Source organism: Leptidea sinapis, chromosome 24 (assembly GCF_905404315.1).
Source record: "Leptidea sinapis chromosome 24, ilLepSina1.1, whole genome shotgun sequence".
Lineage (NCBI taxonomy): Eukaryota > Metazoa > Arthropoda > Insecta > Lepidoptera > Pieridae > Leptidea > Leptidea sinapis.
In genome coordinates, this window is record NC_066288.1 from 6,040,233 (window position 1) to 6,171,669 (window position 131,437).

The 131,437-nt window shown below is 35.5% G+C and overlaps 2 protein-coding genes across 4 annotated transcripts; one reads left to right on the forward strand and one right to left on the reverse strand.

The window, feature by feature from the left end:
• Positions 1-13,776: 13,776 nt before the first annotated feature.
• Positions 13,777-91,209, reverse strand: LOC126971578 (ATP-binding cassette sub-family G member 1). Of its 3 annotated transcripts, XM_050817892.1 has the most exons (13): positions 91,065-91,209; positions 86,920-87,047; positions 62,602-62,719; positions 48,191-48,380; positions 47,405-47,729; positions 39,868-40,009; positions 36,442-36,650; positions 25,514-25,674; positions 21,734-21,902; positions 20,981-21,081; positions 20,108-20,263; positions 18,423-18,608; positions 13,777-16,684 (listed from the first exon to the last, which is right to left on the reverse strand). In XM_050817892.1, the coding sequence occupies exons 1-13, from the start codon at positions 91,091-91,093 to the stop codon at positions 16,526-16,528; spliced, it is 2,073 nt and encodes a 690-aa protein (XP_050673849.1). In that variant the 5' UTR covers positions 91,094-91,209; the 3' UTR covers positions 13,777-16,525. The 3 variants fall into 3 exon arrangements, with proteins under 3 accessions (XP_050673849.1, XP_050673847.1, XP_050673848.1); XM_050817890.1 differs by lacking the exon at positions 91,065-91,209 and having other exon boundaries at positions 86,920-87,287; XM_050817891.1 differs by lacking the exon at positions 91,065-91,209 and having other exon boundaries at positions 25,514-25,671; positions 86,920-87,285.
• Positions 91,210-97,112: 5,903 nt separating this feature from the next.
• Positions 97,113-110,966, forward strand: LOC126971657 (etoposide-induced protein 2.4 homolog). Its single transcript, XM_050818036.1, has 7 exons — positions 97,113-97,268; positions 97,346-97,509; positions 97,677-97,932; positions 99,546-99,665; positions 100,521-100,744; positions 101,843-101,914; positions 104,501-110,966. Exons 1-7 carry the CDS (start codon positions 97,254-97,256, stop codon positions 104,598-104,600), a joined length of 951 nt encoding a protein of 316 aa, XP_050673993.1. The 5' UTR covers positions 97,113-97,253; the 3' UTR covers positions 104,601-110,966.
• Positions 110,967-131,437: the final 20,471 nt, after the last annotated feature.

Genomic DNA, 131,437 nt, shown 5'->3' on the forward strand with positions numbered 1-131,437 from the left:
AAACTGGTAGATCGAATTGCCGTAACACCTCTATCTGTTTAAATATTAATAATCGCGTTATAAATTCGGAAATAGAAATTGCAAATGAATTTGATAAATACTTCTCTGAAATCCCGATTGTCACGACCAAAGACCTTAACTCTTCGCCAAAAGCAGCATATGATATGCTTAATTTACACGTACCAGTATCTTCCACTGATTTGAAATTTAAGAATGTTACAGGCAGCGATATAATAAAAATATTCAAATTAATTAACCTAAACAATACAAAAGACCTATGGGGCCATTCGACTAATATTGTAAAATACATACTTGACATTATAGCACCTGAATTAGCAATAATATTTAATGAATGCATAGATGAGGGTGTGTTCCCTGACCTCATGAAATACAGCAAAGTTATACCTTTGTTTAAATCGGGCAGTTCTTTTGACCCTGCTAATTTCAGACCTATTTCAGTGCTGCCTGTTTTTAGTAAAATTTTTGAAAAACTTTTGCTTCAACAGCTACAAATGCATTTTTGTAAATTAATGAACAAAAATCAGTTTGGTTTCACTAGGGGCTTATCAACAATTAATGCGGGTACTAGACTCATTGAGTACATCTTTGACGCCTGGGAAGAGTCACAGGATGCATTGGGCATTTTTTGTGATTTGTCAAAAGCATTTGACTGCGTCCACCATGAAACTTTACTCCTACAACTAAAGCATTATGGAGTGAAAAATAGAGCCCTAAGTCTGTTAAAATCATATTTAAGCGAAAGAGTTCACATAGTCGATGTAAATGGCAAACGGTTTTCGGGTAAACCAGTGAAAATAGGTGTTCCACAGGGTTCTATTCTCGGTCCTTTCTTGTTTCTTATATATATTAACGATCTACCGTTTGTGGTAGATGATAGCCATGAGATTGTATTGTTTGCTGATGACACTTCACTTATTTTTAAAGTGAAGCGACGTGCGGATATTGATGACGAGGTAAGCAATGCACTCTCAAAGATAGTGCGTTGGTTTGAGACGAATAATATGCACTTAAACAGTAAAAAAACAAAGTGTTTACGGTTCATTACACCAAACACAGCGGAGGTACAAACCAAAGTACTTATAAATGACCAGAGATTGGAACTTGTGGACACTACGGTCTTCTTGGGTATCACGCTAGATAAAAAGCTTCAGTGGGGTCCACATATTACCCATCTAGCAGATAGACTCAGCTCTGCGGCATATGCAGTTAGAAAAATTAGAGAGTACACGAATGTTGCGACCGCTAGATTAGTGTACTTTAGTTATTTTCACAGCATCATGACGTACGGTATATTACTATGGGGTCATGCTGCTGACATTGATATAGTGTTTGCACTGCAAAAGAGAGCTGTTCGTGCTATATATCAGCTTGGTTATAGACAGTCTCTCAAAGAAAAATTTAAAGAAATAAATATTATGAATTCTAGTAGGCTTCATAAGATACATAATAGCTTTAAGGGTAAATGTATACACTTCTACAATAAAGTCCCAGCCACTGTTCAGGCATCATCTATAAATAAATTTAATGTTTTATAAAAAATGGCTCTGTCATAAATCCTATTACTACACTGCTGAATATCTAAATGATCGGACAGCCTGGGACTAGATTGTGATTATTTTATAGCGATAGAAATGACTGTACAATATTGTATATTTTTATTGAAAAGAGCGCAAAAAAAAGAATGCTGGGAGAGTTTGTTGCGCCGCTTCTTCTCTCTCAGAGCGCCATTTGTTTCCGAAGCGGTAGTAGTATCTAGTATAAGAAATGACATCAAAAAGAATTCTAAAGGAATCAATTTTGAGAAAATAAATGCCTTTTTATGCCTGTACTTCCACAAATAATTCAAGACCAAAATTAGCCAAATCGGTCCAGCCTTCCAATTCATTTTTATATATATAGATAGGATGTGACATCACTTATTGAAAGTCAAAAAAACTACCACCCATTCCAAACCGAATGCCTCAGACCTGAGAAGAATGGGCGCAACAAACTCAGCGTGCGTCTATAAATAGCTCTACATCTATTCCATCGATATACACGTAAAACTATAATTTTTTGCGTCATTTTTTTGCACTTTTGAATCGTCCATAATTTTTTTATTTTCCTTATGTTTTTATTTTCTTTATTTATAAACGAAAACCCACAAGAAACTCACTGCCTACTTGAAAAATATTTCAAAAGGCATTTCTATTTAATATTGGTCGTAATTAATATGGGAATGAATAAAAAAATAATACTATGCGTTCTGTACCGATGATCAATAAATATTTTGAATCAACTTTAATATGAAAGAATCACATTATACATAAGAATCCGTGGTATTTACAGCTAGGTGTCAATTAACAATAAGAGTTGCGTCTTTAAATTAACATAATATTTTAAAATCATAAAGTTTCGGTTGATTTATCATTTCCTTATGCATTCGTATTAATTAAATATTTTTTAATAATATGTAACTTTTATTTGCACACTAGCTGACCCAGCAACCGTCGTATTGCCATATAACGTATTAAAAAAAATCAATTATTAAAATTTTGATGCAACCGATTTTCAGAACTACCACTCAGAATATATCGTACTACAATTATTGTATTCGATTGCCGTCTTGCAACCCTATATCGGTTTGGTGGATGGAACAGAATAATATAAAAATCGTGATACAAAAATAGTTGTAGATCGTAGAAGGGCGAATTTAATTTAAATTTGAATGTATTTTTCAATGCTGAATCATAATAAAATAAAAATAAAAAAAATGTCAAAATTTATAAAGAAAAAAAAATTTGCGGTGGACTACTCTTAACATTTTGGGGGGGTGCATAATAGATAGTAGCCGATTCTCAGACCTACTGAATATGCATATAAAATTTGGTAAAAATCAGTAAAGCCATTTCGGAGGTGTAAGGTAACTAACACTGTGACACGAGAATTTTATATATAAGATAAAGGTGAAGATTTAACCCCCTGGATGGCAGAAGTGTAGAATATATAAGAGAGTACAAGTCACTTGTTGGTAAGTGATCACCAGAAAAGTTAAACTGTTTGTCTAAATTATTTTCTGTTTATACAATAATTTCTCATCATTTGGACATCAGTGGACTTTTGGTGTGAAACGCCACACGTCATTATCGTCGTCACTAATCATTAATAGGCTTAAGCTAAGTAAGTTTTAATTGACATTAGAAACTTATAAACAGAAAATGTAGTCTTTCAAAAGGAAATACAAAAATTCACTGGCGTCTCTTGTTAATTCATACCTTGCACGGCCCGTATTGCAATCAAGAAACTGACAATGAAAGTTAAGCAAATAATATTCCGGTCCATCGTGATAAACGTCTTACTCCATTGATGTGAGACGTGTAAGATCATGAAGTCCATATCTTGCCTGGTCTCTCAACTCCTAATCCTGAATTCATTCGGCCTCTAAATACATCTTGCTAAGTCTCTGGAATACCGGAATTTACCGCATTCTATCTTCACATTTAATTTCGTTCCTCTACAGTACGGTTTTCAAGGAACTTTCTTCAACGTACAACCAAATAATGAATGTTGAATGAATAAGCTTCCTTTTGCGGTGTTTCCCAGACACATTTCTCAAAGGCCCCCAACGCTTCTGTGATTCCTATGGGGTTTGGAAGAGAGAGTCCATAAAAATGTGGTATAGTTTATTGGATTACAAAAATAATCGTAGCAGCGTCAATGTTCATCACAGATAACTGTAGCAAAAGCCTATTTACGTGTTAAAGTCGCGCCTCTTAAACTCTAAGGTTTGAGATATTTTCGTATGCCGTGATTTTACACTTGTTGATAGAATGTCATCTCGGTTCCTAACAGAAATTTTCTATACATTTTGCGTTAGTACGGTTGTTTTAAGAGTCACAGATCCTGGAGTCATACTAATGACTCGTCTGAAGTTGCAACGACAAAAGCGCCACCTCGTGGTACTGTGCAGAGCAGGGGTGGGACAGACGCCTTATAGTGACGTTTTCAGAAGACTGTAGTGCCATCTGTTAGTTGGCCCGAAAATGAAAGTTTTGTCAGCTGTCAGTCGCTTTGAAACCTTTTAACTTTTCTTTAGTTGTGTCACTCCCCAGTGGTCATAAAATGGCGGCTACTAGTTACTAGCGTTTGTTTCGTTTCCATTTAGCATATTTACACTACCTAAATCTATCCTTTATGTTCTATGTTGTGACAAAATTAAATATCTAACTCTACGCGCAATTTCAACATTTATTATAACAAATATTGCAATACCAACATTAAAAAGTAGAGTTAGTTATTTAATTGCGTCACAATATTAAAAATGAATTTTATAATTTGGAGCTTATAATAGTTATTTTCGGGGCCAATCTCCAGATGGCCCTAGTTTTCAAATAGATAGCTCATAATGCGTAGAGAGGGCTCTCTTTTCCCTATATATTATTATACTCTTTGGTGCAGAGTCTAGGAGCGTAAACGTCGGCATGCAATAAGTCAGTCTTGATTCAACTGCCGCAGTGGTCGTAAGTCTCTAGGGAACTGTGTTGTTTAAATAATGTCTGAATAGTGGTCGTTATACTTAAAAACATATTTCTGACTTTTTATTTCAATCCCTAAATACGATCGCAAACAATCCTAATCCTTCATTTATATAATAATATTATTTTCACAACTTTGACGATGTGTTCTGAATCGCATGCATCATAGAACGGCATTATTCGAATAAATTCCAGATGTTGGGTGTGAGCAAATAAGCAAAACGCCGACAAATCCTACTAATATTAGAAATGTGAAAGTTTATAAGAATTTTTGGATATTTGTTAGTTACTCTTTAACGCAAAAATTACTGAATGGATTTTGATTAAACTAACATAATATAGCTTCTACATCGGAATAACACATAGGCTATATTTTATAAAGATATATGTATACAGTATTATAAATTTTAAAGTTTGTAAGAATGTTTGGATGTATGTTTGTTACTCTTTCACGCAAAAACTACTGAATTGATTTTGATTAAACTGTACAATAATATATCTTACACATCAGAATAACACATATGCATAATTTATAATCTTATTATCATTCATTATCTCTGCGAGCTATTCTGGCGTGGGCCGCAAAAACCGTTGGAGTTATGATATTGTACATCATAAATAGTCCTACAAAAAAGCCAAGAACAGCATTATCTCTCATTTATTACACAAAAAGCCATTACCGCAAAATAGTGAAGCATAAAATCCCAAAAAAAAATATAATTTATTTCTACAGCATATATTTTGTTAGTAACAAATTGATCCTTAAATTAAATTTGTAACCAAAATTTATGAACGATGCGGGACTCGAACCCGTGACCTCTCAGTTTCCGTCCGCGCGCACTTCCACTGAGCCAACCGTTAGAGTGACGTAGGTCTTGTTCAACTCTCAGGTGTAGTTGTCTCAGAAGTGGGGTATCACTTTAAAAATAACAAATTGTTTTGATTTCAAAGAATGGCATCTCAAGTCAATTTCCTAATATGCATTATTGGGGTTATCAACTGTAGATGGAGACACAAACTGAGAGTTGAACACGACATACCAAGATTTACGAACCATACGTCAATCGAACGGTTGGCTCAGTGGAAGAGCACTCGCATGGGACCCGAGAGGTCGCGGGTTCTAGTCCCGTATCGTTCATAAATTTTGGCTACAAATTTAATTTAATAAATCCCAGAAGTGAGATATAGGTATCACTTTAAAAATAAAAAATTGTGCAATTGATCCTTATATCAAAATATTATACTTTTATCGCGTCTGGTATTTAAAGGAGGAAGGAGAATTATTATTTGACTATCAAAAAATCGCAAAAAAAGGTCAAACCTTAAAAGAAGCAGGCATACATTTGGGCATGCCATATTTTTCCTACGGCCAGCTCTACGTGGCTCACGCGTTTCTAAATCGGAAAACCAGCATGTATATGCTGACCGAAATAAATCGTTCAACATCTTAATATATATAAATTACGTGACACGTTGTTTGTCCGCGATGGACTCCTAAACTAATGAACGGATTTAAATGAGGATTACTTCATGGAGTGCAGTTTGGTCCAACTTGAAATATAGGATAGTTTTTTTTTCGATTTGGGACCCAAAATTATTTTTATTTTCAATATTAATTGTTTTGTATGAACATATTTTCTATGAGAGAATTTAGTGACGCACGGTTTGACAGTTCCGCTGTGAAACAATTTCATTATAACAACAGGGAGCATTTTTTACGAAATAATTCTTTATGTTTTGAAATATCATTGGCATATTCCTATAAAACAGTATTTTTTTTTATTATCTACAGAACAACGTCTGTCGGGGCAGCTTGTAGTTTATAATAAAATGATTTGTGAATCCATTAACTGAAACCCTTACTCCTTTGTTGGTTACTGTCATATGAAACAACAGTTATATTTTGTGTTTATTGTTTTAAAGGCTAAATGTCTTCGACATTTCAAATATCCGAGTGAGTAATTCTTTGTGTGCAAATAAGTTTTTATTGTTTAATGTTTTCTAGTTACTCGTACATTTAAATGAAGGTTAATGTCATCAAAGTATAATACAATTTGTGAAACGTGACTTTAAAACAGAATAACTGTAATAGTCATAGACTTGTGACATATTAGCTATAGACACAGTAGATTTACATATGTCAACTGCGCTATAGACGATCGGACTGCGTGACCAATTTCGATTTGTCAATGTTTAATATTCAAAATACTAAGGAACTAATGCCTAGCGTGGCTCGCTGTTTACGACTTGTCAATTAAAATCGGTTACAGAAACAATAGACTCGCTTGCTTTTATACTCGCAATACGAATAATTCAGTCAATGACATTTCATTGCATGTTTGCTGCACTTATAATACATAGTCTGGCCATAAATACTGTTACAATTAAAAATAAACAAAATATTACATTTGAAATTGGAATCTGTCATTTTAATATGATTGTTCCACGGACGAGTAAAAAAAGAAGGACTCCACGCCGTGATATTTGCAAGTGAAGCACCGTTATGCAAGTGTGTGTGCGGTTACGGGGGATACTAGTTACATCATTTTTTCTCCCTTAAATAATCATATATGGCCACAAATACTTATATAGTATCGTTTTTACACTTTTTCACAACGCGCTAAGGCATTTTTACAATATTTTATTGATTCGCAAACTGATCTGTCACAGACGATGACAATTCTCATAATGGCCGCCTATCGGCCTGTAGTAGAGTAAGTGTGTGCGTGGTGCTATGTATTTACACGTTAATCGGCTTGTTTTGGTGCTACACTGTTATGTAAGGTGACACGGAGTCCTTAAATTTTTACTAGTCAATGGATTGTTCATTGAGTTTTCTCGTTTTGGCGCTAATACATAATGACGCTCAGAATGATAGTATCATTCATAGTTCCTATCAATATAGAAGTAACATTATAATTATTAATGTGTGTGGGCGTTACTTACTAACATTCGCAAACACAATTGCCGTGCATAATTATGATTTCAACAATATGGATATCATATCCGAGGTTCTCGAGGGTGCAGAGAACAAATTTGGCATCATTTTTGAAATTCAAGATGGCTGCGATGAAAAATTCTTTTGGGGCTAAACGTACGCGTGGTGGTTATATTGATAGCCCTAATGCCAAACAACTTATAGGCATCTTTCGGAAATTCTTTTGCCACATGGAACTAAAATCCATCTTGTATTGTGGCCATCTTGGATTTCAAAAATGATCCCAAATTCGTTCTCTGCACCCGCGTGAACCTAGGATACGATATCCATATTGTTGAAAACACAATTTTGCGCGGCGGCCATCTTTGATTTAAAAAATGATACCAAATTCGTTCTCTGTAACGAGAGAAGAAGAGAAATAGTATTTAGATGTGAAATGTGATTTTCTTATCATAATTTTTATTATAGGACGCCTTGTGACACCCTTTCACTGCACAGTTAGTAATTATTCAATTAAATTTCGCGCACTGATTGTCCTGGAAGTTCACAGTATGACACTGACGGGGCGGGAAACGTATGTGGTCATAAAAGACCACATTGAAACTGCTTCATTTCGCTTGGGCCTACTCACGTTCTAAGCGTTATTATTCTAAGCATTGTATAATATTTTACGATATTAAAATGAAGTGGGGTGAAGAGAACCGAATCACTGTGATTGCATTACACAAAGTAGGTATGGAGCCATATGCAATTTTTGAAACTTTCTTTTTTACAATTGAGCAACATTTTAACAAACAAAATGACCGTATTTATGCTCTGAGATCTAAGGAAGCTTCCCAAATAGTCGACAGTGTGCAACGTGGGCATTATCCGACTTCAGTGATGGTTTGGTGGGGTATTAGCTATGAAGGAGTGACCGAGCCATACTTTTGCGAAGAAGGTATCAAAACATAGGCACAAGTGTATCAATATACACTTACATTATTGTACATTCTTGCGAAGTTAGTGTAGCCCTTTAACAACAGCATATTAAAAAATCACGAATGGTCCTTCCAGCAAGACTAGGCGCCTGGTCATAAAGCTCGGTCTACGCAGTCTTGGTTGGAAACAACCGTTTCGGACTTCATCAGAGAAGAATGCTCGTCTTCTAGTACCGATCTTAATCCGCTGGATTATGATTTATGGTCAGTTTTAGAATGACAAAAATAAGTGTAATATATTCTATCGGTATAAGGTTAAATGTAGGTAATTGCTTGTCGACGCGTCATGGTGCGGGTACTTACCTTCCGTTAAATATAGTCACGGGTAGCGATGGCTGATCCATGCGCCATGCTCGTGAAAAGGTTGGACGAATATGTCATCGAACCTGCTTCAATTGTTTAATTTAAAGATATATTTCCTTTAAATAAAAACAAATGTTTATAAGATGTCTCGATAATACCTGGATTAATTACATCGCGTGAGAATTGATGCATCTACTGTAATCATTAAATATAATAAACTGTTATTACTACCATTACACACATCAATAACTTTTTCATAATCAAACGAGAAGTATACAAAATTTTGATATTAAACACTCCCATACATTTATTATGAGATTAGTAGAATGGTTTTAGTTTTCTTATTTTAAAATATTATTTTACTGTACCTACTGAAATATTCAAATTTCTTAGTAATTAAGTACAAACTGGCTCCTTCTTATGTCCAAGTTACGTCAGTTGGTGCTGGGGCTGCTGCTTCGACTGACGAAGACGGCAAACGTCGCAAATATGTCGGTCTCAGTGAGTCTTAGGCCCGGCGCCCATTATCGGCATCGGTACGACTGAGGATTTTAGGTGGCAAATAGCAATATACTATAACATAATGGCAATAAAGTTGAAATTTCCGTGATATGTGGTCGTAATAACAAAAATACCGCTTCGGTATGCTTGAGGCTGCTGTATCGGTAGCCTTGAGAATGCTTCGACATCATTCGGTACGCCGCCGGCGCCGAGGCAACACTCGGGGGATAGCTTGCCTAGCTTGTTATGATGAGAAATACGATATTGAGACACTTCGGCAAGCTACAGGACGGTGCGGCATCCTTAAGGACGCCTCGTCATCCCTATGAACGTTGCAGCATGCCAAAGCACAATTGCCGATAGTGTGCGCTTGCATGTAGGATGCCGAAGGATCCTTTTCCTTGCCGATGCCGATAATGGGCGCCGGGCCTTACATCTTTGTGCCGTTTGTTGGTTTGCGTCGAGACACATGCCCCGTGGGGCCCAGAGGCGCAGATAATCTACAAAGTACTATCTTCTCGCCTCAATACTACTGGCAATCCAAGCGCTGCCAGCTATTTCAGTCAATGGATCAGCCAAGCTATCCAACGTGGAAATGCTACCAATATTCTTGGTAGGCTTCCCCGTAATGATAGTTTTAATTAAAAAAGTTATTGATTTTACTGGTACCGTTCTTTCGATATCAGTTTAAAGTTTTTTGATATCTGTAATAGGAGTAATCGCCTGGTCACACATAACGATTTATACTGGCAGACATCAATGACATCAGCATAGCATCTTGTTTATGTCATATGATCAAACAAAACATCGACCGGAAATCTAAAATGATACGTCCATATTAATCAATCGCGACTCGCTAATAAAAGCTATTAGCACCATAAATCAACAAATATTGCAGATATTATGTTATTCGTAAGTTTGTCGCGTACGTACTTATAGAAAATTAAAGATTTGTATGGTTTTCTCATAGTTTCCATTGTCAGATATGGACCAAATTGAAAATCATAAAAAAATTATTATCAGAATCGGTTCACCCAGTCCAAATCTTTGAGGTAACAAACATAAAAAGAAACATACCTACCGAAGAATTGAGAACCTCCACCTTTTTTTGAAGTCGGTTAAACAAGATATTTAAAGAGCTATAATGGGTAATTTATTATTGACAATAAATTAAAGTTTTTCATATTATGTATGTTGAATAATAAACCTACCAGCGACTTTTTGCAACCGCCTCAGCTTACACTGCCCCGTGTATTTAAATAATTTTTAAAAGTGTACTGTAAAAGCATATCTCGTTCACCTCATCCTAATTCTATGTACTCATTTTACTCACACAAATAAAACTGAAAAACAAAATTTTATGAACGATGCGAGAATCGAACCCGCGACCTCTCTCGTTTCTTGCGAGCGCTCTTTCTGACTGAGCCAACCGTTCGAGTGACGTATCGTTGATAAAATCTTGTGTGCTTTGTTCAACTCTCAGATTGTGGCGTCATCTACAGGATCTACTTCACGTTTTCAGTTTAATTTGTAAGGAGTCTAGTCTTATTAGGTCTAGGCAACAAGTCTAAAACTATATCATTTACACATTTACATACCACGGACGAGTAAAATAATAAGGACTCCGTGTCACCCTACATAACAGTGAGGCACCAAAATAAGCCGCTAAACGTGTATGTCATAGCCCCACGCACACACACTAATACAAGCCGATCGACCGCCATTATGAGATATGCCATCGTCTGTGACAGATCAGTTTGCGTCGCAATAAAATATTTTAAAAATGCCCTCGTGCGTTGTGAATAAGTGTAAAAACAATGCTATAAAAGTATTTGTGGATATATGATTATTTAAAGGAGAAAAATTGTGTAACTTTTATATCCCGTAACCTCACACACACTACCATATAGGTGCTTCACTTGCTACAATCACGGCGCGGAGGCCTTCTTTTTTTACTAGTCCGTGTTACATACGGACGTCATCAGATAAGATTTGGCCGTGTGTACTTTCAAATATCCTCTTTATATTATTAAACTACATCAGCACTTCCGTTTAAACACATGTTATCACATCTCCTTAACAACAAAATAAAGGTATAAAAGGGTAATAAACTACGTACTCTTTTCTATAAGAGCTTTTAGAACAGTGTACGTACATTTGGAAGGTGCACAAGCCGTATCGTCTAGGAAACACTCCACAAGGAAGCTTAGGTTAGGGTTACTATGGATGCGAGTTCTGAAGAAAATTTTATCTAACGAGTACGTCCGAAATCCTCGTCAGAACAAGGCGTTTACACTGTGCGCGTTTTCTGTTATTCTGATAGGTATAATTAAACAACGAGTTATTTTCTATAAGAGACGACAAATGATAGTTCAAAATGTAGAGTGTTGAGTTCTGTAGCAACTGTCTCCCACTTTTGCCGAGAAATATATCTGTTGTGATAATTTTTGTCTCTCATCCCACAAACACCTGTTCTCGTACACGAGACTGATCAATTTATCGTTATACATGGTGGAAAGCAAATCACTCGAAATTCGCAGACGCAGGTCGTGCGAAAAAATCAAACTCGTTTGAACGCTCGAGTGGTTCTGACGACGTCGTGCATGTTCTGACGCGTTCGTCGTTGCCAGTGTAAATACTGTCATTGGATGCCAGGCGTTTGTTTCTTCTGACGAATCCGTCAGAACTCGTCAGAACAAATTTTCGTCAGAACTCGCATCCATAGTTACCCTCCCTAGCCTTATTCTACAGTTTGGTTGTACGTGGAAGAAAGGGCCATGGAACCGTACTGTAGAACAACGAAAAACATGCAGATGGTGGATATGATATACATTTTGTAGTGTCGTGCGAATGTTGAATTCGGCCGCAGTAAACACGAGTAATAGTTCCTCAAACCCTTTCCTTGATAAATAGTATTATGTATCTTGTTTGTAAGACTAAATAATTTAATTCCTTTTTGCCTATGCCTATCGGAAATAATAAACACAAACAACAACGCTTTGTAAGTGTGACGGGACTCAGCCGGTAGTTTAACCAGTGGGAGGCTCCTTTGCACAGTAAGCCGGCTTGATAGTGGGTACCACAACGGCGCCTATTTCTGCCGCGTAGCAGTAATGTGTAAACATTAATGTGTTTCCGTCTGAAGGGCGCCGTAGCTAGTGAAATAACTGGGCAAATGAGACTTATCTTACGTCTCAAGGTGACGAGCGCAATTGTAGTGCCGCTCAGAATTTTTGGGTTTTTCAAGAATCCTGAACGGCACTGTAGTAATGGGTAGGACGTATCAATTACCATCAGCTGAACGTCCTGATCGTCTCGTCCCTTATTTTCCATAAAAAAGTAATAAGTTAAATAAAACCAAAGCACTATTAAAGTAAGCCGTTTATTATAAAATATATAAAATAACATAGACACTGTAACCATATTAACCACATAAATGGACCGTACGCTAACATTACATCACTAAGTACAATTAATAATTCTTTAAACACCATATTCCCTAATCATTGTCTTACCTAGTATTAACATAGTTAATAGTTTCATAATCCTCTAAGTTTATTCATCTTGTTTTGAACCTTAGCCCTTCGCAATAATGTCTACTATTGCAAATTTCATGGAAGTTATTTACGTTTACTTGTTTACAAGCTGCACACGTTGAATTTGTGTTTGTAAATTTTGATCAGTAATTTTAACACTCATTTTAAAAAGAGTTTTGTCGTTTTTACAAACATTACACTGTACATAATCCGCACAAATAAAGAACCTTTCACACCAAGGGTTCACTTGTATCCGTACAATAATTTATTGCAATAATAATTCCCGGTAGAATTGGTTAAATGAGTTTTTTCTTTATTGGTGCAGGTTATTATACTAAAATGTTTAACTTCAGACACATTTCGAGTTGCAACAAAGTCCTGATTTCCATTAAAGATATTCCAAAATATGTGCCAATAAGATTTTCTCAGTGCTACTACTTTTCTTCTCTGAAAACTGCAACTAGTGTGGGTAATAATGACTTATTGCTCCACTTTATGCCTAGAAGACCGCCAACTCGAAAAAATGAAACCATTGTATTTTAATTTAAGCAAGTTATTTAGTTTGTTTGAACCATATATATTAAACTGTTTCATTCTCAATGATGTAATTCGTGAGTCATTCAGATTTGAATGGAAGGAATTTAAAATACAAATTTTAAGTAACATTATCTGACATGGCGCTCTGCGATAAGACCTCGATCTCACCGCTCTGCGGTCGTCATCATGAGACTTAGCGTCAAAATATCTCATGTTCTTGTTATTTATAATATAAAACGTCTCAAGTCTGACATGACTAAATAACATGCGCGCACGAGTTGAAATTCGAAACGTCTTTGAAGGGCTACCATTAATTTGTTTCGATTGCAAAAGCATAAGCATCTATAGTATGAGAAACATTTGTATAATATCACAGCAAATTTTGTGGCAATCGAGTCAAATACTTTCACATTGAAATCTTTAAGAATGATTAACATTGTTTTATATAATATATTGTTACAGAAAGGCAAGCCAATAGGCAAGACATAGAATAAATTCCGTGAGCAATTACACCAATGTGGTAGATGAATCATTATGTTCAAGAAATTAGTATAAGTTTAGTAAACAAATTATTTTATAACTTATTTGAACTGAATTGAATACTTATAACAATTATTAACGGGATACAATGATGGAGTGCAGTGATCTAGTTGAGTTCGAAAATGATACTGCAACTAAATATATATAGTATAAAGATATCCAAATTCGACGCAGTATACAGTTAAAAGAGGGTAGATCGATATATGTATCCGAGAATAACGACCAACTACTTACTGATAATTACTGCCACCACTCAAAAAATATTGTGTAATGGTAAAAATCCTGTTAATTATTCCTCATAAAATTATTGTAGCTATTAGATATTATCATTTGCAGACAATAATAGTTTGATATGAAATATAATATGATTTGTTTTGAGAAGCTTATGAAAAAGTCGAGAAATGTAAACCTTACTCAATTTAATAAGGAATATGTCATTTTATAATAGATGTTTTTTTTTAATTTTCTAGCACGTAAAAAAGAATTGTTTTCGAAGCATAACAAAAATTCAAATTTTCTAAAAAGTCCTGTTAACAGTTGCGTTTTCTCTTGTAGAGTCACATTATTCCAAAATGGTGACTTAACTGGAGTTAAAAAAATATATATGGAAGAGAAAACGAGAGCAAATGAATGGTTCATCTGGCACACATCAATCAGTATTTATGAGCCTAAATTATATAAATGACATTTTTGGAATGATTCTCTAAATAGCTTTCAGCAATACAGATTGATACAAAAATATATACAAATAAGGCCACATCGAAAGCATTTTTTTTTTATCAAAGGCACCAAGGCGAACATGAATAATATATTGTCATGGTTTTAAATCTCCTCATTTCCCATACCTTTCTAGATTATATATTTATAAAAGACGTTATATAACCAAAACAATGTGAAAATACACAAAATTGAATAGTTTGATGCGATTAGTAGCGTGTTTCATTTAATATTTAAATCAAATTTTCAAATTATTGTATTGAGGTAAGCGGAGTCAAAGGCTAATAAATAAGAAAAATTCTTAATAAAACAATCTTGATTGAACCCTTTATCGGTAATTAATATTAAAAATAACTATTTTCAATTTAATTTTAATCTATACACGCCACTGGTCGCACACAAGAATAAAATTCACTTCAATCGGGTAATTAAACTTGGAACGTTCTGATACTTCCAATTTAGGTCACTTTTCTACATTAATTGTGTAGTGGAAACTCTCCTTCATGCCGATATTGTAGCACTAATCTATACTTACACCTTTGATTACTTATATGTCTAGATAGTCTCTTGCTGTTAGACAACCGATAAAAACAGGCCAGGAATATTAGTGTAGTGTGCGTGACAAGCTACGTCTTACACTCGCGATTTGTATGACACTGTGTTTAGGTGCGTAAATTGCTCACAATAGAGATTAACTCTAAACTCAATTTTTGTCGACGTTTTCACAGCTGTCACAGTCTATCTGGACGTATAAATGATCTAATCTTACACCTAATTTCAAATCACATCTTAAACATTTCAAATTAATAATAATTATTTATTATAATAATTATCGACAGAAAAATATAATTCGATACTTGAAATATTTTTTCAATCACATTCAATATTATCACAATGAAAATCATTTACGACGGACGGGCGTCGTTCAAGGGAATTTATTATTTATAATATGATTACTATACTTCGTGTTGTGTTGTAAATATTAGTTACTGCTTCAGCTGTTGTGATACAAAAAATATATACAATAGTGAAAAAATGTCACTGTATACGATAATATAAGAAGCCATACCGTTTTAAAATAAGCTGTAGTTTTTTATAGTATTTAAAAGGATAATTTAATAATTATATTGTGTTTTTGTTAAATATTAAATATATTAACCCCCTTCTTCGTAATGGTCCGCTAACTTTAAACAGCCGCTTAGGAGTGTTTTTTCTCATTCTGACTTAGGTCAATAGAAGAAGACGGAGTGAGATTTAGCAATGCTTTAAGATAGCAGAGTATTATGAATAAAGGGGTTAATCTATACGTATGTTATAATACAAAAATAAAATACTCAAATCTGTGTAAAAAGGCGTTTTGGAAGTTTCCGGTAGATTTTAAAATCAGTCTGGTGAATAAGGCGTTTATATAAAAACGCCCCTGTTACAAAAAGCGACATTTTTACAGTAATAAAAACATTTTGGTATACAATTGTATTTTTTTAAATTAAATAACGATTTTTTGAGGCCTACGAGTAATAACAATTAAATATTTACTCTGTATAAAATCTTATAGCAAAAACGTTAATATTGAGTGTACAATATTTAATTTGACAATTTATATTAACACTATAAGACCCCTCTTGTCTATATATATTCTATTAAATTAGAAAGAATCAGATGAACTAGTCGAGCAGGTTAAAAATGGGAACAAAAATGGCGTCTAACATGTACCGTCAGCATTAAAAAAAATTCTTCAATATTACGATTCAAATAGACGGCGATATTGTTTGAGTAGTAAATTATAGAGGCGACGCATTTAGTAATCCCATTCTTAACTAGCGCGACCAGCATAGACAACGAGAACTAAACATACGCCTCTGAGTATATCAGCAGCTGAATATAATCGACTCTAGTACCTGTATTTTAGACTCTATTCCTACGCGCATAAGGTGTACTCTACCGCGTGGAGCGCAGCTTCCATCGTAGGAACAGGAAAGCAGAAAGACGTAGAACCAGGAATATCAGACAGAGCGCCGCGATGTCGAGCGTGAAGTCCGCGTCCGTCATGTCTAGCTCTTCCAATGTTGTCTCTGGTTTCTTGAAGTGACAATAGCTCTGGAAGTTTTTGGTTGGTTAAAATATTTGCAAACAAAAATATAGAAGAAATACCTACTTAACTAATTTCACCAGTCCATTGCACCGGCTAGATTATGCGTACCACAACTGCGCCTTTTTCCGCCGTGAAGCAGTAATGTGTAAGCATTACTGTGTTTCGGTCTGAAGGGCACCGTAGCTAGTGAAATAACTGGGCAAATGAGACTTAACAACTTATTTCTCAAGGTGACGAGCGCAGTTGTAGTGCCGCTCAGAATTTTTGGATTTTTCAATAATCCTGAGCAGCATTGCATTGTAATGGGCAATGTAATGTATCAATTACCAACAGCTAAACGTCCTGCTCGTCTCATCCCCTAATTTCATAAAAAAAATGCAAGAGTTTCTTGGAACCCACGCTGTAGAGGTCCACCTGACGTCCAGATAGTGGGGATTAGAACCTAGTTTAGTACAATTCGGCAGTAGGAATCGGGTCAAAGAACTCATCAGAACACTCGTAATAACCGCGGTAGAGCGACGGATGTGAATAAGAGAGAATATACTTGCCTAAGAGACTTTGCATTAGTGTTATTTAGAGAAGAGTGAACAATGTGATATTTTTCGTGATAGCAGCTGATCTTTCTTCACACAAAACAAAGAAATTTATCTTGCGAGTGACTCGCGGGGAAGTTAAGTATTTATAGCTGTCCATGAGAAAAGATATACAGAAGAGAGAGTGAGAGATATTCCATCGCGGAGTTTTCTTTAGACATAATAAAACATTTGGATTTCTTTTGGAAATTTATCTTACATATCTCGAAGGGTTGTTCTTGCAAATTAATTTTTCCGTGACTTGGTTGGTCAATCAAGCTACCGTGAAAAATATCTACTCATGATAACCACGTCAAAACAGTCAGTGGTTTAGGAGATAGCGAAAAACGACTTTAATTTTATGACAGTCCCTCAAAGAAAAATTTAAAGAAATAAATATTATGACTGTTCATTCTCAGTACATTTATGAAAATTTAATATATGTTCTCAAAAATCGTCACCTTTTTGCTCTTAATAGTGATTTTCATTATTATAACACTAGAAATAAGGGATTTCTTGTAACTAATTTTTAGTAGGCTTCGTAAGATACATATTAGTTTTAAGGGTAAATGTATACACTTTTATAATAAAGTCCCAGCCACTGTTCAGGCATTATCTATAAATTTAAATGTTTAAAAAATTTAAATGTTTTATAAAAAAATGGCTCTGTCGTAAATCCTATTACTCCACTGCTGAATATCTAAATGATCGGACAGCCTGGGACTAGATTGTGATTATTTTATAGCAATAGAAATGACTGTACAATATTGTATATGTTTATTGAAAAGAGCGCAAAAAAAAGGAATGCTGGGAGTTTCTTGCGCCGCTTCTTCTCTCTCAGAGCGCCATTTGTTTCCGAAGCGGTAGTAGTATCTAGTAGTATAAGAAATGACATCAAAAAGAATTCTAAAGGAATCAATTTTGAGAAAATAAATGCTTTTTTATGCCTTTTTATGAAAGAATCTATTGAATTAAGCGTTATTTTGAGAAAATCCTTATTCATCCAAATTTTTGACAGTCTCCTGCCAGAACTTGGCGAGTCAACATCTCCTGAGGATGCCTCGTGTAGAGGCAAAACATGTGTCGAATTGATTGGAGACAAATATTAGCAGATTTCACAATCAAAATTACTAAAAAAGATAAAAAAATTAAAAAGAAATTTGAGTTTTACCTGGTGGCACGCCAGATTGGTCCTGTTGAAGGAGTAGGTAGCGAGAGCAGTGCCCTCGAACCCGTATCTGATATACGAGATGTAGGTGATCCACCTGAGGTATACCGGGATAGCGTTGAACGACACGAAGAACCCGCTGAACAACAGGAACGGTACCGACATCACGGGAGCGAGGAACACGCCGTTCTGGAATGGTAACAGGACTTTATACACATGATAATAATACACCACTAGTTTTTAATTACCAATAAATAAGGGGCTATACAGAATAGAGATCGTAAATTTTCAATTACTTTATTTGTTCTGAAAAATAATAGTTATTACATAATACATATAAAAATCCCCCTGATACTGTTATCTGGAAAGGACCCGAAACGTCGGGATAACTAAAATAATAATAAAAATGTAGCATTTATACAAAATATAATCTGAAATTACAGATAAAATGTTAAAGGAAATTTCTTATGTTCGGGATCAAATCGAACAGAGAAAAAGGGATGAAAAATGTGTGGGCAGGATAGAAATAGTTAAAAGAAATTTCTAGTACAATTTAAAGATGGAATGGAAGAGAATCATTTGAAAATAGAACAGATCCGGGGGTATATAAGCCGTACTAAGCGTGGCCCACGGCAGTTCTAGTTCAGACTCGAAAGTGAAAAGGAAAAGAAGGAAGAGAAGAAGAAATAGTGAAAAGTGGCAAGTTATCCAGGAGATGAAGAAGAAGAAGATAGAGAAAACTAGTGTTTGGTTTCGGTGTGATCTGCTGATGGCACCGCCATCGACAAGGGGAACAGCGGCTCGGGAAAGTGAACTCAATAAAGGCTCGTTATTTTCCAAATCCTGACCCACTCCCGTGTCAATATTAAAGAATATTGTTTACATAAAAATGTATGAAGTCAAATTTATCAAAATTATTTTAGTAACAATAAATACTGTGCTTAAGCAAAACTATTTCTAAAACCATGTTTGCCGTACAAAGCCGGTTCAAGCCGTCTCGCTCGCACAGAGACCAGAAACCAACTTAAATCACTGACCTGTATAAATACCACTGGACAGGCTGTTCCATATTTTTGACAGCAAATTTGTTGTGCCTATTTGAAGCGCCCCTCGTGAGCGTCCTGAGAACTAATTTGGCCGTATAATACAAATGGCTGCGAGAGAAGCGTACAAGTACTCTCAAGTATTTTTGCATTTTGAATTCATTTCGTTCGTTTTCCGTGTTATGTATACTTCAGGAATCAACGTAATAAAGTACACAATTTTTTTTTGTAAATTGTTTTCCTATTGATGTTTGCTTAGCTGCGGTTGTCATCCCTTTTTTTTGTTTATGGAATAGGAGGACAAACGAGCGGACGGGTCACCTGGTGTTAAGTGATCACCGCCGCCCACATTCTCTTGCAACACCAGAGGAATCACAGGAGCGTTGCCGGCCTTTAAGGAAGGTGTACGCGCTTTTTTTGAAGGTACCCATGTCGTATCGGCCCGGAAACACCGCACAAGGAAGTTCATTCGACAGTCATCACTAGTTTTAGTTCCGCAGACTCTCGCTACATGGCCAACAGCGCCAAAACGGCGAATATCAAACAAGCACTTTGACAGCCGCCAGTGCAGAGGTATATAGTAGAGGTCAGTGACATACCTCTCACTCACATTCACGTATGTAATAGTAATTCTGTCTCTCTCACCTGCACGTTCATGGCCGCGCCCACTACGAGCCCGACGCTCTGCGCTACGAACGAGATGAGCAGACACGACGAGAGGAACATGGAGAACCGGAACCACTCGAGCGGCTGTGACGTCAGCAGGTACACGATCACCACGTAGATTATGCAGAATATGGCCTGCGAACAATAATATTAATACCTGTATTGGTTTTTGCCAGTGTGTACTAATATTTTTCATTTCTCATACTCTGAAAGTAATGCTGTTTTGATCTGATTATTGGGTGGAAAATGCTGCTTCCCGCCATAGAGAGGGAAAAACTGACACAAATTACTTCTCACCTAAGGGCCGGAATGAACTTTAAAAATAGAACTGCTGTTAGCTGTCAAGAGCTTTATATAAAAAAGAAAAAATGCTGCAGCCATGGGACTTTCTAAACAGTCAGTGTGAACTTAGCGCAAACTTGTTTGAGCGGAATGAGCTGCAACAATTACTCGGAATATTAGTGCAGTTTAGTCCAACTTGAGAGATAGGATAGTTTTTGTTTCGATTTGGGACCAATAATAATTTTTATTTCCAATATTTGTTTTGTATGGACATATTTTCTATGAGAGAATTTATTGACGCACGGTTTGACAGTTCTGCTGTGAAACAATTTCATTATAACAAGAGGGAGCATATGTCTATATATATATAAAAATTAATTGCTGTTCGTTAGTCTCGCTAAAACTCGTGAACGGCAGGACCGATTTGGCCAATTTAGATCTTAAATCAGCTGTGAAGAGTTTTATGTAAAAAAACTAATTAAAAAAAATGCTGCGGCCATGCGACTTTGTTCACCGCATTTTGGTTAAAAATTGTTTATATAATAGTTTACCATGTAATAGAGGACCTACCTGGAAGGGTAGATCAGAGACGGTGATGGCTAAATAGTAGGAGCGAAGAGAATACCAGCGGTTGAAGTGTTCTTTCACCAGGACGGGCATTTCAAGTGGAACTGGAAAAAACAACATAATATTTATTTACGAAGCTTAAATGGCCGATTTAAATATGCTGTTATGAAAGTATATAGTAGTTATTATACATCCAAACACTCATGGAACATAAACTCACCAGTGGGAGGCTCCTTTGCACAGGAAGCCGGCTAGAATATGAGTACCACAACGACGCCTATTTCTGCCGTGTAGCAGTAATGTGAAAACATTACTGTGTTTCGGTCTGCGGGGCGCCGTTGCTAGTGAAATTACTGGACAAATTCAACTTACGTGTGATCACGTGTGTGCGTTTGTGTGTATGTGAGAGTGAGTGTGTGTTTGTTGAGTTTTATTTATGAAAATAAGGGACGAAACGAGCAGGACGTTCAGCTGATGGTAATATATACGCCCTGCCCATTACAATGCAGTGCCGCTCAGGATCCTTGAAAAAACCCAAAAATTCTGAGCGGCACTACAATTACTGCGCTCGTCACCTTGAGAAATAAGTTATCAAGTCTCATTTATCCAGTAATTTCACTAGTTACGGCGCCCTTCAAACCGAAACACAGTAATGCTTACACATTACTGCTTCACGGCAGAAATAGACACTTCTATGTTGTTGATAAACTGTTTACCTAATTAGGGTATTTAATTATATATTGCCTAAGTACTTACAACTCAAAATAGTGATGGTCATCGAGGTGTACATGAGGAAGAGCATGTTGAAGAACAGGAAGCCAAGGTTGGAGAGGACTTTGGAGCCGTCGTTGCCGATGTCGTAGTAGAGAGCGCCGATGAGGAACCCGACCAGGATGTGTGCGAACAGACGCAGGTACATCAACGTCTGTTACAAACAATTAACAACATGTTTTTTAAATTCAATTTTTTTTATTCAAAATAGGATGTGAAATCACTAATGGAAAGTCAAAAAAAACTACCACCCATTCCAAAATGAATGCCTCATGCCTGAGAAGAACTCAGCGGGCTTTTTTTTTCAACAAAAACATGTTTTACAATTAAAGTAACATTTCCAAAGTAACAAAGTAACATTGTACAATTAAACTTATTATTTAATAGCCTGAGGGCGGTCAATCCATTCCCAATCTGTGGTATCATTAAGAAAGTCATTTATGTTATACCCTTACCACACAAACGTTTTTTAACAATTCTTTTGAATAACGTAATACTTTTGTTTTGAACGTTTTCTGGGATGTTGTTGTAAAAGCATATATTTACAATGCCTTCACTCGGTTAAGTCGAGGTAGTAAGTCTTTGCTAGGGCGATGTATATGCCTTTACAACAAGATCCCAGAAAATATTCAAAACAAAAGTATTACGTAATTCAAAAGAATTGTTAAAAAACGTTTGTGTAGTAAAGGTTACTATAACATAAATGACTTTCTTAATGATACCACTGATTGGGAATGGATTGACCGCCCTCAGGCTATTAAATAATAAGTTTAATTGTATATGGGTGGTAGTTTTTGACGTTCAATAAGTGATTTTAAATCCTATGTTGAATAAAAATATTTTAATTTGAATTCGAATTAATATTATTACTTTGTAACATATTTTTTCGATGAAAAAAAAAGCCCGCTGAGTTTGTTGCGCCCATTCTTCTCAGGTCTGAGGCATTCATTTTGGAATGGGTGGTAGTTTTTGACTTTTAATAAGTGATGTCACATCCTATCTATATATATAAAAAAAAAATCTGTTCGTTAGTCTCGCTAAAACTCGAGAACAGCTAGACCGATTTGGCAAATTTTGGTCTTGAATTATTTGTGAAAGTCCAGAGAAGGTTTAAAAGGAATGAATAAATAGGAAAATGCTCGGAATTAATAACAAATTTGTTTTTCCTTTGATGTGTCCATACATAATTTCTATGAGAGAATTTATTGACGCACGGTTTGACAGTTCTTCTGTGAAACAATTTCCGCACGGTTTGACAGTTCTTCTGTGAAACAATTTCATTACGACAGCAGACAAATTCATATAAAAACATTATTTTATTTATTATGTACAGAACAGCGTCTGTCGAGTCAGCTAGTTTTGAATAAAAATATTTGAATTTGAATTTGCCATAATTCCACAATACATTATTTTGTTATATATCTCAACAGCGTTTTCATTGAAAGCTCCAAGACGACTGAGTTTTTTCCGACAACTCCAACAAATATCGTTAATGTACACAAAAATATATACAAAAACTTAACAAATTATATACGAACACCTTCCTCGAGAACCAAGCTACATATATATTGTTGAAAACAGCAAATCAGTGCAGTTGTTTTTGAGTTTATCGCGAACAGACAGACATACAGACGCGGCAGAGGATTTTGTTTTATAATATAACTAATTTTGTTTTATAATAACTTATGATTTAAAAGTAAATCGTTTATGTGCCAAAGGTTACGATAGCATAAATGACTTTTTTTACTGATACCACAGATTAGGAATTTTATTTTGGAAAATGGACGGTAGTTTTTGACTATCAATAAGTGATTTAAAAAGCTATTTTGAATAAATAAGAAAGAATAAGAAATAAGAATTAAAAATAAGCGACGAGACGAGCAGGACGTTCAGCTGATGGCTATTGATACGCCCTGCCCATAACCATGCAGTGCCGCTCAGGATTCTTGAAAAACCCAAAATATCTGAGCGGCACTACAACTGCGCTCGTCACCTTGAGACGTAAGATTTTAAGTCTCATTTGCCCAGTAATTTCACTAGCTACGGCGCCCTTCAGACCGAAACACAGTAATGGTTACACATAACTGCTTAACGGCACGAATAGGCGCCGTTATGGTGCCCATAATCTAGCCGGCATCCTGTGCAAAGGAGCTTCCCACGGGTAGAGTATTAGTAGAGAGTCCCGGGGTGAGAATAGTATTCAATGTGAGGAAGTTAAGTCTTATAAGAGTTGATGATACCTTCAAATACAGACATACATATTTTTTTAACAGTTTCTTCGGAACAAGTTCCCAACTGTCACGGATAACCGCATGCTAACCACAAAAACTTGTTTACTAATTCATATCACCATTAAATATTACTAAGGCAAGCGAGATATTAATTACATCTAGTGCGGAATTGTCATTAAATATGTGATTGATTTTATTATTGAAATTCTTTATTTTGGACAAATTTAAATGATTTCACTCAAAATAGACCTAGATTTTTGTTCATTTTTTTAAATAATATAGAAAATTTATTGAAGTAGGCGTTACTTTGCGGAAATCCATAATTATACAAATGATTTTAGTGTAGGATGACGATGCCTCGTGTAGAGGCGAAACACGTGTAGAATTGTTTAAAAACAAATATTGGCAGAATTAACACTAAAGAAAATTTGTATAAATAATATAGAAATAAATCAATTACAATGATTTAAATATGGCGTTATGTGTACGTCAGTTGTCACTGTCACGCCTAACCGGTCTGACAATTGACATTCCTAATATATTAATATTACATTTTAAATTTAAATTCAAATATTTTTATTAAAAATAGTATATGATATCGCTTATTTAAAGTCAAAAACTACCACCCATTCCAATAGGTGCTTCAGACCGGAGAAGAACGGGCGTAAGACTCTCAGCAGGCTTTTTTTTTCATAAAAATATGGTATCAATGCTTATCATAATAATATAATATTGACACACTTTTACACAAATTATCTTGCCCCAAACTAAGCATAGACTGTACTATGGGTACAAGACAACGATATAATATGTAATACAATATACTTACTTAAACATACATAAATCCATATTAACATACATGACTCGGAAACAAACATTCATATATATATTTCATATGAATCATTGCACCTAATCATCATTAAGAAAGTCAATTTGTGTTATAGTAACATTTACCACACAAACTATCTTTAACAATTCTTTTGAATTTAGTAATACATTTGTTTTGAACATTTTCTGGGATCTTGTTGTAAAGGCATCGCCCCACAAAAGACTTACTAACTCGATTTAGCCGAGTAGTAGGCATCATCAGTTTATGTCTGTTCCTGGTGTTAACATTATGGTTATGACAGTTTCTGGCAAATTCAATTATGTGCCTATGAACATACATTACATTATCAAGAATATATTGAGAAGCAACAGTCAAGATGTTAATTTCTTTGAACTTTGCTCTCAATGATTCTCTAGGACCTAGGTTATAAATAGCTCGAATAGCCCTCTTCTGCAGCACAAATATTGTATTAATATCGGCAGCGTTGCCCCATAGCACTTGGCCGCTTTTTTTTTAAATTATTAACGACTTTGGACACAAGTCCTTTAAGCCAAATACCACTTCAAGTGCTGTAATAACAACAGACATATAACTTAATTAGATACTGTAACAAGGAGATCTTATTCGTATATAAGAACTCATTGTTACACCTACGGTTGGCCGTAAAATAAAATGTAATTGAAAAGTGGACTGTAAAGTACTGACCCAATCTCTCCTGCTGAACAGCAGGGTTCGTTTGAGCACCACCCAAAACTGCTTCAGCTCGGATGTGGCATATCTCCTGGGTGAGCCATCAGTACCCAGGAGTGCCACCTCAGCGTTGTCTTGCTTCTCGTTGTCCATCTGAACCACCAGAGGTTCTCCTGCTTGAAACATGGACACACTTCATTATTAATAATTATTAAATTATGAATGTTATGCAGGACTACATTTCCGTACCCTAACTAATAATGTAAAAGCGAAGTGTGTGCAAGTTGTATGTTTGCTATAAACCTCTTCCGACAGAAAGGTATTGTTAATACATCCAGATCTTTACGCAGCAACAATCTGGCACACTTACTGGTCACGCCAGACCATAAGCTGCGAAAATGCAGCTTCCACAACCGTGTTTAAGACACAACTTCGAAAGAGGCTTCTCGAACATACGTTTTACTCAGTGGATGAGTTTTACAAGATGCCAATTATTTGACTAGGTAACATTTAATAAGTACACTTATTTTACAATACGTAATTTTTTTAATTTTCTTTATATATATATAACAATATATAATTGCATAAAATACTGTATTATTGTGAGTTAGGTACTTCCCTACCTATTTAAAATGATAATTAGAATTTTATTAATAAATGATTTGATTTGTGCACGTTGACCAAGGCGTCGCGTCTGGTTTATTTCGAAAAACAAATGCTAAAAAAATTCACTAAACGTATTGATAAAACCAACTAAGAAAATTTTGAAATACGAATAAAATATTATAGTTTTGGGATAACAAAAATAATTAAAGTAAAAAAGACTATTTATCTATAAAGAGATTTTTTCGTATTATTTTTTTCGAAACTGCAACAATTAAGTCAGTCATGTAGATAAACATGTCAAAAAACTGAAACGTTAGTATTTGTAGAAATTTTTTAAGTAGATTTTTAAAATGTTTCTGTTTCAGTCTACAGCGCCTTAATGCCTAACTTCTCTTCGCCTTAATTCTAGCTTCGCTCATGGTGGGGTACCATGGATGTTTCGTTTATCATCTTACCGACTTTTATCAAGCGGTGTCTGTACAATAGATATATAATAACATCTAGTTAAAAAAACTAATAAACACTATTAAAATAAAGTTAAATTAAATTCTCTTTGGTATTCTAAACTTTCCTAATATTAGATAAATCGGTTAAAGATAATGGTTTAAATTTAATATTAACATCAATTACTGCCTTATAGACTAAAGATGAAAATTATATAAGTATATTAACAAAAATCTTATTTTGCAAATTGAAACCACGGACGAGTAAAATAAGAAGGACTCCGTGTCACCTTACATAACAGTGAGGCGCCAAAACAAGCCGATAAACATGTAAATACATAGCCCCACGCACACACTTACACTAATGCAAGGTGATCGGCCGCCATTATAAGATTTGCCATCGTCTGTGACAGATCAGTTTGCGTCGCAATAAAATATTTTAAAAATGCCGTCGTGCGTTGTGAAAAAGTGTAAAAACGATAGTATTTGTGGCCATATATGATTATTTAAGGGAGAAAAAATTGTGTATCTGGTATACCCAAAACCGCACACACACTATATATATAATAAATAAATAAAAAAAAAATAATACCACACTAGCTTACAGGTGCTTCACTTGCTAATATCACGGCGCGGAGTCCTTCTTTTTTTACTAGTCCGTGATTGAAACATGGAATAATTTTATCAAATTAATGTATTATCATGGGTCCTCGATACATCTACGAAGTTTGAACGAAATCTGGCCGTTTAAAGTGGGTCAAAATCGCGCCCAAAGTCGGTTACAAACAAAGAAACACACATACAGGTGAAGCTAATAAAAAGCGTGTAATAATATCATTGAAACTAAAATAAAATATAAAATGTCAAAATCAATCGGGTGAGCATTTCTTGACAATCGCTATTAAATTATTATTTAAGTACATATATGAATATATAACGTTCGCGCAAAACCTAATGACGAGTCGAACACAGAGATCATAAGGTCAAGGTACAATGACGTTTCATCACAATACTCTTTGTTTAGCTCGAACGAGGTTTTACTTTACCCGACAACACTGTCTTATTAATAAACGCGAAGTAAAGTAATACTAAATTTAAAGGTTTTTGTTTTTTATCTTACCTTTGCCACTGCAGAATTACATGACGGAGATAATTTAAAACTTAGAACTTAACATTTAAATAAAAAACTTAAAGGATTTTTTTTATGGAATAGTAGGACAAACGAGCGTACGGGTCACCTGGTGTTAAGTGATCACCGCCGCCCACATTCTCTTGCAACACCAGAGGAATCACAAGAGCGTTGCCGGCCTTTAAGGAAGGTGTACGCGCTTTTCTTGAAGGTACCCATGTCGTATCGCCCCGGAAACGCGTGTAATTGTAGCTGTGATATTTTTCTGTGTGTGTGTGATATTTTTAGTTTTATTTTAGTTAACCCCGACCTTTCCAGATCTCGTTTTCAGGGAGACTGCAGATGAAATGAGTCAAAGATAGCATTTGTCATAGTTGTCATTATGAAGTTTAGCGTCATTTATTGCCTCGGATGTGGTATTTGCTATAAACAGATGGTTTTTGGCAAAATTTACTGACAGTGTCCTCTTCTTTTTTGGTATGTGTAGTTGTGGGTTTAAATTTAGAGATTATTGGATCCCAGATGTTTGATAATTTTAGAACGTCTTCTCTATTGAAATTTGGGTGTTTATTGAATTAGGCGTTACTTTGCGGATATCCATAATTATACAAATGATTTAAGTCTTCTTTAGTGTTAATTCCGCCAATATTTGTTTTTAAAACAATTCAGTCTCGCACCAGATTTTGGCGAGACAACACGTCCTGAGGATGCCTCGTGTAGAGGCGAAACACGTGTCGAACTGTTTTAAAAACAAATATTGGCGGAATTAACACTAAAGAAGACTTAAATCATTTGTATAATTTGGGTATTTTTTTAATTTCAATGGCTTCACGTACCAGTCTTGGGATAAATCTATTCTGTTTTACCGAAACTTTTGGTTGGTCGAACCGGATGTAGTGGTTAGGTCGGTATGTCATGTGTTCACATACAGCTGACTTAGAGTGACGTCTGTGTTTGATATCCGCAATGTGTCAATTGTTGTCAATGGAGTAACATTTCATTGCGTTTATTAAGAAGACAGTAAATCGTTATTGAAAAATATTCTTGATAATATTATATGGTTAATTAAATCAGTATATATTTGAGTTATGTTTACAGAGAAAATAACTTCAATATGATGTGTTTCGATCTAGCTGCATTAGTTGATAAGATATGCCAGAACACAAAATCATAGTAAATATATATCGTAGAGTACACTTATAATATAATAGCATATACCAGTGGGAGGCTCCTTTGCACAGGATGCCGGCTAGATTATGGGTACCGCAACGGCGCCTATTTCTGCCGTGAAGCAGTAATGTGTTAGCATTACTGTGTTTCGGTCTGAAGGGCGCCGTCGCTAGTGAAATTACTGGGCAAATGAGACCTAACATCTTATGTCTCAAGGTGACGAGCGCAGTTGTAGGACCGCTCAGAATTTTTGGGGTTTTTCAAGAATCCTGAGCGGCACTGCATTGTAATGGGCAGGGCGTATCCATTACCATCAGCTGTACGTCCAGCTCGATACGTCCCCTATTTTCATAAAAAAATATAGTTTAAGCATGCGAGAGAGAACATACTATCGCAGATTCAGCAAGGTAGAAAAGGATAGTGAATCTATAGTAATTGTAACCGATTTTGATTGATAAGTCGTAAGCAGTCAGCCACGCTTGGAGTTAGCTCCTTAATATTTTTAGTATAAAACTAGCTAACGCACACATTGACAATACAATTAGTGATGCATTGTCGGGCTGTCAGGTTACCTATACGTGAGTATATTGTACGTCTATTATATTATTATATCTCCTTTTGTATTATAGTATCTGCTGTCGAGCCACGGCCCGCGTGACGCAACATCCGACACTATGAGGTGTTTAAAAAAATCATCATCGTCACCAGCCGGAAGACGTCCACTGCTAGATAAAGGAATTCCCCAAAGATTTCCACGACGATCGGCCCTGCGCTGTCCTCATCCAACGTATTCCGGCGATCATGACCAGATCGTCGGTCCATCATGTGGGGGGCCTACCAACACTGCGTCTTCCGGTACGTGGTCGCCATTCGAGGACTTTACTGCCCCAACGGCCATCTGTCCGTCGAACTATGTGCCCTGTCCACTGTCACTTCAGTTTTGGCAATCATTTGGACTATGTCGGTAAATTTGATTCTCCTACGGATCTCCTCATTTCTGATTCGATCTCGCAGGGAAACTCCGAGCAGAGCCCTCTCCATTGCCCTTTGAGCGACCATGACCTTTCTCATAAGTCCCATAGTTAGCGACCACCTCTGCGCACCGTAAGTCAACAAAAAACTTAACAATTCATAATTTAAAGATGAAAAATAACCTTATCGTCAGACGGCACAAATGTGTTAAATAATTCGTAAAATAAATATAGTTGACGATAATTTTACGTGTGAACGTCATATGAAATTAACTTTATTAACATACTTTTGTGAATTTAATTGAATTATTATCACTGGTTTATCATTATTTTATATAATACAAAGAAGGAATTAATTGAAAATTACAATTTCTTTTCTGTTATATTCAAATATTTTTTTTTACTTAAATTAAAAACCATAACTTAGGCCGATCGCGCCTCTCTACCGCATGTTCCGCGCTCTCAAAGAACACTACAAAAAATGGAAAGGCCGTACCGAAAATTTTTGAATTTTCTCTACCTACTCTATTTTATACCTACTCTGAATTGTCTAGTAACTCTAGTATGTATCAAGTTGTGAGGTTAACAGAACCAAAAACGATCGTATGTATCGGAATTGTTTGACATAATATGTAAAAAATGCAACGTAATAGGCATTGCTACCGTACTAGTAGTAATAGTAGATTTTCGAAAATTTATTGAATTAGGCGTTACTTTGCGGAAATCCATAATTATACAAATGATTTAAGTTTTCTTTAGTGTTAATTCCGCCAATATTTGTTTTTAAACAATTCGACACGTGTTTCGCCTCTACACGAGGCATCCTCTGGACGTGTTGTCTCGCCAAAATCTGGCACGAGACTCAAAAGTAGTAATAATAGTAGATTATACTTGTGCACTCGTTGTGCACAAAACGAACCATTTTCATCCGAGACTTTCAGGGCTGATAGTAATGTCGAGGACAAAATGGTTTTGTGGACGAGTTATAAACTCTGCTTTTCATTGCGATTGCGAGGAAATAAAACAGTAGTGTAACATGGACATTTTTAACAATTTTAACAAATTTGAAGAAATTAATAAACACACGAAAAAACAAGACCTGCTTCCCGCCGCTTTTTTTTTAATCTTACGACATTGATATTAGGCTTGGGCTCCAGACCTATACAGCCTACTATTTTGTAATATATATTTTTTTTTTAATTAATTAAATAACCTACCGTATTTTAATTTTAATATCTTTTATGTCCTTAAAAAACACATGAGGCAAATAAATTAAAGTAAATATTATAAAATAACAGATTCTATCTCTGAACTTTTTATTGTGTTTGGCTGTATGGCTCATTTTCTTTGCCTTAATATAGATACATTTATGAGTTAGATACCTTAATGCACTTGTGCACAAAAATCGATTTTGCGCAGCCTATATCGTGCACAAATAAGCAATTTCAGAGCATGACTAGTGAAAAAATAATTTCATACAATTTTCACTCATTAAATAAAATAATTGTAACAATAACAAATTGAAGGCTAGATTATCAATATGACGTTGTTATTAAATATTAACGAATATGGCTGTATGGGATCGAACCCTTTGCCTGTCTTAATAATGGACCAAGAAACCAAAAACCGGATGGTACAGAAACGTGACACAATCTTGGATCTTGAAAAACCGTTAGTATCGTAATAGTTGGACACATGTAAAAAATGCAACATAATGAGAATTGCTACCAAGTAGTAAAAGAAATAGTTATTTGTTCAACTAGTGAGTAAAGTTATTTTTTGCTGCGAGTGCTGACTTTAAATCATGAATTGGCGAAGTAGTCTAGAATTGAATGATTCTAATATAGACTACTGAGGTAGTGAGTGATTTAAAGGGACGAGACAAAAAAAATTTGCTCTCGTGTGAAACATAAAACTTTTCACCTCGACTAGCGAGAAAAGTGTTATAGGTTATACATAGTAAGAGAAACAATTAAGATAATAAATTTTTCTGACAATGAGATAATACGCTAGGCTAAAATGAGTTTCGAAACGCACCGGATAGCATTGTTTATTTTTTTTTAACGCGGAGTAACTCCCGGATGTATGGTCACGTGGGGTTCGAAATTTAAATCACATTTTTGTAACGAAGTTCCTTACGGCAGGCTTGGAGGGGATAGGGATTTTGCTGCGCGACCGAACTAAAAAAAATGTGATAGTAAAACCGTAAGAAAAAATCCGTGGAAAAAAGTGCGTGGAATAAAACCGTTAAATGAGACGTGCGCAGGCGCGACAGTCGCATACACAAGCGAGTAGTGTATATATTATCAATATTATTATATTAATATATGATAACGATTATAGCAATATTAGAACGATTTTTTTTGCAATTTGTGTCGATTCTACATTAGCCCAAGGAACTTCGTTCCTACCTGGTGTCCCACGACACCACATCATTTTTTTTTTTGAGTTTTCACGTAGCGATAGCGCCCTTTTCGTGCTGAAGAGGTGAAAACTATATTAACCATAAGGTTTATGTAAAGTTAATTGTTGGTATAAACCAAGCACCGTTCGAAATTTAAAGCGTTAAATGTGAGTACGTACGTTTGTGAATTATCGGAGTACGTTGATCAAATGATGTATTCATAATGTGATTAATTAATATCTCTATATTACATTGTTAGTATTGTTTAGGGCTCCGTTCATCCGTCTGTCTGTTTTCAGCTCATAAACAACTACTAGTGAGCCTAAATTTTGACAGAGTATGTATTACTTTCTCCGCTATAAAAAACAAAGATGTACCTACGTTGATTCTGTGTATAAATTTTATTATTATATTCAAATCAAATCAAATCAAAATCACTTTATTCAAGTAGGTCACGGGAATGACACTTATGAATGTCAAAAAATATTTTTCTTATTGAATCTACCGCCACTTCGTAAAGGGTTGAGCTAATGAGAAGAAGTAGCAAGAAACTCATTGCAACTCTTTTATATCAAGATTTACATTTCCATCGATTTACAAGTCATTTCAATTACAATATAATAGGCGACAAACATACTCGAACGTCAAATAGTCAATGCCTTACACGAGTAAGTCAAAAGAGTAAATGTAAATTAATAGAAAAGTTATTGAGTACAGTAGCTGCTGCATCATCCACACACGCCGTAAATTAAATTCAAATTCAAATATTTTTATTCAAAATAGGATTTAAAATCACTTATTGAACGTGAAAAACTACCACCCATTCAAAAGAGACTGCCTCAGACCTGAAAAGAATGGGCGCAAGAAACACAACGGGCTTTTTTTTTTAATATAAAATATGGATTACAATGTGACATCGCACATTTATAATTAAAGAGCCTGAGGGTGTTCGCTTTATTCCCAGTCCGTGGTGTCATTAAGAAAATCGTTTATGCTATAATAACCTTTCCCACACAAACGTTTTTTAACAATTCTTTTAAATTTCGTAACACATTTTGTGATCCCTGTGATCACGTCGCACTGCGCCCATCTACCAATAAACCAATTTTGGCATTCGATTATAATTTAAATGCCGACCGAATTTATTCGCTATCGAAATAGATCCAACGGCGAGTACAGACAGACGCAAACAGGAAATTATCTTATACCTTTGAACTCTGCTATCGCTACATTTTATACACATAATTATTATTTATATAATATCCTAATGTATTTTATTTAACTTTAAAAGTATACGAGTGGAATTACCAGTGGGAAGCTCCTTTGCACAGCAAGCCGGCTAGATACCACAACGGCGCTTATTTCTGCCGTGAAGCAGTAATGTGTAAACATTACTGTGTTTTGGCCTGAAGGGCGCCGTAGCTAGTAAAATTACTGGGCAAATGAGACTTGACAACTTATGTTTCAAGGTGACGAGAGTAATTTTTTTTTTATGGAATAGGAGGACAAACGAGCGTACGGGTCACCTGTTGTTAAGTGATCACCGCCGCCCACAATCTCTTGCAACACCAGAGAAATCACAGGAGCGATGCCGGCCTTTAAGGAAGGCGTACGCGCTTTTTTTGAAGGTACCCGTGTCGTATCGTCCCGGAAACACCGCACAAGGAAGTTCATTCCACAGTAGTGTAGTGTTTTTTAAGACGTATCAATTACCATCAGCTGAACGTTATTGTTTGTGGTATCTAATATTAATAATTAAATAAATATTTTTCATTTGAAAGTAAACTACATTTAATACCTATATATAAAATTTATTGAATTAGGCGTTACTTTGTGGAAATCCATAATTATACAAATGATTTAAGTTTTCTTTAGTGTTAATTCCGCTTTTTATATTTGTTTTTAAAAACAATTCGACACGTGTTTTGCCTCTACACGAGGCATCCTCAGGACGTGTTGTCTCGCCAAAATTCTCGAGACTCAACGAAACATGTCTCGTGCCAGATTTTGGCGAGAAAGAAAACTTAATTCATTTGTATACCTATATATAAGCTTCATCTGTGTGTGTGTGTGTCTATGTACGTATTTACATGGATTCATTTACACGTCTCAAGGACCAAGACAATACAATATCTTTATATAAAAGTCTTACTTCCATTCCACAATCACCAATCGAGTGTTAATTATTATAAGTAGGTACTGATAATGCTGTTTTCAGAATTGAAGAAAATCAAATTTGGTAAGTATTTAAAAAATAAACTACGTTTAAAAAACTGAAAAGTATCAAATAACTAAAAATTTAATTTAATACACCTCTTATGCAAACCTTTACCTTTAATATTAATAAAATACTAATATTTATATGTGCTACCTATTGATAGGTTTTAAGTCAGTGCCAAGCCCTAAACAAAATAAAACACGAAGCTATCCCGCTCAAAGTCATGCGTGGCGAGTGTAGGTACCTTTATTACATTTGGCTTGGCACCGACTTCAAAGCTATCAATACAAATAATAGTATTTTATTAATATTAAAGGTAAAGGTTTGCATAAGAGGTGTATTAAATTAAATTTTTAGTCATTTGATACTTTTCAGTTTTTGAAGTCGGTTTTTTTAAACGTAGTTGTTTTAATTTTTTTCGTTTTAGTGTCTGTTAATAATAATATATAATCAACTTGAATGAAAACTCCAAAAAAGCCGTACACAGAAATCAATTATGTCATCCAGGTAGATGAAAATTTTCATATAAATGGTCATAAAATGGAAACTACTGGGCCAAACTATGTAAAATTTTATGGGACCAAATGGCATCTATTTCGCATCAAACAAAAAAGAATTACGTAAATCGGATCATAAATCTCAGAGTATTCGGTGTACATACATAAAAAAAATACCGATCGAATTGATAACCTCCTCCTTTTGGAAGTCGGTTAAAAAAAGCAACAATCCTAAACTTACAGGTCGCATCATGGCAAACAGTAATATATTATATGTCGTAGGTATATTATCAAGGTTTGATAATATAATTTGACTAGTGATATTATAGATTATAGACTTCATTTCTTACAATTTAACGGCCAGATTTTAGTGACATTGTAATGTCACGGGTACACTATAGTGATATTGTAACAAATCTAATTATACCACGAATGAAGCTAGCAATGTGAGAAGTCGCGCGTACTGATTGGATTTTTTTACATACGCAATTTGCAAAACAATAACAGTAAACATTGGAGCGTGTATGCAATTTGCCGTCTGAAATTATTGTTTAAATAGTAGTGAACAAGGACTGATTCGCTTATATAACAATTACTTGATTACACTAATGTGTAACTTATAAATAATGACTATACACAAACACGAAACAGACCAATCAGAGATAGCCTTATATACTAATAACCAGTAAAATTGTAAAAATATAATTATTGCCTTACAATATCACTATAGTGTACCGGTGACATTACAATGTCACTAAAACCAGGCCGTTAAATTGTAAGAAATAAAATCGATTGACAATCTACCGTTAAATAATAATATCACTCATATACCTGTGATATATACACCCTGTTTAAATAGGTAACAGCTGCCAGAACAGCGAAAGCCGATTACAATGGTTCCGTTGGAGTATGTAATAGCACAAATCAGTAACAGTCCTTTAACTTCATACTAGAGCGCTAGAATCGACGCACGGACACATACACAGGATTTACAGGGCCGCTAAGCAATCTTGGGGAGACGAAACTATGGAGTGCAACCAGGGGCGTGCATTGGTTTTCTAGCAATGTAGGCACAGTGGATCTAACTAGTCGTAGTTGAGCTTTGGAATAAGCAAAGATTGCTATTGTATTTCGTATCTATAGTAAGGAAAAATTTTATGAGTGGGTGTTCAATAGAAGTTTGGTAGTAAAATGACGGAACCACATTATCTTACGCTATATTTATTTAGGTTCAAGACGAGGTAGGCAACTGCCTAATTGCCTGTATGATAGGCACGCCCCTGAGTGCATCTTCGTACTAGACTGGTCGATATCCGAGTTACATTAGCAGCGTCGTCTGAATCGTCAATCTTTTTACGTACGTACCAACCCTAGCGGTCCGTTCAGACGTTAGTATAAATTCCAAGGAGATCACTGAGTTACACTACTGTTCCATTACTTGTACTGTGGTAATAGCGACCTAAAATAAGCCTACTTAAATAAAGATTATCTGAATCTGAACGCACCTTTTCCCTTCGCGATCTCACTGGCTGCAAATTGCAAGAGTCCATTCTGCAGATTGCTCGTTCCGTTGGCGCCATTCGCCACCTCTCCTCCGAACTTCTCCTGGATCTGCGCCGCGTCATTCTTATCCCACTGCGCCGCGTTCTTCAACGAAAGGTCCATGTCCTTCTGGTTGTTGTAGTTCGCCAATTTCGGGAACGGGACGCCATTTCTATAAGACACATTTTAATTAATTGTATGGACGATACAAATTCTAATTCGTGTGACAAGTATTAAAAATATTTTTTTTTAATGAAAATAAGGGAAGAGACGAGCAGGATGTTTACTGGATGGTAATTGATATGCCCTGCCCGTTACAATTCAGTACCCCTCAGGATTCCGGAAAAACCCAAAAGTTCTGAGCGGCACTACAACTGTGCTAGTCACCTTGAGACATAAGATGTTAAGTCTCATTTGCCCAGTAATTTCACTAGATACGGCGCCCGACCGACCGAAACACAGTAATGCTTACACATTACTGCTTCACGGCAGAAAGAGGCGCCTGAAGGAGCCTCCCACTGATCTAAATCTAATGCTAAAATGTGCAATCGTTTTATTGCACAGTTTGATTTCATTTGCTAAAAAATCCTATAATACCGCAATGAGGGAGAACTCCAAGGGTGACTTTTACTTTGAGAGTACAGTTACGGGCGTGTTATCAATCGAAATATTATCCGAACCCATTAGTAATTTAAATAAGCTTAGAACAAAAAAAAAGTAACAAACTCGATAACTATATAAAAACTCAACATCGACCAATGAGGCTAATTGATCAATAGTGATGTAACTTATACGATAATAAATATGCTTTACAAAAATGAACTCTAAATCAAGGTGATAAAACCTCTCGTTTTTGTACGAGAGCCGATAAAAGAACGTGACGATAATTATCACAATGTTCAATTTAATAGACGGATGTTTTCATTAGTTACTATAAGAACTACGATGTTTTTAATGTAATGAAATAATTTTCAAACACTCAATTTTAAACTCTGTAATCTATGGTTTTAAGTTAATTATTTTGTTTCTGCAGTGATTGAAAATATTACAACTTTTATATTTAATTTTATATATTGACACACTTGTACACAAATTATCTTGCCCCAAACTAGGCATATAAATATATTTAAACATCCATGACTCGCACACAAACATCCATATTCATCATATAAATGATTGCATCTACCGGGAGTCGAACCCGGGACCTCTAGCTTAGTAGTCAGGGTCACTAACCATTCGGCTATATGACTTTGTTGATATACAACAAAAATATAGTAGCATCGCCTTATCGAAGTTTTCACTTCTCTGGTCTTAAGGAACACACTTTTTTTTTTGCAGGTGGCCGGTGAACTATCTGTAAAACCGCGGCCCTTCTGAGTATCCCGTTATGAGATTAGATATATATTGATTCCTACCCCAGACAGTACAGAATTCACCATGTAAATTTCACAATGAACCGAAACATATTATTATGAATATAACATTTGAGTAAGCTAACATCGAAACGAGCTCTCTTCTTCTGTAGGCATGTCCCGTTCGATATAACGTTATGCCAATTATCCTACACCCGGCACTATCCTCGTGTTCTCGTACATTGTTGAGCTGGTTTCAATATGTAGGAAGGATGAATGAAATATTGCACAAACTTATGGAATGAATAATTATATAATTGTTACAAAATGTCTAGTTTTCATTTTTTTTAATGGAATAGGAGGACAAACGAGCGTACGGGTCACCTGTTGTTAAAGTGATCACCGCCGCCCACAATCTCTTGCAACACCAGAGGAATCATAGGAGCGTTGCCGGCCTTTAAGGAAGGTGTGCGCGCTTTTTTTGAAGGTACCCATGTCATATCGTCCCGGAAACACCGCACAAGGAAGTTCATTCCACAGCTTTGTAGTACGTGGAAGAAAGCTCCTTGAAAACCGCACTGTGGAGGACCGCCACACATCCAGATGGTGGGGATGATATCCTAACTTGTAGCGTGTCGTGCGAAGGTGGAATTCGGCGGCAGGAATCAGGTTAAACAGCTCTTCGGAACACTGCCCGTGATAAATGCGGTAGAAGACACACAATGAAGCGACGTCTCTACGCAACGCCAAGTGATGCAGCCTTCAATATTCATATCAATTCCTTTATTTTTAATTTGTTGGATATCGTGAGCCATTTTGAAGTTCATTTATATCTTTCTTGTCTTCATCGGCCCAGCGGTATCTCTGACTACCAGTCGATACAGAAAAATCTTTTGGTTGCACATTCTTTCGCATACTTTTTAGTGGTCACCTCCAATCGACTTGATTATATGGCGTTGCGTAGAGATGTGGGTTATCTCTGCATCTTCTACCGCATTTAACACGGGAAGTGATTATATGAGTTTTTCGGGTAGACACCAGCAGCCAAATTACACGCCCGTAAATTACAGCATTCGAAAACCGCGCGATTTGCAAGAAACTTCTTGCCTTGGACAGTGGACACCTACTTTGTGGATCAATAATCAGTTTGGGAAAACAGCAGCCACTAGTAAGGGACAGGACAGCTAGAGGGGATAAATATAACGCAAATGACCCAAGTGATGGGTCCAAGTACATCTATATTGTATGTAATAAACTAAGGTCAATACTTTCTAGATTATCAATACTTAAATACAAAATGAACTACAAAATCTTGAGACTACTATATCTTGCCCTGGCTGACTCTGTTGTTGGATACGGGTTGTGCTGTTATGGCAGAACGTATAAAATATATTTAGAGAAAAAATTCATAACTTACAAATAAGATTACTTAAAACCATTGTGCCTAACCATGTTAAATATAAAATTACTAATAACCACCAAGAACTATTTTCCTATTGTAATGTCATGTCGATACACTCTAAAATAAGATTCGCTATTTTAGTTGTAGAATAATACATATTGTAATGTTAAGAAATATGAAAGAAAACAAAATATGAGGAAACTAGCCTACCTAAATAAGTTTTGTCTACCTAAATATAACAATGTATATGGTAAAAGAACCTGTAACTATGTATTACCAAGGATATTAAATATATTACCTAATGATCTAATAGATATATATCTGCAAAAGAAAAATTTCAAAGTAAAGCTAAAAAAATACTATCTAGAAGCTAATAACCAGGAATACCTATGATGTTTATTTTTTAATAATACTACTATATATTATATTAAGTCTTAAGTAATTAAAACAATTATTGTAATGCGAACTTACCACATAAACCTTAGAGGTTTTGCGAGTATGTCTTTATTATTATTATATATATTAAGATAATTTTGTTCATTGAATAAATAAATTACCATAGGAAACTTAGAGAAACTTCTTCTCACCGCATTTTTAGTGGCAGTCGATCGGTGACGTTGTGGTAGTTATCTCACCTGATATCATTCTTGCCGTTCTCGATAGCGCGCACGAGCTTGCCAGTGTTGTCGCCGTACTCCCCGCAGGACACCTCGATGATGAAGGACGCGGGGTTGTGGTACGAGGGACACTGCAGACTCAGGCTGCCGAGCCACTCCACTGTTCACGACAAAAAAGAATATTAAAACATCAATTCGGACCAGGATTTGCACCCTCCATATTTTTGAAGTTATACTTCTTTTGGCATGTAATGAAAAAATGATGATAGTGAAATTTTAAGACGATCGCGCATCACTGTCACGCAAAAGGAACAGGGTGAAGTTGGTTCCTAAAATTTTCTGACGTTTGTGACAATCGTTATTATTTTTTTGTTTTTTCGTCCATTTCGGACAGGCAGAGCGTTAAAGTCCATACAGCCGTATTCGTTAATATTCAATAAATAATTGTCAGAGCCATCTTTTTTACAATATTAATCTTCCTAAAACGTAGAACAGCACGAGGAAGAAAATTTTAAGGATTTTTCCATTGTTAGGCCAAAGAATTATAACTTCTTGCGTGCATAGATAACACACACATACACACTTTTTTTTATTAAGGGACGAGACGAGCAGGACGTTCAGCTGATGGCAATTGATACGCCCTTCCCATTACAAAGCAGCGCCGCTCAGGGTTCTTGAAAAATCCAAAAATTCTGAGCGGCACTACAATTGCGCTCGTCTAATTGAGACATAAGATGTTAAGTAATTTGCCCTTCAGACAGAAACAAAATAATGCTTGTATATTACTGCTTCACGGCAGAAATAGGCGCCGTTGTGGTACCCATAATCTAGCCGGCATCCTGTGCAAAGGAGTCTCCCACTGGTCCATATACAGTACAGTAGGTCAGTTTCACTGTATATACAATATTATTATTAGAGAGTTTAAAAGTAGATCTTCTGCATAAATTTATGGCGCTGGTATAGATCGAAGTGTTGAATGTGTCGACCGTACATCATCAGACCGGGAATGCACCAAACAATAGCCAGACCAGAGTAGCATGACCGCGAACTCATATCTCTATTAGGACCTTGAGGACCTCCGATAGGTCCGAAACTAGTCCGTACCTACACCAGCATAAAAGTAAGGTTAGCTGTTTTTAATTATTTAGTTAACTACCTAACGACGCGACGTGGTCTGTGTGAACGTCATAAAGCAGCAGTAACACTATGCCTACATCTAGCGTGAAAACAAAAGCTGTACACAGAAAATAATTATGTCATCCAGGTAGACGAAAATTTTCATAAATGAAAACTACTGGGCCAAACTATGTATGGGACCAAATGGCATCTATTTCGCATCAAACAAAAGAAGAATTATGTTAATCGGATCATAAATCTCAGAGTAATCGGTGTACATACATAAAAAAAACACCGATCGAATTGATAACCTCTTCCTTTTGGAAGTCGGTTAATAAAAAATAGATGACTACCGATTCTCAGACCTACCAAATATATCGTACTACAATTATTGTATTCGATTGCCATCTTGCAATTCTAATGCGTAGGTATCTGTGGATGAAATAGAATAATATTTACGCGCCTTTTGTTACCGAAGCGATAGTAGTATCTAGTATATTAGAAATGACATCAAAAAGAATTCTAAACGAATCAATTTTAAGAAAATAAATGCCTTTTTATTTCTTTTTTATTAAAATCGCGATACAAAAATAGTTTAAGATCGTAGAATGGCGAAATTTTGAAAATTATATATTAGATGTATGTTGATAATATACATGCAAAATTTAAATTAAATTTAGTAGTTATTGCGTTTAGCCCAAACAGACAAAGGAACATAAAAACAAAAATCACAATTCTATAAAGAACTTTACGGATTCGTTATTTTTGTAGAACAGGAAATTTTATTAAAAAAATGTATACAATGTAAAACTTTAACTTGGTTTTCAATATATTGTATGTAAAGTGTATTTAGTTAATAAGAGACCTTACATGAAAAGGGTTAACTTTGGTTGTCCGTAATCTATGCCTGACCTTTTCCCTGGGCGATTAGTATATGAAAATGGATATTGTATACTTACTAATTGTGGAGCCTATGGATTCAGATATATTCCTAAACAAAATTTTGGATCAAATAATTTTCGAAAGTCATAGAAATTTCCTCTAAAATAAATCTTTAAAGGAGATATCAGTAAGAGACGAAGTCAAAAGCAAAACCGCCTTTTATCCATGGATTTTAAACTAATAGTAGTTTCTCACTGAAATAATGACATTTATTAAACCACTAAGGGCTATGTTACACCGGGACACCACGGTGGCGCTACCGTGGAGTCCGTTAGCTACCAAACTAGACACCATTTTATCAGTGGGTGGTTCCTATGCCCAGGATGCCGGCTAGATTATGGGTACCACAACGGCGCCTATTTCTGTATTTCTGCCGTGAAGCAGTAATGTGTAAGCATTACTGTGTTTCGGTCTGAAGGGCGCCGTAGCTAGTGAAATTACTGGGCAAATGACACTTAACATCTTATGTCACAAGGTTACGAGCGCTGTTGTAGTACCGCTCAGAATTTTTGGGGTTTTTCAAGTATCCTGAGCGGCACTGCATTGTGATGGGCAGGTCGTATAAATTACCATCAGCTGAACGTCCTGCTCGCCACGTGCCTTATTTTCATAACAAAAACATACAGACACCAGAGTTATGACGCGTCGGACACAAGGTGAGTAGTTATAGAGTTCTATAGAGCTGTATATAATACTTTGTTGATAGCGACTGGTTGCGCCACCGTGGTGTCCCGGTGAGGTATAGCCATAAATATATTGTACACATTAACAATTTATATACAACGTCCAGGTAATAACTAAATGGTTATTTTTAACTTAAGCTCGTTTAATATTTTACTTTATACTTATAAAATAAAATAATAACCCTGCGACAATAAGCCATAAATAAGATAAAGTCTCAAGGTAAGACGTTGACTGGAGAAAAACAACACATTAATTTATATGCATTATTAAATACCGAAACTACTTTTCGCCATTTGTTATTTATGTAACAACACTATATGAGATGAAAATACTAAAATTATCGTAAATTTTGATAGACTTAATAAGAACTTGCATATTTCAAGTTATTTATTGTTTTTAACCGACTTTAAAACTATAAGATATATGTTAGGTATCACAGATATTCGTCGTTTAAGGACCATTTTCGACATTTTTTCATTTCAAAAGGTCCAATATGGTCCGTTATAAAAAAAACTACACTACAGTATTTTCTTTGAATAACATTTAATTGATTTTGATTTATTGTTACACATTGGAATAAAATAAAGGATTAAAACGCGTGCAATTGTAACTCAATATTTATTTAAACTTTATTATGATGGTTTTTTTAATATATTTTTTCCATTCTATCCATCAAATTCTTTTCTAAAAAATATCTAACCCTTAAGTTACCTTAGTTTTAGTTTGACTTTAGGTTGCATCAATTACGCCAAGGACATAATTAATGGATAATATGGTACCTGCTGAAAAAAATATATGTTTGATGTTTAGTAAAAGTCCCCGGCGATTTCGGGATATTCGACATTTTCGAAGACATATTTTTTTTATCATAGTCTGAGGTTGAATGAGGATGCGAAATGTAAACAATAAAAAATATATTTTAAAATTATCAAAACACAATCAAATTTTCGGCAATATGTAAATATGACGGTATTGCCACCGAAGCAGAATCCAATGAACAACAAATTCTTCTAGAGGTAGACATGAAACCATTATATATAATACAAACAGGAAGACTTAATTTATTCATGTGTTTAACATTTATTTACTACAAATTTCATAACAACTCTAAATTGTACTTCCGACCTTATCCATCTACATGTTGATACTACCCGTCTCGTTCACTCTCGCGATAAGTATATAGAGCCGTCTCAGTCATTTCCTGACGCATTGTTTGCAAACGAATGCAAATGCGTTTTTCCGTGGCTTAACAAGCTAAAGTTTATTGGTTTGTTGCAATTGTTGGCTCCAATCACGTAGAGCGCCTCAACTAGAGCGCAGCACGTGGGTATCACTTATGTTACGTAAACAAATGCGTGTTATGATTCAAACTGGTTTTAGATTCTATATCAATGTGCGTATTTGGTGGGCGTGGTTTGAGTTCTCGCTATTTCACCAGACATGACGATACTGCGAGGTTAATGCTTGGATGAGATAGAAATTTCTAGGTAATTCACCGTGTACTCATTTCTTTAACTTCAAAGTTATAATGGTATATCACGATAAAAACTAAAAAAAATATTAAATCGTATTATGGAAAAATATTCGCCCGTACTTAAAATGCAATCAGAGAAAGTGATTTTTAAAGTCTCAAAAAAGATTTTTTTTTCCCACCTCGATTAAAACCTGTCTTTTTGTCACTGGTACGAGGGACAAAAGTGGCCGGTTCTCTCCCGGCAAGACGACTTTTGTCCCTCTTACTAGGGACCAAAATACAGCTTTTCATTCAGGTGGGAAAAATAATCGTATACGCACCATGTGAGATAAGTAGGACATCGTCACCCGCGATTGTCATAATGGCCTACTTTTCTCCCTGGGTGCGTAATATACTATTATATATTACAATTGACGTTTTTCTGTTCTTTAACTTAACTGAAAAGTGTCCCTTTCACAATTTTTTTTTCAAGTAAACCAAAAAATCAACACAGTAAAACTGTTCAGTTTGGGTCTGCCTCTGTCAAAAATCCAATCTGACACAAAAATGAAACTCTATAACAAATAAATTTATACTTTAATATTATAATTTACATAAATAAAAGAGCCTTCACAAGTCAAAATTTGACCATTTAACCTTTTCTATAAGAATGGAATAATTATTATATCAGGCACAGCACAACCGAATTTTTGGTGCAAAAATAAACTTTATTACTCACTGATAAGATTCAATTAATTTATAAAATGATGTACATACATGAATAAATGTTAGTTTTTTATCGTTTTCCCAAGAGCGTGCAAAACACTGACGGAAGTGTCGCTCAGTACAACATAACGTCATTGTGGTATTTGATTTGACGAAAACGTGTGAAGGTTCATTCGTGTTTGTCAAACATAAACTTGCTCTAAGGTTCCGTTGCCGACTGGAACGAACAAATACACTATAACCCCTTACGTATCATGGCACTTGGAACAAAAAGTTATAAAAAAAGGACTATTGAAAACTACTTGCACCGACAGACGGTTCGACAATCGTCGATGACTTAGGGCTATATTTCACCGGGACACCCACACAGACACCAGAGTAATGACCCCAGAGTGTAATAAGTCTCATTTACCCAGTAATGTCACAAGCTACAGCGCCCTTCAGACAGAAACACAGTAATGCTCACACGATACTGCTTCACGGCAGAAAAAGTTGTCGTTGTGGTACCCATAATATAGCCGGCATCCTGTGCAAAGGAGCTTCCCAATGGTAAATGCCATAAGTCGCCTCTTACGATAATTAGGAAGCGTCGGGTCTGGGACTTCCCTATTCTTTTTATATCCCGGGGAAGTACAGGGCAGCAACTTTACGAGAAAAAAATAGTTATTTACAACAGGATGGCCATGAAGTAAAAATAAGCGTTTCGTTTACATTACTGCCTAAATGAGACTTAACATCTTGTCTCAAGGTAACGAGCGCAATTGTGGTGCCCTTCAGAATAATTGGGTTCTTCAAGAACCCTGAGTGGCACTGCATTGTTATAGGCAGGGCGTATCAATTACCAGCAGCTGAACGTCCTGCTCGTCTCGTCCCTTATTATCATATAAAAAAAGTTATCCAGTTTTCTTTTTTTACGAAAGAGTAAGAAAAACCAACTGATGTTAAGTGATTACCACCGCCCAGATCCGCCTGAACCACCAGAGGAATTACACAGAGATTTTTTGTAGGCACCCGTGTCGTATGGACCGAGTCCTGGCAACACCGGACCAGGAAACTGATTTCATAGCTAGTTTTTTTTTTATGGAAAAAGAGGACAAACGAACGTACGGGTCGCCGGGTGTGAAGTGATCAACGCCGCCCAAATTCCCATACAAAACTTTAGGAAAGGTGCACGCGAGTTTTTTGAAGGAACCCATGTCGTATCGTCCCGGAAACACCGCACAAGGAAGCTCATTCCACAACTTTGTTGAACGTAGCCAAAAGTACCTTGAAACGTTTGCACAACGAAGACTTTTTATTCGAGTAAAACTTTATAACATAACAAATAAATGGCAACTATTAATCTTACGAATTGAACGCAGAGATATTTGTCATCTTTCGACAGTCTTTAAAAAAAATGTTAAGGCTAACTGTGATTGGCCATCTAATCAACGTGCGTCGTAACTCACAATATCCCAATATAATAAATATAGTTGGAAAAAACTAAAAAAGATAATGGTTGAAATTTAAAATCAACATCACTTCCTGGTTTATTGATCAAAGATGAAAAAAATATATAAATTAAACAAAAATCTTACTTTACAAATTGAAAAATAGAATTTAGAATTGTATTGCCTTCGGGCCTCGATAAATCTACGAAAATTTAACTAAAATCTGGCCGTTTAAAGTGGGTCAAATCCGCGCCCAAATGAGTCGGTTACAAACGAACATACATACAGGTGAAGCTAATAAAACGCGTATTAAAATGTAATAAATGAAGGACACTTTAGAAAGACATTCTGATATTGCTTTTCTGCCTGTTAAGCCACGCCCACATATTTGTACGTAATAAATGACGCACTCGACGGCCCAGTAGTCATATTAATACCCGCACTTGCAGAAACGGTATATTTACTATAATGCTAGAAATTGTATTTATTTATAGAAGAAAAGACAAGAAAATCAGATGGAGCCACAACCTGAGAGTTGAACAAGACGCACCAAGATTTACGAACCATACGTCACTCGCACGGTTGGCTTGAGTTGGAAGAGCGCTCGGACGAAACCCGAGAAGTCACGGGTTCGAGTCCCGCTTCGTTCATAAATTTTGGTTACAAATTTAATTTAATTAATCCCAGAGTGAGGGATATCCCTTTAAATATAACAAATTGTTTAGATTTAAAAGAGCGACATCTCAAGACAATTTCCTAAAATGCAATTATTGGGGTTGAGCAGGTATCAACTGTAAAGTAGATGGACCCACAACCTGAGAGTTGAACAAGACATACCAAGATTTACGAACCACACGTCACTCGAGCGGTTGGATCAGTTAGAAGAGCGCTCGGACGAAACCCGAGAAGTCACGGATTCGAGTCCCGCATCGTTCATACATTTTGGTTGCAAATTTAATACCAGTGCGAGGCTCCTCTGCACAGGATGACGGCTAGATTATGGGTACCACAACAGCGCCTATTTCTGTCGTGAAGCAGTATCGTGTAAGCATTACTGTGTTTCGGTCTGAAGGGCGCCGTAGCTGGGCAAATGAGACTTAACATCTTATGTCTCAAGGTGACGAGGGCGTATCAATTACCATCAGCTGAACGTCCTGCTCGTCTCATCCCTTATTTTCATAAAAAAAAACAATAAATTACTTACCCAAGCGTCCGGTGCTCCCTTGATACACACACTGGCCGTCAGCCAACGTGTACAAGTGGTCGAACATTTCGAACAGTCTCGCAGACGGTTGGTGAATGGTACAGATGATGGTCCTGCCGCCCCGCGCCAATGTCTTCAATAGAGAAATACATTGGAAGCACGAGGAACTGTCCAAGCCGGAGGTGGGCTCATCGAAGAACATGATCGGTGGGTTGTTCACCAGCTCCAAGGCAATAGATAAACGTTTCTTTTGACCACCGGATAGGTTGGACGTCATTGTTTTGTGGTGCTCTGATAGGCCGAGAGTTTCGAGGATTTCTTGAATCTGCAAATAAAGAATACATTAAACTTAACCTTAGTTGGTTACATTCGAATTTAAAAGTTAAATTGAATTAAGAGCAATGGCGATAAGTAATTATTTGATAGACTTGCAATCACTAGCATAGTATACATGCCAAGTAAATTATGGGCACCACAACGGCGTATATTTCTGCCGTGAAGCAGTAATGTGTAAGCATTAGTGTTTCGGTCAGAAGAGCGCCGTAGCTAGTGAAATTACTGGGCAAATTAGACTTAACATCTTATGTCTCAAGGTGACGAGCGCAATTGAAGAATCAAGAATCCTGAGCGGCACTGCATTGGTAATGGGCGGGGCGTATCAATTACCATCAGCTGAACGTCCTGCTCGTCTCGTCCCTTATTGACATAAATAAAATACATTACTTATTATATTTCGACAGAGTGTTAACACAAATGATATAAATACTGAAAAACGGCGTTACTCACCACTTCCTCCTTGTCCTCTTTGGACGTGGTGCTGGGCAGCTTCAGCGAGGTCGCCACCTTCATCGCCTCCTCGACTGTCAGGTTTCCGTGCAGCTGGTTGTCCTGCATGATGTAACACGACAGCTTGCGGAAGCTGGACAGGTTGCGCTCCATACCGTTGACTGTGATGCTGCCTTCCATACCTGAGGTTCTGAAAAAGGGATCACTAGTTACAGCCAATGTTGCAAGGATAATAGAAGAAAGAAAGAAAGAAAAATGTTTATTTTGAAACGTATAAGCAGTAGGTACACACAAAAACAAAAGATACAAAATAAACTGGACGTCCGTTGAACCATTTGGTGACGTCACGACAAATATTTAGATTTATATACCTAAAGTAACACTTTTTATTGCTAGCAAACTAAAAAGTGAGGTGAAATAAAAACTAAATCTTGTCTTACAACATATTTAAAAAATCTAAACATTATAAAAGGCTCGGCAAATTCTTCAGATGTAACTTTTGTTGCAAAAGGAAACATAGTGTCTTATCTTGAGTAAACGCAGTACGCCCCACACAAAGTGATACCCGAATATAGGAAGAGGTAATTCCTCTTCCTCAAAATATTTATTAGGTTCATGAAACGAGGTCGGTCTAACGATACTGCTGTACAACGAAGAGGCGAAGGCAATAGGGAAAAGTATTATAGTGTCGGTGACGACGAATTGTCCTCACAGCCCATTACAAAGACTGAAAAAAAACAAACCGGTGTAAATAGCTCGTAAGTTGTGTTGAAGTGGGATAATGTTTTTTCTTGTTCATGCTTCAGTTTCAAATATAGAGACTTACTAAAATTAATCCAATCAAATTAATACTACTCCTAACTTCACAAGTAATAATTAAACACAATTTATAGTGTTGGCAGTATTCAGTATTCCAACAACAAAATTATACAAAATATAAATCCTTACTAATAATATACAAATGTCTAATACTATAAATGTGAATGTAAGTTTGTTTGGTACGCTTTAACGCCACTGAAAAGATTTTGATGAAATTGAGTACAGAGAAAGACTAGAACTTGGAAAAGGATTTAAGTAACTCTTTACCGCGAAGAAGAGTTTTGGAGGGGTTGATATTTGGAGGTTGGAATTTTTAAGTTCGTCATTATCAAAGTAACCACTACAAAACATTTTATTCAGGCAAATGATAAGAAATAAATAAATATTTGTTCTAGCGTTTTAGAAATTTCGACCTGTGTGGGGTTGAAATAGGGGATAGCTAGGAATTCGATTTTAATTTTATTTTGTACAAAAATACAACGCTTAAAAGTTTCAGGGATACTTTAAGAAAAATATGTTTTTCCCATAGGAAACTATATTTTATGTAGTGCTTACGAACATCAAACACGCAAAATGATTTAGCAAAAAAGCAAAAACAAAATAAAGTAGTTAATAATAGTGTATTAAAATGAGCAAATTTATAGTTAACCGCAGCAGTTTGTATGTGTATTATTGGGAAAGTATTTTAAAAAAATAAAAAAGCTGCTCAAAATAACTATTCCACGCCGACGAAGTCACGGATAAAAGCAATAATACAATAAATATATTTACGTAACCTTATCATGTTCTGCTATGTAACAAAAAGCGTACCTTAAATAATGTGCTGTAAGGTTAAGGCTGATATCGCCTTTAAGACTAATTTGAATTAAGGACAATGTCAAATTCGAGAAAAGTATTTGATCATTTACCTTTATCTGCAACGGTTTGTTTCACTTTGAAAGCACTGATCCAGTGTACTTTCCTTCATTTAAATCATTTGTTAGACCATATGTATATTAATTATTGACAAATGAGGCAATGAGAATGATAATGTCGAGACAAAACAAGAAAGACTTAGTAGGTTATGGTAAACATGATGCATTGTTTTCAATGGCACTGAGCGTCATTATACAAGGAAATTAAGATTGCAAGGAAAATGATAAAATATTTAACTCAGGACTGAGCTCTTGCTCATGCGTTCAGTCCAATTCAGGATCAATTGGTTTAAATTAACGAATATAAAACTAAACATACTTGAGTGGGATTCACACACCGAAAAATTTAAAGGTCAACTCTAAATATAAGTGTAAAGTGTAATTTTTAATAAACATTCTGGCGTGTGCAGACAACACAATTAAGAATAAACTAAATATCAAAATCCAAATACAGAGGAATCTTAGGAACAGAGATTGATGCAAATAGATAGAAGTGAATTTAATGCATTACACAATGAAAAAACAAAGCTTATCCCAATTCATGCATTAGTAGGAAATCGCCTAAAGCAGCCCGTAGACATAACTATCACAGTAGCTCACTCGTTTTCGAATCAGCGCATTTATGTTAGCCAGAAAAGGAGCCTCTGAAGCAACTTTTTATTTATTTATCTACACCCATGCTTTAAATCCTCTATTAAAGATTCTGCAACAGTTAGCTTATTGCCAACATCAAAACACCCAATGTTCTAACAACCATTACATCATCCAAAAGAGTGTTGTAATGTTGTACTGAATTTCATAACAACACTCCTATTTTTTTTTCATTCCCTTCATGCTGAAAGAGTTTTAACAGACAGCCACATTCTTATTGCTCGATGCGTGGCATCTGTATGAATTTCAAAAAAAGAACATTTTGGTTTTCGCGCGTTCCACAGCACCAGAACGTCGCGCGCCGTAAAAAAAAGTATTATTCGAATCTCCGCCATTTTTCTTCGATATTTTTATTGTTTTGTTTACAAAAAATGAGCGATTAATTTCCAAAAGAAAATAATATTCAAGTGAATTTTAATTATTGCACTATACAAAAATGTGAATTACTACTAAAATAAATAATTCTTTCATTAATACTTAGTTTATTTGTATATAATCAGTAATGGATGATATTAGGTTACTACTAGGAATGCCTGTTTTAATGTTAGCAGTAGTTAACTGTTTCAGAATCTTTTAGAGGATTCATATTTTGGGTGTAGATAAAGTCTTGTATGCAACTGTTGATAATTAGGTATTAAAACACTCATGTGATACTATTATTACACTCGGCTTCGCATCGTGAGAAAATCCACATTCCTGTTTTAATACCCCTTATTACACAACAGTTGCATAAATAACTATTATTGCACATCTTTCTACTAATAAGTTCAATCTCTACTAGAAAGGCAAATTTAGATCTGTTGATAACGGAGTAGTAGTGACGACAGAGATTGTTTTGTATTGCATCGATCTAAATTATATTTGCATGGCTAAAGACCAGTTACAACAACTCCGGAAGACCAATTAGGTATTATCATATGAATCGCATTAAGCTGTGATAGCAGGCCGAGGACACATTGCTTCCGGATGTGTATCGTCACAGCCACGTTATACTCCGATAAAACGATTCGACTAGTTCGGGGTAAAGATTATTTCCGCACTTCTAAAGAACAGGCTACTAGCAAAGATGTTTCTGGAACCGGTCACTATAGTATAAATTACGGAATAAGAAAATTATACTCTCTGTTCTACTTTATGAAGTGAAAACTTCTTTAACGTTATATTTTGGGTATTTGAATGAGATTAACCTGGCGCGCTCGACTATGGAACACTTGGCCCGATTCGACTAAGGGAGTCAGAGCAAAATATTAGCAGAGTACACAATTATTCACAATCATAATTTTAAATTGAATTGTTATACTTTATGAATCGCCTCGACGAGGTTTTGACCTTTTTTAACATACGAGATTTTCAGTCTGTGTTAGTTGTCAGAGACTTCTATTGCCATGTGGTGCTGGATCTCCATCTCGTTCAATGACGATACAGCAAAGTAGAACAAATTCAACAAATTTTAAAATTTCTACATTGTCTGCCCTCATTAGGATAAAATATCTTATGAAACACATATTTAAGACGTTGTGATTATTATTACCAGACCAATTACGATGTATTGATCATTATCTGACAATTAATGAGCAGTCAGTCACTATATCGAATTTATTGCATTGCGAATACGAGGGACATTCAATAAATATATAATGAAAATGAAGTGCAAACTCTTTGGAGCCAAAAAAAAGTAAATACTAACTGGTAAAGCAGCAATATTGATTAGGTTAATTAAAACTAAATAAGAATAAGTATCTTTTGTTCATTAGAAATGAAAGTCTTTTGCTTTCAGTTTGCCAAAGCGTGTTGTCGAAAATGGATACAACTAAACTCACACAAGTTCGGTTATAAAGTATCTGTGCATAAATAAAATAAAATAAAAAATTTCAGTATAGGAGAAATTAATCAAGATTTTCAGGATACTTAAGGTGGAAATGCCTCACCGTATTCTACATTTACATGTTAGTGCGCCAAATTGAAAGAATATCCACAAAAGAAGACCTAGATGGGACCATCATCTACAAACCCTAAAAAATTTAAGGCGAGTTGTTCTGCGGAAAGATCATAGGCTCTATTTTCGGTTTAGGTAGAATACATTAAAAAAACAGCGTAACGAAATGCAAGAAACGGCGAGATGGACGCAAGTCGTGATGCTGGCCTTTTAAATACACGAGTATCCCCATATTCATCTGCCCTGACCTCCAGTGATAGTCCTATTTATTTCCAAAGTTAAAGAACTATGTGAAATGACCGAAAGTCAAAGATGATCATGCCGGAGTCGCTGTAGTACAAGAATATTTAGGTATGCAGGATGAAGAGTATTTAAAGAACGAAATTTTAATAAATATATTTCAAATGTTTGAAAAATAAAAAAAAACTGAACATATTCTCATTTATATCAAACGCCCTACGTGAAAGATACAAGGAAACTCCTAAGAGTACTCTATTAAGAGCGATGGTTCCCAACCATCAAATGAATATAATTTCCAATTTCTACAAAGGATCTTGGCAACATTAATGCAAACCGTGGGGTGTTACGGTTTAAAAAAAAAGAAATTACGAAATAAACATTGATATATAAACAAATTAGTGGGACTCGCGTCAGTCGGTTGGTCCATCATACACAAGAAAATACTTTTGCACTTGACTTTAAAGCAATTTTAACATTATTAAAATCTCATTTTCGGTATCCTTTGTGCATAAGTACAGTCTGCCACTAATTACAAGATATTTTTCTAAAGGCCAACAGCCTCACTAGTAAGGTCAAATATTAAGTATTTTACCTCAACCTTTTATTTTATTTTCTATAAGGACAAGGCCGTCAGTAATTCTTGTACACTCATTTTAAATGTGGATTCGTACATTACATTTCAATTATTCACCGTGATTAACATTTCCTTAACTGCCATCAATGTATCCATTACGAAGTAAATATGCAGGATAATATTAGTCTCATCCTTAGACTTAAAATGTCATTACTACGTGCAAGTGCATTTATGTCAATACTATGGTTAAAATTAAATTCTTTATGAAAAATAAAAATGCACGTATTTGCAAATGAATTTTTGCAACAATTATTTGGCAAACATTATATTGTTTCCTTATCAGAACGTTGAACTTCCAGTAAAACCTGTTCACGGCGACTGAGATTGTCAGGAGTCGCGAGAGCAAATAGTTTTTATTGCCTCTGAGGCAGAATTTTTTGTTGATGCAGAAGTTTTTTTTTTTTAATTTAACAGTGTTCTCTTAGACTATGATTAGGCTTGGATTTAAATTTGGAGATTATTCGTTCCATGTGTTATATTATTTAAGACCATCAATCGTTAAAAGTATCTTAAAAAACACGACGGCAAGTTTTTTTTACTGTATTTCACTAAAACAAATCGCTCGGAGTGTTAAAGTTGTCAAAACGGTTGCTAAACAAAACGGCGTCGTGACTGCCATGACAAACAGATATTGGTGTGTATGGGAATTGAGTTTTCTACTGTTTAACTTAGTAAATTATGTTATAGAAAGAGTGCAGCTGCCCAATACAAAAGTATCAGAAACAGAAGTAACTCCATCTTAGATGAATTTTTTTTACGATGTCAATCAACGATGGGGCATCTTAAATATACTTTAAACAGGGACTTCATTTGAGATGTATATATAATAGTATTACAAAATTTCTGTACAAATAATAAATTACATTATTATTAAACAATTAGCAAAACAGAAAAAAATGAGGCAGTTGATAACTTATGGATATTTAATAGAAATCATAGTCATGCAACATCCCTATAGAACCAATTTCATCTGCGACGGTTTTTAATTTAAGTTGTATTAATTTTCCAACCGTCATGATAATATATCGAATTGTATATTCGAAGTGATGACTACTTCCCATTTATAATTACGTTATATGATTTAGGAGGATTTACAAGTAGGAACGATTATATGTAAATTACTTTAACTACACTGCTTTGCACGAGACACTGTTATAAATGGAACTGTCGCAATCAAATTCTCAATTAACTTTTACGGAGATAATTGTGTTTACAATTTGCTATTAACTGTTTAATTATTACATCAGTAAATCTGTACATCGTATCTGGCAATATCTCACTTATAGTAACTTGTAAAATTACTAAACTGGTAGCAGTTTATTATGAATTAACGAAATCTTAGTATTTCGTCAATTCAAACAAAGCAGCCATATATTAAACTCCCACTGAAAAGATATAAATAAGGCAGAAAAATAACTTCCTATTAAAGGAGCACTTAGAATGTGGGGTTGAGATTAGCTTAGGATATAGTGAACAACTAGATCGCTGAGACGAAGGCTGAACTTGCTGAGATCGATATACAAAATAAGGATCTTTTAGACCAGGGATAAAGACTCTCCGAAAACTTTAACTCTCTTAATAATTGACCACGATTTTCAATAGTCACATCACTGAACAAGATCCAAGCCTACAATCCAATCTTTTCACAATGATGGAACCTTTAGATGGGTGAGCAAACATGACGACCTCCATTTGCCACTCCATGGTACCTATTACGCTTAAGCTGTTTTACGTTTGATATTTTATTTTTTAACTAAAAAATCAAATCTTTAGAACCTAGCCCTTTTTGTGATTTTGAATATTTTTTTATGACATTTAGGGACGAGACGAGTCAGGACGTTCAGCTGATGGTATATGACACGCCATGCCCTGAATAAATTAAAAAACGAAAAACCACATCACAGAAGTGAAAACTTCATCAAGGTGAGATTAATAATACGAAATACTCTCACTCACTAGAGTCTCTATTAGTCGTCTCTACCATAAGAGCGTGACGGCACAGTCTCATTGAATATCCACAAAATAAAGTGCTAGAAACACCTTCATTTTCACTTCACAAAATCTCCACAGCTTCATTATAAGTATAAGCATAGTTTTTAGACCTACACGACGAAGTTGTTATTGATTTAATATTGGTCTTACTACTATGAGGTGGGCCTCACGATCCTCCATATTTCGAATACTCAACTAGTCGTTCATCCACGGCATAAACCGGATTCTTGTTATCTAGCCGAGCTAAAGTGGGTTACGCGGCCAATTTGTACTACGCGACTATTTACTAATATGTCCTTCAACCGATGTTGGAGTATTGGGATTGCAAACGCTGTTAAAAATCATTTTGATTTCGCAAATTTGCCATACTGGGTGATATTGCGAATTATGCTGGTATTTAACTTATAGGTAAATTAAAATATTTCAAATAATGTCCCAAACTACTAATGGCAACAGGTACATATATTAGGTAACCGTTACCGAAATTTAACAAAACACTATTATTGACTGCCGTTGCGCTGTTGAATTGAATAATTTATTTGATGGAGTGGAATAACGATAAAGCTTTACCGTTTTCTTTATAATCATCACTGGCAAATATTAAAAATGAAACATTAACACGGGAAACTTATCAAAGATATTGTCATATACGAAATTTTAATTACTACGAGGTAGACAATGAAATTGCCACGCCGTGCCAAATCGCCTACAGCGGCATAGTGTGGACGCAACTTAATAAATCATCGGCTTGGTACCACTGACCTGTATAAATACCACTGCACAAATTGTTCCATATGTTTGACAGCAAATTTTTTGTGCCTATTTGAAGCGCCACTCGCGAGTGTCCAGAGAACTTATTTTGGCGAATAATGCAAGTAGCTGCAAAGGAACCTACAATACTCTGAAGTACTTTTGCATTTTGAATTAATTTCGTTCATTTGCCGCGTTATTTATACTTCAAGAATCAACGTAATCAAGTAGTCAATTATTTTTTATAAATAGTTTCCCACCATCTATCGATGTTTGCTGAGGTTGTCTTCAATAGTTTTTGTACTGCAGACTCTCGCTATATGGCCAACAACGGCGAATATCAAACAGGTACAAAAGCACTTTGACAGCCGCCAGTACAGTGGTAAATAGTAGAGGTCAGTGCTCGGTACGCAACACTCACTACACAGTCTCGTACTTGTCCCCATTTTTTAGTTTTACCAGAGCTGACAGAACGTGGGGCTGATATTACCGCAAACAATTACGTACCCACCACGATTCGATCAAAATTTACTACAAGCAGTGCACGGTATCAGTTGCACTGTGGAGTGTGAGATATTCCAAATATACTAAGTCTGATAAGTCTCACTGACCTATTATTCAACTATTAGCTCATAGTCGAAAATTTAGACGATAACATAAAAACATAACTAATCTACATAGATGTGAATGAAGGTTTCCTAAAAACTAATCAAGTCGCAATCTTTGAAAATAAGAATAACAAACACAACATGTCCTTAATAGGCTAATCTAATAAATCTGATAATATGTTATAAATTAGACAAATAACAATGATAAAATTAGATACAGTACCTAATCACAAATAAATAAAAACAGTGATACCGTATAACCGTACAAATAATGACAATATTAATTCACATAAATTATGTGATATCATCACACCGACCAAAATTATTTAGGTTTAATGTAAGAATCTTATGAAATTGGCATATCATTTGAAGCAGATGAAATATATGATTTAGTTAAAACAAACTCACATCGAATCAAGTTCTACATCATTGCTGCTTTTACGGTATTATTGTATCAGTGATATTCTAGGAGAGATCTCTGAAAATGCTACAATGAGACGTCTAACAACATATTATATGTTGTATATAAAATATTTGGTACTCACTCCGAAGGGATTTTTCATCGTATCCATAGTGATTACAATCGTTTCGAAAATCAATTTAAGTTGGAGTCTTTCAGGAAAACCTAACCGTGGCGTTCGAAAGCAAAAACGAAATTCCTTAGGGATAAAGAAAGATGGGTAGCTCAAGACTGACCAGGATGGCAGAGTATTGAGAAAGTTATCTGCCCTTTCAATAGGATACAGGACCTTATGTCCATAAGAATAGAATTACAATTACTACAACAAAAATCGAATAAGTATATTGAGATAATAATTTGTTGAGAAACAATCATATATATTATAGCAAATATTTATAATTGGCATGATAGTATTCTAGTTAATTTATTAAAAAAGAAAATAATCCACATCGCTTATGTTATTTTAGAATATATTGTTAATGTAAACTTACTAACTACATTACTCTGATTTAACCAATGCCTTTTATATCAATTTCTTTATCACAGTAAGGAACGAGACGAGCAGGACCGCTCAGGATTATTAAAAAACCCAAATATTCTGAGCAGCACTACAATTGCCCACGCCACCTTGAGACATACGATGTTATTTGCTCAGTAATTTCACTAGCTACGGCGCCCTTCAGACAGAAACACAATAATGCTTAAACATTACTGCTTCGTGGCAGAAAAGGCGCCGTTGTGGTACCCATAATCTAGCCGGAATCCTGTGCAATGGAGCCTCTCACTGGTAAAATATAGGTGTGTAATATATTATGGATCTCAATGAAACAAGATAAACTTATTAATAAAAGAATTGGGTGATTAAACCATCAACATTTAAAGCGACCAAAACATTTAATATTTTTATAACAACTGACGTGGTTTACTTGTTAGTAGGTGACCGAGGGATCTAATAACTACAGCAAATTATTCTTACAATGAATATGCTAGGTAGGTTATTTTTTTTCTTAGTAGATAACAAAATTATCTGACTGTCGATATAATATGTCAAAGTAAATTAAAGCCGCGTGATTCATATCACGTTCCGGATATAAAAATATAAAGATAATTTGAAAGTACATTCGCTGATTATTTACAAGGCAACATGGAAATGTCAATAATTACCGTATTTATAGATTTGAACAAAAACACCCGAACAATTGCTCACTCTAACTATACTAATATTACAAAACGGAAGATTTGTTTGAACGCTCCATGCTCTCTATGTAAAGGCATAAAAGGCCTATTTCCTCAATAAATAATAATAAATTGATTCCTTTAGAATTCTTTTTGATGTCATTTCTAATATACTAGATACTACTACCGCTTCGGAAACAAATGGCGCTCTGAGAGAGAAGATGCGGCGCAAGTAACTCTCCCAGCATTCTTTTTTTGCGCTCTTTTCAATAAAAATATACCATATTGTACAGTCATTTCTATCGGTATAAAATAATCACAATCTAGTCACAGGCTGTCCGATCATTTAGATATTCAGCTGTGGAGTAATAGGATTTACGACAGAGCCATTTTTTTATAAAACATTTAAATTTATTTATAGATAATGCCTGAACAGTGGCTGAGACTTTATTATAAAAGTGTATACATTTACGCTTAAAGCTATTATGTATCTTATGTACCCGTACTAATTATATTGTAAAAGGAATCATGAGGAATTTTCATGATTTAAATTCAAATATTTTTATTCAAAATGGGGATTTGACTTTCAATATGTGATATCACTTATTGAAAGTCAAAAACTACCACCCACTCCAAAAAGTATGGCTCAGACCTGAGAAGAACGGGCACAACAAACTCAGCGAGCTTCTTTTTTTTATAAAAAATATGGTTACAATGTAATATCGTACAATTAAACTTATTATTTAATACCATGTTGGCGGAGGCTCCATTCCCAAACCACACAAACGTTTTATAACAATTCTTTTGAATTTCGTAATATATTTGTATTGAATATTTGGGATCTTGTTGTACATCGCCCCACAAAAGACTTACACTAACTCGACTTAGCCGAGAAGTAGGCATTATAAGTTTATGTCTGTTCCTGTTGTTAACATATTATGGTTGTGACAGTTTCTAGCAAATTCACTTATGTGATACATAACAGTATCATATAGAATATATTGAGAAGCACCAATCAAGATGTTAATTTCTTTACCTTCTGCTCACAATGATTCTTTATTACCTAGGTCATAAATAGCGCGCTGTAATAATTGAGTTAATTTTAACACCTTTACTCGACGATAACAACTTACTTTAAGTGACGATAACAACCCCTACCCGTTTTTTTTAAATTGCCTTTATTTTATCATTTAGTGTAAAGGCATGTAAAGTTAAAAAGTAGCGCGAGATAAGTGTGTAAATTCGGTTTGGTACTTTCACTCTCAGCCTGCATTTTATTTTCGCAAACAGTGAAAGTTCTGTGTCGATGTATAGGTTTGCAGTTTCCACAAATTCACCGAGAGATAAACATCTATTTATTATCTGCCTTAACTTGAGGTTCATATTCTTGAGAATTTTATAAGTACATTTGTTATCTACATCTTATATTGGTATTAATATACGAACACTTATTTTTAAATACAAAAAAAAACGGGTACCACAGGTTTATAATAAAAAAAATTTGAAGTCTTACGATCTTACGAAAATAGCAAATCATCGACACATTTCGTTCATTTTACAATTTTATTCACACTGGCACGTTTCCTACATTTATACACTTTTGAGCATAAGTTTATAAATAATTAATTAATGAATTTCCACCGTATTTTGTCCATAATCTAAGGCAGGACTTTTAAATGTTTTATCTATACTAATATATAAAGCTGCAGTGTTTGTTTGTTTGTTTGAACGCGCTAATCTCTGGTACTACTGGTCCGATTTGAATGATTCTTTCAGTGTTGGGTAGTCCATTTATCGAGGAAGGCTATAGGCTATGTATATATTTTTTTTTTAAATTAGGGATCCGTAATAAAATTGCTATTTTGTAACACAAGGTGTAAAATCGAAAACCTATTTTTGCGTGCGCTGCAAAAACTATTGACAATAGAACAAAATGATGTACAGGCTATAATATAGGCAATATTTTATTACTTATAAAACTATCGCGTCAATTATACTTTATATGGCAAAACAACGTTTGCCGGATCACTTAGTATGTAATATGTAATTGTTATTTTCCAATAAAAAAACTGACTGAATATTTACAATATCATATTCATTACGATCTTATTCTAATGTTAACTACATACCTTTCACAAAAAATGTCGACAATAGTGAAAATTGTTGCTTCTCCGCTGAGTCGTCTGCAAAGTTGCAATGATATTGTTTTCTAGCTGAGATATCATAGGTATGTAATAAACAAAAGATCGGACCTAGTACACTTCCCTGTGGTACTCCAGCTTTTATTTTTTTTTAAATCGGAATATGCATCATCTTGTCTGACTTGTAACACTCACACTTGCGAGTGAGATACGATTCGATAATATCTGCAAACTGCTGAGGAAGCTTATTTCTTAGTTTGTGCATAAGTTCTTCATGCCAAACTTTATCAAAAGCTTGCGCGACATCTGAAATTACTGTGGTACAAACTTTCTTCTCTTTTAGAGCATTTCCATAGTGTGTACTTGATCGATAGTAGAATGTCTTACCCTAAAACCAAACCGATAATCAGGTTGTTCCTTGTTTTCTCTCTTCTATAACAGATTTCAAACGCTTGAATAACAGTTTCTCAAAAAGTTTCTACATTATGGGTGGTTAGTATATTTGTCTGTAAGACTAATTCTTCAGCAGCATAATTACCTCAGTTACTTTCCACATAATATCAGGTACATGTTTTGATCTAAACGATGCATTAGCACTGCTAAAGCGTAGTTATTTTTACTATTGCTTTACGTGGGTAAGGGTACGAAGAACTTTACTAGTAATCAGATCATAGCCAGGAGCTTTTTTGTTTTAGATACTTAATCTCACTGTTTTGTTGTAACGATTCTTATTTCAAACTCATCAAAATCGACGATTTCTACTAAATTATTAATACCATATTCTTCCTCCATAACGTTAGGTTGAAATAATTGGTGTAGGTACTCTGCGAATCTAGTTGCTTATAGGTAATTAGTTATGGTCCATTGTCCATTACTTCCTTGATACGAGGAATGTGTACAATTGGCTTATCAAGATTTTTAGTAGATTTCCACAGAGAATAATTTGTTGAATGATCATTCGTTAGCTGGGTCAAGTAAGTACTCATAGTTTCGCTGTTTGAAGAGCCATCTTTAATTGCTTTGACAATTGGTTGAGCAGCATTTTGCCATGTGGAAATCTACTTTTACTCTACTGAGTAGATTAAGTTAAAAATAAATTATTAGCAGCCTAAGGCTAGATTGTAATTAAAATTATAAAACTTATGTTTGATCATAAAAGAAAAGAATAAAAAAAATCATTTGTGATAATACTAATCAAGTAAGTTACGAAGCTGTTTACCCTCCTATCAGAAATTGTTACTTCAAAAATATAGATTCCGGATAAGTGATCACCAACAAACATTCAAAACTAAAACATTCTCTGAAACACGCTGCATCTTCTGGTGTTATTATGATCGATTGAGTAATTGTTGCAGTATAATCAAAGGAAAAAATATATGTATAGAGATAACTTACTTATCGGGAAAATGTATTAGAGAAAATAAGAAAACTCAAAAAGAATTGGGCTGGAGATATAATGAGGTCGAACAAATGATGTATTAGAGTGGTACCCTAGAAATGGGAAAAGACAAAGAGGACGTAAAATCAAAAGATGGGAAGACGATTTACCAACAGAATGGAGAAGGTTAGCTCGAGATAGAGATAAGTGGAAGAAACTGCGGGAGGCCTATGTCGAAAGACAACCTGACCAATAAAGAGGTTACTTTATTTATTAACTAGCTGACCCAGCAAACGTTGTATTGCCGATATTAAAATCAAAAGTAACTGTTGATCGTAGATGGGTGAAAATTTGAAGTTGTATGTATTTTGTAATGCTGACTCATAATCAAATAAATTAAATTTAAAAAAAATGTCAAAAAATTTAAAAAAATATTCGTGTAGACCACCCTTAACATTTAGGGGGATAAAAAATAGATGTTGTCCGATTCTCAGACCTACCCATTTTGCACTCAAAATTTCATGAGAATCGGTCAAGCCGTTTCGGAGGAGCTCAAAGTTTAACACCATGACACGAGAATTTTAGATATTAGATATAATTTTATTTAATTTTTCTTAGATTTAAGAATACATCTTTTGTAAGTAGTATATATGTTAAAGTGTATGTTAAGTGAATAAAGGCTTTTATTATTATTATTATTATAGTAACTTACTTGTAACCAGTCAGTATATTGAGTAGTGTAGACTTGCCAGCGCCTGACGGGCCCATGATGGCCGTCAGCTCGCCGGATCTGAGGCGCCCCGAAACGGATTTGAGTATAATTTTTTCATCTGGAACAAGTGAAATTCTTAAAATCTCTTGAAGTAAATAATGAAACTTTTTTTAAAGAAACAGTTTGTTCTTGTGTTTTTATCGCTACTGCAAACTGCTGACTGAAGACTGTACCTACAGGTTTAAAATTTTCTTATAAAAATTTTTAGCAATGAGATACATTCGAGGATTAAAAACATTACATAACGCCTCTGTGCTTTTTGATGTTCTATACCGTTAGATGTTAACGGCATTACAAATAAACTTGGTATAAAGTTATATCTGAGAATAAACCAAGAATATACACAATATAATAAGAATAAGAAATCTGAAGTTTTCCGAATGTCAAGCAGCCTTGCAAATAAACGCGGGAAACGTTATACGTCCGAATAAACCAAACATAAGCAAAATGTCTATTTGTAATTTTGCATATTCTTGGATTATTTCTGAGTATAACTTGATACTTAGTTTACTTGTAAGATAGCAGAAGGCCAAAGTGTATATTCACGAAATTTGTTAAAATTTAATGATGAAAAAACATGCACAAAAGCCATTGTTCGACGGTAATTTTAATAGAATTAATACGTCACACATAAAATATAAGTACAGAGGCTCGTATGAATAACAACGAGCTCAATTGTAGCGCCGCTCAGAATTATTGGGTTTTTTACGAATCCTGAGCGGCACTGCATTGTAATGGGCAGGGCGTATCAATCACCATCAGCTGAACGTCCTGCTTGTCTTCTCTGTTATTTTCATTACATAAAACACTTGCATTCCAATAACATAAATGAGCGCGCATGACCGTCCGGTCTTCTTTCTTAGAAAAAAGCGATTCACTCGATTGTATGAAATGCGCAGTCTTGTTAGTCCATTGAAAAGTTACATTTTTTTGTAAAATGATAAAAAAAAAGTTATATAGAACAATATAATTTTTTTTCCTCGAATTTCTGAAAATTTTCGCTTATAACTTTTTTATTTATAGTTCTACAACAAAAAGTTACTGGACAAAAGTTGTAGAGAATTTAACTGCAACACAAAATGTAAGCATTTTTTATCAGATAAATAGTTTAAGAGATATATGGTCAAAACCATTTCAACCCCTATTTTCAAGATGGCGGCCGTTGGACAAGGGTGGCGACACCACAAACTTGGTTTTAGCTTTACACTGACCCCCCTACACATAAAAAAATAAAATTGCTTCCTCTAAAAAACGCAAGGTTCGGCCTAAAAAATGTAACATTTCAATGGACTGTGTACAAAACGGAGATAGCCGAAGTCTTTTATAAATATTATGTTACAATAAATTATACTTCGTCGCCAATCGCCATACTGTCATTACTAATATTTCAAACTTAAGTCAAATCACTGCATATTTCATACTAAACTAAATTTAAATTTTTACTCAGGCAGTCGCGCCTCTTATTACGTAGTATTTACATCCTCTTTGGTCGTTAATCGAATGCGTTATCTGTTTGTACCGCGGAACCCGCTTGAAATGTCTCTACTATCAATATTCGTCATAGTTCAAATTCCACATTATTATCTGGAATCCGCTAGCATTATATATATGCACTACACCTACTTGAAATATTATGAGCTGATGAATAAACATATTGATTTGGAATTTGCTTACGGATGATAATCATTTTTTTATTTATAAACTAGTTGACCCGACGTTGTTGTGTATATAATAAATAAAATTAATGTTTTTTATGAATTTGTCAATAATATATCATAACATCAAGAATTATTTCGTAAAATATCCTCACTGTTGTTGTAATGAAATTGTTTTACAGCAGAACTGTCAAACCGTGCGTCAATAAATTCTCTCATAGAAAATATGTCCATACAAAACAAATATCGGACGACGGGGGACACATCAAAGGAAAAACAAAATTGTTGTTTTTATTTAATTCCGAACACTTTCATATTTATTCACCTTTTAAACCTTGACTTCCACAAATAATTCAAGATCAAAATTAGCCAAATCGGTCCAGCCGTTCTCGAGTTTTAGCGAGACTAACGAACAGCAATTCATTTTTATATATATAGATAGATAGATTCTAAGGGGTCGTCCATTAATTACGTAGGGTGTTCTAGGGGGATCAATCTAAATCATTTCAATCTCAATTAGAGGGCAGGGGGTTGTCTTGGCGAATAATAATAATATTGACACATTCTTACAGAAATGATCTTCCCCCAAACTAGGCATAGCCTCTACTATGGGTACAAGACACCGATATATTTCATACTACGACAACGATTATTTATTCATAACATAAATGATTGCACCTACCGGGATTCCAACCCGGGACCTCTAGCTCAGTAGGCAGGTTCACTAACCACTGAGCTATAGGGGCCGTCAATATCACGTAATTATTTTTCTAGCAGATAACATTGTAAGATTGTGTGCAAAATTATTTTTAGAATAGAATATCGCCAAACCTTTGTTGCTCATTTTATGATTGTGTTTGTTAATTACAATAATATTCACAAATTCTAGTAAATACTAATAGTATAGATTGAAGACTAGCATTTGCTAGTCGAGGAAGGCTATAGGCTATGTTTTTTTTTGTTTTTCAAAATTAGGGATCCGTAATAAAATTACTATTTTGTAACACAAGGTGTAAAATCGAAAACCTATTTTTGCGTGCGCTGCAACAACTATTGACAATAGAACAAAATGATGTACAGGCTATAATATAGGCAATATTTTATTACTTATAAAACTATCGCGTGAATTATACTTTATATGGCAAAACAACGTTTGCCGGGTCAGCTAGTAAAAGTATAAAATTAATACAACAAGTTGTGTTTTTGTTTTTTTTTTCTCAATAATCCAACACGTGTACAGCCAAAACATAAAGAAGTATCTATATTTAGAAAAGAATGAAGGGGCGATATAGAAAAATTCTCAAAAATGCCTCACGTAATAATCCCACTGTTTATGATTATAAGGGTCATGCAGAGCACGGGTTTTACGTTTCGGACTTATAGATCTCTCCCAATTCAAGTAGAAACGTTTATCGATGAGTGGATAAATATTGATGTAAGAGTAGATGACCATATTTTTTTTTATGAAAATAATGGACAAGACCAGCTGGACGTTCAACTGATGGTAATTGATACGCCCTGCCCATTACAATGCAATGCCGCTCAGGGTTCTTGAAATCCCCAAAAATTCTGAGCGGCACTACAACTGCGCTCGTCACCTTGAGACAAGATGTTAAGCCTCATTTGCCCAGTAATTTCACTAGCTACGGCGCGCTTCAGACCGAAACACAGTAATGCTTACACATTACTGCTTCACGGCAGAAATAGGCGCCGTTGTGGTACCCATAATCTAGCCGGCATCCTATGCAAAGGAGCCTCCCACTGGTTAATATTATACCATTGAGCCCTGTGTTTGTTAGGTGATGACTAACATCTATGAAAAACTGTGTGTTCTAAGATCACACGATACAAGTTAAATATTGAGGCAAGGTTAATGATACGAAATTCAACAAGTTTTATTCGTTCAATATTCATAAAATTAAAATAACATCATGAATACAAATAATTATAATTGTGTATAAATTACTCTGCTGACTAGAGCCGACTGTATCCGAACGAGAGTTACATGATATGCTTATTCAGTACGACGGTATCGCTCAGCCACAACGGCACGCCAAAACACACATACATATATCACCGCACTCGCCGGCGAGTGCGAAGTCTCTTCAAACGTAGAGTCCATTGGACTAACAGATATATTAGATCTGTAGTGATCTTCTCTTCATCCACCCTCGTGAGCAGGCGTGCCAAGGCTCGAGCCACCTTCCGAGACGCCCCGCGTCTATGAGCTACATTTTCGGCCTCCAAGGCCCCGCCCGACTTCGCTGTAAAAGCCTTTAGGGCACAGAAGAGGTTTTTAGTCGGTAGGGTGTGTTTTCACATGAGCCCGACATATGGGCCCCATTTCGGGGTCGTCAATACGTAAATGTATTTTCCTCCTCTCCAAAAATTATGTATGTATTTACTTCAGCGAACCGGAAGAGCCTTGAAGGCCGTAATATCCGGATGTGTTACATGCTTCACCGGCATGAGCAAATTACAGTACTTTTTAATACTATATCAGTACTGATTAGCATTCCGCTCATGATGATTATGAAAAGGAAAATATACCTAAATATGGCAGAATTTTTTTGGTACCTGTTCAATATGCTTCAGAATCACATAAACATGTAGGTAACGTTCTACTCTTACAGAATGAAACAATAAATATTGATAAGAATACTAAACATTATACATATATTTATCATAAAAATCCGACGAAATTATATAACGAAATATGTAAGATACGAATAAAATAGAAACTTTTATAACTTGAAAGTAGGCAGGTTCCTACTTAAAGAACCTAATGTCGCCGAGGAGAAATCTCCTGGAGCAAATCACCGAATATGCCATTGATAGGTGGGAGTATGTTCTATGTTTGCACGTCCCTGAGTCGTTTCGGTGCCGGAAATCTGCAGCTGGTAATTGATTCAACAAAAAGGCTGTGTGAAGCAAGAAGTTCCTCGCCAAACGCGTGGTGATGGAATGCCAGACGTCAATATGATGCAGGTGAAATTTGCATTTTGACTTGATGTCCTGTGGTGGAATTACACTGCTAGTATCAACCCGAACAACCCCTGAGTACTCCCCGTGTTAAATGCGGTAGAAGATGCAGAGATAACCTACATTTCTACGCAACGCTAAAGAATCAAGCCTATCGAGATGACTTGATCGTCGATGATTCGAACCGCTCTTTGTTGTATGCAGTCAAATGTAAGAATCTGGTACTGAGGAGCACCCGATCAGAGGTGACATCAGTACTCCGCGTGAGGGCAAATTTGCGCCTTATATAGTTGCAGGCGGTAGCTTGAAGTGAAGTACTGTCTCGCCCTACTAAGTACACCAAGAGTTTTTGGAGTCCAATATGACGTTCTCTCTCTGCTCGCAGTCGTCTCCCAGCGGCAGAGTGAGAGCATTGAGTGGGCACCAGAGGGCGGGGAAGGTCGCCCATGCGATGGACCGACCAAATTAAGTCTGCTGTGGGCGTTCCATTGAACGAGTGCACCAGACTGTCGGCCAGCAGGGAAAAGTGGCAATTCTTGTGGGGCGAATCACATCTGCTTCAAAAGATTTCACTTCGTGCTGACCACGACCACTCTGTCAAGAGTGTAAGGACGACGAAGAAGATGACCTTCTCTTACAAGTGATCATGAAACTAAACATCGTTCGATATATCGATGCCGAGTATGCCAGTACTAGCTGTGGCAGTCAGAGGAGTCATCTCGAATCGTGGGGATATGACAAACTGAGTCTTTTTAGCAATGATCGCCCAAACTTGTGTCCTCTTGGAGTTAAACTGGACTAACTTTGTCGGCCCTATACCGAGACTTTGCATTGCGTATCGTGCTGGTAAAACCGGACCAACGTCATTCCACAGATTGATTGAACTTACTAGCAAAAGTTTTTGGAAACCGCCGAACTGCAGCAGATAATAATTATATGCTTAATTTTTTTTTATTGAATTAGGCGTTACTTTACGGAAATCCATAAGAAAACTTAAATAATTATACAATGATTTAAGTTTTCTTTAGTATTAATTCCGCCTATATTTGTTTTTTAAAAACAATTCGACACGGTGTTTCGAGCCCGTGTTTCGCCTCTACACGAGGCATCCTCAGGACGTGTTGTCTCGCCAAAATCTGGCACGAGACTTTTGAATATTCTCTATCAAGTTGATTGCAATAACTTCGTGGAAAAAACTTTATCGCCCTAACACAATAATTTATTGCGGTATTACAGTATGTATCCTAAACGTAGTTCAATGAACCAAATGATCCAAAATAGAGGTCTACCCTCAGTTTAGGAATTACCTCCCAATATCGTAAAATTTTCCAAGAATCAAATACGCAAATCTTGTATTTGTTTTACTTGAAACATAATGAACAGGAATTGCGGTACTTTTGCAACACCACACACAGAGTCGAGTTAAGTATGTTACCGGCCTTGAAGCTAGAAGTGCCTCATGTAAGTTATAAGTATTACTTATGATTTAAAATTTTCTCAAGTTGACAGTTAAGTTTCCTAATTTGCTTTAAGTTAAGAGGTATTTTATTGTTTGTGGTCAGAAGCCCAGCATGGGGCTTTTTATGTGAGCACCCGATAAAAATATATTATTTGACGATGACCATAATTATGGTATTTTGGAATATCCTATAACAAAACATAAATTGGGATACAAAAAGCATCAATACTTGAAGTCTTCAAATGACCACCGGAACATAAGTATTTCGCAGGTAGAGACAATAAAGTTAAGTGAATAGTCACTAACCAAGTTGAAAGGGTCCTAATGAAACCGGAAAATGTTCATTGGAACTCCTTCATAAAACCATGACGTGTCCTAGCCGTGGTTGAGGCTATTAGAATTGCCATGACACGTCCCATTTTATATTCGTATTCATCGTGTTAAATAAATACCAAATCAATCTAAGTAAAATTCACGAAATATTGTGAAAAGTTACCCTTTTATGTCCCAAATACACTGTAATTTATTTGAATTGAAATATTTATTTTTTCACCTAATTTTGACTCAAATATCGGAAATTAACCCTTATTTTCAATCTAAAATTCATCCGTCAAAATATCAGCTTTTTTCAAAGTTTGTGTGATATCTATTCGTTGAAAACTTCACTTTCCGATGGCGTAATAAATGTACATTAATTACAATGGTAAATGTTCAGAAAATTTAAGCCCATCAATTTCAAAAAGAATTTAGAAAGAAAAAGAAAACCTGTAATTTCGTAGCAGTAAAAATATGAAATTTTGTATTTTGTAAAAGATAAAAAGAAAAAACGAAAAACATGGTTTTTTGAATTTTTCACGTAAACTTTGAGGTTATGTGAAAAAAAGTATAAAAAACATAAGTTATAGATATTTTTATTACCTACAATTAATTAATTTAGTCATTTAACATTTTGCCATAGGACTTGTAGTTTTGCCGGAAATCGAGATAAACCGTTTTTTACTTCCCGACCTCGGATCGCCCGTAATTTATTTTTCCTTTCATTTTCGTTATATTCTCGTCCTTTTCCAATGGGTTTCATCCTACTATTATTATTTTTTTACTGTTTATCATTTTCAAAGGCTTCAGCACTGGTCTATTAGATCAAAATTTAATTTAAAACATAGACCTTAAGTACTTATAAGTACATAATATAAGATGGTAGTGGCATTATATATAAGGGCACCTGCCCAAAGCCAGCCTCAGATGGTGTTTAGTGGGTAGGCACCTATGTTTTACGTGAGTCCCACATAACCAACACAGACTTAGGCTGCGTTGGTATGCATGAGCATTCACCACCTACCTCCCGTCGCTATCCCGGAGGGTAGCCTTTTCCCTTTGTTTGGGGGCAACAAAAAAAAAACAGACGTTAACACCTACAAAGAAAACAGAAAGATGTTTGATTATGTTAAGTCAAGGTTCAAGAATGAGCAGGCATTAAACATACCTGTAACTTATAATATTTTCAATTGTGCATATCACGGAAGCTACACGTTGTGAATTGTAATGACTGTACGAGTTGCTTCAAACAAATATCATATTTATATATTACTAGCTGACCCAGCCAACGTTTTTAATGAAATAAAAAAGACGTGTGGCACTCGGGGACTGCCGCGGTAAAGCTATTGCATAGCATTTTTTATCAACTTATGCAATTAAATTATTTATTTATTTTATTTATGCAGAATATTTTTTTGATAAAATTAATTAAAAAAAAACGGGAAGTGAGTAAGATTTGATTACAGACAGACAACCGGACAGGTGAAACTAAATAAAAATGCCTGTCATAATAATAAAAATTAAAAAAGAATCATAATGATAAAAAAATAAAGAAAATAAAAAAAATCAGGACACCCCAGGCTCGAACCTGGGACCTTCTGTACAAAGAGCGTACGTGATAACCGCTGTTCCACGGCATCCGTAATGACAGTGGCGAAAATATATCTATATAGATCTAGTAAGTGTTAGGTTATTTTCGTTACGGAATTTCTGGATTCGGTCCCCACGCTCAAGGCCCGCGATAGAAGCTATGCAATAGCTTAAAAAATCAATACTTTAAATTTTTGGGGTATAAAAATAGATGGCGACCGATTCTCAGACCTACCAAATATATCGTACATAAAATTTATTGTACTACAATAATTATTGTATTCGATTGGCATCTTGCAACACTATTGCGGATCGAACAGAATAATATTAAATCGTGATTAAAAAACCGGGGTTGATCGCAGAAAGGCGAAAATTTTAAGATGTATGTATGTTAAATGATGAATCAAAATAAAAAAAAAATGACAACAAAATAAAAAAAAATAGGCGTGGGGTAACCCTTATCATTTAGGGATATGAAAAATAGATGTTGGCCGATTCTCAGACCTATCCGATATGCACACAAATTACATACAAATCGGTTCCGCCGTTTCGGAGGAGTTTAGTAACAAACACCGGGTTTGTTGCAGTTTAAAAATTTTAATGTAACAATAACTAAATAACGAACAATTTGTTACTTTTTAAAGTGATAACCTAAACTTCTAAGATTCATTACACAAATGAAATAACACAACCTGAGAGTCAAACAAGACATACAGCATTTATTAACAACACGTCACTTGAACGGTTGGCTCAGTGGACGAGCGCTGGAACGGAAAGGGGACGAGAGGTCGCGGGTTCGGGTCCCGCATCGTTCATAAATTTTGTTGCCAAATTTAATTTGTGTAACTTTGTTGTCAAATTTAATTTGTGTAACTAAATAAGGAAATTTTACCACATAAAATAAGAAGTAACATATAATTGTACACTAGGTTTCTCGGATATATTTTTTTTGTATGTTTATTACCATACCTACATTTTTCTTTGCATGGCAACCAGGCAACACAACTTTGAGTTACGAGGAAAACTTAAAAAACTTGAGGACAAGACCTCTAAAACTTGTGTGGTGTCCACGACCATCTTACAAATAAGTTGTATAGTCTTCGAGTTCCGGAAATTACTAGTTAGAACTGGTATTGGATACATTATGATTAGCATATAGTAGACATAACATTTACTTCCATTTCGTAATCATTAATTCATTGGCCATTATGTATTTGGTGTATTTGTAAAGCGTTGTCTTTGAACCAACCAAAGTAATGGAGAATATAATACTGTCAATGTCAAAAAAATCTCCCAATTTCCTTAATTCGTACTGTCTTTGTACCTTTCAAGTTTCAACGTATAATATGGATTCTTGAAAAACCCCAAAAATTCTGAGCGGCACTACAATTGCGCACGCCACCTTGAGACATGAGATGTTAAGTCTCACGGCGCCCTTCAGACCGAAACACAGTAATGCTTACACATTACTGCCTCACGGCAGAAATAGTCGCCGTTGTGGTACCCTTAATCTAGCCGGCTTCCTGAGCAAAGGAGCCTCCCACTGGTATGGAGCCTACCACATTTATGAACCGATTCGACTTAGAGACCTTCAAGAAAAGATCATATTCCCACCTTAACGGCCGGCATCGCATCTCTTGACACTTGCTGTTGCGGATGTCCGTGGGCAGTTATTATTATTTACGACATCACATTAGAAACCTCAAAAAAACAGTATTTCTCCACTATTTAATGGATGTTATCTATATATATATAATATAATAACAACATATATAAGAGATTTCCACGTATATAGTCACTCATCACGATATCTCTGGAACCATTAGAGCTAAAGACTTGAAATTTGGTAGGAATATTCTTTTCACCGAGTAGAGGTCAGGATTTTCCTAACTTCCATCCGCAAGAGTTTTTTTTATTATGGACAGAACAACGTCTGTCGGGTCAGCTAGTTATACATATAAACCTTCCTTTTCAATCACTCTATCTATAAAAAAAACCGCATCAAAATCCGTTGCGTAGTTTTAAAAGATGTAAGGATATATAGGGATATAGGGACAGAGAAAGCGACTTTGTTTTATACTATGTAGTGATATTATATTATATATGCTTATGCTGATGATGACAATTAAATTAAGGCGACACTAAATGCCAGCGACCTTGAGCGATATGAGTTCACGGCTGCCGACCCGCCATCTATGTAAAAAAGCCAATATTTTCATAATTCTTGCGTGTAAAGAAGTTTATATGCTTACAATCCCCGTTATTCACTACTAATCTGAATAAATGAACCTACACAAAAAAGTACAAGCTATAAGAATAACTTTTCTGAGAGAATTACCAAAAAAGTGCGTCACGCTTTTTGCTCTAGTTTAACTTCAGAGAAAAGTGGTAGTCCAAAAAGGCTCGGCAGTGTTAACTATAACCAACAGCAAGCATTAGCAACCTACAAATAAGACTTAAGGATATGTGTAACAGGATTAAGTAGTGTTCATAGCTCGAAATGCTATTCTTTCACCACAAAACTTGTTAAAAAACACCATGTTTGCGTGTTTTCTGCTTACTCTTCGCCTTAAGAAAAAAAAAGCTATAATTTACTGACCACAGTCCTCCAATAATTATAGTTTCCATTTCCACTGATATTCGATACTATTGACATATTACCACGTTTTGTTGTTAATAAGGCATCCGGATTGTAATGAGTAATGACAAATAACTACATAAATCTATATCTATATATATATATATATATAAATGAATTGCTGTTCGTTAGTCTCGCTAAAACATGAGAACGGCTGGACCGATTTCGTAAATTTTGGTCATGAATTATTTGTGGTAGTCCAGAGAAGGTTTAAAAGTTGAATAATTAGGAAAATGCTGCTAAATTAAATAAAAAAACTAAATTTGTTTTTCCTTTGATGTGTCCATCCATAATTTCTATAAGAGAATTTATTGACGCACGGTTTGACAGTTCTGCTGTGAAACAATTTCATTACGACAGCAGGGTGCATATTTTACGAAGTAATTTTTGATGTTATGATATATTAATGACAAATTCATATAAAAACATTATTTTATTTATTATATACAGAACAACGTCTGTCGGGTCAGCTAGTCTTAGTCTAAAATTCTCCTGTCCCGGTGTTTGTTACCAAACTTATCCGAAACGGTTAAAACAATTTGTTTGGAAATATGTGTGTATATCGGGTAGGTCTGAAAATCTGACAACATCTATTTTTCATACCCCTAAATGATAGCTTTAAGGGTAAATGTATACACTTCTACAATAAAGTCCCAGCCACTGTTCAGGCATTGTCTATAAATAAATTTAAATGTTTTATAAAAAAATGGCTCTGTCGTAAATCCTATTACTCCACTGCTGAATATCTAAATGATCGGACAGCCTGGGACTAGATTGTGATTATTTTATAGCAACTGTACAATATTGTATATTTTTATTGAAAAGAGCGCAAAAAAAAAGAATGCTGGGAGAGTTTCTTGCGCCGCTTCTTCTCTCTCAGAGCGCCATTTGTTTCCGAAGCGGTAGTAGTATCTAGTAGTATAAGAAATGACATCAAAAAGAATTCTAAAGGAATCAATTTTGAGAAAATAAATGCCTTTTATGCCTTTAAGGGACACTCCAAATTTATTTTTTATTTTTTTGACATTTTATTTATTCTTATTTTATTTTGATTCAGCTTTAAAAATACATACAACATACATTCAACAACTATTTTTGTATCGCGATTTTAATATTATTCTATTCCATCCACAGATACGCAATATTTACGCGATTATTGTAGTACGATAAATTTATATTGATTATATACAGATAATGGTCTGAGAACCATTCGTCATTTTTTTTATACCCCAAAAATTTCACTATTGATTTTTTTTTATTACTTCATATGGCAACACAGCGTTTGCTGAAATATATTTATTATCCATAGGAAGTGACAATAACATAATGCAAAAAAACTTGGTAATCGTCATGAAGCTACATCAGTTCGAAAAGGGGCTTTGACATGGGGAGAAGAACTGATAAGAAACTCACAGCCCATCTTTTAAATCATATAACAACTTAGCCTACTTAATATTATACTATACAAATTTAGGTGACTTGCGCAGAACCAGACCTTAAATTTGCTATACTATAGTAAGCCTTCTTTTTCGAATAAGCTTAAATATTATATAACTATACAAATGATTCAAGTTTTCTTTAGTGTTAATTCCGCCAATATTTGTTTTTAAAACAATTCGACACGTGCTTCGCCTCTACACGAGGCATCCTCAGGACGTGTTGTCTCGCCAAAATCAAAGACACACAAAAATTTTGGCCAATTAACACTAAAGAAACCTTGAATCGTTTGTATAATTATGGATTTCCGCAAAGTAACGCCTAATTCATTAAATTTTATTATATTTCTTTAATTTGTGCTCAGTAAGTCCTAGTATAATGACTTATGATGAGGCCTTTACCCAATCCAGCCTATTACAATAATATTTTTATAAAACATATTAAAGTAATGGTTGCCTATTAATTAGGTATGTTATCTGATAATCGATCAATCAAATAGGAAGCTGATTCAATTAACACATCACGGAAGTCGTAAACGTTTCTATTTTACAATGTGTAAACGGATAATAATAATAGGCCCGGCACACCATTAATCATTTGGGATTTAATTTTAGTTTATCGATATTTCTCACTCAACCCTATCACTCAATCAACGTTAAAAAGGCTTTCGCGGTCATACAATAATTATCTATCTTCAAGTATTGAGTACTCTGTAATTTTTTAACAATAATTCAATTTAATTTTTTTCTTATATATTTTTCTTTTTATTTGTGTAGAATTAGTTTTAAAATATGTTTTAGAATTATATAATTCGTTTTTACTACATAGCCATATAGATAGACAAAAGATATATAGACAAACAACGTAATAAAATTATTTTTAATGCATATCTGTTTGCCTGTAACTAGAAACACAATTATCTTTTTTTTTAAGTATGCTGTAGTTATAATAAAAGAATGTATGTTGCAGTATCTGTAGCTAATCTTAAAAAAAAACCCGCCCACTTTACTGTGTCAATTTTATAGTACTTATAAGGATAAAAGTAAACATGAGCTTAAGGCTGAGAACCAAGCCAATGGCCTTGAGAAAACGAGCCCACCTAAGTTAACCCTCTTGCACAAGATCAACATAGATTTAATTCAGAATTAGAAGCATTTTTAATTTATTACAAACATAATACAATTTTCTTTAAAAAACTATGTTATGTTAAATACACTGGCCTGCAAAATTAAGTATCACACTTTTCAAATTGATTTTTTTTCGTAACTATAGAAGGTAGAGATTTAAGATTAAAAACGTTTTGTTGCAAATTTTATAGGCTTTAATTCTTAGAAACTAAAATTATACATTAGTAACATTTTTTACTTAAAAAAGATAAAACAATGAAAATAGACATTTTTAGTTTAGTGTAAAAAAATTCAACTAAAATGTATTACATGTTATTTAATTTTTAATAACTGGTATTGCCTCCTCGAGCTCTGATTACAGCTTCAAGCCGGTTTGGCATATTGAACACTAGGTTTCGGAGCCGATGTTGGGGAATATTCTCCAGGGCCTGCTTTAGTGCCCTGAGGGTAGTAGGTGGTGGTCTGCGATTTCTGACTAGCCTCCCAAGCTCATCCCAGGCGTGTTCAATCGGGTTGAGATCAGGACTTCTTGATGGCCAAGCCATCACGCTGATACCGACCTCCTGAATATACTCTTGTACGATATGAGCCGTGTGTGGCCGGGCATTATCATGCATCAGCATCAATCCATCACCCATATTTGCTAAATACGGCCCTGCATACTCATTGAGAATCTCTTGAGCATATCTTTGCCCAGTGAGGGTGCCATTTTCTATGGCTACTAGCTCTGTGCGACCTTCTGAAGATATGCCAGCCCATACATGTGCACTGCCTCCACCGTATTGGACTCTTTCTGAGATGCAGGCTTGAAGGTATCGCTCACCAGGTCGCCTGTAAACACTTCTCCTTCCATCAGAAGTGTAAAGGGAAAATCGAGACTCATCTGCAAACAAAATTCTTGACCATTCTTCTTCATCCCACTGCATGTGTTCACGAGCGTATCGCAGTCTCGCTACTCGATGCTGTCTCTCGAGTTTTGGGCCACTCGCTGGTCTTCGGGGTTTCAAATTTGCTTCAGCAAGTCTTCTTCTCACTGTACTGTCACTAATGTAGTCCCTCCGGGTCTGAAGTAGCTGTTGCTGGACTTTGCATTTTGGTGGCGATTTCTTAACACATTGGAAATAATATAACGATCTTCTCGGGCACTGGTACACCTGGGTCTGCCATTACAAGGTCTCCTCAGATGGTGTCCAGTCTCTTCGTACCTTCGCTTTACCTTCTGGACCGTTCATATCGTCACACCCACCATTCTTGCAGTGCGACGCATACTGATGCCTAGTTCCAGAAAAGCCATGATCCTAGCACATTCTTCAACTGAAAGAGGCATGATAAAGAAATGATAAATTTTTAAAACAAGACCCATCGATCTTGAAAATAATTTTAAACAGAAAGAAAAATGTGAATGGTAAAATTGTAATTCGGAAACGTCCTTTGAAAAAGGAATGGTATTGTTTTTGAAATTTTTTTTCAGCCAATTCTTAAGAGAAGGTACCGACTATAAAGTTTTTATGTAAAAAATTAAATTCTCTTTGGAGTCCTATTTATTTCGAAAGTATATCTTGTGAACTTAAAACGTTATCCCAATTTTAAAAGTGCGATACTTACTTTTGAAGGCCAGTGTAGTATTGGTGTAGTAATAAATTTTCGTACAATTTTTATCTAGATTGAATGATTAGCATGGCTCCAACTATAAAAGTTGTAAGTATTTTAGTGAATTTTTCTTACTGTCTATAAAAAATAGAAATGTAAAAAAAAATGTATATAATGTATAAATATAATTATTTTTTGTAAGAATATAAGCTTTATATAAACCGTCAAGAAATTTTTTCAATTATGCATTTTTTTGGCGATTGATTGATTGATTGATTGATTGATTTTGATTGACGACTGTATAGCCGAGTGGTTAGCGATCCTACCTACTAAGCTAAATCTAAACTCTGCCTCGAAAATCGCGGCAGCAAGCCGACTTAAATATAATTAAAATTCATTCGCCAACAAGTTTAGTTACAAACAAGAATAGCGCGCATTTTTTCCCCAACATTAACATTGAAACGAGAAACAGAGGCGAACAACTTCCTTTTAAAGTTCGCAAAAATAAAAATACCAGCACTGACACTGTATAAGTATTGTGAAGGTAAACTAAGGGCTTGAAGGTAAAAGGATGAAGGATTTTTAAGGAATTATTAATACTCTGTCATATAATACAAAAATAATTAACCGAAAGCAATAAAACATTGTAATGGCTCAGAATTAAAAAAAATATATTTATCTGGCAGATACCAGACAAATATGATTGAACTTGAAAATCTATTGTAACATTTCTTAATTTTTTTTTATGAATGTAAGGGACGTGACGAGCAGGACGTTGAGGTAATGGTAATTGATACGACCTGCCCATTACTTCATAAAAATCCAAAAATATATGAGTGGCACTACAATTGCGCTCGTCACCTTGAGGCATAAGATTTTAAGTCTCATTTGCCCAGTTATTTCAGTAGCTACGGCGCCCTTCAGACCAAAACACAGTAATGTTTACAAATTACTGCTTCACGGCAGAAATAGGCGCTGTTGTGGTACCCATAATCTAGACGGCATCCTGTGCAAAGGAGCCTCCCACTGGTAATTGTAATTGAACAGTTAGTGACCTATAGTATGTTCTCTCGGGCTCTGTTTTTACGATCTTCAGATAGACTCAAAAGAGGTTTACCAGTGGGAGGCTCCTTTGCACAGGATGCCGGCTAGATTATGGGTACTTACCACAACGGCGCCTATTTCTGCCGTGAAGCAGTAATGTGTAAACATTACTGTGTTTCGGTCCGAAGGGCAACACAGCTAGTGAAATTACGGGGCAAATGAGACTTAACATCTTATGTCTGAAGGTGACGAGCGCAATTGTAGTGCCACTCAGAATATTTGAGTTATTCAATAATCCTGAGCGACACTGCATTGTAATGGGCAGTCGTATTAATTACCATCAGCTGAACGCCCTGCTCGTCTCGTCCCTTATTATCATTTAAAAAAAAATGAATTTTTAATATCGGACTAAATGACGAGTGTTAATAACGAGTTCTCGTGAACGGGCGCTACTTGTAGTGGCAGGATGACCCTGTAAACAGAAACTCTGCTTGATGTTTTTAGAATTAAAGTTAACAATAAATTATGTTCAAAACAAAATTATTACGTTATTAAAAAGAATTGTTAAAAAACGTTTGTGTGGTAAAGGTTACTATAACGTAAATGACTTTCTCAATGATACCACTGATTGGGAATGGAGTGACCGCCCTCAGGCTATTAAATAATAAGTTTAATTGTACAATATTACTTTGTAAACATATTTATTCGATGAAAAAAAAGCCCGCTGAGTTTGTTGCGCCCATTCTTCTCAGGTCTGAGGCATTCATTTTGGAATGGGTGGTAGCTTTTTGACTTCCAATAAGTGATGTCACATCCTATTTTGAATAAAAATATTTGAATTTGAATTTATTATATTTTTATAATCGCTAATAAAATGCTCGCAAAATACCTTCATCTATTTACAGCGTGTGTGTGGACTGATGCATCTACTGTACTCAATAACTCTTGTGTTTATGTATTCATTCACATTTACTTTATTTTTTACTTACTCGTGCAAGGCTTTGAGTATTTTTGTTGCATCACTTTACATATATTGTATTCTTAGGTTAAGGATGTCTCCGCTGCGTGCCAACTAGATACCGCACTACCTAAGAACAATAGCTTCTTTATCGCGGCAACTATTAGATGCTTGTGTGCGTGGCATCTTGACACTCAATGGCATCTTTTAAAAGTTTAAACAAACCCTTCGTGTTATTTTATATTGAAATTAATAAAATGCAATATACTTACTGATGACAAGTGATCCCAGTGTCTATCATCCGGTATTTTAGTTTCAATTATTAGCAAAGTTTAACAGAACATGTGGCACGTCAACGTCACATTGTTCGAGACTGGCTCGAGTACGCCCACTTTGGCGTAGTATTAGTTGCCGCACTTAGGTATTACGCCTGCGGTAGGTATCTAGTTGGAGCGAAGCGGAGACCAATCCTTAATCTAAGATTGTAACTTTAATGATTTGTAAAATGATGAAGCTGTAAATGTTGATTTAGAAGAGTGGCAATGACTTTCTTGCAACTTCTTCTCATAAAAGCTCAACGCTTTCCGTTGTGGCGGTAGTTGTAATTCACCTACATGAATAAAGTGATTTTTATTTAGATTTTTTTATTTTGTAAAGAATCTCTAAAGCTACTCGTCTTATAAGAGATTCTTATGCTTTATAATTTGTGCGTTTATATAATACTAGCTGACCCGACAGACGTTGTTCTGTAGATAATAAAAAAAATACTGTTTTATAGGAATTTGCCAATAATATTTAAAAAAATCAAGAATTATTTCGTAACAAATGCTCCCTGTTGCTATAATGAAATTGTTTCACAGCGGAACTGTCAAACAAATTAGTCAGTTAAATTATCCCATAGATATTGTACTAATACAAAACAAATATTAAAAATGAAAATAATTATGTGTCCCAAATCGAAATAAAGACTATCCAATCTCTCAAGTTGGACCAACCTGCACTCCATGAAGTAATCCCCATTAAAATCCGTTCATTAGTTTAGGAGTCCATCGAGGACAAACAACGTGTCACGTAATTTATATATATTAAGATATGTAAAATTTGGTTTTTTATCAAATTTTACATACTTACAAATGAGGGGCATTATGACTGAGAATAATTATCGATTCATATCCATTATTTCAAACAACTCCATAATTTTTAATGTGATGTTAATTTAATACGTCATATTGTCATATAGTGATAATTATTTATTAGTATCTAATACCAAATCATATTCGTGTATCGTATTACGAATATGACTTTTTATATGACTAACTAGCTGACCCGGCAAACATTGTTTTGCCATATAAAGTATAATTCACGCGATAGTTTTATAAGTAATAAAATATTGCCTATATTATAGCCTGTACATCATTTTGTTCTATTGTCAATAGTTTTTGCAGCGCACGCAAAAATAGGTTTTCGATTTTACACCTTGTGTTACAAAATAGCAATTTTATTACGGAACCCTAATTTCGAAAAAATAAACATAGCCTATAGCCTTCCTCGATAAATGGACTACCCAACACTGAAAGAATCATTCAAATCGGACCAGTAGTACCAGAGATTAGCGAGTTCAAACAAACACTGCAGCTTTATAATATTATATGACTAATATCAATCAATTTAAAACCGACTGCATTAAAATATTAGGATCTTAGTTATGTAAGTTAAATATAAGAAGTTAATTATTGTATTGTTGAAAGTTAACGACCTGAATAGCGGAGTGGTTAGCGATCCTACCTACTAAGCTAGAGGTCCCGGGTTCGAATCCCGGTAGGTGCAAGCATTTATATGATGAATATGGATGTTTGTTTCCGAGTCATGGATGTTTATATGTATTTATGTATGTTTATTTGAATTTATGTATGTTTAAGTAAGTATATTGTATTAAATATATCGTTGTCTTGTAACCCATAACACAGGCTATATATGCTTAAGTTGGGGCAAGATGATTTGTGTAAAAAGTGTGTCAATATTATTATTATAGTTATAAATCTCTTGTTTTTGAAGTAGAAATGTATTTAATTCATTTAATATCATCATTTTTGTTTAACTCTTCATTTCTTTAATATTATTATGTTTAATTGTTCAACTTTGTTATTCTTTTCGCACTATATTAAATGTTGTTTACACCTGTAAAGACATATCATATTGTACTATCCCTTGTGTACTTGCTAAAATTTTAATTGTATAATGATGTGTTGTTGGTGTAACTATCTAAATAAATAAAATAAATAGATGTAACAAAAAACTACGTTTAAAATAACCGACTTCACAAACTGAACAGTATAAAATCTATACTAATATTATAAAGCTGCAGTGTTTGTTTGTTTGTTTGTTTGTTTGTTTGAACGCGCTAATCTCTGGTACTACTGGTCCGATTTGAATGATTCTTTCAGTGTTGGGTAGTCCATCGAGGAAGGCAATAGGCTATGTTTTTTTTTTCAAAATTAGGGATCCGTAATAAAATTGCTATTTTGTAACACAAGGTGTAAAATCGAAAACCTATTTTTGCGTGCGCTGCAAAAACTATTGACAATAGAACAAAATGATGTACAGGCTATAATATAGGCAATATTTTACTACTTATAAAACTATCGCGTGAATTATACTTTATATGGCAAAACAACGTTTGCCGGGCCAGCTAGTAACATCATAAATATTTAATTTAATACACCTCTTATGCAAACCTAATAATACCTTTAGTATTTTTAAAATACTATCTATTGATAGGGTTTTATTAAGTCGATGCCTGCCCGCTTGGGTTGTTTGGTTCTAGACGAAGCTATCCCGGTCAAAGTCACTTATTTAGATCCAGATTTTTTATGTTTTATCCATCCAGAGCTCAAACCACTCTGGGTTTTTCAGCGATTATGTCTTCTTTCTACCTTATCTCCGTTTTTCTTTTATCTTTCTATGCATGAATTGCAGCTGGCGAGTGTAGGTACCGGCTATTACATTCGGCTTGGCACCAACTTCAAAACGGACTTTAGAGTCCGTTTTGAATTTGAATCCGGTTAAAACTCCCCTAAGGGAGTCTTAACAATTATTTTAACAAATATTTTTATTCAAAATAGGATTTAAAATCACTTATTGAACGTCAAAAACTACCACCCATTCAAAAGAGACTGCCTCAGACCTGAGAAGAATGGGCGCAAGTAACTCAGCGGGCTTTTTTTTTAAATATAAAATATGGATTACTATGTAATATCGTACAATAAACATTTATAATTAAAGACCCTGAGGGTGTTCGCTTTATTCCCAGTCCGTGGTGTCATTAAGCAAATCGTTTATGCTATAATAACCTTTCCCACACAAACGTTTTTTAACAATTCTTTTAAATTTCGTAACACATTTGTTTTGTACATTTTCTGGGATCATATTGCAGGAGCATATACATCGCCCAACAAAAGACTTACTAACTCGACCCAACCGCGTAGTAGGCATAACAAGTTTATGTTTGTTCCTCGTGTTAACATTATGAATGTCACAGTTTGTAGAAAATTCCTCAATGTGCTTATGAACATACAGAACATTATCAATAATGTATTGAGAAGCAACAGTCAAAATGTTTATTTCTTTAAATTTTTCTCTTAATGATTCTTTAGGACCTAGGTTATAAATATTAATAGGTATTAATATCGGCCGCACTGCCCCATAACAATATACCATAGGATATAAAACTATGAAACTAACTAAATGAATGAATTAAATAACTGAAATCAGCTAATACCAATAACATGACATAGTTTTGTTATTTTTGTAAAGAAAATTGTATTATGTTTGTAATAAATTAAAAATGCTTCTAATTATGAATTAAAACTATAGCGATCTTGTGAGAGAGAGGTAACTTGGCTCCGCTCGATTCCTCAAGGCCATTGGCTCGGTCCCCCGCCTTAAGGCCTATTGTCTTGTCTATCTCAGACTCATCTACAAATGTGAACTGTGGACATGTTATCTTATCGAAATAATTGTTAGTATTACGATATTAATAGCACAAACACTGGGAAGATGAAGAAACTGTTTTCATATGATAAGAGTAACTTCTTATCAAACAAAAAAAAAAACAATGACTTTATCACTAGTAATAATGAATGCTGGCATAGACATTGCGTTCACCATCAAGGTATCAACTAAAGTAAGACATAGGTGTTAAGTCTTAAAGGCTGTCATCTATAAGAGCGTACTATCTAATATATAAAATTCTCGTGTCACGGTGTGCGGGACCGAACTCCTCCGAAACGGCTCGACCGATTCTCATGAAATTTTGAGTGCATATTGGGTAGGCCTGAGAATCGGACAACATCTATTTTTAATCCCCCTAAATGTTAAGGGTGGTCCACACGATTTTTTTTTTTTGGTAATTTTTTTAAATTTGTTTGTATATGAGTCAGCATTAAAAAATACATACAACTTCAAATTTTCACCCATCTACGATCAACAGTTACTTTTGTATCGCGATTTTCATATCGGCAATACGTTTGCTGGGTCAGCTAGTATATATATATATATATATATATATGTATACTTAGTCTTTGTTCAGATTTTACTCGACTTTTTCATTGGGCTGTCTTAAGCTTAAGCTCAGCATAATATCAGCTGTTTAGTTACTATAGAAACGAAATCAAAGATTATCCACGGCTTATACTCAGCTAAATTTTACGTAAGTAAAGTCTGAGCAAAGTATAAGTACCTACGGCCAATGGCCAAGTCGGAAACTAAGAGACTTAGAGGAAAGTCGTGAAAGGAGTCATGCCCTCGATTTATAAAAAACGGCTAACTGTATATTTAGTTTTATATTTTATTTCTTGAACTTTTGACGGAATCGACCCGAATGATTAAAAAATTTATTACATTCTGTTTTATTGGACCAATGGACTCTGTAGCTTAGGCGCACTGCCCCACCAATTTACATCATTTACACAAAATGTAAATCTCGTGTAAACTTCGTGGTCTTTTCTTTATAGTCCGACAACTTCGTGCGCGACCGTCCCACGGGGTAGCAGACGGTGGGGTACTAAAGATGTCAGCGGGTAGCGGGTAGTGTTGTGGGGGAGCGGGGTACTAAAGATGTCAGCGGGTAGCGGGTAGTGTTGCGGGGAAGGGCAACACGTGAGACTGCCGTAACCCGGGCGGCCATAGCATCGAAATTGCACTTTGAGACATAAGCTATTAAGTTCTCTAGCTATAATATTGCACATTACTGCATAAAATAGCGCCGATGTGGAACCCATAGAGCCAGCAGGCCTTGGTTATACTAAACTAATACATTACTAGGTATAATACAAAGTATGTATATGACACTTGTTAAACAAGTTTTCCATGATCGCAAGCGTTCAAGTTGAATTTAAATAAATAAAACAGCTGATTGCTGATAGCGGCAGCATCAAAACGTCACCAAATCAAATCATTTATTTGCTGAACAAGGTATCATATAGTTGGTTCATATATATACGGGGTTTTCCAATAGGGACTTGACAATTTTGAATTTAGTTTGTGAACGCACCTTTTCACTTAACATCGAACTGTCACTGTCAGTTTATTCAGTTGACATAACCTGTTCATTAATCATCATCAGTGGCCGCTACTTTAAGAGCGTTAACTCCGATTTTCGGTTGTATTTCTCGCCCTAGTAGACAGGCAGTAACAAGTTTAGTGAAACAGTTTGAGTGTACATATTCGTTGTGTGATGTGGGTCCAACGAATCGACCGCTGCAAACGTACCCGCGGTGGCCATATGAGCGAAGTCGAGCTCCATTCATAAATGTTTGGAATGTATTTCAACCCGATACTAAAAATTTTGAAATATCTCAAATGGTTTTCATTTTATTTTGAGAAAAAGTTTTCATGCCCTTATTGGAAAACCCTTTATAATACTAGCTGACCCAGCAAACGTAATCCAACAATTAAAATTTTTGGGGTATCAAAAATAGATGACGACCGATTCTCAGACCTACCGAATATATTGTACATAAAATTGATCGTACTACAATAATTTTTATATTCAATTGCCATCTTGGAACCCTATTGCGGATCTGTGGATGGAACAGCATTATATAAAAATAGCGATATAAAAATAGAAGAAAAATAGAATTGATCGTAGAAGGGTGAAAATTTGAAGTTGTATGTAATATAATAATAATGGTTCCTCTTATTCAAACCCAAAGGGGTATGCAAATTGTTTAAATTTATTAATTAGTTATTAATATTATATTTGCTATATTTTTATTGTTAACTTTATTCGGAGCATTGGTAACGAGACCATCAGCTCAAAATAAATCACAATGGAAGAAGAATATTAAAATAATTTCCAATATACTCATGATGACAAGAAAAGCCCCCCATTTTTGCCCATAAATGTAACGGTTTTTGGGCAACAAAATTTTGTACTTAGACGGTTTGACCTCCATTTTACAACTTCTCACATTCCCAACGAAAAAAACTTATTTTTATTGCATATATGGTTTTGTTACTGGGACTTTAAGGAAATAAGTATAGAATTAAAATATAAACAAAATATCAAAATTACAATTTTAAATCACTGCGTTATATTATCACATAATTAAATTATTTGAATTATTCTACAGGGCGAAATTGACGTGGCCAAATCACATTTTAGAAGATACTTATTGAGGCAGAGTTCCAAATGCATTTCCAACCAAAACAAATGCATTTGCGAATGCATTCCAATATTTCACTATAATTCTTTTAACGTCAACAATACATTTCTCATGGTTATCTTCAATTCAACTACATAGGTGTTTGATTTTCATTAGAAATATCCTGTCTATTATATTAACACATGTTTATAAACTACCCTCTTATTTCTTTCCGTTCGGTAATTATTGGGATATGTCTATGAATTAATTCATATACTTAGAGGCAACCTTTAAAATTATTTTATGACTTACGACAGATACATATAGATTTCTGTATTCGTGACACAATAATGCGTAAAAAACATAAAAGAAAAACGTGGACTTTATTCATAAACATCGCCCATCAGTGATCATTACGTAAGGTCACGTTAACGATATAAAATATTAAATCCTTAGCAGCCGATTTACTAGTGACAGATAAGAAATCGGTGCTCATTTGCTGATTTGAATTTTTCAACTCCGGATTTGAATGATAAGCTATTGTTGTAACTTGTAATTTATCAGCTAGAGGAAAATTACCTACTTGTTGTATCCAATGAAATGTAATGAAGGTCTTATTAGACATAATAACAGGATATATAACAAGATTTCGACTACAACTGGAATGCCAGTTATTGTGCAAAAAAGTAGATTTCTAGAATTGAAATAACTTATCACAAACTCTAACGAAGTTAGTATTGAGTACTCGATAGTTAATTATGTGACCTCATTAACATTAATTATATTTGAATGGAAATAAGTGACGTTAATGGTACTTACTGCTTTTTCTGCCCTCTTGGACCTTGTAGGTGAGGTCTGTGAAAGCCAGATCCACTGGGGGCCGCTTCGGCAAGTGTGTAAGGGTCTTCGGCTGAGCTGGAGTGATAGTCACCTTCAAACTCCCCTTCCTGTCGATGATAATTGGTTTAGTGTCCACTGGACCAGCGATTGATTCTCTGTCCACTTTCATTTTGTATAAATCACAATGGAAGCTAATTCAAATGTTCATTTCCTACGTCACAAAGGAGACGGATAATGGCGCAAGCACACTAGTGTCTCGCCACACTCTCGCGCACACACTGACTCGAAAGTCGAACTGTCGAAACGCGAAACTCGACTCGAGCTAGCCTTTATCGAGTGTCGACTATCGAAGTGTCGAGTATCAACCATGAACCAAGTGCTGTGCTGTGACTTGTGAAGTTGTGTTCTATAGACACAATCTGAACTTTGCGCCGCATCGGATTGTTACTAAGTTACTTAATTCATAAGGGGTTTCGTTCCAAGAGACTTACACGGAAGCGTGTAATTTGTACTTCGAAATTTATTAACGCAAATCAGTTATGACTTTTACAGATTTCAACTTCAAGATTATCATCTACTTCTACTTCTTGGATATTTGCATTAAATTCACATTACAATAAATACTTTTTGTTATACTTAAGCAAATTATTAAAGAAGATAAGAGAAATTGAGTTCCGAGATAGTGAAAAATTGCAATTAATACATAAGTTCCCTTTTTTACACGCTTTTTATTAGCTTCGTATGTATGTATGTTTGTTTGTAACCAGTCGGTTCATGTTCATAATGAGTCCATTTGAGCGCGATTTTGACCCACTTTAAACGGCCCGATTTCGTTCAAACTTCGTAGATTTATCGAGGACCGATGGCAATACATTAATTTGATAAAACTATTCCATTTTTCAATTTGTAAAATTTTTTTGTTAATTTATATAATTTCATCTATTATCTATAAGGCCGGTATTGAAGTTAATTTTAAATTTATTTTCTATATTTAGTTCAGTTTTCTATAAAAGTGTGTTCTTTAGTTTTTTTTAACTGCTATTTATATAACACACTTGGACTTAGTCATAATTATAGCCAATTTATGGTCTACCACTACTAACAAGACCATATACTAAGCTTATGTTAGCATCGATTAGTACATAATATTCTGTTTTACAATAACATGTCTAATACTCTTAATAATTGTTAACATATGTACTTTTTTGTATTCAAAAATTTTTACAAAATTCAGTAGCATCTTATTTTTTATGTTTATTTTTTAAAGAATACCCATGGATCTTTAATTATTTAAAGTTATGTTACAAATATACCTAATATGATAAATAATATGAAAATACTGATACCATTGTCACTATAGAATATCATGACTGGGAGAAGTAATTTTAAACCTGGGAGTAACTTTACACTGTGTTTATTAATAAGACAGTTTATATACCTAATAACAAATTAATTATATATTTTTTACTACATTTTGCGTACTAGCAATATGTTTGTAGTAAATAAATGTACATCAAAAATGCTGCAATGCGATGCATAACTTCCCGCTTGAAAATTTTCAAAATTCGGGAATTTATTGGTTTTACTACCCTACGTCTGTATGTGTGTGTGTGTGTCTGTATTGATGTATGTAAACCACTTATAACTTTAGAACGGCTCAACCGATTTCATTGTGGTTGGTGACATTCGAAAGGGCTTGACCAAACTTAGATTTTGAATACAATTTGGACCAATTCAGAGAGGTAGCTTTTGAGACATCTCAGAACAACCACGAAAAAATTTTTATCTACTATAATAACATATCACTCATCAGTCATTAAGCAACAATTGGCACCAGCTTGTAAAAATGTACAATAAACTTTGTACCTGTATTTATTTTATTGTATTTGCACAAAATATTTGGATTTTTTTTTATGGAATAGGAGGACAAACGAGCGTACGGGTCACCTGTTGTTAATTGATCACTGCCACCCACAATCTCTTGCAACACCTGAGGAATCACAGAAGTGTTGCCGGCCTTCAAGGAAGGTGTACGTGCTTTTTTTAAGGTACCCATGTCATATCGTCCCGGAAACACCGCACAAGGAAGTTCATTCCACAGCTTTGTAGTACGTGGAAGAAAGCTCCTTGTAAACCGCACTGTGGAGGACCTCCACACATCCAGATGGTGGGGATGATATCCTAGCTTGTGGCGTGTCGTGCGAAAGTGGAAATATTTATGTGTATATTGACATTTTCAAACTTGAGTTCCAATAATCAATATTTATATAGACTTCGGAATGTCTGAATGAACTATATGTTTCTTCTTATTTTTCTGTTAAGCCGCCATATACTGGCGATGCCATGTATTGAAGCAAAACAAAGGTTGAATTAAAATAATATAGTGCTTGCATTTGACTGTGTAAAGATGCTTGAGAAGTGATAAATACAACTCTATCATTTAAGCTAACATATGCTATTGAAGTCGCTATTTAGAAAATTTATAAATGAAAACTTTATTAATCTGGCTGTATTTTAGGTTTGTATTCGTTCTGGTATTTCGGAAACAGGAGACCCTTTATTGTACCATGTATAAAATGATTATTCATTTTTTTTTAACTCATCTTTATCCTGCAATCTGTCTAGAAAACATTAAGCTGGAGTTGTGTGCTTGGAGGTTATTCATGCATTGTGTAGTATCCAGTGATACATCCATGTGCTCAATATATCATCTATGTTCTAAAGATCTTGAGGGGCCCAGCCTTTTTAGTCATTTAAATGTATGTTTTGGTTGATTCTCCATTAGAGCTTGCCAATGGGTTAGGATGATTGTGAATTTGATTTGTGTATGTCAGAAGTGAGTCCTTAGCTTCATCAATGACCGTTTTAATGTTTAGATCGTGGTGTATGCGACTATTAGTAATGTACCAAGGTGCCCCTGTTATCATACGTAAAGTTTTTGATTCAAAGTGTTGCAAGATTTCAATGTTGGATATGGATGCTGTGCCCCACACTACATAAAATTTCATAAAAATAAAAAATAGTATGAGTGGTAGTGACATTTACTGTTAAGTGCAACATTTACATGCATTTGTTCTAGTATTTAATAATTTAAGGCCACTTCTGCCACTGCCCTTCAGCCAAATGTGCTCATGGATACTCTCTCTCACCATCGACCTACACAACACCCAATGGATGAATGTCTCAAGCTGTAGACAGCCGAAGGTGGCGATACCTGCACTATTGCCCAAACTGATATGTAGACTTATCAGCCTCAACAGACATGACATCCGTATAATGGTGGCCACCCTAACGAGTCACACATCACTAAACAAACACCTTTTCACAATCGGCGTAACAGACAGTCCTAAGTGCAGAGGCTGTCTGACCGAAGACGAAACAGTCGCTCACGTAATCCTGGAATGTGTGGGGGGTGGGCAACCAACCAACGGGCAAAAACCCTTAACCAATATGAGGTCGCTCCAAGAAGTCTGTGAACACCCCAGGAATGTTCTGAACTTCTGGAAGGAGCTGGGCTGGTTGAAGTAACTGGCTATTACTGCACGCAAAATGGACCCATGTAGGTGGTTTAATTGCGGAAACAGGAGCCCCTTTACCATACCATAATATAAGGTAAGTATGTTAATAATTATTACAGTATTTAATTCAAACTAACTAAACAAAACTGCACAAACAAATTAAAATAGTAACCCATTATGAGTTACTCAACAATTTATCAAATTAGCAAAAAAGCCTTATTCATGTTGAATTATTTTACTACATTGTACATACTTTAGCTTCTTGAATGACAACTTAAGATGTAAAATTGGATAACAATATGCAAAGTGTGAACAAGGTGACAAGTTCATATAATTTTAATAATAATTATGAGTTGACCGGATTTCATTTCAAAATAAATCATCATCAATGACAAAAGTTTCACAATACTAAAACACTAACAATGTTATATATTACTTTATTAGAATATTTATATATTATTAAGCGACTGAAAAAGTTTTAACGATTAAGAAAGTCAATATTGTGACCAAATAGCAAAAATGAGGTCAAGAAGTGCAGTTGACTACGTAATAAAGCGATATATTATTATTGTCTAAACTCTAGAGGATATTTAAATAATGCATTACCTTATGTCGTTTATTAATTTGTGATCCATGGTAACTTGTTTTTAGAAACACATGTGTATTATGCAAACTTTAGTGATAAAAATATTATTGTTGTTACATGAAATTAGAAATAATATTTCCGTACCAAAACAAAGTACAAAACGACATAAATTATTATGACTAATGACTATGTCAGATCTCAATTTACAAAACATAAAATGTCATCACTAATTGACATTACTGTCAATGACATTTTTCGAAATTGTGTAAACTATACCTAAACCATGGAATGCCAAGGATGCCTTATTATTATATTTTTTTTTTCTTCTTTTGGCAATAGCGTTTACTTTTTGCCAATAACGGATATTATTATATTTAAAAGCTGATGATGATATAGATATTATGTACCTAATGGACCAAATAAGACTAGAATAAGCTCTCAGTATATATTCTTTGCAACAAATGAAAATGAATTTAGTTTATCAGGCTGTTAACAATATTTTGAAAGTACTTAGCCACACCAAAAACAATTATAAAATATAACCTTATTGCCATGAAATGAATTTCACACAACCCTACAGATAAAAAAGATTGCTAGTATAAGTGTAGCTCTAAATTGGCTTTATGAGCTTTTAATAAAATATCACGGAAATCTCAAATAATGCAAAAAGTCATACACGACAATGCGCGTGCAGTACAATCATGCTTTTCGCATATTGATGGGATTGCCTAGGTACTGCAGTGCCTCGGGTATGTTTGCTGAATCGAGGGTGCCTGATTTCTATGCTGTGATTAGAAAAAGAGTTGCTTCCTTCTGGGATAGACTCCGCAAATCTCAGAACCGCATTCTCCAAACGGTTTGTGACGGGATACCTAGCAATATTTTTTCATATTGGCTATCTGTGCATAAAAAGAAAAATAGTAAATAAATGACGGTGCCATGACCAAGACGCCTGCGAAGAGCTTTATTAACCTTTCCAGATAGATTATAAGTTTTTGTGTATACTTTAGCTTTTATCTTTATATAATGTATTAGAATATTACAACTTATTTGTTTCATAATATGTATAGTAAGTAATTTTGACTTTAATAAAAACTTATTATTATTATTAATATTATAATATTATTATTGCTAACCTAGAAAATGCAGAAATGCTCACAAAACGTTTAATAAATAAAAACAAATTAATTGTTGAATATATTGACAGGCGCATTTTATAAGATTATGCTACGAATGGTTGATTCTGATTTATGCTGCAGAAATGAGATGTTCGGGTATACAGGGCGGGAACAAAGGAGTCACTTAGACCTACAATTAAATATTTTAAAATTATGAGTAGTTGTGCCATTGGATCACAAACCACCCACTTTAAAAAAATCAACGTTAAATAGTGCCTTATAGAACAGAGCTGATAATTTTTGAAACCAAAAAAAATTACAATAGGATGAAACCCATTGGCAAAGGACGAGAATATAACAAAAATTAAGGGAAAAATAAATTACGGGCGATCTGAGGTCGGGAATTGGAAAAGGGGTGTGTTTTAGGGTAAAAAACTCTTTTATCTCGATTTCCGGCAAAATTACAAGTCCTATGGCAAAAAGTTAATTGGCAAAGTTGTAAGTAATAAAGAGGTCTACAACTTTTGTAATTACACTTTTTTCACATAACCTCAAAATTTAGGTGAAAAATTCAAAAAACCAAGTTATTGGTTTTTTATTTGTATCTTATTCAAAAAAAAATTTTTTTCTACGAAATTTCGTGAAAACTTACCTTATTATGTCCCACATACGCTGTAATTTATTTGATTTAAAATATTTATTTTTTCGCCTTATTTTAACTTAATATCTAAAAAGCACCCTAATTATAAATCGAAAATTCTGACGTCAAAATATAAGCATTTTTTTCAAAAGTTTGAGGGCTTTTTGTTCGTTGAAATATCTACTTTCTGATGGTGTAAAAAAAAATATAAATTACAATTGTAAATGTTCGAAAAATTTAAGTCTAACAAAAGGCATTTCTTAAAGAATTCACACCTGTTATTAAGTAGCAGCAAAAATATGGATTTCTTTTTATTTATATCTGCAGGTTCATGCATCTACAACACTCATTACTCTTTTATGGATTTATGATTCAATTTAACGTCTTGTTACAGTAGACTAGTATTTTTGAGTATTCTCAAACTGGTATTTTAGTTGTATCTGTAAGACTCTGTAGACATTTTGTACTTTGTGACTTAACTAATTTTTCATTGTTGCTTAAATTTTTTTTTGTTATTTGATTATGGTGGGACGGGATAAAGTTTTGAATTAATTAAATGATTTTGTTTATTTTTGATTCATTTATTCACTAATTGTATTGTATAGCCGTTGAAAACCGCGATTTGGTATATTGTGTTGAGTTCTTTCGCGAAGTTGTTACGGGACAGTGGGAACTGACAATACTTAATCTAGCTAGAACATAGCAGCGGAAGGCTGCTAGTTTATGTTTTAAGGGGTGTCAAGATGAGGCGTGAATAGCAATATCTGTATATGACGGCTTCCTATAGATTTGGAATTCAAATTTATTATTTACTCTTGTTAATGTTAAATCCAAAAAGTTTACGGAATTGTTTGATTCTAATTCCAATTTAAACTTTATTTTAGGGTGGATCTTGTTAATTTTTTTAATGAATAGATCAATTTGGCGTTCGGTGCCTGTCGAGCAATTTAATACGTCGTCAACGGATCGGTAATAAAACAGGATATGTGGGTCTCTCACCACGTAATAACACTCAAAATTATCCGTAAAGATTACAGCCATAAGAGGACTTAATGATGAACCCATTAGTAATCCTTCCTTCTGGCGATAGAATTGATTTTTGAATTTAAAATAAATTTGTTTCATGCATAACATACTAGTAAGATTGATAATGTCATCCTTTTCACCGGGATGAATCCTCGGTTTTTCAAAGAGATGTCCTCTTTGAAAAACCGGAGGATACTTCAACTTTGAGAGAGACAATAATTTGTTATTTGGTGAAAGGTGGGTATTTTTTACTTTATTTATCAAATCTAGACTATTTTTCAAAATAAGTATACTGGGGATTAAAATTTGTATTGTGTTAAGTTTTTTAGCAAGGTCGTACGTCGTGGCACCGAAATAAGAAACTACTGGACGGACAGGATTATTTTCTTTGTGAATTTTAGGTAAACCGTATAAGATGGGGTCACGGGTTCATGGAAACTACGTATTTTAATGTACTTGGAGAATTTCTTGAAATACATACTAGGGCGTTCCCCCTAAGCGACGACTTCGGACACAGCGCTACCAACATGCGCATAGCGACTTGGAACATTGGTTCACTGACTGGGCGTAGCCAAGAATTGGCACAGATCTTACATAGACGTAATATAAACATTGTTGTATTCAAGAACTAAAATGGAAAGGCTCCAAATCTAGGAATATTGGTCAAGATTACCAACTGTATTACCATGGCTCGTCGACTAGAAATGGGGTGGGCATTATACTTGACAAAAATCTAAAACAAAGAGTTATTAAGGTAGACCGAATAAATGATAGGATCATGTACGTCAAATTCGCGCTCGACAATCAGCCCTGCCTTAACATTATTTCTACTTATGCACCGCAGACAGGCTGCCGAAAGGAAGAATAAGAAGCTTTTTGTGAAGAACTACAAGAGTTACTCCAAATTATACCAAATACGGAGAGGAAAATCATGGCAGGAGATCTAAATGGACATGTAGGCAAGAAAGCTCCAAGGGACTGCAATGCCCATGGAAACTTCGGATATGGCATTCCCAACAATCAAGGAAAAGACATCTTGGATCTAGCATCAAACTTTGATATGTCCATAGTCAATACTTTTTTTCAGAAAAAGGATGAACACCTAATCACCTACAAAAGCGGAAGGGACTCCTCGCAGATTGACTATTTCCTTTGCGATGCGGCTATGCGTAGTCTCTTTCGAGACTGCCAAGTTATCCCAGGGGAGCCTTTAACCACTCAGCATCGTATTCTTGTAGCCTGTCTAACATTACCGAATTGGAATAAAAACCGCAAAATTAAATCACTCCCAAGAATCAAATGGTATAATTTTAATAAAGCAGGGCCATAGCCATGAAACAAGTAGAAGAGTATCTCGCCGACTTTATAGATTACTGTGACACAAAAGACGCCAACTCAGCATGGAATGATTTACACGCCCGCATTTCATCACGCATCAATTGCCAAGAAGACACTAGGGATATCGAAAGCTAGTAAGCTAAAAACCGACAGGGATGCTAGTTGGTGGTCTAGTGAAGTTAAGCAAGCGCTCGCTGAAAAGAAATTCAGTTTTAAAAAGTGGCAAGAATCAAAGGCGGATTTGGATAAAACCCAGTATATGATTCCAAAAAGAGCTGCAAAACGAGCTGTAGCCATTGCAAAAGCATCATCAAAGAACGCGCTGATATCTCGACTGCAAAATGCTGAAACCGGTGAAGAAATTTTCAAAATAGCCAAACAACGTTTTAAACAATCACAAGATTTTAAACGAAACAAATACATCAAAGACACTTCAGGAAAATTATTAACTACAGACAAAGACATAAATAACAGGTGGCAGGAATAGTTTCAAAAACTACTAACTGAAGAATTTCCACATTATCAAATATCACTTCTTTCTCTAATTTCTGGCCCTATAGAAGCCATTGCACCTACCGAAGTTACAGCCGCTATTATTGCAATGAAAAATGGCAAAGCCACAGGCCCTGATGAAATACCTGCAGAGCTATGGAAAAAAGCAGGTGCCTATGGTGTAAAATGGCTAACAAAACTATTCAACCTGATTTTATCTAAAGGAACTATGCCAGACATGTGGCGACTGAGCAACATGATACCATTCTACAAGACTAAGGGAAATATAGCAGAGTGTGGAAATTACAGAGCGATCAAGTTGACGTCACATACCCGATCTGAGAAATCTGTATAAACTCACAACAATTTCACCAAATCAGTGCGGCTTTACTGCGGGAGTGGGTACTATTGATGCTATACATACCTTGAGGATACTAATGGACAAGTACAAAGCCCTTAAAAAGTATCTGCATATGGTCTTTATAGATCTGGAAAAAGCTTTTGACCGAATACCTCGTCAGCTCATTTGGCAAGCACTCAGGGCCCAAAAAGTACCGGAACAGTACATAAGTATCATTCAAGACATGTATAAAAACGTGACCACCCGAGTTGTTTCACCTGCTGACATGAGTAACAGCTTCGAATTGAAAGTCGGCATTCATCAAGGACCTACACTGAGTCCCCTGCTATTTAACATCGTCATAGACTACATCACCAAAGATCTTCAAAAACCGGGCCCGTGGACACTTTTATATGCGGATGATGTAGTCCTGGTAGAGGAATCACTGCCGGAACTTCAAAGAAGCCTCGAAGCATGACTGGTAGCATTGGAGGGAAAAGGTCTAAGAGTGAGCCGACAGAAAACTCAATATATGCACTGCAATTTCTCTGAAAGCGAGACATATACCCAGCCACCACCCACAATCGAGGGCAACCCTTTGAATAAGGTAGACGACTTCATTATACGAATTTCATAGAAGTAAAAATTTTGTTGTAAAATTATATACCTGCTGAAGTTCCCCGCCCCACTTCCTTTCAATGTCTCCTCTCCCTAGTTTTCAATTCTTTTGTCAATATTTTATATAAAACCTTATATTAAAAAGAACAACATTACGTTGTAAATATCGTTGAGTACTTATTTTTAATAATTTATATAATTATATTTGTGTATGTCCTTTATAACAGCATGTCTAACAGCATGTTCATTTGTTTCAGGAATAAATATCAGAAAATAAAACTTTACATTTCAAACTTTATTATAAATATTTCACAGATCACTCACCATCAAAATTAGAATACAAAGCCTCTAAGCTTGGTGGTCTTCTTTAACGTGACATGGCAAACTTGTGGTATACTTTCTATAGAAGCCGCAGTAGGAAGAATAGAATAGAATAGAGAGAGACTGAGGTTGACATTTGACAAATGACATTACTTGTACCTATCGTAATCTTCAAACAAGACAATGAAATTTAAAATCAAAACAAATTATATTTTTAATGTAATCACTTATTATTATTCTACAGTCGGTACAAAAGCTCAATAAATAATAAAAGTATGAGACTGGGACACGTCACACGTTGATTAAAAATCAAAGCATGGAAAGCATTACAGTAAGATTTCGTGGTTTATCTGTTTTGTTATTGTTCATATTTTTAAATTATTTATCTTGAAATTTTCTTTGTTCTAGAATTTTTGTGGTTCGCTTATCAAGGGCTTTATTGATAGCTTACGAGGAGTAACAGTTCTTCTTTATTTGGATAAAGAAATTAACGAACGAGCATTGAGTCGGTCACCTCAACCAGATGTAGATGTATCAAGGCACAAATTATTAAAACAGCCAAAAGTTAAACAGTTAGTTTTGTTTATTTGATATTTGAATTGATTATATAAACACTGCTTTCATTAGAAAAGAAGCTGTAGCTCCATAGTTGGCCACTAGGCTTATCATTTACAATTTTATCAATATAATATTTTATGATTAAATAATCCAACTAATAAGATTTGAAATCCTGTTTCAGAGAGTCCAAAGTACTTACAAGGGTATTACAATCATGTGTGCTCAACGGTTTTATATTTTTACTTAGCATACTTGTGTTTGAATATGCTTTATTGCCAGCAGTTAAATACTTAGTAATAGCTGTTTTCGGACATAATCCTGGCGTAGCCCACAATGTCTGGTCTTGGATGCAGCCATTCTTGTCTATGACATTTAGAATGATATGGGTTCTGCCACTGTTTTTGTTGAGTAAACTAGTAAACAGTTTGTGGTTTCAGGTAATCTTCATATTATTAAAATATTTACTTTTGTTACTCAATATTTTTTATTATTATTGTAGTATGTGATCTAGTGTGAGACCACCATGACCTGATAATAATAGTGATGTTAATATCATTTGAGTTATAATACATAACAAAAGAACATTAATTAGTGTAGGATGCTGCAATATGACCCCAACCCAGATCTCATTACACTGTTAGTTACAATGCACCAATCAAGCTGGCACTAAAGATGGAATGTTTCATTCATATATACAGACACATAAAAATATCCAACCAACACAAAATAAATTTGTTGAAGTGATACTTACTTTAGAATTGTTGTGATTTCAAACCGGATGCAACGGAAAAAACAACAGGTAAGACACACAAATACAAAAATGTGTAGGATGAAGCTGACAAAGAATGAGACAGAAATATGCATACTATTAAAGTGAAAACCTCTTTATCATTGTTGTGATTTGAAAGTCAATGAAACGAAAAAGCGACAGTTAAAAGAGCAGTCACATCAATTCATAATATTTAACATGGGAGATAGTGAGATAGGAAGCATAATACAATGTTTTGGTACCAGGCCATCATAGTTAAAGAAGAGATTGTCTTAAGTATGGTGCGAGTATACCCTAATATATTCTGACTCCAAGCGCACAACATATTACTACATAGACACCAGGACAACATATTATTATATATATTAGTGGTGGTAGGAATGTCTTTTGTATTGGTTGAAATCATGTGTCATCCTAGTAACATGTACCAGGAATTCATATGCAGTTTAGAGGTTCATGCACCATGCAGGTTTCACTTCTGACATAACATGTACTTTGGCATAATCATATCTTAATAATAAACTTAGATGTATGCTACCATTGCTAAAGATTATTGTAAAATATTGATGACACATAGACACAGCCTGTTATTTTTTGTTCAATAGCCATGAGACTGTCATATTGAGAGGACTCAGTAACAATAATGTTATACTGGTGTTCAAGGTATATAATATTATGTGGATATCTTTAAAGAAATGAGCTGTTTTGTTATGTGAATCTTAGTACTTATAGTGTCTCTTCCATGTCTTCAACATCTGCTTTCATTTTATATCTGGGTGGAGCTAAAGTATGCTTTTTGACTTCAATAATTTTTCTAACAAACAAAACAAAAGTGGATAGAAAAAATAAGTTATATTTTTAGGAATTTATTCTAATAGTATAATAAATTACATTTCTAAAAATAGAATAGTGTAATATTTAATGTGAAGCTTTGAACATGGTATTTTTTTGCAAAAAGGAGGACAAACAAGCGTACCTGTCACCTGGTGTTAAGTGATCACCGCCGCCCACATTATCTTGCAACACCAGAGGAATCACAGGAGCGTTGCCGACCTTTAAGAAAGATGTACACGCTTTTTGTCTTATTGTTCCGGAAACACCACATCAAGGAAGCACATTCCACGGCTTTGTAGTATGTGGAAGAAAGCTCCTTGAAAACCGCACTGTTTGTTTTAACCTCCGATTTGCTAAATGATCTCATGAGATCAGTGACATTGAAGACCTTAGACTGCGGCGAATCCGAGTCATTCCATAGTTTAATATGAATTTTTTATGTTTTAGGATATAGCTGATTCAGCTTACAGACACAGAAGGGGTCGGCCACAGTTTATGTCGAGTGTTAGTAAGATTATTGCTGACTCATTGTTCAGCTTGCTAGTTCAAGCCTTATTTTTAGTTCAGGTGAATAGAAATAAAATTATTTTCATTATTACTTTTTAAAATACTATGATAGTTATATTAAAGCATTCATGTTTTGTCGTTAATTACAATAGAAATAAGGGAAACATAACCACTATGATTCTACTTTCAGAGATAAAAACTATCATTGACTTTTCTGTCCCATAAAACTTATCGACGGTAACTCACCTTATCGGTACATACTGTCTGTCAATGGTATGACATTGAATATATTAATATCAAGTGACCCATTTATCCTCTGTTAAAAAAGAAAGGAGATAGATAATTTTAAAATTCAGCTATAAACTAATACATAATGGTACCACAATGGCGCCAATTTCTACTGTGAAGCAGTAATGTGTAAACATTATCGTGTTTCGGTCTGAAGGGCGCCGTAGCTAGTGAAATTACTGTGCAAATGAGACTTATCATATTATGTCTTAAGGTGACGAGCGCAATTGTAAAAGAATACACCTTTTTAGTATAACAATATCTATATTAATTTGGAAATACAGAACTTTATTTTATTTTAATTAACCATTAAGGAAGCCATTCTTATCGATAATAAAATAATAATTCACCGACAACTGTACATTGCATATATATAATATGTGACAAGATAAATGACAGTGACAATGACGCATAAAGCCATTGAATAATAACAACATATCAATTGCATTTCTAACAGTTCCGCTCAGAATTTTTGGGTTTTTCAAGAATCCTGAGCGGCATTGTAATGAGTAAGGCGTATCAATTACCATTAGCTGAACGTCCAGCTCGTCTTGTCCCTTATTTTCATAAAATAAATAAATATATGCATTTTAAATATAACTGATTTTTTTTTATTATTTGTTTCAGAGTATGCTAGTAAGTATGTTACCCATTACATATGTGGGTGAACTATTATGTCTTGTTCATATGTGCCTTTTGTACTCACTGTACTCATTTGAATACAAATGGTTTAATATGGGCTGGGAGTTACACAAGCGGCTAACGTTTATAGAGACCAATTGGCCTTATTTCCTTGGATTCGGTCTACCCTTGGCTGTTCTGACACAAATACCCCAGTCATATATCATAAGGTATGTTATCAACTTAAATTTTGAGCATTAAAAAAACAATATTATTATATGAATTTATATAAAAAGCGTCTAATCATCCGGTTTTCGGATGATTATTATTTTTAAATCATACGATCATCGTATGAATAACTATTATTTATTTGTCTGACAATTTTTAAAATACATTGGCTCATTCAATGATAACTAAAATAATGGTTTATAATTTTATGAATTATATTTTCTTTGTTTCTTATACTTAATATAAAATGACTCTTTTTTTTCAATAATATAAAAATTTGGTTGGACTTAGTATCCCGTAGCACGAATTAGGAGGTATTAAATATTATAATAAGATTCGTAGCACTATAATCGTGGACCAAAGCTCTATCAACTACAATTTATAAAAATTGGTTAGGTTAGGTTATGTTTGAACACTTATAACAACTCACGAGCCGAGCGTAGCGTGCCGCGGCAGCGGCCGGCGATTGCCAGAAACGAATTGTAGCCGTTTCCTTTCTCCCCATAAAATGTCCCAACCCTTAAGAATGTCATAAGTTGAGGTTAGGTTATAATGCTTTTTCTTTGGAACGGTGCATTACCTTGTAATAAGAGTGTTAGCATTATAATCGTGGACTAAATGTATCAATTACAATATTTTTACCTCATAATTCGTGCTACGGGATACTAAGTTTTAACCTAAAAATTGTCAGACAACTAATTATTTATTATTCATACGACAATTGTATGACTAGCAACAGCGATAAAAGTTATATAAATAACATAGTTAAGTCGAGAAGTCATGTAAAAGTAATAGTATGTTAGTTATCTGCATCATCTGAAGGGTTCTAAAGGAAACCTTATAACTACAACTTTACTGTCAATCCATCCATCTGTCATCAGGCTGTATCTCATAAACTGTTATAGTAAGACAAGTTTATAGTGTGCACCATAGAATGGCAACCATCTAAATTAAAAAGTGTTTGTTTCTTTTACATAATATTAATTTTACATTTATACACTGTTGTATCCTTGTACTTGAGCGATTTTTTCAATATAATGAAAGAGTGTACTTTTTTCAAATGTGGATAACAATTTAGTTTTTATTCATTTGTTTTTCAGTGGTTGTGTCTTCTCAATATTCTTTCCTGTGTTCATTTTGAGTGGGAACGAAGCGACCCCAGTTACTGGAAGGTATGTATGGTAAATACACATTTAATCAAAAAAAAAAAAATAACACTTCTGATTTTTTTGGACACAATAAATAATACCATTTAATTGCGGATATTATAAGGGATTGTTTAATATTTATATTTCAAATTAATTTTCTTCTTTAGCTATCGTGCTAGAAACATATTATATTATGTAAAACAAAAAATGTTTTTAAGTTTATCCAATATCTCGTGTTATATTCTCCCTGGACTCTAATGACAACTTCTATGAATTTCCTCGTGGAAGGTATGAGAGTCACAATATTGTGTTGTTGGATATTATCCTACTCCAGTATGCAGAGCAGGATCTCTCGCTATGACTCGTCTCTTCAACTTATCTCATAAGGGATGTATGGGATTCAAATCCGGGCTTCTTGCTGAGCAGCCCCTAACCGTAATACTAACATCGCTCAGGTCTTCATTTTTAAATGCATGCGTTATGAGCCCTGGCATTATCTTGCATGAGAATGAACCCTTCGTCAATAAGATGTCCGGACATGAGGTTCCATACACTCTTCCATCTTATGTTACCGGTAATCGAGGTCCTGTTTCAAAGGCCAAGTCAAGAGCACACTTAAAACTACTCATATCGGCCTGACGGTATCTTTTTGTGTGAAGCTTATTAAGATGTGGATTTTTATTTTTATAGAATAGGAGGACAAACGAGAGTACGGGTCACCTGGTGTTAAGTGATAACCAAACGAATGACAGGAGCGTTGCCGGCCTTTAAGGAAGGTGTACGCGCTTTTTTTGAAGGTACCCATGTCGTATCGTCCCGGAAACACCGCACAAGGAAGCTCATTCCACAGCTTTGTAGTACGTGGAAGAAAGCTCCCTGAAAACCGCACTGTGGAGGACCGCCACATATCCAGATGGTGGGGATGATATCCTAACTTGTGGCGTGTCGTACGAAGGTGGATTCGGCGGCAGGAATCAGGTTATACAGCTCTTCGGATATTGAATTAACTTGATTTCACAAAAACGGGAAACGTTACAACTTTTTCTACTAAGACTCTCGGTAACCGACTTTCCATTTCCAATATTATACTTAGATGAAGGCTCTTTGAGATAATTTTCTACGGGCCCCGCTCTTGCTTAATCGGGCATTGCCCCGAGCTGCCACCATTATGCAGCACTGTGCAAAACTCTCTCCCGTCGTTACCATAAACCATGACCTTACACTTGTTACAAAAGAGAACTTTGGTCCATTGAAGATATTACCAATTTAAGTTCTCTGGTGTATTGTTAAGGCGCACTCTTTAGTGATCTACCGTCAATTTTGGACCATAACTTGGTTTTTGAGAAAGCAGGCCAATCTTCTTCAAATGGTAGAGTCGCTCACAGTCAATCCTCGAACGTCACGAAACCGCTGCTGCAGTTAAAAATTAAAAAAGATTTCTTTTCCAAAACTATTTAAAAAGTTTTTTAATTTTTTTAAACTGACATCCCCCACTGCTTAAAATTAATTTGAAAAATAAAATTTATGAACGATGCAGGACTCGGACCCGCGACAAAGCCACAACCCGAGTTGAACAAGACATATCAAGATTTACGAACGGTACGTCACTCGAAGGGTTGGCTCAGTGGAATAGCGCTCGAACGGAACCCGAGTGTTCGCGGGCTCGAGTCCCGCATCGTTCATAAATTTTGTTTACATATTTAATTTATTAACAAGTATATATGCAAAGTGTTATATATCCCAACTGCCACTTGACCGACTTTTAATTATCCAACACTTCTTTTATAATGCTACTTTGTTTGAGAATTGTTTGTTGTATCTGTTTATAACATTGACAAAGTTTTTTTTATTGAAGACTAGTTGATATTTACGGTTGTTATTTACCTTTTAAACCTTCCCTGGACTTCCACAAATAATTCAAGACCAAAATTAGCCAAATCGGTTCAGCCGTTCTCGAGTTTTAGCGAGACTAACGAACAGCAATTCATTTTTATATATATAGATGAGGACAAACGTACATATGGTATACGTACGTAGATATATCATATGATGGTATGTGCTCACTGCGGCCCATACTATCTTGTAACACCAGAGGAATCACAGGAGCGTTGCAGACCTTATTGAATAAATGTACATATTATTATGAAAACCGAAAACAAGTTGGTACGTGGTTCAGACGAATGATTCTTCATTCTCATGTTTTTTTTTATGATTAAGAAATATTCTCCTCAAACAAAGTACCGCTAGTTTTATCTGAGAAAAAAACAGTTTACCAGTGGGAGGCTCCTTTGCACAGGATGCCGGCTAGGTTATGGTTACGGCGCCTATTTCTGCCGTGAAGCAGTAATGTGTGAGCATTATTGTGTTTCGATTTGAAAGCGCCGTAGCTAGTGAAATTACTGGGCAAATGAGACCCTATGAGAGATCTTATGTCTCAAGGTGTTTGTAGTGCCGCTCAGAATTTTAGGGTTTTTAAAGAATCCTGAGCGGCACTGCATTGTAATTGGTAGGGCGTATCAATTACCATCAGCTGAACGTCCCGTTCGTATCGTCCCTTATAATTCTAATTTACAAAATATTAATTGAATGTAATATATTTTATGTTCACAGCGAATACCCACTTCGTTTGTTCTCTCCTGTCGTGGCGATTTCTAACGGAATGTTTCGGTTCGTGCGGCACAGTGCAGACATGGGCGACAAAGCGAGATGATAATTGTTAGTACCGTACCCACGGACTAGTAAAAAAATAAGGACTCCGTGTCACCTTACATAACAGTGTAGCACCAAAACAAGCCAATAAACGTTTAAATACATACACACACTACTACAGGCCGATAGGCGGCCATTATGAGAATTGTCATCGTCGTTGACAAATCAGTTTGCGTTTTAATTAAATATTTAAAAAATGCCGTCGTGCGTTGTGAAAAAGTGTTCAAACGATACTATAAGTATTTGTGGCCATATATGAATATTTAAGGGAGAAAAAATTGTGTAACTAGTATCCCCCGTAACCGCACACACACTAACATAACGGTGCTTCACTTGCTAATATTATGGCGCGGAGTCCTTTTTTTATTCGTCCGTGACCGTACAATACTTATTATACATAATTATATGACACAGCAATAACTCGTCGGATAGTTATATATTAAATATATATCTATGGGTACTTGTCATGTCGTCTTTGACACATTAATTCACCTACCTACACGCACATGACACAATACCTCAAAAAAAAAATTGCTTCATACAAAATAATTTATGATTTTATGCCTTGTCAAACATTATGTGGTTAGTGCACTGACCTCTACTATTTACCACTGGACTGGCGGCTGTCAAAATGCCTTTGTGCCTGTTTGATATTCGCCATTTTGGCGCTGTTGGCCATGTAGCGAGAGTCTGCAGTACTAAAAGCAGTAATGACAACCTCAGCTAAACAAACATTCATAGGAAAACTGTTTACATAACAAATTGTGTACTTTATTATGTTGATTCCTGAAGTATAAATAACACGGAAAACGACCGAAATTTATTCAAAATGCAAAAATACCTCAGAGTACTGTACGCTTCTCTCCATTTGTAATAAACGTCAAAACTAGTACTCAGGACGCTCGCGAGTGGCGCTTCGAATAGGCACAAAAAAATCCTGTCAAACATATGGAACAGCTTGTCCAGTGGTCAGTGACAGTGACAGATCAGTGAGTTAGTGCCTAGTTAACCAAATAAATTACGATGTTCAGTACATGGGTGAAAGCCAAAATATTGACGCAAATGACACAATCGTGTCACAAAATGTGTTGCGTTGACACAAAAGTAGCACAACAATTTTTACTACAGTGACGCAATAGTGTCCCAAAATAGTAGCATACCACTATAACGTTATATGTTACGTTAGGGGCCAAATAAAAGATAATATTAATCAATATTGAAAATAGGTATGTTTTAATACAGGGTTACAAAAAACAGAATTATAATCTTATGTAATGTTCTTAAGTTCTACGTTAACAATGAAATGATTGCTTTGGCAAAGTGTAAAACCAATATTATCATTGACAATTTACATCATTTAGGTAGATCATTTTTATAAGACTTACGAAGCTTTTTATAGTTATGGAAGAGAGGGCAAACTAGCATACCCGCCACTTGATGTTAAGTGATCACCGCCGCTCAATTTCTCTTGCAACACCAGAGGAATTACAGGAGCGTTGTCGGCTTTTAAAAAAAATATTGTTGTAGGTTTTAAATTTTTGAGTTTCTCTGTATCTTTTGAACTTTTCTGCTGCAGTAAGTGGCATCTGAAGTTATCTCATGTGTTCGCTAATATACCTACACAACCAACATGAAAGTCCTAAAGGTGCGATACAGTCCAGTGTTTCTCAACAAGCCTAAAACAACGAACGTTTTTAGTTAATCTGTAGTCCTGACGAGCGAGGATGTTGCATATATCTGCGATGTGGTGTAGTGATCCATAAAACACAGAGGGCTGGTTGCTAACGACATCCAGAATATTTCATAGTAAAAAATATCTAAATACCTAGAGGTATAAATTTCCTTAAATGTTCAACAACCCTCTTAGTGTAATCGCTACCTATATGGTAGCACAATTCTAGTGGCACTAAGATAGTGTTACAACTATACTAAAGTAACACAAACCTACAATTGTTAGATAGTAGTGGGAGGCTGCTTTGCACAGGATGCCGGCTAAATTATGGGAACCACAACGGCGCCTATTTCTGCCGTGAAGCAGTAATGTGTAAGCATTATGTTTCGGTCTGAAGGGCGCCGTAACTAGTGAAATTACTGGGCAAATGAGACTTAAAATCTTATGTCTCAAGGTGACGAGCACAATTGTAGTGCCGCTCAGAATTATTTGCTTATGGGCATGGCGTATCGATTGCCATTAGCTGAACGTCTTGCTCGTCTCGTTCCTTACTGTCATTCAACTTTTCTCACTTAGAGATGATACTCCTTGCCTCTAGTCCATATCCATAGTTAAAATGCGTACAGAGCTGCCAGTCCGCGAAATTTTTCTTTGTTTATCGTCTTCTGCCAATGAAAAACAAAGTTATAGATTAAATAAAAAATAAGGGTATACAAATAAAAAAAGTAGCACAATTATTGTTTGAAATCACTTTAAATAATCAAAACTAGTAAAAATATGCACTATTGCATTATTTCAAGTATTTTGTTATTATTCTATATTATTATGATTCGGGCATGCTGGACAAATAACCATTTAATTTGGTATAAATTTTTAAAGGGCAAAAATTTCAATACAAAAAAGTGTGTGTGTACTTATGTATGCACGCAAGAAGTTTACTTCTTTGGCCTAACAAATTAAAAATCCTTAAAATTATTTATTCCTTGTGCTATTCTACGTTTGTAGAAAGAACAATATTGTAAAAATCTTGCAACGATGGCTTTGGCAATTAATTATTAAAAAATGAATATGGCTGTATGGGCCTGAACCCTTTGCCTGTCCTAATAATAGACGAAGAAACCATATAACCGAGGAACCAACTTCACCCTGTTACTTTTGCGTAACAGTTTAGGTACATCTTAAAATTTCACTCTCATCATTTTTTCATAACGTGCCTAAAGAAGTATAACTTCGATAAATACGTCAATATTTTGGCATTCCTATGTTATTTTTTTGTGTGTGTTTTTTTTTTATATTGTGTAATGGTAATGGTCTCGGGTAGTAACAACCACAGATTATTGTTGAAAATTGAAGGAGATATGAGGTAATCTTATTATTATATATTATTTAAATTAGATTAATTTAATTTTTGTCAGAATAAATGAACATAATTTGTTACAATGTTCATTGCGCTGATGAAATTCTACGCGGATTTCCTGTAGCCGTAGTTCATGAATTTAAAGTAGGTACTTAATGATTATTATTATAATTGACACTAATGGTTTTTTGCAATATTTCTGTACATTTTATTATAGGTATTTTGTGTTTGACATTGGATTGTTGAAAGTAATTTTTTAATACAGTTGCTCAAAAAGTAGCGTAATGCAGGTTCTTCTTTACTTTTCCCGAACTCGTGCGTTCTCTTTCCCAACTGTCAAAATAATGTCTATTCAAAAAAAAAACGTTTTTTACAAAAAAAAAAATCATAGAAGTTTTTGTGATTCATGCAAATATCTCTAAAAAGAAGCTACTAATTTGTTTCAATATCATATTTAATGATTTTATTCAATGAGTTAGGTTAGACTTCATTTATTTATTGTGTTTTTATTATGCCATTAAATTGCTTCATTTTGTCGCAACTGTAATAAAAATAGTTGTTCAGTACACGTGCGGAACCGTCATTGCCACTTGTTCCGACTGTCATTTGTCGGAACTCTTTGCAATGACAGTGAGGACGGAGAGGTAAGCTCATTGAGTGACATTGACAAGTAAAAGTTCAATGACCGAAATCTTTTTTGATACGCGACTGCACATTTACCGATAAAGTTTTCATACTATTATATAAATTATTAATGTATACCTGCAAATAAAATTGATGTATCTATAGTCAAATAATAGCTTTTTACGATATGCATCTGATTACATTATTCAGATAAATCTCGAAACGGCTGGACCGATTTTGATGCAAAATGTTATTAAATAAAATCTGCCCGGGCGTTCGTTCGTCATCATCATCATCATCAGTGGGAAGACGTCTACTGCTGGGCAAAGGCCTCCCCCAAGGATTTCCATGACGATCGGTGCTGCGCTGCCCTCATCCAACATATTCCGGCGATCTGAACTAATCGTCGTTCCATCTTGTGGCGGGCCTACCAACAATGCGTCTTCCGGTCTTCAATTTAAAAAAAAATTGTTTTATCCGTGTTTTAATGTGAAACAGCAACAATAACATTAGAATACAGAGGCAAATTTCGCCACTAAATATAAGACTATAATAGCTCAGATGGCATTGGGTGATCCGGAAGCAGAAGACCCCGGTTCGAATCCAGATGTCCTATTTTTTTTTTTCAAGTTTTGTACCTTCCTAAAAATCCAGTCGTCTAGGTACTATTTATTGATTTTTAATACTAAGCACCTTTTTTGCTACTAAATAACCTTAATCAATCAACATTTGTAGATTTAAATAAATTGACAAAATTGTTTCAAAATTTCTGGATGTAAAATCTGGTGATACAATATTAATCGGATATTTTTTTGTTATATATCTAGCCTATATTAAACATAATTAAAGTTACGGCGATATCTTAATAAATGCAAAAATATACATAACTAATTGTTCATTATAAAATTAATTTTGATATATATTTATAATGCTGCTGTATATATTATGGTAATATCTTTATTACCTCTATGAATTATGATAAATTATGTTGACATGATAAAAATGTTTTTTTTTTCTGTAGGACCATTCTGTGTTTAATTATTATTTGTAACACTTAGAATATAAATGAAAATATCTGCAGTTTTAACACGTTAATGTGCCGTGGCAGAATAAAATGCGTTAACACTTCTGTTGCAAGTTACTGCCACGTCACGTTGCAAATAAAAAATAAGGTACTTAACGGGGATCAAATATTAAAGATTTATGACAAAGTTGATAAAACTAAATATACCAAAACATGTGTAGGTAACAGTCACTCGCACTTTTAATATCTTTTACGCAAAGTGCCGTCTAATTGACCTGACAACTTGGGCGAAAGTGCGTAATTTTTTCTTATAAATGCGTGGGAGTTAATTAGCGTGGTTCAGCGGGCGGATAAAATGTATGAAGATCCATTAGGCACTAGCGTGATTCAGCGGGCGGATAAAATGTATGAAAATCCATTAGGCACTAGCGTGGTTCAGCGGGCAGATAAAATGTATGAAAATCCATTAGGTATTGACGTGGTTCAGCGGGTAAAAAAAATCAACGGGCGGAAAATGTTCAAAACTAATGTATTACGAAATTCAAGAGAATTAAAAAGACGTTTATGAGGTAAATAATACTATTACATAAATGACTAAATATTGTAAATAGAGCGACCTACTATTAAATTTATAAATTTGATTCTATCGAAATTCAATGTTTATGATTTTGTTTGTGAAGTCTCGAAAAGTCCTAAATTGTTTTTCTAGATCACATTCTAGGCTGCTTCGTGAACATGTCGTAACTATTAATAAAATCCACGCTTGTCTGTTGCTGGATTATTAGCTTTATATCCAATTTCATATTTCTATGATGTTCGTTATTAAAACTTTCGTGGGTCATTATTAAATTATCTATTAATGCGGCTTTACTCACGTTTTTGTCGGTGTCGGTATCAACTACTTTCAGACCATTTCGAGATCCTTCATCAGGGTGAGTACATTCTGTGCACCCGTGGACACCAATAGTGATACTGTGTCAGTGATACCGTCATCACCGGCGTATCCCGCACCCCCCGCCCTGTCCAGCCGCGCACTACGAGCTCAAGTCCGCAGTAAGAGGTGGGACGTTATCGCGAACCCACCACACTCACCCTGATGAAGGTTCTCCGAATGGTCCGAAACTAGTAGGTACCTACACCGACAAAAACGTGAGTAAAGCCGTATTAATAGATAATGCAGATAATATTCTTCATAATTAAGTGCCTACATAACACATTCGAATCGGTCCAACCGCAAAGATTAATTTTAATTTGATTTATGATGTATGTATTTCAACTTTAAATCATAGATTTAAATTCACTCTTTAGATTCACTTCAACATATTACAATAATCCAATCTCTTCACACTTGAGAATATTTTCAGCATAGTAAGTAGGTACTGAGGTCATTGTCCGAAATTTGTATATCTGCGCGACCGCGCTTTATCCATATCTACTACTATCACAAAGTCATTTAGTACTCAAACCGTAGTATGTCGTATTTATTTAATTTCAAAATAATTGTATTTTAATGCTCATCTTGTATATATACAGAAATATGTAACGGTGATAATAATAATTAAATATATAATATTGATCAATGTATCTATAGATATTACCTTTACCTATAATGAGGTGCGGAATCATATGCTTTACAATGTTATTAGTTGATTGTGAATATACTTTTACATGACATTAAAGGCTGATTGAATGTGTGGTTTTTTATTTATTAGCACAGTAAGTATTGTAAAGAAACTTAATCAAACAGTTATGTTTTCCTAAATCGTTCTTTTTTAAGTACCTACCTATCTAATAATAATAATTACTTACTGGGCAAATGAGACTTAACAACTTATGTCTCGAGGTGACGAGTGTAATTGTACTGGGCAGGGCGTATCAATTACCATCAGCTGAACGTCGTGCTCCTCTTGTCCTTTATTGTCATAAAAAAAATCTGCTGACTTTTTAATAAAACGGTTTTAGGAAGAATTCTGATGCGGCAATAAATCACCTTTTACTAATTAGTATCTAGAGGAAAATGACATGCCATTCAATTAAATTAAGCCACAAAATAAAATATATCTACGAATATAATTTTAATATAAATAAACACAAAAATAGATTGAGGTTAGGAAATTTTTTTGAAGTAGGCTTTACTTTGCGAAAATCCATAATTATCCAAATGTTTTGAGTTTTCTCGAGTGTTAATTCGTGTTAGTGGTAATTAATATAGGACATGTTGACTCGCCAAAATCTGGCACGAGACTCCTGAAGATGCATCACGTAGAGGCGAAACACGTGTCGAATTGTTTAAAAGACAAATATTGGCAGAAATAACACTAAAGAAAACTCAAAATATTTGGATAGATTTAGGTTATCCCAGCCTTGAAAGAACTGGTTTTTATATATTTTTAAATTTGTGTAATTTGTGATCATGTATCTCATATGTCGGCTTTTTTTTATGAAAATAAAGGACGAGGCGAGCAGGACGTTCAGCTGATGGTAATTGATACGCCCTGCCCATTGCAATGCAGTGTCGCTCAGGATTCTTGAAAAACCCCAAATATTCTGAGCGGCATATACCTTGAGACATAAGATGTTAAGTCTCATTTGCCATGTAATTTCACTAGCTACGGCGCCCTTGAGACCGAAACAGTAATGCTTAAACATTACTGCTTCAGGGTAGAAATAAGCGCCGTTGTGGTATCCATAACCTAGCCGGCCTTCCACTTCATCGTGATGTCTGGTATATTCCCTGGTAATTCTTTTCAAGGGAGAGAAATAGCCTAAATTAGATCTCTCGGATGAGTTTTTGGAACAGCGAGGCTTAGATTCGATATAAGATGAGGAGAAACAATATTATGTAGTAATTTAAAGAGACCCATTCTGTCGAGCAATGTTCTACGGGACTTAAGTGATTTTCGTTGTGGGCCTTTTAAAAGGCTTGGAGTTGCGTAACACAAAGCCTATATATCTGAAAGCTTCTTTCAGTAATTGCATCAATATGGGAGATGAACCGTAACCTGTTGTCGATGAGGACCCCCAGATCTCTAACGAGGTTCACTTCAGCCAAAGCAATAGCATTAACATAGTATCTTCTCGTGAGTAAATTAGTTTTCTGTCTGCTAAAGCGGATCACGAGACATTTATCAGTGTTTAATCTCATTTCGTTTTCCTGACACCAGATAACTAGATTACCTGAGTCCTTTTGAAGGAGAAGAGCCAAGTTGACACTTGTCTGAAAAATTTAAGATCGTTAGCGAATAAAAAAAATCTAGAATTTTCGAAGCAATTGTATATGTCATTAATAATAGTTGAAAAATAATGGTCCCAATAGGGGGCCTTGTGGGATACCTGATAGAGTGGTAAAAGGATTAGAAGAATAGCCTCCAATGACAACAGAAGATACCATCGATTCCAGAATAAAGCTTGTAAATCAGTAGTTCATGGTTAACTTCGTCAAAAGCCTTGATGAAATCGGTATAAATAATGTCAATTGAATGACCATGATCCATTTCCTCAGACAGATCACCGACAAAGGACATAAGGTTAGTAGCCGAAGATCTCTTTTTCATAACTCCATGTTGTTGAGTTATAATAATTTGTCTTAAATGGCATGACAGAATCGGATCACCAGAACCTCAAAAACTTTAGCAAATACGGAAATTATTGTTATAGGCCTACCCCCTTATTCATAATAGTCTGCTAACTTAAAGCATTGCTAATTCTCACTCTGTTTTCTCCTATTGACCTAAGTCAGAATGAGAAAAAAACATTCCTAAGCGGCTGTTTAAAGTTAGCTGACCATTATGAATAAGGGGGCTAGAATTTATGACGTTATCAGGGTAGCCGCTCTTAAACAATGGCAACACAAGAGACTTTCCAAGCAGATGGAAATACACCAGTACCGGGAGATTTATTTATGATAATAGTTAGAGACAGTGCTAAAGCACTAGCACATTTGACTTGAAATACTGACGGAATTCCATCTGCACCGGCTTCCTTTGTATTGTTGTGTATCCTCTATTTATTTATAAAGATATTTATTTTGCTTGAATTCGAACCAACCTTTGACCACGACCTTTTATTTTTTATTTAGACTAGTCTCAACTCTGAAGCCTAATCACTATGTTCACATTCATCACCAGTTATTCATCTTTTCAAAAGCGGTTCGATTTTAATACGTCTTAATATACAATCGCAACGTTTAATTTAAATATGTATCGAATCTCTTCATTAGATTCACTCATTCTGAAAGTAAGAAAAATATTTGAAAACCACATTTCACTTATTTGTTTTATTGAAATGTAAGTAACCTTTAAATGTCATATACCAGCTAGATATTAAATATAAATATTATTAGAAACTTATAATTTAATTTAATTATTAATAAAATGCAGCGATTTATTACGACATTATTTTGCCACATTAATATTTATAATATCATATAAATGTTTGCATACTAATTGCATGTGCCTCCATCTTATCAATGAGGTACTATCTTTTACGCTATGTCACAAATTCTGGTTTAATGCACGAAAGGTAGCTCGAATGATTGTTCATGAGTGTGAAGTGCTCTCTAAGTCTTAGTCTCAGGACAATCCAGAAAACCGGCTCGAAGGACATAAATATAAAGACAGATTGACTAAATAAATGTAAAATGTAAATGTAAACAATGGCTAGAGTAAACTCGTAGTACTAGTTGCCGCACTACAACTATGCCTACTGTAACTAGATGGTGAGGATACAGACCAATCTTTAATCTAACGTGACAATATTAATAAATAAAATAAAATCAGAAAAACAAATATACTAAGTAAAAAGATTTAAATAAAAGAAAAGATTAACAAAATATTCAATAAAATAAAAGTATTAATTACGGCAGTCGACCATGTTAACTGAAACATCAATGACGTTACGTCTCCATTAATAAACCTCTGTTCAAACTGAGACGAATAACAGCAGGACGCGTGGTACAGCAATTCGCTTGCTCGCTTAGCCTCTCACACTGACGCGAATTCCTGCGTGACAGTTTTGCTCCTTCAGTGGAGAAACATCATGTCTCATGATTTCGAAGATGAAGATTTACTATTGCTAGCAGTAGCAGAAGAAGAATCAGAAGATTCGAGGTAAGTAATAAGCATTATGTTACTTAAAAAAGTAGTAAAATTCTTTCTCCAATACACATAATACATGTATATGCCAGACGTCTATGATTTGCGATCATTGCGAGATCAAACAATCCCGCCGGGCGTCCCGCTCTTGTTTCGCTTCAACTTGAGCGACTACTCGCGTCAATTTGAACACGTCAATATAAGTTAGCTGATACAAAAGCGCCAGCGACTTACGTCCCGCGTCTCGCGCGTTATTAGCCTCAGTTTGAACAGAGCTTAACACTCTTAAAAATTTGGTTGTTGATTGATTGTTTGGCTGATGTCTGAGCCGCTGCGGCACAATCACTCATACCTACGCGCGTTTCGCGTGTATTCTGCTTTTTCCGGAATTGAGTTTAGTTCTCGTCGAGAATCTTCCATTAAGTGTTTTACCGATGGAAAACGAGTGTCACGAAGTAGTAATTTGAGTTAATGAAAAAAAAAGAAGTCGACTGGAGTCTATCTCATATCTGGCGAATAAGGTTGTCTCACCACTTCCCATCACGTGCCGTATAGCATAAAATAATGCTTGGGCGTCACGACACGACCAAAGAGGATGTAAATACTACGTAATAAGAGGCGGGACTTTCTAATTAAAAATTGAAATTTAGTATGAAACGTGCAGTCATTTGACATAAGTTTGAAATATTATTAATTACAGTTTTAGAGACTGAGCGTTTGGTATTTAAATAAAACAACTGCTATGATCCAATGAGGTAGATGATGTTTGTGTGTTTATGTCAAAGAAATCACTTGGTAGACGAAGGTTATAGCCGTATGTTAGTTCGGCGGCGCTAACGCCTGTGTCCGATCGTAGAACTGCGCGCAGGCCTAATAATACGTTTGGTAGTTCATTGACCCATGCACAGGTGTTCGTTAACCTTGAACGAAGGGCTGTCTTCAAGCAACGATGAAAGCGTTCTACCTTTCCGTTACTCTTTGGGTTATAGCTAATACTTCGTATCCGTTTAACTCCCATAGTTTTCATGAGGTTGGTAAACAGAGAGCTTTCGAATTGTCGACCTTGATCGCTTGTTAGTATCGCTGGGCATCCAAATCTTGAGATCCAGTGATTGTGTATGATATCTGCAATTGTCTCGGCTGTAATGTTGTCGCTAGGGATTGCCTCAGGCCAACCAGTATGTCTGTCGATCATTGTTATCAGATAACGATGTCCTTGAGCAAAGGTAGGTAGAGGTCCAACAATATCTATGTGTATATGCTGAAAACGATCGCTTGCGTCAAAACATTGAATTTTGCTGACTGTGTGGCGTTGTATTTTACTTTTCTGACAATTTATACAAGTTTTACTCCACTTCCCGATGTCGATATTCATTGATGGCCAAAAGAATTTTTTAGATATTAATTTACGTGATGTTCGTATTCCTGGGTGAGTAATTTTTAATAGTGTACATATTATGTACACTATTAAAAATTTGTTTGCGGAATTCTGTAGTTATGTAAGGATGTACATGACTTGTTGATGTTTCGCAATATAATTCTAGGTTCGTGTTAGGTACATTTATTTTCTTGAAGGTTAAGTTTGGTTGTTGAATGAGTTGTGTTATGCTGCTGTCTCTCTCTTGTGCGATTGATAATTCGCTGAAGTCGATCGTAGGTGACACTGTTATTGTTTCTATTCGACTTAATGCGTCGGCAATAATATTGTTTTTTCCACTGATGTGTCGAATATCGGTTGTGAATTCACTGATGAATAATAATTGGCGCGTTCGGCGTGGCGTTTCGTTTGCAGTATGTGTTTTATTCATAGAGAATGTGAGGGGTTTGTGGTCTGTGAATATAATTAATTCACGTCCTTCAAACATCTTACGGAAATGTTTCACTGACTTATAGACGGCTGAGAGTTCTCTGTCATACGCTGAGTATTTCTTCTCCGCCTCTGAGAATTTCTTTGAAAAGTAACCGAGGGGTTGCCAATTATTTTCGATGTATTGTTGTAGGACTGCACCTACTGCATTGTCAGACGCATCGCAGAATATTGCGATAGGGGCATCATGTGATGGGTGAGCGAGTAAGGTAGCTTTGGATATACTATTCTTGCACTCTTCGAATGATTGTGATGCTTCGTCGGTCCATTCAATTATTGTTTTATGACGTTTCTTGACATGGTGTAGGTAAGCGTTTAGCGGAGCTTGTATTGATGCAGCATTCGGTATGTGGTCACGATAGAAATTTAACATGCCTAGAAATCGTCTTAAACCTTCTATAGTTTTCGGTTTTGAATATTCGGTAATGGCTTTAATCTTCTCTTCTGGTGGCTGTATACCGTTTTTTGATACGATGTATCCAAGAAATTTGACTTCCGTTTGGCCTAACTTACACTTCGCGGGGTTGATAGTGATACCGTTTTCTTCCAATCTTCTAAGAACTGTTCTTAGGTGATCGCGATGCTCAGTCTCGTTTGCTGAGGCTATGAGCAAATCGTCGATGAATGGGAAAACGTAGTCTAATCCACGGAGCACTTCGTGAATAAATCGCTGAAATGTTTGTCCCGCATTCTTCAGACCAGGACACATTCGAGGAAACTCGAATAAACCCATTGGTGCGATGATAGCTGTTTTCTCTATGTCCTGTTCCCTGGTCTTCAATTGTTGGTAAGCGCGGTTGAGGTCGATTGTGGAGAATATTGTTTTACCAGACAGATGATGGGTGAAGTCCTGGACTCTCGGCACTGGATAACGATCGGGTTCGGTTATGATGTTCAATCGTCTATAATCACCACATACCCGTATATCGCCATTCTTCTTAGGTACTATATGGGGTGGTGAAGACCATGGACTTTTACTCGGTCTGCAGAGTCCTCGTTGCATCATGTTTTCAAATTATTTCTTCACTATTTCATAACGATGAGGTGGAATGGGACGAGCACGGCAATGTAATGGAGGTCCTTGTGTTTCAATATAATGTTCCACGTTAATTTTTGGCGATAATTGCATCGATGTTAATCTCGTGGTACCGGGGAATTCGGCGAGTATCGCGTGGTACGGGGCCTGTATATCGATACTTCGTATTGTGGGTGAGGTCGTTGACATTATTGGCGCGTTAATTTTAAGACTTGTGACGGCATCAATTAATCTTCGATTTTTTAAGTCTACGATAAGTTGATGGTGGTTGAGAAAATCGGCACCTAATATTGGCTTCGTGACGTCAGCTACAATAAACTTCCACTTATATTCCACGGAGGTTGAGATCGAGTTCTAATGTTTTCTCACCATAAGTTGAAATTAGTAGAGGCGTTTCTTTCAGGCCTAGTTTTCTTGGTAGGACGGATATATTAGCACCGGTATCTACTAAGAATGACATCTTTGTTTTCTTGTCTGTGACAAAAAGGCGGTATGAAGTGTAAAGGACGCCGGGTTCCGCCGCAGCTAACGTCCGTTCTAGTTTCCCGATGGCTCTTTCTTGAAGCTGCAGGGCGTAGTACAACGTCGTGCTTCACTACCAAATCGGCGATGGTAATAGCAGTAAAGTGTTGGTGAGCTATTGAGTGTGCGGGAACGGTGTTGTGTCGAAGTTCTATTGCGAGATGACGAGCGAAATCGGTGGCGATGATAGTGTTGAGATGGCCTTGACTTGAGTTCGGCGACTTCTAGTGATAGTTTTCGTATCTCGTTAATAAGGAATTGTGCTACCTGATTTGTCGTCGATGATTCTGGACCTGATGCTGGTGGCTGGCTGGAGACGGCTGGTGGCTGGCTGGAGACGGCTGCTACCTCCTGGATTTGCTCCATCATCGTGTCAGCAAGCAACGCTAGTTCCTCCAGCGTGGACATCGCGCTGAATGACTCGCTGACGGCGAGCACGGAGCGGACGTGAGCTGGCAGCAGCTTACTCCACATCATGCGGAGGGTGGAGTCGGTAACCTTGTCCCTTGCAAGGTTACGCATGCGTCGCAGTAGCTGTGAAGGCTTCTGGTCTCCAAGCTCCATCTCGGCGAGTAGCTTCTGGAACTTGCGGCTGTCGGATTCTCCATATACCGATATGAGACGTTCCTTGATTGCTGAATATTGTTTGTCTCTCGGTATGTTAAATAGGATGTCGGAGATTTGTTCGATGTCAGCCTCTTCTAATTGGACGAGCACCATATGTGTCAGCTGGGCTTGACTCCTCTTGAGGTCATCGGTGGCGGCTTCAAAGCTGTGATACCACAATCGCGGATTTTCCCGCCAAAATGGTGGTATGCGCATCGACAGTGAATTGCGGTGGGCGCTGGGAGTGGCTGAGCCTGGTTTGCGTCTTCCATTTCTTCGTCGGGTTGATATTCCTCGAGCAGAGATTCGTCGAACAGGAATTCGTCGTTTCGGCGAGCTGGTGAAGCTGTTCTTCGATGTGTAGCCGGGCAGAGGTTCGGTGTTCTTCTGTTCTGGCTTCCTTCCGTCGGCGTTCTTGTTCGGGCTTCTTCCGTCGGTGTTCTTGTTCGGGTTCCTGGCTTCCTTCCGTCGGCGTTCTTGTTCGGGTTCCTTCCGTCGGTGTTCTAGTTCGGGTTCCTTCCGTCGGTGTTCTTGTTCGGGGTCACCACTTTAGAGACTGAGCGTTTGGTATTTAAATAAAACAACTGCTTGACTGTGAGGAATATGTGGGAGATATATGAATGAATGAATGAAAACTTTATAAATAGCAAACACAAACTACACAGAATAATAAAAGTAAAAAAGAACTTACAGAGGTAAAAAAAATTAAGAACTAATAACATAAAAATAATACAAATGACAAAAAAAAAAACAAGTATATGTATAATATTATAGGAATTATCTTAATTTAAAAGTACTGTGTAGCAGTGATTGTTATTAAAAGGAGCTGACTCAGCGTCATGCTACGTTGGTATAATACCAACACAGCGCTGATTTTCGGCAGCCCCTTGGTGACCCATTGAGTAACTACTATTGTTAAATATTTTTTGTTTTATTAAAGGTTCCATTAACTTATTTACTTTTAAAAGATGAAATTTGGTACTACTGTTCAGAAATTAGGTACATAAATATTAAAATAATTGCAATAATACAAACTAAAAGTTCGATCCCATTATGTAATATTAATAGATATATCTAATAAAGTCAGACTTATGCAAACAATTTATGAGCATATACGTTATTAATTAAACAGACATAAGAATAAAGTTTTTAACCTTTTTCCGGAAAGTTCCAACAGTCTTTAAGCTGCGAAACGGTGGTGGTATATCATTCCAGCACTTGGTGGCACTGTACCTAAAACTTCCTCTAAAAGAGGCGGAATGATGGAGTGGGACTGATAGGACATTGAAAGCGGACCTTGTTTCAAAATTTAACTGGCTGCGCTGACCTAGCCATTCGAATTTATTATATAAATATGTTGGCGTTTTTGTCATAATAATACCAAAAAGAAGCGTAGCTAAATGAAGTAGTCTACGAGCATCCATATTTAAAATATTTGCTTCTTTGAGGTATGGAGAAATGTGTTGTCGGGCCGGTATATCCCAGCAAAAACGAGCACATGCATTTTGTACTCTTTGTATTGAATTTCTTGTTCTACCAAGCAACCTCAGACCATACACTGTATCGGTATAGTTAAATTTGGATAAAACAAGAGCCTCACAAAGACGTATGCGTAGTTCTGTGGTTATAAATGGTCTAATTTTGTACAAAACTTTTAATCTATAAAAACTGCTGGAAATTACTTTATTTGCATGCTTCTCAAATCTTAGGGATTCATCCATTATCAAACCAAGATTACGAGCTTCGTGTACGCGTTCGATATGCTTATCATTTATGTCTAGTCTTACATTGTATTCATTAATTATTTCTAAGACTTTACAATTGCCGAAGATCATAAATTTTGTTTTATCCGGGTTTAAAATCAATGAGTTTTTTTCAGATCACATCAATATTGCATGAAGATCAGCATTTATAATATCTATTGCCTGTTGGGCTTCGTGTGGCGGAAAAGAAAAATAAAGCTGTATATCATCAGCGTAAATCTGATATTTGCAGTGTTTTATGTTTTTAATTATGTCAGCAATGTATAGAATAAAGATAAGGGGCCCTAAAATAGAGCCCTGGGGAACTCCCCTCGTTATATTGGCACGTTCTGAAAAATTTGTGTTACCCTGCTCATCTATCACTGAGACCGTCTGTGTTCTATTAGTGAGATAACTTTCAAACCACTTAATACTATTTTCACTAAAACCATAGTAGGCTAGCTTGGAAAGTAGGAGATTTATATTTAAAGTATCAAAAGCACGTGAGAAATCAAGAAGTATTAAGATTGTTACTTTTTTTCCTCTTGCGCTGCTAAAATATTATCTACTACGTCAATGAGGGCCGTAGTGGTGCTTCGCTGTTTCCTGAAACCGGATTGGTGATCCGGTAGTATATTTTGTGTTTCTAAGTAGCTTATCAATTGCTTATGCACATTTTTTTCTATAATTTTTGAAGGACACGGAAGTATACTAATTGGTCTTAGGTCGGAAAAATTGCGTGGTATGTCATTTTTTGGCAGAGGACGAATCAGGGCATGCCGCCAAAGGTCGGGAAAAGTATTAGTTTTGAAAGAAATGTTAATAATATGTGTTAGTATAGTTAAAGTCTGTGATTGAGTGAGGAGCAGCATGTCAAGAGAAATGTCATCAATACCAATAGCATTCGACTTGAGCTCTTTTATAGCCATGAGAGTACCATTATCGTCAACAGTCCTAAAGTCAAAAGTTGAGTTACCGAAACGGTGAAACTCAAAATACGTAAGAGTGGATAATGTTACTAGATTAGTTCCAGGGATATTCAAGAAGTGAGAATTAATTTTATTTGGATCATTTAAGTGGGGCGGTAATGGGTTGTGTTCTTTTGATTTTATTCGAATATTATGTTTTATGTGTTTCCACATTTTTTGAGGATTATTAATATTAGAGTTAATGTACGTATTGTAATACACTGCCTTTTCCCTATGCAAAGCCTGAGGAACATACCGTTTTAATTCTTTATAGAATTGTATATGTGACTCAAGTTTTGTTTGTTTTGCTAATTTTTGGGCATCATCACGACGTTTCATTATTAATTTAATGTTATAAGTAATCCATGGATATTGGGTTTCCTTAACATATATAAGTTTTTTTGGAGCGTAAAAATCGAATAAATTTATGATATAATATGTCAGCAAAGATACAATTTCATTAACATTAGTTATTAATAATAAATTTTTCCAGATAATATTGTTAAGCGAATCAATGAAATTTATGGAATCAATGTCTTTTATAGGTCTGCACACAATATGTTTAGGTTGTATTTTATTTTTCGGTATATTTAATGTACACGTTATAAATGCGTGAGTACTAAGAGACTTTATGTAGTCTACCACTATACTCCCTAAACTAAGCGTTTTATTTGTACAAACTAAATCTAGAAGGGATTCTGAATGGGACGTAAAATGTGTTGGTTGCGTTACGTGTTGCTCTAAACCAAACGCTGTTATAAAGTGTTCAAACTTTTTATAACTTAAACTGGTTTTGTTTAAGCCATCGATATTAAAATCGCCTAATATAACTAAATGCTCACACCATACAAATGAGCCAACAGCTTCTGTGAGTGTATTTAGAAATAAATCGACATCTAACCATGGTGGCCGATATGCTGTACCTACGACACATGTTTTTCCTCGCAATTTAAGTTTGACCCACATTTGTTCTATTATACATGTTTGAGGCGGCAACAAAACCTGTACTGCTATGTTTTTTTTTATAAAAAACCCAACTCCTCCTCCGCGCGAGCGAACGGCAGGCGGGCGCGGAACATGAAGCAGTCTGTAGCCGGCTGGTGATGGCGCGCGCCCCTCCTCCCCAGCGCGCAGCCACGTCTCGTTTATGGCCAACAAATCCACACCGTGTCGCTGCACTGCTACGAGAAACTCGTCATGTTTCGTCCCTAACGAGCCAGGGTTAAGAAGTCCAATTTTTATTTTATGACTAAATGACATTTTTTTGAAAGGTTATTTTGCAAGGAGGATTGAAAAATGAAGTTATATTTAAATATAGTGATGTTATAGAATAAAGAAATAATAATAATATATAAAATAATGCAATAATAATATGCACATTTTCTTTTTGCAACACTGCATGTTCTATGGTTATTTAAAACACAATAATAATATAAAATATGATTTGCTGTAAGTATTAGTGATCCACCACACAGTACCTTTAAAAATAACACCAAACGTAATCCAAGTTGATGTACGACTATGCTGTCGGCTACGTAATAATAATAATAATAATTTAATAATAATAATTTATTTCTCTTAAAATCATAGTTTACAGCAGCTAGTGGCCGGAGTCACCTTTTAAGCAAATAATGCCTGTACCAGGTGTCTCCGCTCTTCCAATTCAGCAATGTGTTATATTTAACAAAAGTTTTATTGACATGGTGGTGAAATAATAATAAAGTTATGAAATGAATATAAATTTAAAAAGGTTATGAAATGAATATAAATTAACAATTTAAATATTTGGAAAGTTACTTTTGAACACCTTAACAATTACAGCGACAAAGATTTACAATTACGATTTTTAATTCTTATCGAACATGTAAGTCACTTTTTATTATTATAAACATAAATGATAAATATGTGTAACTATGTGTGAGTGTGTGTGTGCGTGCGATACTGTGTGTTTTTGTGAGTGTTGTGTGCGTGTATATATGTTAAGTGCGTGTGGAATATTTTCTGTCTGATCTATGTAAACATTGGATAAGTTATTATACTCTGTAATATATGCAAATAATTGTTGGCACACCGAAATAATAAAAGAAATTAAAATAAAGCCGAAAATATATACGAAATAATAAACAAATATTAAAACAAGAACTAAAAACATCGATAAAATCAAAAAGTAATACAATATTTCTATTTATGTTTTGCAATAAGCAGTAATTAGCAAAACTATTAATAATTTTAGAACACAATATATAGAAATATCTTAAAAAATGTCTTATTTCATAATTAAAATAAAAACATATAACATAGCTAAACGAACTTACAAGGATATTGAAATATTGAGTAAAGCTATATTTTTTACCTAAATAATATAGAACGTATAAACATGTTAGACAGTAGTAGTAATTAGTATTTAAGAACAAAACAGAACAGTAATTCAGGATAGCATTTAAAATATACAGCTCCAACAAAATTAAAGAGCAAAAACCTTTGTTAGGTCCTCCTCAGAACGAATGGTATAAGTTTTTGATGTGCTGTCCTTTCTGGCATGGATGCGCCCGTCCCGCGTCCAGACAAAGCGCCAATTTTTCTCACGAACCAATTTCTCTCTCACTAAATGAAACAATCTACGATTCGAGTAGGTCAAATGTTCATTTATGTAAAACCGTCGTGGTTGGTCGCCTATTGTCATTCCCGAGGTGTCAGCCCCGCGACGAACTCGAGCTGCGTGTAGCAGTTCGTTTCTTAGGTTGCGTCGCGCTAGACGGACTACAATGGGCCGTGGCCGCACGGCCTGCCCGTCCGTACCCGCGTCCGCTCACACCTTCGCTCCTTTGTCCGCTACCGCTGCTGTCCGTGAGCGGTTCCCCCGCCGATGGACACTTACAATTTCGCGTTCGTCTAAGTTGAGACCTATTTTTTGTGATAGAGTTATAACCACGTGTAGAAGATTTTCCCCTCCTATCTCCGTTACGCCAGTTATCTCGATATCATTTTGCAATTTCTCCTGCTCTGACTCGTTTATTTGTTTTTGAAGTGAGAGTATAGTTTCACTGAGATCCTTATTTCTCGTATGAGTCGTGTCCTCGAGTTCTGAAACTCTGTACTCTATTGCGTCCAACCTCGCGCTAAAGTCAGAGACGAGTGTAGATATTCTATTCATTTCGCATCTGAAACTAGACAATACCGTTCGGAGAAGACGCATTTCTTCAACGAGGGAGGAGCTGCCCGGTTGCTCCAAGTCCAAAAATACCTCACTTTCAACACATTCTGTTTTTTTCGATGTATTGTTTTTTTTGTGCATGATGTGCACGTCCATTTATTATTATTTTTTTGCGTCTGGACTTGTATGACTACACTGTTTGTGACATAAAGCAGAACACTTGCAGCACTTAGCGCCATCTGCCGACGCGTAGAATTTGCCACATACAGGACACTTGTTCGTCATATCGATGTCGGACAAATAATATTAGTAGTAACAAAATTGATTATGAATGCTTCACGAGATGGCAGTATAATAAATTTGATTTTTGTGAATATGATTGGATGTTATCGAAAATGATTTAACGGTAAAAAAAGTTCAATATTATCGATAAGATGACAAAAATATAACTCACAGATAGATCAAATTAAATAAATAGAAGTATTATCGTCAAACCATTAAAATAAGTCTATTGACGAGTTGTTGAGGGTACACGTAAATACCGCACGTAACGAAAGCAGCTGTTCATAAATTTGTTTACTGTTTTTACTATTTTTAACACAATACAGTTAACAATTATAACAAAAACACTCCACTGTATGCCTCGAATACTTGTTAAACTATTGCACTTGTTTTACTTCAAAAAAAGACTAGTTTTATTATTTTTCAAATGATTTGTTTTAAGGAACTATGTTACTGTCACTCTAACGGGCGGCCATCATCTATGCAAGATATCATTTTTTTTTTTTTTTGCGCCCAAGCAAGGGAATGGGCTACCCTCCGGGATAACGACGGGAGGGAGGTGGTGAATGCTCATGCATACCAACGCAGCCTAAGTCTGCGTTGGTTATGTGGGACTTACGTGAAAACCTAGGTGCCTACCCACTAAACACCACCTGCAGTTGGCTTTGGGCAGGTGCCCTCTAAGCCTACATCGAAGGCGACCTTCTCTTGGGGAGAGAGAGGCGCAAGTGGCACTCCCTATGGAGTTTCCGCTGGGATATTGCACAGAAGGTGCTATCTAATTGGGACTAGTGACATCTGAAGGATGATCACAAACTAGAGGTGAATCTAAATGCGTCTGATTATCCCCGGATGCCAAGAGGCGTTCCAGGTCAGACGAGAGTTTGTTAGGGGGATCGGAGAGGGCGTGTCTGGGCCTCCTGACTTGATAACGTGAAGGAGGGGGGGCGGGATAATCCGCTGCCTCCTTAATCAGGGGATTTGGGTGATTGTCTGAGGACTTAAATAAAGTTTCGGACAAGCACTTTAGGTGTTGTTGGATGGTGGGGAGCTCTAAGTTCCGGTGAAGGTCTGCGTTTCTAACGCATCAGTGGGCATTGACAGCCTTACGGCAGAAAATGGATTGGACTGTTTGGAGTTTATCTATAATATTGGGTTTCGCATGAGCGAAAACTGGAGCGGCGTAAGTCATAACCGGTCGGATGCAAACCTTGAAGAGTGTTCGCTTGTTCCTAAAAGATGTTTTACTGTGCCTACCTAACATACTGTTTAGGCGGTACAGATAGAAGCGGGCGGTTCCGGTCACCTTCTGGACGTGAGGCCTGAAGGTGAGTTGGGAGTCGAGGGTCACACCCAAGTACTTGGCTGTGGACCTGAAGGGGATAGGGGAGCCTAATAGATGAATGGGTCGATCCCGGCAGAAGCGTCTGCGCTTAAAATCAAAACGGACTGCGGAGCTTTTATCCGGGTTGACCTCAATACACCATTTCCTAAACCAGTCACCTAGCTCATTAACTGAGCGTTGGAGCCTGGAGAGGACTGAAGATATCTGTTGGGACTGGACGTAGAGAGCGGTATCGTCAGCGAAGAAACAGAGTTGGACTCCATTTCTAGGGATGGGAATATCGTTGGTATATGATATGTATAGAAGTGGTGAGAGCACTGAGCCCTGTGGTACCCCAGCCGTGAGCATCCGAGGGGAGGAGAGGACACCTTCGTGTCTGAAACGAAAGGTACGTTTGTGAAGATAAGAAGCCACTATGCGGACTAATCGGGATGGGAGGCCTAGAGCGTGGAGTTTATAAATTAGGCCTTCGTGCCAGACTTTGTCAAAAGCCTTGGCGACGTCGAAGAAGACAGCGATTGTCTTTTTACGTTTGGGATAGAACCCGCTGTAGATGTACTCTACAATGCGGTGGACTTGTTGAGGACAAGAGCGTTTAGCACGAAAGCCGAATTGTTGATGTATTATTAAGGGAGGGCCGTCCGTTGGAAAGAGATGCTTTCTCATACGGAACAGAATAACCCGTTCAAAGACTTTCCCCATAGCCTTGAGGAGGCTGATGGGGCGATGGTTGGAGGGGATATTGAGGGGTTTCCCTGGTTTAGGAATCCCTATAACTATGGCCTCTTTCCAAGTGGTTGGAAAGAAGCAGTGGTCGAGGCAGGCGTTGAAGAGGAGGACAAGAAAGAAGATCACCTGCTCGGGGAAGTGTTTGAGCGCCAGGTTGGAAATACCGTCGGCTCCTGGAGCTTTGCGAGGTTTTAATCCACGGTTGATGGATTTAACCTCCTCTACAGTAGTTGGAATGGGATCGTCGGTGAGAGGCATTGAGTTCAGACGGCTGACCTCATTCTCCACCGACGCTACGTGGAGGGGTTCAAAAGAAGAAGTGCTGGGTGAGCATTGTGAAGCAATGCTTTCAGCAAAACACTCCGCTTTGTTCCTGTCCTCGAAAGCTGTACTGCCGTCGGGGCGTATCAAAGGCGGAATATTGCGTCAGTACGAAGGGCTTTCGCCACTTTGTAATACGCCTGGTGTGAAGGGGAAATGTTCTCCATGAGTGAATCCCAATTGGAATTCCTCAATTCGGAGAGACGTAACCTAACTTGGCTCTGGAGGAAGTTAGCGCGTGACCTATAGTTGGGCGTTGGGTACTTGGCGACTCTTCTGAGAGCTGCATTCTTGGCTCTAATGAGGTTCATGACATCAAGCGGGAGCTTATGGTTGTTAACCTTAACCACCCGCTCGTTGTCATGGAGAGCGGACTGCACTGTTTGAGTAAGTGCTTTTACCGTGATGTCAATCTTATCCGTACTATCGAAATAGTTGGACGAGATTGCATATGGTGAATTGGGGGCATCAAAAGTTGATGCAAGAGACTCCCTATAACCCTCCCAGTTGGTGAGGGTTTTAGGGTGAGTGGTGGTAGGGGTGGGGGCATGGGGCCCGGGCTTGAGGGAGACTGGACGATGGTCGGAGCCCAGGTCATCGAGTGGTTCAATCGCCCTTAAATTAAGAGCGACACCCTTGACCAAGGCGATGTCTAAAATATCGGGAGAGTGTGCTACGTTATCCGGGTAGTGTGTTGGAGAGGTGGGACTTAGGACGTCTAAGTCCATAGACCTAATTAGATGGCGGAGCTTGATGCCATTCCCGTTTGTGGATAGGCACTTCCAGTCAGTGTGTTTGGAGTTGAAATCTCCAAACAAGATGACTGAGTCACCTAGTGAGAGAAGAGTCTCAAGGTCGCTCTGGAGAGGGATCTTGAGAGTAGGGAGGTAGATTGAGGCTATGATCAGAGACGGATGTCCTGACATGCCCAACTGACAGACGGTTGCTTCAATGTTGGTAAGCACTGGAGTAGCGATTTGCGAGCAATGAAGGGATCTCTTGTAGTAAATGGCTGTGCCTCCGCCACAACGGTCGTCGGCTCTGCCATTGTGTACAAGAGAGTAGGAAGGGATCGATAATCCCTTTGAAGCGTCGGGTTTAAGGAATGTTTCTTGGATAAGCAATAGGTCGATGTCCTTATTGCGAACAAATTCCTTCAAAACTAGATACTATATATACAAACACCCAATCACAATTGTTACTTAAAAAATATTTACAAGTTCAGAAAATATACACCAATACTAGAGCTTACATTTTAACCAATAGTAAAACGTTTCATTCAATAAGATTTGAGAATAATATTATGTGTTCTATCTCGCTCTAAAACTAATGCTATCGCAGTTTGTGTAAACTCGCGTCGAACTTCGATCATACGATGTCAATGAGCATTCCGCACCTACTCTATTGCTCATTGATTAAAATTGCATGAATAGCGATCGACGCCCGAGTCCCGACGCGTCATTCGAGGACGCTCGGCTTTGCTGTGCGGTTGTGTAACGCAGAGCATATGACTGATCACATGAGTATGTCTGCGATCTTCGAGAGAAAGTACGAAGCTTGAAACTTCACTCAGATGACTACTGGTGATCTGTATGATTCTATGAGTTGATATACAGCATTATGAAATGGTTCTTATCAGAGCTAATATTACGTTATACAAAATAAAATGTTCTTGTCAGAACGAATCTTTCGGCATACGCTTATTACAGTTATTATGCACGATTACTATTTCTACGATCTATAATGCTACGTTACAAGTTAGGTATAAGACATTTGTATTAATTGATATTATTGGTTGTAGGTACAGCTACACAGTAATGCTATTGGCGCCGAAGTATAATCCGGCTAAGTCTGAAAGCAAAAAGTTGGTAAAACGAAGTGGATTTCGGCTACCTCCGTTTTTAGAATTCCGTAGCCAAATGGTGAAAAACGAAACTCTTATAGATTCTTCATGTCTGTCTGTCTATCTGTTCGTCCGTATGTCACAGCCACTTTTTTCCGAAACTATAATAACTATACTGTTGATACTTGGTAAGTAGATGTATTCTGTGAACCGCATTAAGATTTTCCCACAAAAATAGAAAAAAGAACAATAAATTTTGGGGATTCCCCATACTTAAAACTGAAATTCAAATTTTATTTTTCACCAAACTCATACGTGTGGGGTATCATCTATGGATAGGTCTTAAAGGTTTTAGGTTAAAAATGATGATGAGTTTTCTATTATCATTTTTTTCTATACTGAATAGTTTGCGCGAGAGACACTATCAAAGTGGCAAAACGTGTGCCCCCCCCTGTAACATCTAAAATAAGAGAATGACAAAACTAAAAAAAAATATATGATTTACATTACCATGCAAACTTCCACCGAAAATTGGTTTAAACGAGATGTAAGTAGTTAGTATTTTTTTTAATACGCCATAAATCGTACAAGGCCATTATTACCACCTTGCCCCACTACGCGATGAGGCACACAAATTGACAATATTTTTGGAAATATTTCTTGTCAAACTGGAATATATATTAACTTGTTTAGCTATCACAAGCCTATATGGGCTCGCATATAGTTAGATACCATCATTTAAGTACCTAATTATAATGTTTACTTCTCAATAACTTAATTAAAAAAAAATATGCTATTATTTAAACATCGAGCAAAGTTCAACGAACTACGAGAACTTTTATATAACCCGATTTTTTCAAGATTATAGCCGTCATCTGTCAATCTATCAATGACTGCACGTTTCATACAATCGAGTGAAACGTTTTTATCGTAGAGAGTTTCGCTAGGCTGGAGACGATCAGCATTCATTATGTAAAATATTACTCAGTTAAATAAAAAAACCAAAAAAATATATGCAGCTTAGTTTCTCACTTTATTAAAAAAATAACAATCTCTCATATATGATTGATCCCTCATTATGACCGGCGCCGAGTTTTGCTGGAGGGCCATTCTTGGTTATTGAACATGGTGTTGCTAAGAGGTTTCACTACCTTATCATTCAAGTGTATCAAGAATGGTATCTTGATACACTTGTGCCGATCTTTTGATACCTTTTTCACAAAAGTATGGCTCGGATAGTGCCCACGTTGCACTCTGTCGACTAATTGGGAAGCTTCCTTAGAGATTGAGCATAAATACGGTCATTTTGTTTGTTAAATAGTTGCTCAATTGTTAAAAAATTCTCAAAAAAGAAATGGTGACCTCCCCTTGCGTACCGCTACCACCATATTCTTTTCTAAATTATCAGTTAAGAAGTGACCAGTACATCTCTTATAGGCTGCAAATCCTAAGTCATCTTCTTCAAATACGCGACTTGTTTCTAGTTGCTATCTTCATCTCCCGAGATAAAATCTTTTGCTTTCGGACAGGATTTCTAAGAATTCTTTCCCTTACTGCTTTGAAGACCTTTATCGTACGAAAACAACGTGGACGGCCAGATCTTTTTCTATCACAAACAGAGGAGGTCTCATTGTACTTATTAATAGCCTGGTACACATATATTTTGCTAATACCAAGCGTATGGAGAGTTTCAAAAATTGCTTTTGGTTCCATACCTTTTGTGTAATGCAATCAGTGATTCGGTTCTCCACGGTTCGGTATATCACCACTCCATTCTAATATCGCAAAATATTGTATTGGCGCCAAAATGAGAAAACTCAATGAACAATCATATAAAATGACAGATTCCAAAATCAAACGTAATATTTTGTTTATTTTTAATTGTAACAGTATTTATGGCCAGACTAAGAATATACATATTTCTTATGAAGTTCCTTTATACCATTACTATACTATAGAAACAAAGTAAACTCTAATTCGCATTAATTACAATATAAGTAAGAATTGCATCAATATAATATATTGTGTTATTTATACTTTAATTACAAAAAGATTAATTAAATTATCTTTTATTCATAATTATTAATTTATAATATGTATAATAGGCAGTATAACAGAATGGAATGTAGCTATTAATACTTAATATCTTTGTCGTATTATAATTAAAATACCTATTATGTTTTATGTCAGGCGCTGCTTTTATTGTAAATAATACAATAATTATTGTAATTATTATGACGGGTACTCACGATATATATTTTATTAAATTGATGACGATATTTCGATCCAATTGCATGAATACAACTATTCTTTTTACGAGGTAAACACAAATAAATATATTTGCAAGTATTTGGGGTGAGTTTTGTCATTCCTTCAGATTTTTTCTCTTTAGAACTTTATAACTTAACACAGAATCGACACCTATGCTGTTTTCAATCAACCGTTTAACCTACTGAAATTATTGGGCAAACGAGACTTAACAAATTATTTCTCAAGGAAAAGCGCAATTACAGTGCCGTTCAGAATTTTTCCATTTTTCAAGAATCGTGACCGGCACTGCATTTTAATGGGCAGGGCGTATCAATTACCACCAGCTGCATCATAAATGAGTTTAGAGAATATAAATACAATTTTAAATAACCGAAGAACCGAT

Excerpts from the sequence above, each read along its gene's own strand:
- LOC126971578 (XM_050817890.1), bottom strand. The coding sequence starts at position 87,109 with ATGAAAGTGGACAGAGAATCAATCGCTGGTCCAGTGGACACTAAACCA. Across the intron at positions 21,903-25,513 it reads TGTTCAGCAGGAGAGATTGG|ACGTTGATGTACCTGCGTCT; the intron begins GTCAGTACTTTA and ends TGTTTGTAACAG. Across the intron at positions 21,082-21,733 it reads GACCATCACTATTTTGAGTT|TTCCACTTGAAATGCCCGTC; the intron begins GTAAGTACTTAG and ends TGTTTTTTCCAG.
- LOC126971657 (XM_050818036.1), top strand. Across the intron at positions 99,666-100,520 it reads AAGCCTTATTTTTAGTTCAG|AGTATGCTAGTAAGTATGTT; the intron begins GTGAATAGAAAT and ends TATTTGTTTCAG. Across the intron at positions 100,745-101,842 it reads CCCCAGTCATATATCATAAG|TGGTTGTGTCTTCTCAATAT; the intron begins GTATGTTATCAA and ends TTTGTTTTTCAG.